The sequence below is a fragment of the Lepisosteus platostomus genome, chromosome 5 (genome assembly GCF_059453375.1).
Source record: "Lepisosteus platostomus isolate fLepPlt1 chromosome 5, fLepPlt1.hap1, whole genome shotgun sequence".
Classification (NCBI taxonomy): domain Eukaryota; kingdom Metazoa; phylum Chordata; class Actinopteri; order Semionotiformes; family Lepisosteidae; genus Lepisosteus; species Lepisosteus platostomus.
The window spans coordinates 32,923,153-33,067,331 of record NC_142615.1 but is presented as its reverse complement, the minus strand read 5'-3'; the positions used below and the strand labels follow the sequence as shown (position 1 = coordinate 33,067,331).

The window sequence follows — 144,179 nt, the reverse complement described above, 5'->3', positions numbered from 1 at the left end:
ATGGCTCAATAGCATTTCAAATACAGCACCCACACTGCTGAAACCAAGTGTTTTACACACCAGACAGGCCCCGGAACCTCGTACAACCTTACTGTGGCTGTGGCTCCTTTCTTTATTTTGTAATGAGTTTCTGAAGATAACACTACAGGTAATACACTGGGACAGGTGGGTCATCTTCATGGCTCAATAGCATTTCAAATACAACACCCACACTGCTGAAACCAAGTGTTTTACACACCAAACAGGCCCCAGAACCTCATACAACCTTGCTGTGGTTGTGGCCCCTTTCTTTATTTTTTTATGATTTTCTGAAGATAACACTACAGGTAACACAGTGCGATAGGTGGGTCGTCTTCATGGCTCAATAGCATTTCAAATACAACAACCACACTGCTGAAACCAAGTGTTTTACACACCACACAGGTCCCATAACCTTATACAACCTTTCTGTGGTTGTGGCCCCTTTATTTATTTTTTTAATAAGAATTTTAGTTTTTCAATATGGCACCATCAGACAGGTGGTACATGGGGATTGGGGGGTGCTATTCATGAGTCAATAGCTCTTCAAGCACAACAGCCACAGTGCTGCAACCAGGTGTTTTACACCAGACATTTCCCCTAACCTTATACAACCTTGCTTTGAGTTGTGGAACATTTCTTTATTTTTTAATGTTTTTTTTTACTGTAATCGAGTGTTGTGCTCACTAGGCAGGCCTCCTGACCTTTCACAGTCATGCTTTGTTGTGTGCAACTTTAATTATCTTTTTAGGATTTTTTGAACATGGCAACTTCCACCGAGACGGGTGGGGGGTGTGGGGGTGCTCTTCAATAGCTTTTTCATCTATACACACAAACGGATGTAACCAAGACACTCAGAACCTGTCAAGCAGGGGCTGACTGCTGAGGATAGGGATCCAATGCGGTGCCCTTGGTAGGGTTGGCGCCAGACGCAGGCGTAGTCGGAGTAAACAGGCAGGGGCCCGAGTCCGGGAAGGCGTAGAAGTTGCGTCGGTAGGCAGAGGCGTAAATGAAGAGACAGGCTGGGGTCAGGATCCGAGAAAGCGTAAAACAGGCGAAGGTACAAAATCGAGTGGCTAAAGCAGTTGTCGGAAAAGCGGGGTCGAGGTCCAGGGGAGAAGTCATAGTAAGGCAAAGGCGTAGTTAGTAGGTAAGCTCCGGGAGAGAATCTCAATCGTGAGCATTGACCGGGGGACAGATGAGGGTTTAAGTAGAGGACTGATTGACATGTGCACGTTTGGTATGAGGAGAGCTCGAGGGAATGCGGGAGCGCTTGCCTGCGTGAGGGAGATTCATGACAGAACCAACAGAATCAACCTGAACTCATAGAAAAACAAGAATGCCCCCGAGACACCTGAATCCCCCTCCTGGACCACTCTGGTATCAACACCCCCAAACCCATCCATACCAGCTAACAAGATTCAGAATCGGTGCAACCCTCCAACCTGGACCAAGAGCAGGATGGGACAAGAACCTGCACCACACTACGTACACAGGTTTGTATTTTTGGCTGAAGATGAAAATGTCTAACATAGATTGTTTTGGTTCTAGCAAACAATAAAAATAGTTGTTAAAATCCAAACACACATAATGAGATCACTCTCTGTCAGTATGTGTAACATTCTGGGTCTGGGCTCCTCTGTATTTGGGCTAAAGAGAGTTCAACAACATTTATTAAATGCACTGACATCATAATCTGACAAGATCCATTGTTTAGGGGAGACTTGACCACCCACTGTCCCCCTGGTATCGTGAAGCTCATTGTCCTTTAGCTTTCCAAAACCAGAATCACTTGGGACTCCGGGGGGATCGGTGTATGCAAAATATGAATTCCTTATGCAAGAAATTGTATATGGTCAATATAGCGATCATATCTTATCAGCAGATGGTAATCTCCAAGGAACAAGCAATAGGTTTATTCCACGCTGAAAAATGATCAAATGATTGATGAACCCAAGTGATTTGAAAGAAATGTTAAACAACTCAAAGCGAGGTTGTATAAGGTTAGGGGAGCTGTCTGGTGTGTAAAACACCTGGTTGCAGCACTGTGGCTGTTGTGCTTGAAGAGCTATTGACTCGTGAAGAGCACGATGTACTATCCCCATGTACCGCCTGTCTAATGGTGCCATATTGAAAAACTCATAAAAAAATAAAGAAAGGGGCCACAACCACAGCAAGGTTGTATGAGGTTTGGGGGCCTGTCTGGTGTGTAAAACACTTGGTTTCAGCAGTGTGGCTGTTGTATTTAAAATGCTATTGAGCCATGAAGATGACCCACCTGTCCCAGTGTATTACCTGTAGTGTAATCTTCAGAAAATCATTACAAAATAAAGAAAGGGGCCACAGCCACAGTAAGGTTGTATGAGGTTTGGGGGCCTGTCTGGTGTGTAAAACACTTGGTTTCAGCAGAGTGGGTGCTGTATTTGAAATGCTATTGAGCCATGAAGACGACCCACCGGTCCCAGTGTATTACCTGTAGTGTAATCTTCAGAAAATCATAAAAAATTAAAGAAAGGGGCCACAGCCACAGCAAGGTTGTACGAGGTCCGGGGGCCTGTCTGGTGTGTAAAACACTTGGTTTCAGCAGAGTGGGTGCTGTATTTGAAATACTATTGAGCCATGAAGACGACCCACCCGTCCCAGTGTATTACCTGTAGTGTAATCTTCAGAAAATCATAAAAAATTAAAGAAAGGGGCCACAGCCACAGCAAGGTTGTACGAGGTCCGGGGGCCTGTCTGGTGTGTAAAACACTTGGTTTCAGCAGAGTGGGTGCTGTATTTGAAATGCTATTGAGCCATGAAGACGACCCACCCGTCCCAGTGTATTACCTGTAGTGTAATCTTCAGAAAATCATAAAAAATTAAAGAAAGGGGCCACAACCACAGCAAGGTTGTATGAGGTTCTGGGGCCTGTTTGGTGTGTAAAACACTTGGTTTCAGCAGTGTGGGTGTTGTATTTGAAATGCTATTGAGCCATGAAGATGACCCACCTGTCCCAGTGTATTACCTATAGTGTTATCTTCAGAAACTCATTACAAAATAAAGAAAGGAGCCACAGCCACAGTAAGGTTGTACGAGGTTCCGGGGCCTGTCTGGTGTGTAAAACACTTGGTTTCAGCAGAGTGGGTGCTGTATTTGAAATGCTATTGAGCCATGAAGACGACCCACCCGTCCCAGTGTATTACCTGTAGTGTAATCTTCAGAAAATCATAAAAAATTAAAGAAAGGGGCCACAGCCACAGTAAGGTTGTATGAGGTTTGGGGGCCTGTCTGGTGTGTAAAACACTTGGTTTCAGCAGAGTGGGTGCTGTATTTGAAATGCTATTGAGCCATGAAGACGACCCACCCGTCCCAGTGTATTACCTGTAGTGTTATCTTCAGAAACTCATTACAAAATAAAGAAAGGGGCCACAGCCACATTAAGGTTGTATGAGGTTCGGGGGCCTGTCTGGTGTGTAAAACACTTGGTTTCAGCAGTGTGGGTGCTGTATTTGCAATGCTATTGAGCCATGAAGACAACCCACCCATCCCACCTGTAGTGTTATCTTCAGAAAATCATAAAAAAATAAAGGTTCCATAACCCAAAACAAAGCTGGGAATAGTCAGATGACCTGCTTAGTGTGCAAAACACTTACCTGCAGCATTGTGGGTGCTGTGGTTTAAATGCTATTGGTTTGTGAACCAGTGCATTGTGCCACATTAAATAAAAGCAAGAGAAAAAGAGATTCAGAACACAAAGCTGTGTCAGTGTTCTGTGTAAAAAATCGGTTTGAACATCATGGGAGCTGTTTTTAATAAGCTGCTGAGTAAAGAATATTTTAATCTTCCTGCTGTCAGTAGTATTTTCAATATAGTTGACCCTTACCTGAATGAAAACAGGACGTAAAGGAAGGGTTTCAGAAATCAAACAAAGCTTTATTCCCGTGCTTACAGTCTGGGTAATTGGAGACCGCGCTGTTCTGCTTCCTATGGTCATATACGGGTTTTTCGCATGAAGCCGTATTGAACAGTATTTCTCGCTTTGTGAACGTGTGCACACAGCGGTCCCCCGGGTTCCAGTTCGTGCGTAATTACGCATCGATGAAAAACCGGAGGTTTAAAAAAAGATAATTAGCTCACCAATAGATTGATGTAAAGGCTGTGGAAATATCCACAAGTCGTGGTCTTTAAAATGCTTTTGGTTTGAAGGCGTTCTGTGCTTCCATTGCGAAGATATGGACAAAAGCATATTCGTGCTTGGTCAAAAAAATGTCATAAAAACGAAAAAGTAAAGGCTGAGAAAGCATCCACAATGTATTTTATACACAAAGCAAGTGTTTTTGTAACTCTAAGAGATTTCGTGAAAGCGCTACAGGCGTGCCAAAATCGTTTTCGAACTTCAAGCTAACTTTACCCCGGTGCAGTACCAGCAACAGCGTGGTTAGAGTGTCACAATACACTCTATGAAAGTATTGAGGCCTCAGATCGTTTTGTTCTGTTGAAGCTGCCTACAGGCTCTGAACTGTTGACATTGGCTGTGATCTTCTTTTCTCAGGTTTCATGATTCTTTCAAAAAATTCTTCACATATTTGAAATATTTCATTCGGGTTCGCCTAATACACGGTGCAACCCGTACCTGCAGCAGAATGCTGTGGCACATGAAGCCGTTTTGTTTATCGGTTGTAAGGATTGAGGAGCGTACTACAAATCGAGCAAGCGAAAAGAAAATTAAACAGGAGTCACTTTTTGGAGTCAGGAGTCACTGAGTTATGTAGTTTTGAGACTAAATATCTGACTTTCAGTTTGAAGCGGTACAATGGATTCCAGGTCACATTCGTTCTTGATTCAGGATATATATGGGTGTGCTAATGGTTAAAACTATGTTTACATGAGGTACAAGCGGTAACATTTTCATTGCGAGAAGAAAGTCAGTCCATGCGCATTTCTCAGCGTGCAGATTGTCAGGAACACTAAACCCACAGTGCCAGCAAACCTTTCGATAGTCTGTAGGTACTGCCATTGCAAATGTAACAGGTTGTTCATACACACATATGATATCGTTGCTATCTCGAAATTAGGTGATAATTTGGTATTTCTTAATTAGGAGAATTCAAGATTTTTTTCCTTGGTGGCAACAATGCGCTTCCGCAATAAATCATAGACTGCTTTTAAAATAGCTGCACCAGGCACATGGACACAGATAAACACTGATTTAAAATTCAGGAATATGAATGGTCAATTGCTTACAGTTGGGTTTTTTACGTTTCGTATTTAGCGATTTGTGTATCAATCTTTTAACAATTCATTAAAATACTAACAATATGTAAAATAAAAACAACAGCACCGTTAAATGCTGGGGAGACGGGTAGTTTTTTTAACAATCAGATTCCAATCTCTAATGCTGTGTGTGAGAGCTTACGTAACTTTCCTTTTCTCACATTTTCTGACAACTATTCCAAAGGGGCACCCTGTCAACTCCTAACACTTTTACAAAATCTGCCTGCGTTTCATTTTTGTCGTTTTATTTTTTTTTAAGTTCAATATTGATCGTAACTAAAGAAAATAATGATCACGAACAAAAAAAAGGGCTGAAGATGCGAGTCGCTCTTGAATCGGAGCTGGGTGACACGGGCTTCTGTTCTGATATGGTTGTACGTGAAGCAGGAGGAATCGCTTCACTCGTATGGAGGATGAACTGAATCAGCAGCGAGACATGTCAATCAGGCAGGAGTTGAACCTACAATCTCCTGATGAAAAAGCGTTATCCATTAAGCTACTGGCCCTGGTCTTATGACTTAACTTCACCATAGAGAACTCAGCGTCACTACTAGTAATACATCACCTCCAGTCTAAAATTTCTAAGCAAAAAAATATAATATATATATATAATTATACGTATATATAATATCTTTAAAAAAGACAAAGGATTTGTGTGTCGCGCTAAAATTCCGCTTAATTTTGAATGCAAATAAAAACCATTTTATTCCAAGAAATCATATTTTTTTCTCATCCTTCACACTATACATGTCTCTTGTAGTCGTAAAGCATTTTGATTTAAGGCGGAGCCTGATACACGATACCGTCTGGTTTCAGCCTCGCAAACACGTCCGGACCTCCGCTGAACGATCACCAATCAATAACATTCGAACTCTGATCCTGCGCTCCCGTTCATTTGTGAGAGGAGAAGACACTGAAATAGTCGTGTGAAAGTGGATTGTGCACCTGCGCCACATACAAACGCTCATACTAATCCACCACACGCTGGAAGCTCTGGAAGGGAACGTAAATATTGCTCTGCCAGTTGGATGATTAGGTATACACGCTATATTTTAATTTAAATATAAATTGAACCTATCAAAAAATCGATTTTAGATTCTAAATCGATTAATGTTAAAACTAATAAAGCTAATGTTTTTTTTTTTCAGGACTATATCTACTTTATTTAAAAGAAGTCTATCGCGATTGTAAAAATTAGATAAGGTGTACCAGCACAGGGAATGAGAATGAGCTCATTCCAGCCCCCAGCAGAATCCGTTCTGGTTTGGTCAGTGTCAGTGTTTGGATCGCAATGTGAAAAAAAATCGCTCTCATCGTGTGACTTCAACTAGAGGAAGGGAAGATATCATGTTTAAAAAAATCAGGACTGAAGATAATGGGAACAGAATCCGGGGTCTCACACTAGTCAAATTATAAAATAATAATAATTAAAATATCAGGTTGTTTTATGCAGCAATTTGTGCATAGTACGTTTATTTTTCTTACAATAAAACAACAGCCTACTGTAGGTCATGCATTGACATATGCATGAACATGCGAAATGTCTCACTCCTGATTCAGCTCATGCTCTGTAGGAGTGAAGAGATTCCTCCTGTTTCTTGTACAGCCATATCAGAACAGAAACCTGTGTCACCCAGCTCTGATTCAAAAGTGCATCTTCAGCTTTTTTTCTGTTATTTTCTTTAGTTATGATCAATATTGAACATTTTCAAAGAAAAAGAAAAATAATCAAACACACAGGCAGGGTTTCGAAAAGTATTAGGAGTTGACAGGGTGCCCCTTCGGAATAGTCATCAGAAAATGTGAGAAAATGAAAGTTACGCAAACTCTCACACACAGCATTAGAGATTGAAATCTGATTATAAGAAAGTTACCTGTCTCCCCGTCGGTAATCAAACCCCAGTTTCCCGTGTGATAGGCAGGGATACACACCACTTTACTAACTAGGAGCGCTTGCTAGCTAGGCATTTACTCTTAAGGCTGCTACTGTTTCGGATTTCGACTTTTATTTTCATTCCTTCCAGAGGAGCGCATGAAAACGAGTTTCCAGCTGCGCCATCCACACTCCTGCTCCGCTATTGTCACAGCTCCTCCTTGTGCACGACCAACACCCATGGAGTCGGTTGTTTCATCTTTACTAATTAGGTTTTCAAAGGCTGGAAGTAGGGCACAAGACACGCGAACCCTATAAGCATCCTTATCTGCTTCCAGCTGCGAAATGTCATTTGTGGATGCTGAATAATTTATTTCCAAGGCAGCAGTTTCAAGCAACTTAGCATTTTAAAAGTAGAGAAGTGCGTTTCCATGTTTATGCAGGCACACGATGACGTAAGGAGATTCCCGTACTCGGCAGGACTTGAACCTACACAGGGAGACCCTGATGGACTTCAAGTCTATCGCCTTAACCACAAAAATACAGCAGAACTCTTCAAACCAGATAAAACTGGCGACTTAAGTGTTCCCATCTGTTTCCACTACAGGCTTCCGCTTTACTAACTGAGATATCGGAGAAGCGAAAGCTTATTTTACAGATACAGCCCAATCTCAAGGTTGTGAATTCGAGCTCCACACTGGCGAGAAATTCCATAGGTAATGATAAAATTTACTTGCATGCTAATCAATAGAAATATTAATAAACTATTCCCGATACCAGTTTCACAGTGACTTTGTAGGTGACGTATTCTTATGAGAATAAGGTTTCGTATGCAATCAATAACAGCACCGGAAAGAAAAGACCTTCCACTAAGGGAATTCACTAAGTGAAGCTGAGACGTAATCAGAAAATAGACATTTAATCACTTTGCATGTTCTTTAGTGTTTTTATATATACATACCGATAGACGTTCAAGGCGTTCTAGTCGCTGTACTCTTCCTAGATTATCTAAACGAAATCACAGTACAGTACAGGACTCGCAGTGAGGAGCTCACGCAACGACTACTCTTGAACACAACAAAAGTAAAGGCACACGGCACATCTGTGGCACATCACATCCGAGTTTAGTGACAACTACCTTAGAGATTGTAAGATGGGAAGCTTTTAGATCACTTTTTTAAAAGTTCAAGCAGACCCGAAGAGACATTTCAGAATCCCAGTCAAATCCAGTACGATTGCTGGATCCTTCGAATTCGACTGAACTATAGCACAGATCTGCAGTCCACCATTAGAATACTGTGGGTGTGGTGTATAAGCCATACCGCCCAAAATAGTTCTAAAACAGGAGACGCATCCTCGTTTAGGAACGTGGTATAAAGTGAAATGATATGGGAAGAGTCCTACGTTTGAACAGTTCAAAATAGATGTAAAGGGGTATTTACAGACTCTTTTGAAATGTAAGAACAAGCTGTGCGGACCTTATCTTTATTTACCTTGTGTAATCCTTTTTCATAAAGTGTAATTGTATTATAGCATGTGCCCCTGCCGATGTTATTGATATTTTATATGTGCTCTTGTTTGTATTGTATGTAGTTTTGTTGTTTTCAGCTGACTTCAAATGAAAGGGAATGAATTGCTTTTTCACAGTCTCTCGAGAAACTCAGTTTAAATGCCCTCCATTTTAATGTTGGTTGTGCTTGCGTGCTGCTTCTGTCTGTGAAACTTGAATGTTCTGCTTCTTCACACCGAATCGTTGGCAGGGGTTGAGCTTGTTATATAATAATTATAATAAATAGCTTTATTTTATATTGCACCTTTAAAGGTGGCAATCTACATGAGAGCGCATGTAACAGCACAGGACACCCAGTTAGGAGCTCACACAGCTTTCAGCTCAGTGTGCAGCGCTCTCTTGCCTTCCTGAAGATGACGTTAAATTAGTTAAAATCATGTGATAGTTAACAAAGCTTAATAGTGAAATAGCCAGCACAAATGGTTGCGTTTGTGATTTTGTCACTTCTCTACTACAGCAGTATCGATAAAAGAAACTCTGATACCACTAAAGCACTGCACAACTGAATTCGGGAGAATAATATTAGGGATTCTGAGCGATGTCTGCATACAAGCAATCCAATACAGATGCTGAAGTCTTTAAATATTGACTCTCCCTGTTGTGCTGCCTTTTCCTTGAAGGAAAACTATTCAACTGGAAGAATGTTTATCGCAGGTTTAAAACTTGCTGTTGCTATTTGGAGAAATCCACAAACTCGTGTTTTTCTTGTGTTTTAAAAGACAGCCATACCCACTGACAAAATAACGACACTGCTGCTGATTTTTTCCGGAGCCGAATCACAGTTGACCTTTGTGAACCAATTGATGAAGCCGACCCAGTGAATACTATGGCAGAAGGTGGAAGAGCGTTCAACTTTATAACTACCGCAAGCACAGGAACAACAGCAAGAAGCAGAATCAATTTCCCATTGAATGGTGCTGTTGTTTAAGGTATGCGTTGTGAACGCATGCAGAGAATCCCACAATTTCTTCTAAACTTGATAAAGTATTCCTGATGGAGCGCTGTGTGCAAAGATTTCATAAACTGTACTCCTGCCGACAATTCGGTGTGAAAAAGCAGAGCATTCGAGTTTCACTGACAAAAGCTGAATGCAAGACAAAAGCAATATTAAATGGAATTGACAGCACACTACGATTCGCACTGACTGAAAAGTTATCTCGGCAGCTGTTGTTCCCCGCATGAAGCTGAAAGGGTCAATGAGCATTTCTGTTGAGAAGACAAATTAAAGCTTTTTTCTGCCTTGATGTTGAGCTGACAAAGACTATTTTGAAAGATATCCCAATCTCTCGACAGACTGTCGAATAAATTCTTAACTGATTAAATTCTCATCGTTAGCAAGGTCTTAACATAGAAGAAACTGGCAGCAGCGGAATTTGAACCCATGCCTCCGAAAAGACTGTAGCCTAAAATCCAGCACATTAGACCACTCAGCCACACTACCTTCTGCAGCACATTCCTTCCTCACATTACTCAATTAAAGAACACTGGGCTTTAGCTCTTGTCCAACATGGAAACGACTGTACCTTAGTTTTATGAGATATTTCCTGTCACTTGGTGAAATCTCAACTTCTTTGGCAGCTCTGAATATAGTTCTTCTTTGGAGCAGACTTCAGACCTTTTATTTAATTTATAAAGGAGGGCACATTCCAAAATGTGTAATTCCTGTTTTAGAAAAGCTCTGGGCAGTGTGTCTTCTTTTAACGCACAAACAGTGTTCTAACTGTATACTGTAGATCAGTGCAGCTATCATACTGGATTTAGCTGGGATTCTCAAATTTTTCTTAAGAAGGTATTCAGGGTTGCTTAAAACTTGAATAAAAAAGTGATCTGAAACTACCTACTGTACCTTCCAATCTCTGATGTTGCTGTAACTAAACTCGGATGTGGTCTTTTGCAGATGTGCAGTGTGCCTTTACTCTTGTCGTATTAAACATTACCTCTGTTGTTGGGCAGAGTTGAAGGGGAACAAACTGCACAGAAAATTAGGGAACTTTAAAATGTTTCTACACTTCAAAATGTCCCTTTAAAACCCTCCTCATACACATCAGTTTGGGGAGTTTGCAGGTAGAGAGTATTTAAAGCAATTCTCTAATAACGTGGCACATTATATCTGTGGTACCTTTATGGAGGGTGAGCGCACTCATAAGGATCATAGATTCGATCACAAGCATCTAAAATTAGCGTGAGAAAATGACATCACGCTATAAGGTTGAATGGCACGAGTTCTCCTTTTCCCTCTGTAGAAAATGTGTGTTTTAAAGGAGATGTCATGTTATTTTTTTGCCAGACAAAGCCATGCCGTAAGAACAGTGTGGTTATTTAAATTTATTGGTATGAAATTGGTTTAAATCAAAGGGATGTAACAACAAAAAATTAAGTGCTTCTTAACACAGAGATAGTTGGAGATATTTGGCAGCAGTGGGATTCCAACTTACGTCCCCAAAGAGTCTGGACCTTTAATCCAGCTCTTTAGAGTGCTCGGCTGCATTAGCCCTGACTGCCTCATACCTCACACTGGCTCAGAGAAAACTGGGTGGCTTGCAAAGACTGGTAGGAGAGGAAAGGAATAAATACTTATTTTTTATCTGCTAAAAGAAGAAAGGAAATATTTGATAATTGTCTAGCAGTTGTTTTGATCAAATTATTGTAATGCAGTGGCAGGTACAATTAAGGTATAATATGTACATGAACTGAGTCTGAAATCTGAGTCGGTGATGGCAACTGACTATCACTGGAGGACAGTTCATCATGAGTGGGTAAGCCTGCATAATGAGGGAGAAGAGATTGGCCTCTGTGATGCAGTGTCCAGTGACACTAACTATCTGTCCTACTGTTCTCTGCTAACGTAGAGGGTGAATGTTGTTTAAGGTGAATGTAAGGTTTCTTTTTTGTAAAATATTTTCGAGCACATTTTTGTTGCTGAAACTTTATCTTGTACATTTGAATTAATTCCAATATTGTCACCTAATTCTATACATTGTTTCATCAGACTAGAACATTTAGAGGAGCTCAATTGCATTCATGAATTGCATAGTGATAGTATTTCTTGTCGTTTAAATATTTCAGTCAAAAATGTAGAGAAGGTGCTCCTGTTTTCACCATTATAAAAACTGTGTTTCACCAGTAAGATTTACTCTCATAAAAGTATTGTAATTGTATTGTTCTGTTCTGTGACAGTCTTGAGTGACACAATCCTTCTCTTTTACTGCACTACACTTCTCCAGGAGCCAGTTCAGCACACGAGGATCCTCAGTCAAACAAACACTGCAATAGCTTGATAAAAGACACGTCTCATCCTTTCTCTTAGTGTTGGTGCTACTATTCTATGCAAAGGAGGCGCCTTGACAATAAAAGGAGTCTTCATGAAGGTGTTAATGGCAAGCTCTCCACTGGCAATTGACCGGGCTTTTGAAGAAATCAATCTCATTCAACAACCATACAAATTGCACAGCTTAAGGCACATGAAGCAGAATTTGTGAGCAGATAGACACAAAACAATGTCGCTTCACATTATTTGCAAAGCTGTTTTGCTTGTCTAACCACCTCTTCCTACTTTGCAGTGAGCACATATATTTTATTTTCTTCTCTTATATTTTCCTTGATATTTTACTATCCCTTTCCCCCATGTGGAGATGAATCCACATCCAAAACCCCATGTTTCACCCTGCATTTGTGCCAGTTTTACAATCTGTGTAAAAGCCTGCCTTACACAGGTCTAGTGGTACAATCAGTCAGTCTGTGTTACTTATATAGCTGTGTACAGTGGAGTCATGCTGAGGTTATAAGTTCAAGCCTCCCCTGGAGCCATTAAGTTTTCTGAATGTTTTTCACTCATAAAAAGTTCATTCGCCGTAGCAGTTTCACTGTGACTTTGCAGGTAAAATATTCTTATTATGAGAATAATATTTTGTATGCGATAAATAACCGCACCAGAAAACATTGGAGAGAAATGGCTTGTCGCACTATTTACAGCAGACACTCAGACACAGAAATGTCCTGTCATTAAAGAAAATTTATGAAGAAGAGGTGTGACATCACTGCAAAGGCGATATTTTCTGATGTCTGTCTTGGTTAATAATCATTTGCGTGGGAATTACTTCTGTCATTATTACTAATACTGATAAAAACAGAGAACTCACAGCTCTCTGGATGTTGGTCATGACTCTAGAAAGTGTTTTTATTTGCAAGCGGCTCTGGAACTCAACACCTGTTGATGGGTCACTTCTGTCAGACACATCAGTGGAACCCAAGCCCACCTACACACACATTCACACACACTGATAGATATACTGTACACCTACACTCTCACACACATTTACACTCACAGACACATCACACATTTATACACACAATCAGACACTTACACACTCACATATATACACTCACACATGCTATCATCATTAATACTCACATAGACGCAGGCACTACACACACTAACAGACATACCAACACATACACTTACAAATATAAAACTACCCACTGACAGACACCACACACTCACAGACACACACCATACACACACATTCACAGGCCTGCATTCACAGAAACAGACACTACGCATACTCACAGACACACACTTATAGACACCAAACACTCAGAGACCTCACACGCTCACACACTAACAGCCCACACATGCACATACACCACACACTTCTAGACATGCACCCACACACGCACAGATACCACAAACACACTTATCCACAGATACACAATAACTAACACAAATATAAATACTGCTAATACTACAACAGTAACACTATCACTAACACTGACACAAACTACTAATAATAACAGCAATGCTGTTACTAAAACTAACATTACTACTAGTGTTAATACTCTAACAGTAACAATATAATTATAATTAATATTAACATGAATATGAACATTAAAACTAAAACAATCAGTAGTGCCACTGTCATTAATACTCACATGAACACTAGCATTAAAACTACCAGTTGTAATCTCACTAATATTAACATGAAGACACTGATATTAGTATTAGTTGCTACCCGTGACGTCACACCGCTCTCTGTGACAAATGCGAGACACTTAAACACGTGCAGTGACGGAGTGCCTGTCGCCGTGGTTACCATTCTTATGATTTATAAACACTGGAAAAATGCATTCAAACTGTTACTTACATACATTTATGAACTTGAAATATCATTTTCTACCTCTAGGATACAGTTACCTAAATAATAATATGAATAATCATTGTTTAATTTCAGATTGAACATTATTAACCCTATCTATCTATGAATTGGCTTCATTACTCTGCTCTCCTCCCCACTGATAGCTGATGTGTGGTGAGCACTCTGGCGCACTATGGCTGCCATCGCATCATCCAGGTGGATGCTGCACATTGGTGGTGGTGGTGGAGGGGAGTCCCCATTACTGTAAAGCGCTTTGAGTGGAGTGTCCAGAAAAGCGCTATATAAGTGTAAGCAATTATTATTAATTAACTGTTTTTTAGATATTTAAACAGGATCAAGAAAAGAATCAGTACTCATCAATTGGTGAAGTTAATCGATTTTTCTACGGTTCTTCAGTTGCAATAATTGGTTGTCGATAGATAAGTGATCAATAACTCTTCTCCGTGCTCCTCCCGCACTCTTTCTCTCTCTGATCCCGGCTCTCTGGCTGGTGTCTATGACATCACAGCGCTTATTCTGACAGAGCAGAGCGCGTCTCTGCTGCTTTTGTGTGTCTTTTTCAGGAATGCCAGAGGTACTCGAAATGTTGCAAAAAGAAAAGCGTTTTTTTTGTTTTGTAAAAAAGTGAGTGCTGATTTTTATTTTATACAGGAAACGCATGTATGTTGAAACACTAAATTCTATAAATAATTGAGAAATAATAAAGCCAGGAAAACATATATGTAAAAATACAATTTGATCACATAATTTACTTCATTATCTCTGGTGGTTAATTTTTTTTTTTCTGTTGTGTTTTTTTCTCTTGTACCTGTTTCTGATCCTCTGGTTGTAGTTATATTCGTAAATTTTATACGTTTAATAAACAAAAAAGAGCGCGTCTCTGCTGGAGGAGACTTCTGTCCGGAGCCCGGAGGGCTTTTTATACAAATATAACATCTCCCCCAAAAAAAAACGGGCTGTGAAGAGAGGCGATTTCTAACAGTTGGGGGAGGAGAGTGACAAACAGAGGAATGAAATTCATTAAACAGAAAAAAAAAGTTTACTTCACAGATTAATGCGTTACAAAGCGTACCCATGTGGAGCAGTAGAGAACGAGCACGAGTCCCTGAAATAAGCGCTTTTAAGGGTTTTACAAGAATCATCAGAGTATAGAAGCCAGGAGGATCAGACTCATGTTCCTGGAGGTTAAAATGTGTATCCTGGTTTTATTTCCACCCAGCTCTCAGCTCTATAGATAGTCTGATGATTTAAATTAACTGTATAACTGTTACAAGACTTCATCTAATTGTACATTTATAAGACTGTCTGTGAGACACTTGTGAGAGCAGCTGAATCCCAGGGCTGGTGTAGAATCACCAGAGCACTGCTCAGAGATACAGACTGGTCAACTGGTCACTATTGTAGTCACAACCATCGGCCCATTGGCTACTAATAATCAATATACTGATCAGAGTGTCAATACTGGTGTTTATTACATAAATACTAATATAATTACACACTCACTTGTGTTATAAAACTTAAAAAGAATGTGTGGAGGCTGATATACAGTAAAGAGAGGAGAACCAGGAGCTCTTTTATGTCTCTAAGAGGACTGGGAGAAAGGAAAAAAGGGGGAGATGTGACTTGACTCCAGGCCTTTCTGTCTGATATTGTTCATGTAGCAGCACTGATCGTCTGAATATCTTCTGGTTCTGGATTGTGAGGATAGAGAGCAGTACGGAGTTGAGCTTCTGTCTGAGTGTGAGTCTAAGCTGTGAATCTGACTGAGAAGAGAATAATGTTTTTTTTTATTCTGCCTCAGAATTTTTCTTCTTTGCCAAGTGGTGTTACATCCCCGTCAGATACTCTGCACAGACTGCCAGAGAGAAAAGGAGAGAGAGATGGACAGATAAGAGCACACGCAGCTAGAGAGACATACAGTACGTCTTGATTTACTTTGAAGCAAGTGTTCATTTCCCTTCTGGAACAAGTTGTTTCTGAACTTCAAGAAATTCAAACAACTTATGAAAGATAACATACAAGTCTTGCTTATCAGGACAGAAGAAATACCGCAGGAAAATGCCAGTGAGTTTTCTCCTTTTAACGAAAAGTGGAGAAAAACAACGGCAGTGCATTTCTGTCGGCTTGATTTAGCTTAATACAAGTATTCACTTCCTTTTCTGTAGATTACAGCCTGCGAAAGATGAAATAAAGTTATTGGTTATTCATGGTCAGTGCAGGAGAAATACTGCTGGCTGGCAGGAAAATGTCAGTATTTTATTTTAACTACAAACATGTGAATGGCAAAAAGCAACGGGAGTGTGTTTCTGTGCAGTTGTTAAACAAAGGGCTGGTGGTTCAAACCCACTCAGGGATGTGCTTCAGATTGTTCTGCTGTAACCATAATCTCTGTTTAAACTTGATGGGATTTCTTTGCAAACCCTCTTGAACTTTGCAGGAAATTTGCATTTTACTTGTGTGGAACTACAAGTAAACAATTAAGTACCTCAGTAAATGTCCAAGAGAACCATTTTCACGTGTGGAATTTTATCTTCAACTGGCTGTCAGGAGAATTAATTTATACACCCGTTGTATCCTTAGCAAAAATATTTTAAAATTAGAACACAGATTTGTTGGAGAACTTGACAATCATTATTAAATGAGCATTATACAAATGTGCGTTGATATTTTGTATATGTACCTTAATTGTAATAAATATAAACATAATTGCTTTGATATGGATGTTCATTTGAAGGATTTGAGGAAACTATCAAGGATCTCAGAACAACCAATCTTGGTAAAGATTAACAAATACAGTAAGTGTGAAGCTTGCACACAAACGAGAGAAAAAAAACAGTTTTAATTCACTTCATTAAACTGACGGTGTGTATAGCAGAGGATGGTTTCGATCCATCGACCTCTGGGTTATGGGCCCAGCACGCTTCCGCTGCGCCACTCTGCTGACAGCTATCACAGCGTCATTCAACACAACTGCTCTATCTTTGCTTTCTAAAAGTGCGCCCGAGATGAAAAGTCTAAACGGTAAACGCAGACGTCACTTTGAGCACTTGGTCTTTTATAGTACAAATATCACACGCTGCACTACATGGGCGTGTCTTCAAGATCGTTGTGAACCAAAGCTTCTGCTTTCCGAGGCAACTGATTCTTTCGTCGTAAATTCTGAAATATTAAATGAGAATCAGTGAAACGAAAACCAAACACGTACACACTCGCGTCGTACCGTGAAAGAAAAATTATGGAAGCATTTGAGAAATAACAAGAGTAGTCTGAACAGCTCCAACCTATCAACTGTTCTACAGTGATCGCTCCCTCTACACCCACTTTATAACACTGAAAATGATGCAGGAAGCACAGCAAAGTTCTAAAACCAGCGGTCCCACGGGTTCCAGTTCTTGCGTAATTACGCATCGATGAAAAACCGGAGATTTAAAAAAAGAGAATTAGCTCACTGATAGTTTGATGTAAAGGCTGTGGAAATATCCACAAGTCGTGGTCTTTAAAATGCTTTTGGTTTGAAGGCGTTCTGTGCTTCCATTGCGGAGATATGGACAAAAGAATATTCGTGCTTGGTCAAAAAAATGTCATAAAAACGAAAAAGTAAAGGCTGAGAAATCATCCACAATGTATTTTATACACAAAGCAAGTGTTTTTGTAACTCTAAGAGATTTCGTGCCAAAATCGTTTTCGAACTTCAAGCTAACCTTACCCCAGTCTAAAACCAGCGGTTGAAAAGCGTCTAGATACATAAAATGACAATTTCTCAAAAGTAAATTCTTAATCTTTTAAATATTGTCATCCATATCTTTTCGTTTTTCTCTTTTTTACATAACACGCTTTCGAGAAATAGACTGTCTTGTAATGAAAGCTGCATTAGAAAATGTGTATCTAAATTAAAATCGCGAATATGTCTTTTGCGTTATTCAGCTTTCTTAGCACTTGGGTCTCGATTCAGATATTGCAATGAAAGCAACAGGGGAGTAAGTTCTCCTTTTCTAAATAAAGGTGATCTGCTCACAAGGAAGTAAAAAAACTTCAGCGTTTACTTTTTGAAGACCGCAAATTGTCGAAACACTGTTGCTTCATAAGCTAATAAGTAACGTTTCTGAGCACGCATTGTATTACTAATGCTATTATTAATTTAAAAAAAGCTTAAACTCACATAATGGAATTTGGACGGCTCAAAGTAGTCTATTCCTTGTACAACTTTACTTGCCCGCTGAGTAGAGTTTCAAGCAACTGCAGCAGATGTAGCAGTAATAGCAACAGCGTATAGTGTCACAATACACTCTATGAAAGAATTGCGGCTTCAGATCGTTTTGTTCTGTTGAAGCTGCCTACAGGCTCTGAACTGTTGACATTGGCTGTGATCTTCTTTTTTCAGGTTTCATGAAATTCTTCACATATTTGAAATATTTCATTTGGGTTCGCCTAATACACGGTGCAACCCGTACCTGCAGCAGAATGCTGTGGTACATGAAGCCGTTTTGTTTATCGTTGTAAGGATTGCGGAGCGTACCACAAATCGAGCAAGCGAAAAGAAGATTAAACAGGAGTCACTTTTTGGATTGCTAATCCATTGTGCTCTGCTCGTCTAGGTTCAAATCCTATCCTTGTCATGGTTAAGGCGTAAGACGAACATGGTATCACAGGCTGACAGCAGGAACACGTGGCCACAAGCTGCAGTACATTGGTTTGGGAACAGCAATAACTTTCCTGTGGAGACAGGTGCGCCGGTATTAATACAGCTCTTTCGAGTGGAAAGAGTAACAAGAACTGACTTAAACTTACCAGTTATGTTTAATAGCTAAAAACACAAAACCAACCTCTTCAGTGGTTGAATCTAAATTACAGAAGCCAATGCTGCCATCAAGGAAAAAAAAATATTGAGTTATGTAGTTTTGAGACTAAATATCTCACTTTCAGTTTGAAGCTGTACAATGGATTCCAGGTCACATTCGTTCTTAATTCATATATATGAGTGTGATAATGGTTAAAACTGTGTTTACATGAGGTACAAACGGTAACCTTTTCATTCCGAGAAGAAAGTCAGTCTGTATGCATTTCTCAGCGTGCACATTGTCAGGAACACTAAACCCACAGTGCCAGCAAACATTTCGATAGTCTGTAGGTACTGCCATTGCAAATGTAACAGGTTTTGCTATCTCGCAATTAGGAGATAATTTTGTATTTCTTAATTAGGAGAATTCTGGATTTTTTTCCTTGGTGGCAACAATGCACTTCCGCAATAAATCATAGACTCTGCTTTCAAAGTAGCTGTACCAGGCACTTGGACACAGATAAACATAGGGATTTAAAATTCAGGAATATGAATGGTCAATTGCTTACAGTTGGGTTTTTTACGTTTCGTATTTAGCGATTTGTATATCAATCTTTTAACAATTCATTAAAATGCTAACAATATATATAGATAATAAAAACAACAGCACCGTTAAATGCTGGGGAGACGGGTAGTTTTTTTTTTACAATCAGATGCCAATCTCTAATGCTGTGTGTGAGAGCTTACGTAACTTTCCTTTTCTCACCTTTTCTAACGACTATTCCTAAGGTGCACCCTGTCAACTCCTAATACTTTTTAAAAGTCTGCCTGCATGTTTGATTATTGTCGTTTTATTTAGAAAAAGTTCAATATTGATCATAACTAAAGAAAATTATGATTAAGAATAAAAATGATTGTATGAGAAGCAGGAGGAATCGCTTCTCTCCTATGGAGCATGAGCTGAATCAGGAGTGAGACATTTCGTATGCTCGTGCATATGTTAACACATGACCTACATCGTAAAACTAAAACTAAATTAAAAACTAACATTAAGTTGTCAGAGACATTCATTTATATACAAACAAGAGACAGACAAAGTAATAATTCTACATTAACTTGTCCTACACTGATCAGACTAATTGAAATGTATGAAAACCAGTTTCCGCGCTATGGTATCTCAGAATTCCGACAGCTGGCAAGGCCTGGGTTCGAGCCAATGCAGTGAACTAGGGTGGGAGCGGCGAAGGCACAAGCCCTACATCCCGAATCCGTTACAATAACAAAAGGACAGACAATGAAATATGGCTATTTCGAAGTCGCAAATGTGAGAACAGTTATATTTTGAGTCTCATGCTGGTCGTTGTATGGATCCAAAAGAAAATTTTAAAGCTGATACATTTTCGATTGGAATTTGCATCTAGCTGCAATTGGTATCTTTTACTTTATGTATGTGGTAGTGGAAATATTTTTTTAATGTTTTCTAAAGAAGATCTCATGAAGTATTGCCAGGACCTGCCTTTAGCGCTCAGTAGCGATACCACTGTTGATATACAGTAGACGGAGAAGAACTGTAAGATGAATTGATGATATAAGCTAAAATAGCTCTAACACCCCTCCTGTAACAGTGTTTGTATTCATAGCAAGTAATATTCTTTTTCAAACCCGAACGTTGCTTTTGCATTAAGTGTTATGTAACCATTAGCGGTTTCGGTAGCTTCTGAAGAGCGCACTTTTCCAAACTAAAGCCTGTAAGAACATTATTCAAGACGCACCATCGCCCAGAATCGTTCATCGGGACTAGGATTAACATCAATTGAAAGTACTCCAAAATAAAAGATTTGACAGAAAAATTAAAAGTGTAGGCAAGTATTAAAACAACACCATAACTTCTTGACTTCCAATCTCTTTCCTGGTTCAGGCCATGTAAAATGACATAATCAGTGGAGTCATGCCGAGGTTGTGAGTTTAAGCCTCACCTGGAGCAGCCTGGTTTTCTGTCTTGACAGGTAAACTGTGGTTTGTGTTATTTGCTAAATAGAGAGAGGATTAGGTGCTAATTGTTCTCCTCCTGGGAGAGGTCAAGATGAGAAGTTCACGAGGCTGGTGGTAAATATCCTGTCCAGGAATATCGGGGCTGTAGGGGGTCAAATCTATAGATGTAGTGAAGACATAAGTGGAGATGGTGTGTCTGCTATCTGTGTGAGAGCTGGGCAGGTAGAATAATCTGTGGTCTGGGAAGAAGAGACCCTCGTTGGAAGAGTGGCGCTCCTCACAGGAGAGAATGAAAAATAAATCTTTTTCAGGGACGCTGATTTTTCTCTTTGGGAAAATTAAAAGCACGTTTAGCACGTGGCTTCGTGGCGCAACGGTAACGCGTCTGACTCCAGATTAGAAGCTTGCACATTCAAATCACGTCGAGGTCAGCTCATTTGTCTGCAGGTTCTGCTGGTACCGAACCTGGAAATTACACCACGCAGTCGAATTTTATTTGTACACCACATAGGTAATCTGAACGAAGTAACAGCGCAGTACAGAACACCCAGTCAGGAGCTTATGCAGCGAATCATCTTGAACACGACAAGAGAAAAGGCACACTGCACATCCGCGAAACATCACGTCCGGCTTTAGAGACAGTAACATCAGAGAACGGAAGCTTCAGACCTCGTTCTTATTACAGGTTCAAGCAAACCTGAAAGTTAGGGAGTGTTTGGTCACTTTTGTTTAAAAAAGTGTCTGAAGCCTGTAATTATAATTTGCCCTTTTTTAATTGTGGTTGAAATCCACTCCCATGTACCAAGACCTACAGTATATTCATGTTTGCTTAAATGACTAACGCTATTGGACATTAGCTAGTGTTTTTTGTAACGATTTGCTATTTCATGCAGGAAAGAAAGGAAACCAGACCCAACGTTTGCTTTCAGGTGCGGTCTATTTACATAATGGACATCTATTTCTGAGGAGCCTGATTTAAATCACACAACCCCGGTAGAAGTCGAATCGACAATCTTATAAACCGACATCAGACGTGTTATCCATTAAACAACTTAGTCCGTCGCGTAACTGAATTGTGCTTTGGTGAGTTAAGCGCCGCTACTAGTACACCACCACATCTACAATTTCTAAGTGAATCGTGTTTTCTACATTTTTATCAGTTTAAAAAATCATCACTTTTAAACAGACAAAGCGTTTATGTGTCGGTCTGAATTTCTAATTGATTTAGAATTCAAAGAAAATAGCGTTTTGTTCCACAACAGCGTGAAATGATCACGTCTTTCACTCTACGTCTCTCTTGTAGTAAAGCAGACCTTGCTAGGTGAGCATTTGCTCCGGTAAATTAGGTCACTTTTCATGTTAACTCACTTCTTCTAAACACAACATTTCCTGGTGCACGTTTTCTCCATGAAAAAATACATTTTCCCTTACATTATTGCTTGTTTTTACACGTACAGAAAGAAGAAAGAAAGAAAGGAAAAGTGTCGTAAATGAAATCTGTCGCCCGTGGGAGATGTCAAGCGCATTGGACATGAAAAATGCCCGAGAAAAGCCATTTCTGTATGTTTCTCTTACAGTCGGGGCTCCTGTTGCGTGTAAAGGGGGCAACGTGCTCAGCCAGCCGACTCAGCACTTACTGAACGCAGGTGGCTCAGAGCGGTGTGTCCAAGCGGCAGTAAAAGAGAATTCTGCCAGCGCCGTGGCTTCCCAGTGGGCACTGATTCGTCGAATATACGTATATTTACGGCGAAAATACGGCTATACGTATATATACGTCGCCTCGACGTATAATCAATTAATTTACACGTGCATAATATAGTAAATATAATAAATTAATTACTGCGAAAATAATTTACTTCGTACACTGTGCAGAGTGCCGTATACTCCTAGTTGCGGCACACACGATACATACAGTAAAAAGCCTCAGGCACTGTGTTAGACGTGTTTTCGACGTTATATATGCGTTTATTCATGTTGTCGATTTTACGGTTGCAATTCGACGTTGATTATACGTCGAGGCGACGTATATATACGTATAGCCGTATTTTCGCCGTAAATATACGTATATTCGACGAATCAATGCCCACAGCTTGGCATACAAGGGTTTCGCTGAGGGGGTCTTGCCACCTGCCTGAAAAAAACAGTAAAATGTTTGAGTGCCTATAGAGTTTCTATTTTTATTTTCTTGACAAAAGTTGATACCATTTCCTGGACACCCCGTCCCCCATCAGTGCGCGGTGCCCGGGGAAAAATCTTTAGGGGGGCGTCTGAAATTCTGAGGGGGGGTGATATTTCGGTTGAAACGGATCTGTACGGTGCAGCTACCCAAATGAAATCTCGCAGCTATGCCATTGATTAGTGCTTCATGATAGAAGATAACGACTAGCAATCTGGTATTTGCGATGAAGTTCAGTTTCACATTTTTCGTCACTCTCACGGTTTGTATTGCTTGGAGCTAAAAGTACCATTAGCGTTCATTTTTGCAGCTACATGGACGTTCTGAATCGTTAAGAAAAAAATGTTGTAAAACCAACAGAAAGTACAGACTGCTATAACTAGTCCTAGTTATATAATGATTTTAAGTATAATGATAAACTACTGCAAGGAATCGGTCCACCTGAGCAAACAGGATCGTAATGTTGACACTCAATAACGACACTGATATGTGCAGTACCTGGACGGATAGCCCTCCTGTCCATCAAACAGACTGAGTGACTGTTCGTGTCATTTAGTGTTGTCTGACCATTGACATAGTACAACTATTTTTTTAGGGCGCAAATTAAGTTAGGTAAATCTTTTTGCCCAAAACTGAAGGGGCGACATTCCCCCCTCCCCCCGTGATGCCAGGCCTGTCCCCATCCTATTCCATAATGTCATTATATATAATACCATACAACAGTGACCGATCCTTACAAACTGCATGCGTAAAAATTGCACATCAGCTCATAGCAGGGGGCACATAGCCGCGATGTATTATCAATTTTAAATTTCAACCATAATATCGACAACATTAATAAACGCATACGTTGAGAATATCGAGCCCAGCATATTTTCCGGTTATATACCACAATGCATTGCTAGTATTCGTTGGTCACCATTTTGGACACGTTTTTCAAACGTAGAAGTATATCCGCAAATATCTCAGCAATCCTCTTTTGACGACTAAGTATGAACAATAATAATACTATCTGAATACATACAGATCTTTCTTAATATTATTTTGATTAAAATAGTACGTGAATAAGCAAAAAATGGCACATAAAATAGTGTGAATGGGGAAGATGACACAAAATCGTTTTGCCGTTTCTCTTATTCTTATTCTATGTTGTACTTTCAAACTTTGGGTACTCTTTAATTAGTCAGACTTTATTGCTCAACTGCTATGATGCAAGCCAAATTTTAAACATTTATTTCAGCTTTGAGCTTAGTAAACCGTTCATTTTTTAGATTATACTAAAGAAGATATTAATCATCATTTATTTGGGGAGTAATATATAATTTTCTCCTAGCTGCGGTGCTGAAGTCCCACCCTACATCAACAGAAAAAGAAATAAAGGAGCACGCAATGTGTTACTTGAAGAATGCATATGCAAGGCAGGGAGCCAGGAGATCTGGACACTGAAAATAATAGGTTTTTGGTTCTAACTGTTAGGACAATTAGACAGGGTTTGCAAATAGTGGACAAAAATCGGCTTAACTTCCATTGTAATATTTTTTTTCTTGGAAATATAGAAGTTGTACATTTTAAAATGTATATTTGAATCAAAATGTGGTTTTGAGTTAGTGTGTTAATGTAATTAGTTTTGTGTTTGTCATTACTATACCGTATATTGCCATGTTACCAGAATTTGTAGCTGAAGTTTAAGACTAGTTGTGTTTTTTAATGATTATTGCCCATATGTTGATTGTTGATTGATTGTAAACAATGAATAATTTGAAATACATATGTTTCAGGTGTGAATGTGTATTTTCAGAATAAATTTCTAAACCTAATCATTGGCTTGGTTTACTTGTTTCTACACCTATAAAATCTATCTTTGATGTATAATAGACCTCTAATGTTATCCGTATAATAGACCTCTAACCATATACGTATAATAGACCTCTAAAGTTATACGTATAATAGACCTCTAACCATATACGTATAATAGTCCTCTAAATTTATCCGTATAATAGAACTCCAACCATTTATGTATAATGAACGTCTAAACATAGACGTATAATTGACGTATAACTTTAGACGTATATTAGAATGTCATTCTAGACGAATTGTAGACCACATTTAGACGTCTAAGGTATGCGTTTAATAGACATATATTATACGTCTTTTGCCCACTGGGTTAGTTGGTTAAAGCACCTCTCTAGTTAACGGGAAATTCTGGCTCCAAATCCCAGCAGTCCATCGCCTGTGTTGCACTGGACACCCTGTAGATCATCAAAAACATATTGAGCTCCTTAGTAATGAAACTGCCGGATAAAAGCCATTTCACATCCTTTCTCAACTTGCTCAGCGAGCAGGCTCACCGCACACCGAACAAAGATGTGACAGAGTGGTGTGTCTACCTGGCTGTAAAAGGGAAGTACTTTGCCGGCGTTGTGGCTTAGTTAGTTAAAGCACCTGTCTAGTAAACACAAGGTCGTAGGTTCAAATCCCAGCGGTGCCTTTCTTCCTGTCTTCTCGCACCGTTTATTGTTATAGACAACATGCATTATGTTTAAAGGAAGTGTTCATTTAGTTTTTGGCACAACTTGTTTTTTCAAGAAATCCACACATTGCGAAAGATAAAGTGCTCATCTTTCTTATCAATGCAAAAGAATTACTGCCAGCTGGCAAGAAAATGACAACGATTTGTTTTTACTTTAGCCAAAAATCTGTGAATGTAGAAGAATACGACATGTGTCAATTTCTATGGCACACTCAGTCAGGGTGTCCCTCAGTTAAACACAACGTTGGTAGATCAAACACACCCAGAGACTCACTTCGAATTAATCCGATCTAAACATTACCTTCTCTAAATGTGATTGAGTTTCTTTGCACGTCCTTAGCCATCTTGATGTTTGGAGAGCTTTTCAACTTTTGACACGAGTCAAACTACAAGTAAATAGTTGAGTACCTAAGTCAATATCACCGGGAATGTGAATATAAATGTTAACATCAATATTTCTGGTGTCTCCTGAGAAACACAAGTATAGAGTCAAAACACAATAAATAATGCTAAAAAATTATTCAGTTAACACCCAGATGTGACAAAACACATTTAAGATTTACATCCCCTTTAAATATGTATTTCCTTAAAATCAGTTCTCTTCCCTCCCCAGGATACCTGCAAATTCACTATAGCATATTAAAAGCTGTGTGTAAGTCTTACATGTGTTCTGTCACATCTGGGTGTTAAATTAATAGATGTGTTGTGTTATTTAATATGATTTGACTCCACGCTTGTGTTTCTCGGGAGACAGCAGAAATATTGGAGATTTGCGGCTACAGAAAATAATGTGAACTTTACAGGCAAAAGTAAGGTTACGTTAAAGAAACAAAAACTTATTGTCAGCCTTTTCAACGTGATTTTTTAAGACATTTGTTCGGAATAGTATATATTCTCGTTTCTGTGGATGTTATCCTACAATAACGGTGGTGAAATAGCAGGAATGTGCGGAAAGAATCGGAGATAGAACAGAAGAGTCATCTAGTCGATAGTAAGGTTGTGTAGGACCGCACACACTACGATTTCAGTGTTGAGTAGTGTGGTTTAAAAGCTTCTTCACGAACCAGGAAGGAGTAGAAACCTAAAGTTTTCTGATTCGTAATCAGACACATTATCCATTGTGCCATTGGCGTTTGTATTGCATTCAAAGCCGTTACTATTCATGTGTTTTGTACGTGTGTCTAGTTACAACGTCTTTCATTATGGCTGGTTTAAAATAATGTATCTTTAAAACAGAAAGGGTTTATGAGTCTCCCTGAAATTCACACACGAAGAATAAAATATATCGCGTTTAAAAAGAATACAGAGATGCCGGCGATAGAAAACGGAGCGTCTTAAGTGCGCGCTGTCACTGAACTAAATTCCTGATCGGTAAGTTTGTCGGCGGCTTTTTAATTGTGTTAGAAAGAGCAAACACCACAGTGTACATTTTAAAGGTCTAAGCAAAACAATCAGACATGAGGATTATTCAGAACAGGAGCCTCTACTTCTTTGTATACTGAGCTTTCGGTTGAACGTCAAAGTGAAAGACAAATTCGCAATTTTCACTTTTTGATTAAGGAACAAGAAAACACCATCCTTCAAACTGGATTCAGACCAGGGAAATAAGAAATACTCGCTGTTTTTTTCTACAGTCTTAAGAGCTAGCAACTGAGCTATCGAGAGGTCGGAAAATAAACGTTTTGTCACACGCGTAGCCCAATGTAGTGTAGTGTTCCTCTTTATTTAAATCCCAGTTCGACATCAAAATACTCACTCCCATAGTCTCGTTTAGTAGAAGAAATGGACCAGGCTTCTACTCTATACACGTCCAGAGTTCTTATAAAACATTTGAAGGATGTCATTGCAGGCGGAAATTGACTCTTTTTCTAGTGGGATCAGGATCACATAAAACCTTTCGTTTGGATTGAGAAGAGGATCATGGTGACACTCAAAACATACTAAGCTTTGCTTCTTTCGAGGACGAATGGATTATTGAACTGCGAACATCGGTTCTAATCAAATCTTTCCATCTTACGTATTTTGGTTTTCTTTTTATCGAAATTGTATTAAAATTCGAGATTCTTTCACAGTTGTATAATACTTTCCCCTGCATCCTCAGATAAAAATTCTAAATACCACAAAGTTACAATATACGGAATAGCATTTATTTTTACATGTTTTTTAAAATTTGCATTTATTTAGAGCTACATTTAGTGCTTGGTAAAGATAACATTGCTAATATTGATGGGATATAAATGTACGATGAATTTATGAGCTAAAAGTTGTACGCAGGTGCCTTTTGCGTACTTTAATCAAAGACAATAAATAACTTTCACTCAGACGTTGATCAGAAGCTCAATAAACGATGAAGCAGAGGCTCCTGTTCCGAATTCCTCCTCACGTCTGATGGTCGTGTTCTGATCAAGATCAATCTAAATTGGTACAAGGGATTTTAACAAATCTGGTCTTTCTGGTCTTTCAGGGACTGCTCTGTCTGCTTTGTAATTCAAAAATAGATACAAATGTCAAGTTTTTTGTAGATAAAGTGTTGTCTGTTTTCAAAAGTTAGGTACTTAATTTACTTTATGATTTGGTTTTGATTTTGAATCGTTATATTATTAAGTTTGTGCTTTCTCTGTTTTCTCGTATTGTGAACTTATTTTTTAAACAAATGCTTACAAAGGCAAACAGGGCACACAGTACAAGCTACTGTGCACTTTTGGGAGTATACCAGGTTCGATATAAAATCGCAAAAATGTAAAAGGAGAAAATACCCCCAGACTGCGTGTAAAGTCCTCCTTGAGGTATGCTTTCAAAATAGCTGCACCAGGCACTTGGACACAGATAAACACAGGGATTTAAAATTCAGGAATATGAATGGTCAATTGCTTACAGTTGGGTTTTTTACGTTTCGTATTTAGCGATTTGTGTATAAACAATTCATTAAAATGCTAACAATATGTAAAATAAAAACAACAGCACCGTTAAATGCAGGGGAGACGGGCAGTTTTTTTTTACAGATTCCAATCTCTAATGCTGTGTTTGAGAGCTGTGTGTGAGAGCTTACTGTACATAACTTTCCTTTTCTCACATTTTCTGACAACTATTCCAAAGGGGCACCTGTCACGGACGTCCAAAGGGACTAACCATGGGGAGTAGGAGAGCGGAAAAAGACCCATATGCGTAGAGGCGAGACTGGAAAAAGGCCCGGGCTCATTAGTGCAAAGAGTTCAGGAATTCCGTATAGAAACCTGTGCCCTCAGGGAGCGGACGTGGGGCGCCCTGGTGCTAGGCGGGTCTCAGGACATCCGAACGTCAATGCTGAGCGAGGACAGAGTGCAAGACCCGGAAATATATAGCCCAAGGGAAAGAGAGGGACAGGAAGGACAGCAGGCTGGAAACTAGGGACAGGACAGAGAAGGAGCGCCCTCTGGCGTGACAGTACCCCCCCCCCCCCCTTCATGTCAGGCATCCTGTCAAGATGTGAGTCGCTCTCGAATCAGAGCGGGGTGACACGGGCTTCTGTTCTGATATGGTTGTACGAGAAGCAGGAGGAATCGCTTCACTCGTATGGAGCATGAGCTGAATCAGGAGTGAGACATTTCGTGTGCTTGTGCATATGTCAACGCCTGACCTACATCGTAAAACTAAAACTAAATTAAAAACTAACATTAAGTTGTCAGAGACATTCATTTATATAACAAACAAGAGACAGACTAAGTAATAATTCTTCATTAACTTGTCCTACACTGATCAGACTCTTTGAAATGGTCTGATTCAGCCTATGCAGTTCGTGCTAATTAGAACAACGCCAGTACTGAACCCTCATCACCGAACTGACTACTTAGCACAAGTTCAGCTGCTCGCCAGCTTTGTTACGCACAGTTTTGCATTGCTATTGAGCTCAGAGCAGGAGCTGATCTTCAGACAGTACCGTGTTAAGTAGTCTGCAGCTTCGTGCAAAACAGTTCGACAGTTCATTGCAATTTACCCAACGTGTTTTCTATAGCTTTCAGCTGCAGTTAATTTACATAAAGAAAATCTACTACTGGTTTAAAAGCAACATGGGTCAGACAGGAGTCAAACCTACAATCTTCTGATCCAAAGTCAGATGCATTATACATTACACCACTGGCCCTAACCTTATGGTGCTCAACAGCACCATAGTGACCTCAGTGCCACTACTAGTAATGCATCACCCCCATCCAAAAATTCTAAGTAAAAAAAAAAATTTTTCTATACTTGTCTGTTTAAAAATATGATATCTTTAAAAAAGACAAAGGGTTTGTGTGTCACGGAAAAGTTTTGATTCATTTCGAATGCAAAGTAAAACCATTTTCTTCCAAGAAATCATAAATTTGTCTCATCCTCCATACTATAATCCTCTCTTGTAGTAGTAAAGCATTTTGAATTCAACCGAACAATATATTAAAGGAACAAGTAATAGGTTTATTTCATGCTGAAAAGAGAAGAGAGAAAACACAATGTTTCAGCTATGAAAACTTCTTCAGGTTTGTTTTCTCTCTTCTCTTTTCAGCATGGATTAAACCTACAATATTACTTGTTTTTTTGCAGATATGCATGCTGAAGTAGCTATCCACCTGAATATATTAAACGTTTCATCTATACGATTAACATAATGTTCTTCTGAATAATTACTCAAAAGAAGCCACAGCTCAGGTGTTAGAGAGATTTGAAATCAGATCGATGGATTTAGAGTCCAGACTGCGAACCGACAGCTGACACAGGTCTTTTACAGAACCGTTTTGATTTTTTCTACTTTGTCCCCGTGACATCATTGTCCTGCTTGCAGCCGAGCCCGACACACAGTACCATCTGGTTTCTGTCGCTGGGCGCTCACCCTGTGGTCCATGTGGGTCCTAATGCCCCAGTATAATGACGGGGACACTAAACTGTAAACAGGTGCCGTCCGTCGGCTGAGAAGTAAAACTGAGGTCCTGACTCTCTCTGGCCTTTAAAAATCCCAGGTCGTCTCTTGAAAGAGTAGGGGTGTAACCCCAGCATCCTGGCCCAATTTTCCAATGGCCCTTACCAGTCATGTCCTCCTAATAATCCCCATCTATGAACTGGCTTCATTACTCTGCTCTCCTCCCCACTGATTGTTGATGTGTGGTGAGCATTTTGGCACAGTATGGCTGCCGTTGCATCATCAAGGTGGGGCTGCACATTGGTGGCGGTAGTGGGATTCCTCATTACCTGTAAAGTGCTTTGAGTGGAGTGTCCAGAAAAGCGCTATATAAGTGTAAGTGATGATAATAATAATAATAATTATTATTATTATTATTATGTAAACTGCAATAAAAATATAATATTTGTTTCAAAATCGATTAATGTAAAAACTGATAAAGCTAATGCTTTTTTCAGGGCTATATCTACTTTTAAAAAAAAGGAGAAGTGAAATTTGGAGAAGATGCACCAGCGGGTGCCTTCACATCTCCAGCTTCAGTCTCGCCTGTAGCTGCGAGAAGGTTAAAAGCACACAAGTGATCTGTAGATGATGTTCGGGGAAGAGATAATTCTGTTTTCAACACAGGGAGTGAGAATGAGCTCAGTCCGGCTCCCAGCAGAATCCATTCTGGTTTGGTTACTGTTAGACTGTGCGTCTGAGGCTCTTTGGATCGCAACGTGAAAAAAAAACAATTGTTCACATCGAGAGAAAGGTAAGATATCATGTTTAAAAAATCAGAACCGAAGATTTGGATCTGGGGCCTCATACTTATCAAATTATTAAAATAACAGTTATTAAAATATTAGATTGTGTTTCTGCAACATTTCGTGCACACTACGCCATTTTTATCTAAAAATAAAACAACAGCCACAACAAGGGCTTTACACGCAGTCTGGGGTATTTTCCCCTTTTAGATTTTTGCCACTTTATATCGAACCTGTTATACTCCCAAAAATGCACAGTAGATTGTACTTAATAAAAATGTACAATTCACCACTGGTATAAACAGATGTGTGCTGTGTCTGCCTTTGTCAGCATTTGTTTAAAAAATAAGTCCACAATACGATAAAAACACATAAAGCACAAAGTTAATAATACAACGATACAAAATCTATACCAAATCATAAAGCCAATTAAGTAGCTATCCTTTGAAAACAGAGAACACCTTTATATCTACAAAAAACTTGACATTTGCATTACAAAATGTATTTTTGAATTACAAAGCAGACAGAGTAGTCCTTTAATTCATAGATCAGATCTTGGCCAAAACAAGACAATCAGACAGGAGCTGAATTCGGAACAGGAGCCTCTGCTTCGTCGTTTATTGAGCTTTTGATCAACGACTGAATTAAACAGATTCACTATTTTAACTCTTTGATTAAAATACACAAGAAGCACCTTCCTTCAAGCCAGAGTTGAACCAACAACCTAAGGATTCTAAAGTGTTTTTATTACAGTTCCCCACTCTACCAACTGAGCTATCGAAGGGATATCAGGAGCTGCTCTCTGGCACATACTGCCCAATGTAGTGAAATGTTCCGGATGAGTAAAATCCCAGATCGACATTGTTTCCAACTCGTTTCTTTAGTCTTTTTTACCTTGAATTTAAGCCACAAACCAGGATTCTATTGTATAAACTTCTGGGGATATTAAAACATGTTTGATGGGGCATCAATCATTCCAGGCGGAAATTGACTCTTTTTTTCTTGGGGGAAATGAGGAACAAAACTAAATGTCATTCTGTGTTTCTTAGAAGCATTATCACAGCTAATGCATGTAATGCCTTTAGTATGTGAAAGTGAGAGTTCAGTTATGCCAGGGAGTAAAGAGAACTGAAATTTAGAAAATTCATATTTAAATAGATTGCAAATCTTCAAAGTGTTCTGTCACTGCAAAATTATTACAGGGGTCTACCAGCTGCGATATGTGCTTGTTTTGGGACTATTTCCAATAAGTATCGCATTAGTAATTGTGTGTCCTTACTGGTATCTTTTAAACTGTGAGGGACGATCGGTTATATAGTCATAATCCGATTTTAACGTGTTCTGCATTTTAATTTACTGAACAGATAAATTGAAACGTTCTGATTCAGAGCCCCTGCAGTTAGCGCTAATTAGAACCACAACAATGCTCACGTGTCCTGAGCACCACACTGAGCACATGTTCAGCTGGGCTCTGACTTTGTTCAGCACGAGTTCTTGTTGCAGTTGAGCTCAGAGCTAGAGATGATCTCCATATTCTACCGCACTAAGTACTTCGAAAGTTAGTACACAGTACACACTTTTAAGTGGAGTCAGGTTTTTAAAAAATTAAACCAGCGCCCTGTCACAGAAAAGTACCCCGGTCTCCCGTGCAACAAGCGTAGGTACTCAGCACTGTACTAACGAGGAGCACTTATTCGCAGCTGAACGTGAGCTCTGTTTACTGTCAGCAGGCATTTCCTCATTTCCAATGACGTTTTCGCCTGCTCTCGGCTTTTTAAAGAGGGTCATAAACGCTCAAGAATTAATTCATGTGAGTTTGAAGTCTGTTTCTGTTGTCTCGGCTCTTGACAAAGAAAAGCCGTACGTGGGAGATTCCCTCTCTGAAGAAGTTTGCCGTCACCCTGCAAGAGAGAAGATCCATCATTCACCCAGGCAACCACTGAGACAATTAACATTAAACACGTGAAATGCGAGATGTTGTGATTTTTTTCCCACTTAAGGCTTCTATCGTTTCTACTCTAACGAGAAAAGCTTTTCATCAGAAGTGGGATTTGAACAAATGTCTCCAGGAGAAACTGCTAACTGACCGCAACGCCTTAGACAACGAGCCTTCCTGCCTGTGGTTATTGTATTGAATTAAATGTTTTATTTATTTATAAGAAAAAAGTGAAATCAAGTAATGAGGGAAACGTATTTTTTTCATGGAGGAAACTAGTACGAGCAAATGTAAAGTTTAGAGCAGTGCTTAATTAAAACGATCAGAAACCGAAAGCGCTTCTTTTGCGGAACAGTATATTCCGACACCGGTGGTTCTGCAGAAGAAATAAGCCGAACTCCAAACACTGTTGCCATTACGGCTACTCTGGCTGCAGCTGCTTTAAGATCTACTCAGCGGGCACAGGTTGTAGGAGGTCAGACTGTGTTGGCGCTGTCTAAATAACAGTGTGCGAATTTAAACCTATTTAAATAAGACTATTTACAATGTAATACATGCTCCAAAAGCGTTTATACTGCACTGGCTGCTATTTGAAACGCCTTCATAAATGACGCGTAATAGAGATTGATGCAGCTGGCTTTTATGCTTCACAATACATTGTGTAGCGTTTGCAGGTTCTTTTCAGAACTAAAGAACAGTGGAGACGCGGTTAACCAACCAAGCACTAGCTTTATTTAACAACCACACAAAAACAAACACAGGATCTACACACACAGGAGGAGACTGACGGAACACGTACACATATTTAGGGTGGTAATTACCTAACAACACACTATACTTTTACAGGACTACACAGGGCACTAGAATTACTAGGACATTATTTACGGTACTACGAGCGCCTAGGGGCGCTTCCTCCTCCCACCAGGCGAGGGCGTTACACTGCCCCCACCTGAAGCGTCTTGATCTCGCCGACGTCGAACACCCCCCTCAGGCTGTACTCGTATTCGGCCAACTGCTGCTCAACCCTGCGTGAGCGGCCGCTGCGCCGCGGTGACGGCTGGCGACCCACGGACGCCCCACTATCGGCCGGCTCCGGCCCCAGCTGCTCCTCTAGAGCCTCCCCACACGGCTCCTCCTCCCGGGCCCGGTAGGGGGCCAGGCGGTCTCGGTGCAGGACCACCACTCTCCCCCGTGTTCGCAACCGGACACGGTAGCAGACCTCGCCCACCACCCCGAGTACCTCAGCGGGCCCCTCCCACAACGGCGCCAGCTTAGGGCTGAGGCCTTTGCGGCGGCGGGGGTTGCACACCCAAACCGAGTCCCCGGGCTGGAAGGCAGGCCCCCTGCAGCGCAGGTTGTAGTACCGCTTCTGCCGGACCCCCGCCTGTGTCAGGTGGGTCCGTGCAAAGCTGTGCACCCAATGCATCCGCTGCCGCAGGTCCCACTCATAGTCCGGTCCAGCCGGAGGTGCCGACCCGTCTCCGGGCGGCCGGCCGAAGACCAGATCCACCGGTGTTCGCATTTCCCGGCCCAGCATGAGCGAGGCCGGGGTACACCCGGTGGATTCCTGGACCGCAGTCCTGTACGCCCAGAGCGCAAGGGGGAGGTGGCGGTCCCAGTACCGTTGGTGCCGGGACACCAGGGTGGCCAGCTGGGTGGCGAGCGTCCGATTAAACCGCTCTACCAACCTGTCACTCTGGGGATGCAGCGGTGTGGTCCGCGTCTTAGTGATCCCCAGGCGCTGGCACACTCTGGCGAAGACCTGGGACTCGAAGTTACCCCCACCCGCTCCATAGGAGCCCCCACCTGGTGTTGTTGGAGGGGGGCCCGGGAGCACTCAGAGGGACCCTTCTGCGCCACGCACACCACACACGTTTGGCAGTACCGCTCCACGTCCCAGTGGCAAAGACCCCAATAAAAATGGCCTCGGAGGCACTGCAGGGTTTTTTTACCGCCAAAGTGCCCCACGCCTGGCTGGCCATGCAGTGCTCGGAGCACCGCCCCGCGGAGCGACCGAGGCACCACCCGCTGCCACCGTACCTAGCCACTGGAGGGTACCCGCCACCCCCGGCGCAGCACCCCGTCCTTTACCTCCAAGGCCTCCCACAGGGCGCAGAGGGCCTTGACGGACTTTGGGTGCGGGGCGAGCTCCTCTCGCGTAGGCCGCACTCCTGCTGCCCTCCAGCGGAGCACCGGCCCCACGTCAGGATCAGCTGCCTGACACTGCGCCAGGTCTGGCAGGCCCACCCCCAGCGGCCCCTCCCGGGCCGTGGCCGCGGTGCGGACAGCCTCCTCACGCTGTTCCCGCCGGGCGCAGTGGTGGCAGTCCGCGGCCTCGCAGGGGCGCCGCGAGAGAGCGTCGGCATTGAGATGGCGAGACCCCGCACGGTGCACTACAGTGAAGTCGTACTCCTGCAGGATCTCTATCCATCGCGCCATCTGCCCCTCTGGCTCCTTAAAGTGGAGCAGCCAGGTGAGGGATGCATGGTCGGTCCTCAACCGGAATCGGGTCCCGAACAGGTACGGCCTGAAGTGGTGGACCGCCGCCATCACCGCCAGCAGCTCGCGACGGGTCATGCAGTAGTTCCGCTCAGGCCTAGTCAAAGCCCGACTATAGTAGGCCACTAACCGCTCCCCATCCGGCCCCTCCTGCGCCAACACCGCACCCACCTCCGAGACACTCGCGTCGGTATCTAGGATATACTGTAACCACGGATCGAGGTAGTCTAGCACGGGGGCCCCCTCCAGAGCTTCACGTAACCGACCGAAAGCCTTCTCGCAGCCCGAGTCCAATTCGAAATGGCGGCCCTTGTCGGTGAGGCAGTGCAGTGGGGGAGAGATGCTGGCAAAGTCCCGGACGAACCTCCGATAATACAACGCCAACCCCAGAATGCAGCTCTGCGACGGTGCGGGGAGTCAGCCATCCCCTCACTGCAGCAACCTTACCTGGGTCTGTAGCCACCCCTCGCGGTCCAACAACATGTCCAACAACATGTCCCAGGAAAGTCCCCTCCCGCAGCAGGAGCTCTCACTTGTGGGCGTTGAGCCTCAGGACAGCACAGCAGATGCAGGCCAGCACCGCCTGGAGGTTCGTCAAGGCCTAGTCGAAACCCCGGGCATGAACCAGCAGGTCGTCCACATACAGCACACACTGGTTCCGCGGGACCAATGCCAGCACCCTCTCCATCAGCCTCTCGAAAGTCGCCAGGGCATTGCACAGGCCAAAGGGCATGACAGTAAACTGCCAGAGGCCCTGGCCGATGGAAAAGGCCGTCTTCGGTCGAGCATCGGGAGCGAGCGGTACCTGCCAGTAGCTGCAGCGGAGGTCAAAGGAGCTGAAGCAGGTCGACCCTGTGATGTAGTCCAAGGCATCGTCTATCCTCGGCAGGGGGTAGGAATCTTTCCAGGTGACCTCATTCAGCTTGCGGTAGTTCACGCAGAACCTCCACGAGCCGTCTTTTTTTCAGTATAGCTGGCGCCGACCACAGGCTCGCGGAGGGCTCAATCACCCCCACTGCGGCCATCTCTCGGATTTTTTCCTCAGCGGGAGTATGCTTGGCATGAGCCATGTGTCCCGGTGGGATGCAGATGGGCCTAGCGTCGCCAGTGTTGATGTCGTGTTGGACCAGGGCGGTGCGGGTGCAGTCCTCATCCCTTGCCGCAAAGAGGTCCTCGTTTTGGGCGAGTAGTTCCTGGAGCCACTGCCACTGGTCCCAATCGAGGCCCTCACAGCTTCACTGGTAGAGGTCCTCAATGGCGCGCCTCACTTCCACGCAATGCTCGGCCCCCGCCACCGCCACCGCCGCCTTGTCAGGCCCCCCGGGTGATTCAGGGGCTGGATCCGGCACACTCGCTCCCCGGCTCGCAGGCCCGGTCCGCCCCGGCGACTGCCACCGCCACTGCCTTTTATTCCCCAGGCTCCGGCAAGCCCGCGTCCCTCGGCCTTCGCCGGGCCTGCCCTCCACCAGGTGAAGTCGCTCTCCCTGCCACACCAACTCCTGCCAGTCCAAGTCCAAACTGGCCCCCACTCGCTGCAGTAGGTCCAGCCCCAGAATGCAGTCCTCCTGGATGGGTGCGAGGTAGCAGGCGCACCGTCGCTGTACCCAAACGGAAGGCAAGCACCTGTTTCCCTGTTTCGGCACGGCTCCTCGGGTAAGAGGGCCTTGAGAAAGGCCTGAAGAGCCATCTCCCGCTGCGCCTCCCGGGGGAAAGCCGGGTATCCTCGGCGGGCGAGGAACATGACATCAGTGGCGACCGGGCCCAGCCGGAGAGCTGCTGCCAGCGCCGTGTATTCACCTTAGTCCTCCTCTGGGACATCCAGGAGAACCTGGCAGGCCACTCTTTACAGCGCCGCTGCCAGGTGGCCGGCCATCTCTGCCCGGTTCTGACACCAATGTAACATTTTTCAGGTTCCCTCAGGACAAAGGACAAGTGGAGACATGATAGTAAACCAAGCGACGGCTTTATTCTCCAAACAAAACCACACAAAAACCAAACACAGGCTATACACACATGAGGAAACCGACAGAACACTTACACATGGCTAGGGTGGTAACTCGTTAACTTCGGGCTATACACTTATAGAGCTATACAGGACACTAAAACTACTATCACAATATTTACATATGCAGATACATATCATCGTGCTGACCCTCAGACTCCCCCCGGCTACAACTCCCAGCCTGCTTTGCGGTACTATGAGCACCTAGGTGCGCTTCCTCCTCACCACTGGGCGAGGGCGTTAAGGTATTATGCTATTGGCTTGTTTGTTTATTACCAAATAGATTCACCGCTGTAAAAGTAAACTTTATAGTTGTGTTCAGAGGCTATTGGGAATCTTTTCATTTGCAACGTTTTTTAGGAACACGTATTTTCTTTGTGGCAATGTACACTTTGTAGTGTTAAACGGGGACTGCTGCCCCAGTGTCTCCAACCAGTTATTAAATCTCCGTCTCAGAAGAAATTATTGAGGGTACTGCAAAATGTGAGAAATTCCAAGACCTTCACGAATTCGTGAATGTTGTGCAAGTCCTGTATGGTCGCCATGTTTGTGGAGATCAGCGCAAGGCTGCTCTCATCACGGGTGAGAGCTCGCGAGAATTGTGATGTAGGGGCTGCCCTTCCTGCTGGGGTCAGTTGTAATGAACTAAAAGCAGCACCCCAAACTGGAATTCAGCCTTAAGACCAGAAGCAACAAACGTGGCCGCTGAAGTTAGCCCCATGTTTAACTTGAATTGCCTTTAGTGTTGACAGCATGAAGTCTGCAGAATAATTTCTTGCTTAGAATGTTTTTTGTTTCCATCTACAATGATTTTTTTTTCCTTTTGTCTGTTTGCATATCATACATCAGCTCCACTGTTATACTCCTGTTTTTTTAAATTATTTCATATATTTTCTCCTGTGATTCTTCATATTTCTTCATTAATTATGGGTTTTCTTATCCATTCAGCCCTGTTTGCTGGGTTGTTAGATGGTCTAATTTCCAGTTTCATCTCCTATGTGTTCCGATCATTTGATCGCAGCTCGTCTGAAAAAGGTCTTTACACCCTGTATCATTCACACCACACAGTGTTGCAGACAGTAGCTGCGGTCACCCACTTTATCTGTCTCTGGAGCTATAATCGAGAGCATTATCAGATATGGTATTTCAGTGTGGTTCGGTCATCTATCAGTTCATTTTAAATGGCAAATGACCCGCCTCATCCAGACAGCTTTCAAGGTCAAGGGAGTGAAACAGCAGCCCTCCCCACAGCCCATCTTTGAAAAATCCCTAATCAGACAGGCAGGAACAATATCAGATCCTTCCTACATCCTCAACCCTGAATACCAACTTATTCCTTCTGGCAAACGTTTCAGGGTTCCCAAAGGTAAGTGAAACGGATACAAACATTCCTTTGTTCCACTATGCATTACAGCTGTCAACACAATAATGTCAAGGATAAACGATTTTGACTCTTACAACCCACCTGAGTGCAATATGTTTTTGCGATGTGTTATAAATGTTCCATGTTATGTGTTCTACTGTACATGTGCAATAGAATGATGTGCAGTGTTTTTGTTATTTTTTGTAATAGTGTAATGTGCAATTATTTTATTTTCTTCTCTCTTTTTGTACATGCTATTTAAATGTACAGGAGTGCTGGGTGTCCAGAAAAAATTCCCTCAGGGGACAATAAAAGTCTTATCTCTTTGCTGGATTTTTTATTTGGCCCATCTGTTGAGAGAATTGAAGTGTGAAAGAGAGTGAGGTGTTAAAGTAGCTCCTGTCAGCTTTATTATATTGCTGTTGCTTTGTTTGAATATACTGTTATCTGTTGTGGGAATTAAAAAAAAATCATCTGTGTTAGTGTGGGCGTTGCTCTGTAAATGGCTGACTTGGCTTTTAACTCATCATTCTGTATGGTACAAAACAGAGCAGAAGATAGATAAGACTTTATTGATCCTGAAGGGAAATTGATGTGTTACAGCAGTCCAAGACAAGCCAAAAAAAAAAACAGACACCAGAATAGACGAAAAATTAAGATGCGTACAGCAATACAAAATAAATATAAAAAAATCAATTAAATAGAAATATAAAAGACTCTTTTCACAGGTCCCAGGCTCTTACACAGTCGGGTCTCTCTGGGGGGCGGCGTTTATTTGAACATCTCTCCAGGCTCCGTTCTTGCGCCTGTGTCTTCTGTAAGTCTCTCTTTCAGCGAACTCAGAGCAAGAGCTGCTGCCCTCTAGTGGTTACTGAAGTAGGGGAACGAACTGACATCACCTCTTCATGTGGTTTAAGCAGCTGGAGTCACATTAGAACGTCCCCAGATAGGGTGGACATAATATGGTCACTACTGTCATGAGTCTGTTATGCAGCTGTCGCTGGGTAAATTGTAATATTTAACTGAAACTGCTTTCCAGTGAACATTAATACATGCGTAAACTAATACGAATGTCATTTAGTAATGGCGAACTTCAATGTCTGTCTTTGTTCGGGCGTGGTGTGTGAGAGTGGGTTTTCAGAGATCGTGGGGAGCAGAGCGATCTGAAATGTAGGAAAGGCACGTTTAACTGGGGTGTAAACCTGAAATGTGTTCGGTCACCTCTGAGTGTCAGTTGAATAGATGTGTTGTCTTTTGTTATTTGGATGGGACTCCACCCTCTTGGCTCTCAGGGTAAAGCAGGGATATGGAGAAAAGGTTGTTTAGTCAAATAGAAGGGTACGTTTCTGGAGAGAAGCCAGGGTCTCGGCTTCCACCACAGGGCTGGGCGGCTTGTTCCATACCCCTGCCCCCCTCTGTGTACAGAAGACCCTCCTGTCCTGACTGGAGAAGCTCACCCAGCTGTGTCCGGAGAGAAGCGAAGGAATAAGCTTCAACAACACAGCCGGGCAGCTTGTTCCCCAACCCCACCACCCTCTGTGTACAGAAGAGCTTCCTGTCCTGACTGGAGGAGCTCACCCAGCTGTGTCTGGAGAGAAGCCTTGGTATCGGCTTAAACCACAGGGCTGGGCAGCTTGTATCACAGACGGCAAAGGAATCAGACTGCTCCCATCGAGACCATTTTATTGTGTAGTTCCATTATTTCATGCCATACAGATGGGGATCAGGCACATGAATTCAGCCGTGTGTGGGGGATCCCAAGTATGACATTGTGGAGCTATGTGACAGTCGCCCCCCTCACTTAAGCTGTCCAAATTCCATTAATGAACATAGTCAAAAAGGTGCATTTGAAATGTTCTGCAGTCACACTAGAAACATGGACATAACCAAACCCCCCTGCTGTAGACCAGCAACACCCTAGCCTTGATCCTAGTCTGCATGATAACTCCTCACCAGAACCCCTGGAGCAGGGAAAAGTGACTACCATCCCCCATGACATCATAAATCACCACATGACATCATCAAGAAACTAGACAGATGGCCAAGCAGGGACCCCATTATAATGCAGGAAGCGCAGAGGCCGTGAGAGAGCTCTTCCCGGCCCTCTTCCTCCTGCCTCAGACTCCGATGGCCATGTCCTGGGAGAGGCTCAGCTGGTCCAGCTCTTGCAGGGCCCGGTCGTACTCCCTCTGCAGCTGCTCCGCAGACAGACTGGAGGGGCGCAGGGCCAGGAAGCTGTAGGTGTCTTCGCAGTGAGAGAACTTCTCCCCCACACTGGAGCAGCAGGCACACAGCACCTGGAAGGACTGGAGTGTGCATGTGCGTGTGCGTGCGCGCAGATCAATTGTGTGTATGTGTTGCATTGATGTACACAGTACAAATGTGTAGTGTGTATACAGTATAGTTGGGTGTAGAGTGTGGTTGTGTGTATTGTGTATACAGATCAGTGGTGTGTAAAGTGTGTATGCGTTGATGTATGTAGTACGAATGTGCATGCATGTGTAGTGTGTCGTTGTGTGTATTGTGAATACAGATCAGTTGTGTGTACAGTGTGTGTAAGCGTTGCGACGATGTGTACAGTATCAATGTGTGTGTGTGTAGTGTGTATGCGTTGTGTTGATGGATATAGTACGAATGTGTGTGCATGTGTAGTGTGTATACAGTATAGTAGGGTGTACAGTGCGATTGTGTCAGATCAGTTGAGTGTATGCATTGTGTTGGTGTGTACGGTGCCATTGTAGTCAGAATGTGTGTAGTGTGCATTTGTGCACAGTGTGTAGATGTGTGGAGAAAAATGGCAGTTATTAACTCTAAAATGAATGACTGTCCTAAAATATCGTAGTTTCCTTATTTCCAGCTACTGTAGACAGCTACCCGTCTGACTGACGGAGGCTCCCACTGAAATTCGGGAGAGAAAATCACACCACGATCTGCCCCTCCACCCACCTGCTCCGCCTCATCCAGGCTCTTCAGGTACTCCTCCTTGAAGTCCTGCATGTAATCCAGGAAGCTCTCTCCCGCCTCGGTCTTCTGCCCCAGGCTGGCGATGGCCACCCGAGCCGTGTCGCAGAAGTTGTGCAGCCTCAGCAGGATCTGCTGGACGCGGGACAGGCAGCGCTGCACCTCCTGCAGCTGCTTGGGCTTCCCGAGCTTCCCTGAGGGAGAGGGAGAGAGGGAGACGGGTGGGCAGCAAGCAACAGGCACAAGGCAGGGTTCACCCTGGACAGGACAGCAGTCCATCACAGGACACACACACACACACACACACACACACAAACACACAAACACGCTGGACAGGACACCAATCCATCACAGGACACACACACACCCTGGACAGGACGCCAGTCCATCAAAGGACACCAGTCCATCACAGGACACACACACACCCTGGACAGGACGCCAGTCCATCACAGGACACACACACACACTCACACACCCTGGACAGGACACCAGTCCATCACAGGACACACACACGCTTGACAGGACACCAGTCCATCACAGGACACACACACAGACACACACACACCCTGGACAGGACACCAGTCCAGGACCAGGCATGGACACCCCCCTCAATCGGCACGCTTACCTATTTCCACCAGCACCTGGGAGTAGACGGCCTGCATGCGGTTCAGCTCGGCCGCATTGTCCCAGATCTCCCGGGTGAGGCAGTTGTCCTGCCCATAGAGGTGGCGCAGCTCGCCCTCCAGGGCGCTCAGCCGGGCGTTGTTGCTCTTGTCGCTGTAGGCCCAGCAGCCGCCCTGGCGCCGCCTCTTCTCCGCCAGCTTGTCCTGGATCTGCCGGCCCACCCGGGCTTTTTCCTTGTTCAGGTGGGCCAGCCGGTCCTTCAGGGCGTGGGCCTGCGCCCGCAGCGCCTCTGCCTCCTGCTTCTTCTTCTCCCTCTCCTGCTGCTCGCTCTCGCGGACCGCCTTCACATCGCTGCAGGTGCCGGCCACGCTGCCGTTCAGGCTCTTGTACCTGCGGTCGAGAGAGAGAGAACAGGCAGGAGGAACTGAGTCTCTTTAGTCTGAAGGGTGTGTCCCACACCGTCCCGCTGGAGGAACTGAGTCTCTTTAGTCTGAAGGGAGTGTAAAACTATCTGAAAGCGTTTGAAAGCGGAGAACAGAAAACACCTCTTTGCACAAAGTGTGGTGGGGGTGTGGAACAACCTGCCCAGCTCTGTGGTTGAAAACTGGCTACTTTCACACCATTGCAGCCTCGGATCCATTAACCATTAAAACAGGCTAGACCGGTTAGAAATGAAAAAGAGGACTTGGCCCTTCTTATGTTCTCACGACAGAGAAAAACAAGTGCCTTGGGAGGTGTTCAGTTCAACCCTTCCATCTTGAGGCTGACTGAACTCCGATTAAAATGATGAGAATGATATTTAACCCCCTTCCCCAAGAGAGCATCAACAGACCCAGCAGTCGCAGCTGGAATTCCCCAGAGAAAATAAAGATGCGTACTTTTCCACGACGTCCTGCACGTCGGAGCACATCTTCTGGATCAGGGTCTTGGACAGTTCCAGGCTGACCCGGGCCGACTGCATTTGCTGGTCCCTCACCGCCTGCCGAATTGCTGGGAACACCCGTTTCATGATGTCGGTCCCCACGTTGGCACACTTCGGGGGGGGGGAAGAACCGGAAATGAGAGAGAAAGGTAAAGTTACTTGTTCCCTACCCCCACCACCCTCTATGTACAGAAGAGCCTCCTGTCCTGACTGGAGGAGCTCACCCAGCTGTGTCTGGAGAGGAGCCAGGGCATCGGCTTCAACCACATGGACTGGGCAGCTTGTTCCACACCCCATCCTTTGTGTACAGACGTGCTGCCCCCCCCCCATCAGTTTTAAATACACCTCCAGGCAGTGGTCCACTACACGAGCATCACTATTAGTGCTGATGGGCCAGCAATAATGATATTTAAAGGGCGCGTTGCCTACCTGTAAAAACGTAGCCGCTGTGGAGATGCACAACTTGCGCGACTCCGTCCCCCGCTGGTGGACTTTGGTCTCCAGATCCGGGTACTGGCAGAGGCTGAAGTAGGACACCTTGAACAGCACGGCCGCCTTCTGCACCACGGAGACCAGCTCCTGGAGCTGGATCACCGACTGCACCACATGGAAACCGGCCTGGACTGCGCCCGCACGCAGGCGGAGAGAGAGAGAGAGAAACCGGACAGGAGGCCGCGTTAAAATCCGCCGCGAGCCGGCGAAAACAGCCCGGCAGACGGATAAGACTGGAGGGGAGGAGAGCGTTCAAATGCAGCTGCCTCGGCCGCTGCAGGAAAAGCTCGTCCCAGCAACAGGGAGGAAAGAGCCGGGAGTTTGCGCCATTCCCAAAGGGGGAACCACAGCGCTGTTTTCACTTAAATCCAAAACTAAAAATTAATTTTCTAGAACATCGATGAGGAAATGGTGGTAACCAAGATCTAATAAGCGGGTCTTTTAGTAGTAACGAGTAACTTTTTTTACTAGTTGTTTGAGGACGCCTCATTGTTGAAGAGGGCCGAGCGGCTGATAATTCGGCTCTTTTCCGCCAGAGGGCGCCCCAAGTCCTATCAGACTTCCATCAGGTCTACGCGTTCCCACACTTGAAGCCATTTGGACATAAGGAAGAGATTCCCGAGGATAATATAACCACCCGCGGCTGTTTTGGGGGGCATTCATCTTCGATTTTGTAAATTAGATCTCACTTGACGCTGCTCAAGAACGTCATCCTTGATTTTCTCAGACTTCCGTCCTTATAATATAACGGGATGAGAAGTTCCTTCGTTTAACAGCGTCTGATCTTTAAGCCGACTTGTCACATGGCATGCAGTCGGTGATCCTTTTTTCGACCTCGGAGGTACCAACACACCTACCTTTGTTCTCCGCCATTTTTGTTGCTGATCTTCTTTACTTCTGGAAAAGAGGGAGACGAAGATCAAAATGTTTTTTTTTTAAATAGCTTTGTTTCTCCCTCCCTCGTCTTTTAAAAAAATCTGTGGTCAGTATCTGCTCTTCCTTTCCCTGCATCTCTGTCACCCTAAGCGTCACCCAGGCGGGGCTCCACACTGGTGGGGGGTGGAGGGGATCCCCGTGACCCGGAGAGAGCTGGAGAGTCCGGAAAGGCGCTATATAGGTGTTAGGGGGTTGAATAATATGACCTGTACCCCCCTTTTGGGTAAGAGGAAACTTTTTCCAGGGTCCTTCATTATAGGGGCAGCTCCAGCGTGCGTGTTTGCTTCTTCGCTGGCGAGTAGAGGGTCGCTGGTGTGTTTCGGCCGGTGCCTCGCTGTATCTAATGAATTAATTCCTTATATACAAAGGGGCGGAGCGCGGAGCAGTGACTCTGTGCCTCAGGGTCTGCCGGTTCCAATCCCGGGGCCGGCAGAGGAAGCCCTTCACCCCAACTGTTCCAGAGGTGCTGTATAAATGGCCGACCCTGCGCTCTGACCCCCAGCTCCCTGTCGGAGAGCAAGCTGGGGTCTGTGAAAAGACACATTCCTCATGCAAGTAATTGTATAGGGCTAGTTAAAGTAATCTCATCTTATTTTATAGCTGCTGCCTCTACCGCGTTTGCTGGGGATTGGAGTGAAGTTGCAAATTCTTACTGAATGACAGTTCTAGTGCTCTTCACGCGAGACAGGGGAACCCGAAAGAAAGCCACGCGCGTGTCCCTTTTTAATCCTTATTGCGTTACGCATCGGTCATTAAAACCCCCCACAGACGCAGATCTGAACCTTTCTGATTGGAACAGGAACCCCGAGACACCCACAGTCCTGCACCGTGAAAGAGTACGGCGGGGATTCATTCCACGCAGAAAAGCAGAAACGGACACACACGCTGGGTTTTTTTTTTTCCGTCCACGTTTCGGCGTGGAATTACGCCTGCTTAACACACACACACAGGACAGGACACCAGTCCATCACAGGACACACACACACAGGACAGGACACCAGTCCATCACAGGACACACACACACTGGACAGGACACCAGTCCATCACAGTTCACACACACACACTCCATGCTCGCGTAGGATCGGCGCATCCGTGTGACCCTGGATCGTAGATTAATATTGGCGTACCCACCCCGACACACAATGCAGAGCAAAACCCGCAAACCCGCAGGCCGGCCCGATCAAGCGCGGCAGCACCGGCAAGCTGATCGCGCGGGGCAGCGGCCACGCAGAAGAGGACCGTCAAATACGCACCTCGGTGCGTCAAATACGCACCGAGGAGCTGCTGGAAACGCGCGGAGCCGGCTGCGCTTCTGAAAAGGGTCTGATCTTCGGCGTGAACGGAATAAAAGCGTGCGAGAGGAGGAGGAGGTGGGGCAGGTTGGTGATACAGACCTGTGTGCGCGCGGCCCCGCCTACCCCTCCCCTCGAACCCCTCACCCCGCGCGACACGCAGCCTTTCCTGCTGAAACGGGTGATTTCTGAAGAGGTGGGAGTTTTCCAGGCCAGTCAAGATAAGAACAGGCGTCGGCTTTCCTCAACCGTCCGCTATCCAACCCGTCTGTGTCTCTCGGGGCGCGTCCCCAGTCTCTGTCGCGTCCCGCCTTAGCTTCCGTGTGAACACACCTGCATCCACGAGGGGCCCGTTCAGCCCGTGGGACCCCTCCGCCCCCTGTTTGCTGGTGAGGAATTAATTGTTCCGAGGAGCTCATCTAGCTGTGTCCCGAGAGAGGCTTCAACAACAGGTTGGGCAGCCTGTTAATAATAATTAATAACTCCTTACACTTCTATAGCGCTTTCCTGGACTCTCCACTCTCCAGCTCTTCCAAGGTCACGGGGATCCCCTGCAGCCCCACCTGGATGATGCTCAAGTCCGCTCAGCACACAGCAGCTCCCAGTGGGGAGGAGAGCAGAGGGATGAAGCCAGTTCAGAGAGGGGGGTTATTAGGAGGCCATGATGGGTAAAGACCAGGGGGGGAATTGGGCCAGGACACTGGGGTAACACCCCTACTCTTTCCCAGAAACACCCCGGGATTGTTAATGACCACAGAGAGTCAGGACCTCGGTTTGACGTCTTATCAGAAGGACAGTCCAGTGTCCCCGTCACTATACTGGGGCATCAGGACCCACACAGACAGCAGGGTGAGCGCCCCCTACTGTCCCCCCTCACACCTCTCCCAGCAGCAGCCTCAGCTTTCCCAGGAGTCTCCCCTCCAGGTAATGACCAGGCTCACACCTGCTGAGCTCCAGTGGGGGGGGGGGGGGACTGCCAGCTGGGCGCTGCAGGGTGAGATGGCCGCTGGCCACACCCCCCACCACCCTTTGTGTAAAGAAGCGCCTGCTGTCCAGTTTTAAACCCACTTTCGTGCAGTTTATACCCCAGCCTCGGGTTGTGCTTCACCATGAGCAGTATGATACTGGGGAAAAACTGAAACTGGACGCCAGCCAGACAAACTGAATCTTTATTTTTTAGACTGACTTCTGCACTCGCAAATGCTGACTGTTAACATACCCAAATGTGATTTTAAGAAGTTCTCCGATGACCTGAGGCTATTTGGATGACATTTTGTTGAGATAAAGACGAATGTAATGGAGCAGGGAACAATGATCCGCAGACCTCAATTGAACCGAGCCTATAATATAAATTCAATCAGACTTTCACTCTTTTCCAGGATTCAGCACCATACGTGCTGATGGAGTCTGTGAGCAGAATCTGTGTGTAACCCTGTACCCAGATAGTGGCAGGAGCTGTGAACTCCTGCTGCATTCACATGCTAAGCTCTAAACTTCACGCTGGCTTGAGCACAGATGCTTCTCACTTCCTGTCCCAAATTCCCAAATGGGGAATGTTTAGACTAAACTCCTGACAAGTAAGGAATGTTTTAAGTGCTTTCCGACTCCTGGAGTGTCCTGAGAAAGCTACCTCAAAGACAGGAAGGGGAGGGTGTAGAGAAACGTGTATATATAAGCTGTGTAGAGGCATGTCTCCTCTGAGCTACTAGAACTACTATAGTCCTTCTTGTGGTTCCTTGTATGCCTACCATAAAGCTTGGCTGGACGAACGGACACTTCAGGCTCGAATCTCTTGGTTTCTACAATGCCAGCTGATCTGCTGGAATATCGTCAAGTATAACAGTGGTTAGGATTTATGGTGCGTATTTTAATATCTGCACTTTGTTAAACACAACAATATGATCCTAATAAAGCTTAGAAGATATGGTCTTTTCAGTATTTAGGAGTTAATTGATCTGAGGAGCTCATCAAGCTGTGTCCTGAGAGAAGCCGGGGTTATCGGCTCCCAACAGCATAGCTGGGCGGCTTGTTCCCCACCCCCACCCCCCTCAGTGTAAAGCAGTGTCTCTGTTTCTCAGTTCCATATGCCCTTTCACGGAGCTCCTGTTTCTCTTATCTTTTTCAGACATCTGCTGGGTTGACATTGTCCCCGGGGCCTCAAGGGAAGGCATGCTAAGAGCATGCTGCTAACAGGCCACTGCTGGAGGGGGTGGGAGTGTTGGAGGCCAGAGGCGTGTTCTGGCATGCCCCTTCAATAGCTTCAGATCACTCCAGGTCATCTTACTGTGGCTACTGAGGTGGATACAACCCTCCTGCTCATGTCCTCTGGCGTTCTGTGAGTGTGTGTGAGCCCAGCTGTCTCCGTATTGAACACTGTCTCTCTTTCACACGATATGATACTATACTCCAGTTTGGCATTTTGCCATGTTAGTATTAATTTAAAATTATGCCAAAAAAAACTAACTGGATTTTTATTGTGTTCCAGATTCTTGTAAAGCAGAGTTTTTATGATTTATTATTATTTTATTATTGAGCCCACTCCTGAAAGGTAAAAGGACTTATCTTCTGTAGGACTTGTAATCCAAACCTCCAGACATCATGAATGTAGTAGTTGATATCAGTCTGAAGTTGACTCCAGCTGTGGAAATCCTGATATTCGAACATACTGTACACTCATCCCTCAGGAAATGGGGACCTTGCTTACGAGTACTGACTACTCTGTCACTGACAAAACATGATACAAAACATTTTACTGTCAGTGTGGGACACCCCCTTCAGACTAAAGAGAGTCAGTTCCTTCAGTCTGTCAGTGTAGGACACCTCCTCTGCACACACACACACATACACACACACACAGCAGTCCTTCCAGGTGCTGTGTGCCTGCTGCTCCAGTGTGGGGGAGAAGTTCTCTCACTGCGAAGACGCCTACAGCTTCCTGGCCCTGCGCCCCTCCAATCTGTCTGCGGAGCAGCTGCAGAGGGAGTACGACCGGGCCCTGCAAGAGCTGGACCAGCTGAGCATCTCCCAGGACATGGCCATCGGAGTGTGAGGCAGCCGGCTCCTTCCCCACTCTCCCGGCAGGAGGAAGACAGATAGGTACTTTATTCATCCGGTAAAATTCAGGTGCTACAGCAGCCAGGCACAGTCAACACAGCACAGTACAGATGTAGTAATACAGTAATACAGTAATACAATACAATAACTAAATGAAATGGAATAAAGAATTACAAACAAAACAGAAAGGCACACAAAGCAAAAAAATGAATATACAGAACAAAAGGAAGGTGTAATAGACAGTATAGATACTACAAACTCCCAAGCACATTGCAAAGAGTAGGTAACTATTGAACAGTTGTGAATAATAAATGAATTGCCCATTCCACTTCCACCTATTGCACTATAAACCAGATGTAGACAGAGCATCAGTAACACAGAGCATCAGTTGTTTCAGAAGAATCAGGTTTCAGGAGTACAGGTATGGTGTTGCAACAGGTCAGTGCCCCTGGCCCTGCCCAGACATACTGACGAATGGCAGAAGGCACAAATGATCTTCTGTAATGGTCCCTGTCGCACCCTGAGTACTGGGAAAAGCTCTTTCACAGCTACAGCGCCTCTGCTGTTTCTGCAGGATAGTTAGTCACTTGGCCCTGCTAGGCAGTCTGTTTACTTTATTGATGTTAAACAATCAAGCAGTGTTAAACAACTGGAGGACCTCACCCAGTCTTTTCTCAGGACACAGCTGGACATCGGCTTCAATGATAGGGTTGAGCAGCTTGTTCCCCACCCCCACCACTCTCTGTGTAATGAAGAGCCTCCTGGCCTGACTGGAGGAGCTCACCCAGTTGTGTCTGGAGAGAAGCCAGGGTATCGGCTTCAACAACAGGGCTGGGCAGCTTGTTCCCCACCCCCACCACTCTCTGTGTAATGAAGAGCCTCCTGTCCTGGCTGGAGGAGTTCACCCAGCTGTGTCTGGAGAGAAGCCAGGGTATCGGCTTCAACAACCACAGCTGGGCAGCTTGTTCCACACCCCCACCGCCCTCAGTGTAAAGTGGCGTCTCAGTCTCTGAGTTCCAAATGCCCTTTCAAGGAGCTCCTGTCTCTCTGCTCTTTTTCAGACGTCCGCTGGGTTGACTTCGTCCCCGGGCCAGAAGTAAAGACATTTTGAAAGTATAACAGAGGACAGTGCTGGAGGGGATGGGAGTGTAAGAGACTGGGAACATGCTCTGTCAGACCTCTTCGACAACTGTAAATCATTTCCTGCCACAATTGAAGCTCAAGTCTGCACAAGTCTCTGGCACTCTGTAAGTGAGTGAACCTAGTCGATTCTGTCATTAATTTCAACTGGTCAGGACCTGTATTCAAATATTGGGTCTTTTTTTAACATGATTTTAGAACAGGTTTTGTATTTAATTATCCTCCATTTTGGCATGTTTCTTTGAATTTGAAATATGTTTTCATGTTGTACAAAAAAGTAACTGGATTATTTATTGGTCTCAATTCTCATGAGCGAGTTTTGTGTTTTATTTTTTTAGTATTGCACCCACTCCTGAGCAAAGCGTTTATTTTCTGTAGCTTACAGTCGAAAGCTTCAGACATCATGAATCAAATAGGTGATATCATTCCAATGTTGACACTATGGCTGGAAATCCTGCCATTAAAAGTCGGACTAAAGAGACTCCAGCCTGTCAGTGGGGGACCCTCCCTTTAGACTAAAGAGACTCAGTTTCTTCAACCTGTCAGTGTGGGACCCTCCCTTCAGACTAAATAGACTCAGTTCCTCCAGCCTGGCAGTGTGGGACACTCCCTTCAAACAAAAGAGACTCAGTCCCTCCAGCTGGCAGTGTGGGACACTCCCTCAGACCCTGACATGTACTCTGTCTGGTTGCTGAAATCGCCGTACATTGCTGTTAACACACATGACTCTGGTGATTTCACTGACACTTCACAGAAAAGGCTCATGTAAGCCGCTGTCCACACAGCTGGGTACATTAGTGAGAGAAACACAGAGGGCTGCTTGTGTCAGAACACTGTAATAGGATCTGCAGGAATGGCTCCTGGTAGAGGTGTCTGCCGAAGGGTGTGGGGGCGAGCAGTCAAGACCCGGTGCATCGCCCCCTCCACTCAACTGTCCTGCCCCCTCAGTTTTGGACAAAAGGACTTTCACCTACTTAACTCGGGCCCTAAAAAAACAGATGTGCTTTGTCAATGGTCAGATAATGAACACGAACCCCCGAATTCGCAGGTCCTGCATCGGGCTGTCTGATGTGCCAGAAGGGCTATCCGTCCATGAACAGCACCTATTCCATGGTGTCTGCATTCCTGGGTGTCAACATTATTATAAAGCAGCTCGAGAAGGTTTCATCTAGGTAACAGGTAAGGACAGGTAACGAAAAGAGCAGCAAGGCAGCACAACGTTTCAGCCTGAAGAAGGCTCCACGGCCCGAAACGTTGCCTTTCTTTCCTTTGTGGCAGGGAATAAACCCATTACCCGTCCCTTTGCAGCATTATTACGATCTCGAGGGCTCGGGTGGACCGATGCCTTGCAAGAGTTTATCCTAATACTTAAGAGTCATTCTATAACGAGGACCGTAGTTATCGGAGTCTGTGCCTGCTGTTTTCTTAATCTGGAGGGGGGACTCCTGGGAAAGCTGAGGCTGCTGCTGGTAGAGGTGTTAGTGGGGCTGCACACTGGTGGGGCTGGAGGGGATCCCCATGACCTGGGAAGAGCTCTGAGTGGAGGGTCCAGCAAGGCGCTATATAAGTGTAAGCAATTATTAATTATTATTATTATACTTCAGGACATACAGCTCCACTTGCCATTATTATTATTATTAACGATTCAGAACATCGGTGCATTTTGCTACTCCGGGCAATAATAAAAATAATCGCGCGGGCGCTGGTGAACGTGAAACCGGGCTTCGTCGCTCAATGCCAGATGGCTCATCGGTATCTTCGATCACGACCATCAGGGGCCTGGTTGCGAAATTCTGCTGGGGCAGTCACAGCGGCTCTGTTTCACTACCCCCCTCCGAATTTCAGACGGCCCCCCCTACAGATTTTTCCCCTGGAGCAGTTTAGTAGGGGCGGAGTTCTGCAGCCCTGCGAGTCTTATATGGTGTTTCTTACCTGTTCGGAGCACTATAAAACAGGCTCAGAGAAGGGCACACTTTCAAAGTCCTCCGGGAAGAGCTGAGAGAGCTTCGTACAGCCGTGAGTCTAAAGGCTTTTTTTATTAATATGCTCTAGGATGCCTTACTATATCCGTTTAGGCTCCGTTGTCCCATCTGCTGCCTTTGCCATGTCCTTTCGATTTGAACCAGTCAGGCTTGCAGTCCTCCTGTCTCTCCTGGTCTTAATGTGGGGGGAGGGGTGTGTGTGTTTTGTCCGCTGGTCAAAGAAAATGATTAGTTGTTAAGAGGAGACCAGATGCTCGTTTTATGAAAATTTGCACACCATTCCAGTGAGCTGTGAGGCCACTAGGAAATACGGCTGAAACTTGTGTAGACTTGAAATCGGTGTGTGCTTTCTCTACTTGATACCTCCCCAGTAGGGTATCTCAAGCAGTTTGTTGGTCTCTCAGCTTGTATTGTAGTTCATCTCAAACGCAGCTGCTCTCCATCGGCGGTGTTCAGCTGGTGTTCTGGCATAGGAGCAGCAGGGGGTGAGAGGGAAATAACTTTATTATTTTCTTGATATTTGCCTTAAAAAACACCCTCTTTCTCTTTGCAGGACAGACGTTTCAGTGCCTAAGGTCCCCCACAAACCTGCTTCAAGATGTCTCAGTGTCCCGGTAAGCGTGTTCTGATCCGTTAACCCGATTCGGATATTGTGATTCTCCGACTTCAGCTGTGGTTTTTGACCCCTTGGTGTCTTATGGAGGTATAATGAGGCTTTAGGATTCACGAGCTGAACCACAGTGAACTGTCTTGATTTCAGTTACTGAAGGTGTTTGCACAAGGCAGATGTGCAGAAAGTTTTACACAGACTCAAGGGCTCAAGGTGTTCATGTTGGACACTCTGGGTTGGGAGGGTTTTGACATGGGGGACGTGGGGGTGAAGAAAATATTTAAAAAGCTTTTTCTTTCCTGAATGTCTCTCTCAGACCTAGTGCCTGCGGATCAGCAGCTGATGAATGACATGGAGATGTTCAGGGATATGGTCCCGGCCGCCGAGAAGACAGCTTTGCTCTTCCACCTGTCCTACCTGTGTCTGGCCACCCACCCTGAGCTGGAGAGGAAACTGAGGCTCAAGGCCACCGAGAGCCAGCAGCTGTTCTCCTCCTCCGAGGTCCTGCTGCTCCAGGTGGGTCTGTGTCTCTGTGTGTGTGTGTGTGTGTGTGTGTGTGTGTGTGTGTGTGTGTGTGTGTGTGTGTGTGTGTGTGTGTGTGTGTGTGTGTGTGTGTGAGAGTACCTGCTGCTCCAGGTGAGTCCGAGTACTTACAGCTGCAGGTTTGCGTGAGTGTGTGTACCTGTTGCTACAGGTGTGTGCGTCTCAGTTGTGTGTGTGTGTGTGGGCACCTGCTGCTACCGGTGTGTGTCTCAGTTGTGTATGTGTGCACACATGCTTTGACAGGTGTGTGTGTCTCAGTTGTGTATGTGTCTCAGTTGTGTGTGCAGAAAATTTAATTTAAATTTAACCCTGGGAGGCTTCCATAGACTCCTACAAACTCCTACATGGACTTTGCATATTCTCCCTGTGTTCATGCAGGTTTCCTCTGGGTGCTCCAGTTTCCTACCATAGTACAAAATCATACTGGCAGGTGCATTTTCCCTAGTGCGTGTGTGTGTGTGTGCGTGTGTGCGTGTGTGTCCTGTGATGGACTAGTGTCCTGTCCTGTCCTGTCCTGTCCATGTAAGTGTGTGTGTCTGTGTGTCCTGTGATGGACTGGTGTCCTGTCCAGGGTGAACCTGCCTTGTGCCTGTTGCTTGCTGGCTCGGATTCTCCTGTCCCATACGGTCTCGGTGGTGGGGGGCTGCAGGCTTCCACACAAGAGGGGTCACAGTTCCCCACCCCATCTCCTCTTCCAGGTATGGGAATCTGAGCAAAGGTGTGGGCGACACCTGCAGCGACGTGGTCAAGACCAAGGCGGACAAGGAGCAGCAGAAGAAGGAGAAGATGGCGGAGGCCCAGGCCCTGGAGGGACAGTGCAGCAAGCTAGAGGCCTTGGTCAAACAGCTACAGGGGGAGAGGAACCAGCTGGAGACAGACATCCAGGACAAGAACAAGGAGCTGCAGGGCCTCATCAACAGCATCGGGGAGCGGGACCGCAAGTTCGGCATCGTGGCGGCCGTGGTGCCCATCCTGGGCGCCATGATCAACACCATCCAGAAGGCCACCAACGACCCCAAGGACAAGGCGGCCGTGGAGTCCCTCAAGGTCCAGCTGGAGGAGCTGCGCAGCCGCAAGGACGCCAAGGTGTCGGAGATGTGGCAGAAGGAGAAGGAGCTGATCCGGCTGCAGCTGGACTACGCCAAGGTCCAGATCGACATGGGTAGGCCGGCGGGTTGCCGGATCGTGGGGCCGATGGGACGTGTTTTATGCAGGGTTTTGGCGTCAACAACATGGCTGGATGGCTTGTTCCACACCCCTACCACCCTTTGTGTGAAGAAGCCACTCCTGTCCTGACCAAAGTCCCGCTCTCGGCTTCAAGTCCATAGTGAAGTCAGGATTTAGGGAAATGTGTTTTGTTTTTTTATGTGATTGTTTACTTGTAACAGACCTGAGCTGTCACCAGAGTTGAAACCGGTAGGCGGGTGGGTTGCCGGACCATGGGGGACCGCTGGGATGAGGCTTGTCTGCCGGGGTGAGATTGCGGCCTCGGCAACCCCGATTCCCAATGGCAGTTTAGGACAGGCCTGTCCCGGTCCGGCAGCTCGGTGCACAAAAACGTCCTGTTTGTAACCTCCAGGCTCGGCTGGCAGATGGGTAACTGACTGAGAAGCAGATCTCAGCCAGCTGCGTCTTGACCGAATTCTTTGTGTTGGCTTCAGCAACATGGCTGGGCAAGGTGTTCCCCACCCCCCCCCACCCTTTGTGTAAAAGAAGTGCCTCCTGTCCAGCTGCGTCTTGACCCAATTCTGGGTGTCTGCTTCAGCAACACGTCTGGGCAGGGTGTTCCCCACTCCCCCCACATTTTGTGTAAAGAAGAGCCTCCTGTCCTGACTGGAGGAGCTCATCCAGCTGTGTCTTGAGAGAAGCCAGGGTATGGGCTTCAACAACACAGCTGGGCAGCTTGTTCCCCACCCCCACCGCCCTCTGTGTAAAGAAGGGCCTCTTGGTTTTATCTGCACCCCTGCAGAGTTCTTCACTTTTCAAGGGATGGTTTTATCCCCAGGTAGCAACAAATCAATATGAACAACAAAGGCTAATGAAATGTAACTTTCTCTGCAGTAAGCTTAAAGGGCTTCAGCACTAGTCCTGTCCATAGCTAACCAGAGACTTGGAGAAATGCAGTAATGTTTGTAATAATGTGTAATTAACACTGTGATAACATGTTAATGAGTTGCTTATAACAGACCTGAAGTGTCACCAGAGTTAAACAGCTTCATTTTCAAAATCCGCCGTTTTTTTCCATCTAAAAATGACATCTGCCTCTTGATCCAGCCCCTCCAGCAATTCCTGTTTTCCTCCCCTGTCTCCCAGGATCCATTGGAGATCCCAAGATGCTGGTGGAGGTCCAGAAGTGCCTGACCAAGATCCAGGAGATCCTGCTGCAGATGAAGAAGTTCTGGGAGACGACCGGCTTGGCGCTGGACAATCTCAAGCAGAGGATCTTCGCCAGAGAGGACATGCTGGACTTCCTGGAGGACTGCGAGATGGACTTCCTGTCCAGCCTGGATAAGGCCGAGCCGGTCAGTGTTGTTTTTTTTCCCAGAGCAATGCTGGTAGATCAATCTCAGAGCGGGGGTGGACAGAGCTGTCCTGCCTGGCGGGTTGAGCTTCTCTGATCTGGTACCTGTTGGTCCAGATCTTTGTCCTGCACACCCCAGACACTCTGACTTGTCCAGACATTGTGCTGCAGCACCAACAATCCTACAGGCAGCCCCTGAGCTGCCGATGCAGTGGTTACTGTGGCTTCTGATGGGTGCAGTGCTTGTCCTGTATAGGCGCGGGTGGTGTCGTGGGGAGGCTGTTCTGTCATCACCTTGTCAAGTGGAATAAGAAAAATGAGAGACAAAAGTGTAGCCTAAGGCGATGGAGACCAAAGGCTACGAGATTGAAGAGCAAGGTGGGAGGTTTCACAGGGGACGCAGGTGATCATGAGCTGTAGCTGTGGATCAGAGAGTAGTCATGTGCTAAACATCCAAACGGCCCCCATTGCCTTCTGGGCTAGAATTCGGCCAGATCCTTTCACTGGTTAGGGATAATCCTGCAGGTGGATTATCGCTGCAAGGGTTTGCGAGACATGTGGACTGCCCCCCAATGCCTTCTGGGATAGAGGTGCGCCCCCCCCCCCCGAGCGAGCAGATGATTCCTGGCGGGCTGATGGCTGCGTTTTGATTCCGATTGGTCCACGTTATCTCCAGGCCTCGGTGCGGCAGGGATAAATCCTGTTGCTCTCAACTGCGCTTCACTGAACGGACTCAAACCCCCTCTTGCACCCAGGATGGCAACTGGCAACCCACTGAAGCTACGCATGTGTGAGCCTGGTCAGTACCTGGAGGGGAGACTTCTGGGAAAAACTAAGGCTGCTGCTAGAAGAAGTGGTAGTGGGGCCACCAGGGGGCACTCACCCTGCAGTTTGTGTGGGTCCTAATGCCCCAGTATAGTGACGGGGACACTGGACTGTAAACAGGTGCCGTCCTTCTGATGAGACATAAAACCGAGTTCCTGACTCTCTGTGCTCATTAACAGTCCCAGGATGTTTCTCGAAAAGAGTAGGGGTGTAACCCCGGTGTCCTGGCCAAATTTCCCATTGGCCCTTACCAATCATGGCCTCCTAATAATCCCCATCTCTGAACTGGCTTCATCACTCTGTTCTCCTCCCCACTGAGAGCTGATGTGTGGTGAGCGTTCTGGCGCACTATGGCTGCCGTCGCGTCATCCAGGTGAGGGCTGCACATTGGTGGTGGTGGTGGGATTCCCCATTACCTGTAAAGCACTTTGAGTGGGGTGTCCAGAAAAGTGTTATATAAGTGTAAGCAATTATTAATTTTTATTATAAGATCTGCTACTATTTATCCCGACCGCGTGGGTCTGATTGGGGAAATGGAGTCACGTGGTTCAGACAACAGCACCCCCATTTCCCACAGCAGAAGGATCGCCAGCAGCAGGAGCGTTTTTTTCTCTGCCCCACGGCAGTGAGATCTCACGTTTCCCCGCACCACTCGGGTCAGCCTCATGTCTGTGCTTCTCCTCCCTTTCCCCGCAGACTGGAAGAGCTTCTGCAACATCTGCATGCACGTCCGCGGGATGTTCATCCTGCAGTCCAAGGAGGCCTACAGGTTCCTGGAGGTCAGCCCCTCAGCCCTGAGCCAGGAGCAGTGTCAGCATGAGTACGACAGCGTGGTGGTGCAGCTGGACAAGCTGAACCCCCCCACCCTCCGGGAGCTGCCGGACCAAGATGCCAGGAAGGCTGTTGAGGGGCCGAAGTAGGGCGGTGCTTCAAGTCAGGGGGGCTGCTGGGATATTGACTGCTCTGAAGGGGTCGACTCCTCCCTTCGCCCCCATCGTGGGGTTCTTGGGGCTCCGGCGATGCTCTTCACACGCAATAAAAAGTCGATCAGCACCTCTTGCGTAGTGGCTTTTTTTGCAGTGATTATCTGTACCAGAGGCTTGACCCCTTATTTCTGGGGGGGGGAGGAATCACGTGCCTTTCGTCGAAACTCTGTATGGTGAAGGCAGATGGGCCTCGAGGGGCCCCTGCTTTCAATCCCCTGCCCATCAGCGGGTCCTCTGCCGTCTCGATCGTGTGGCGCAAGAGGGGATGAAGGTCTGACAAAGATGGCAGCTCGTGTCTGAAACTACATTTCCCAGAATGCATGGTGGTGGTGGGGGGGGGGGGGGTTGACCTGTGCCATCCTCCGTCACCTGACTGATTTGGAAGCAGACCATTGGTCAGGTGCCTGCTTCAAGACAGGAAGCTGAGGACTCTAGGTCTGCTTTCTTCCCACTGGCTGTACTTCAGTAATATAGCACAGCACAGTGCCTTACAGCGCTGTGGCCCCAGTTCTGACTCCTGGAGTGCTCTATCTGTGTAGAATATGTATGTATTCTCTGTGTCCATGTGGGTTTCCTCCCACAGTCCAGAGACATGCTAGTGGGTTCATTGGCATCTAAGAAAATTGGCCCAGGTGTGTCACCTTAGTCTTTTTCTACATTTCTAAATCTCACAGTGTTTTCCTGCCTGCACAGTAGTGGTAGAAACCATTAAGTTAATTCTTACGATCGGCTTTAATTCAGACCTCTGTCTGCTAATTAGACACCCCACCATGGTACCGGATGGTACCGGCTGCTCTGATGAAATCCGCCGACATTGTGAATACATCACGAGTATTCATACATACAGTACTAGTATTGAGAAGTAATTGTGATGACATCCCCTGACTTGGCTGTTCGTCGCATGAAATACTAGTATCAGGTGCCCTAGTAGTTTTCCCTATTTTGAGCAACAGCCATATAACTCCTAGCTGGCAGCCCCACTGAAGCTCAGCAGGTGTGAGCCTGGTCGGTACCTGGATGGGAGACCTCCTGGGAAAAACTAAGACTGCTGCTGGAAGAGGTGTTAGTGGGGCAAGCAGAGGGTGCTCACCCTGCGGTCTATGTGGGTCCTAATGCCCCAGTATAGTGATGGGGGACACTATACTATAAACAAGCGCTGTTCTTCAGATGAGACGTAAAACCAAGGTCCTGACTCTGTGGTCATTAAAAATCCCAGGGCATTTCTGGAAAAGAGTAGGGGTGTTACCCCAGTGTCCTGGACAAGTTTCTCATTGGCCCTTACCAATCATGGCCTCCTAATAGTCCCCATCTATGAATTGGCTTTATCACTCTGCTCTCCTCCCCACTGAGAGCTGGTGTGGGGTGAGCGTTCTGGAGCACTATGGCTGCAATCGCATCATCCAGGTGGATGATGCACATTGGTGGTGGTGGAGGGGATTCCCATTACCTGTGAAGTGCTTTGAGTGGAGTGTCCAGAAAAGTGCAGATAAGTGTAAGCAATTATTATTATTATTATTAGATTTATTATCCCTACTGAGCCGCACAGCCCTGCCGAGACCCTTACAGCCCAGAGTCTTAGCTCCTACTCAACAGAGCCACAAAGTCCAGCCCCAATCTCTTTACTTATCAATGTGCGACTGTCACTAAGGATTAAACTGAAAACCAGCTTGCACTCAGGAGCAGGATGTGATCCCCCCAGCCTCTGACACTGAGCCCACAGTCTTAACCTCCACACTACAGAGGCACACACTCCCAGACTCCCTCTCTTCACACTTATCAGTGTGTTGACATTTCAGGAAGAATTACACTGAAAAACCACAGGTCTCATGGAGGATTTGAGCCCACCACCAGTCAGCCACAAGCCCAGACTCTTAACCTCTGGACCATAAAGCTCAACCCCTAACTGTTGACTTAGCAATGTGTTACTGTTGCTATGAATTATACTGAAAAACAACATGCAATCACAGCCAGGACTTGAGCCCACAACCAGGTGACTGTGAGCCCACAGTTGTAACCGGCGAGGTACAGAAGCACACACTCACAGGACCATTCTCTTTACTGATCAGTGTGTTGACATTTCAGGAGGAATTAAACTGAAAACAAATCATAAATCTCATGGACTGAGACTGAGCCATGACTCCATACTTCACCTCTACATTAGAGCTCCTGACAAGCCAATCTCTGTACTAATCACCGTGTTACTGTCACTAGGAACTAAATTGAAAGTTAACATGAGGACACAGCCAACTCCTTCCCCTCAGGCTGAGAGTCCTGCTCGACAGAGACACAAGCCTTGTGACTGAGTCTCTTTACTCATCAACGTGTTACTCTCAGGAAGAATGTGATTGGGAAGAAAAAGAACAGTTCTCTGGCAGGACTTGGTCATAGTCAGCAGTTCAGAATCTGTCCCTTCAGATCCGGACAGCTGCTGTTCCTCGGTCCTGAGTTGAGAAGATTCGTTCCTGTCACCACCGCCAGCCAGCAGAGATCAACTCGTAAGCAAGCTAATCAGCACCAGCATCGGGATATTATTAACAAGCACCGCCTCACGAGTTAACACACCTGCAATTGCTCTACCTTGCAGGCAGCACGCCGGGTTATTTATACCATTCTAACCCGCTTCCCGTTGCTCGGTATTGAGTTAACTTCTCGTAAACTCTACCTAGCGTTTCTCTACCTTTTTGCCTTCCTGGAATTTTGGACTACACCTTTTTGCCTTCGGACTATGGATCTCGCCTTGCCCCTCGGATTGTTTGCTATCAGTGTCTATACCGGATTTACTACCGCTCTCTTTTTGACCTCGATTCTGTCTCACGTTTTGGATTATTCGCCACCAGTGTCTTTACCGGATTTCGACCTACCTTACACCTTCTGACTACGATTCAGATCCTAGTTTCGGTTTGTTCGCTTACTTACCTCCCTATGACTCCGGCATCTGCATTGGATCCGTTTCACCTCTTCAGAGCAGCATTATAGAATACCGAGCCTTATTATGGATCACGCGGACGCACAGACTCTTCGTTCCCTTCTCCCGCAGCATTCCCAAACTATCACCCAGCTGCAATCTTCACTCCAACAGCTCACTAATCAGGTCACCTGGCTTTTTTCTTCCCATTTTTCGCCGGCTCCTGCACCGATTCCTGTAACGCATTTTGCACAAGCACCTGCTCCGACCCCCGCGGCCCCGCCCACCACTCCCTCAACCTTACCATTTGTCCTCCCGGAGAAGTATGATGGCAGCTTTGCAGGCTGCATGGGCTTTATTGCTCAGTGCTCCCTGGCTTTTCAGCTGCAGCATGAGCGTTTTTCTACTCTTCGGGAGCAGATTGGATTCGCCCTTTCCTTGCTCACAGGCAAAGCATTGGATTGGGCAGCAGTATTGCTTGCTAGGGGAGATCAGCTGTTCTCTGACTTTCAGCTTTTTGCTGACCGTCTCCAGGCACGTTTTTCTCAAAGCAACCCGAATTTGACTTGCCTTCGGCTTTCCTCTCTTCGCCAGGGCGACAGACCACTGCAAGATTATGTGGCTGAATTCCAAGCCCTCGCCACAGAGTCTGCCTGGAACCCTGAAGCTTTGGTTTGCCTCTTCTCTAAGGGTCTCTCGGAGGATTTAAAGGACCACCTGATGCTCAGGCCTCTACCCACCTATCGCTCAGGTGGTTGAATTGGACACCCGCATTCGGCTTCGGAGAGCAGAGAGACACCCAGGAAGCAGACCTGTGCACCCCATGGATCCTCCCCTTTTGGCACCCACCCTGCTACATGCACCCCTGTCCTTGGAGGAAAAGGAAAGGCACCGTCAGGAGGGGCTGTGTCTGTACTGCTCTGCGTTGGGTCACCTGCTCGCCTACTTGTCCTTCGAGACTCCCACATCCATCTCGAGCTCTCCCACTGCCTACTCTTAGAGTCAGTAGTGCTGTTTTTTCACAATCCTCTTCGGGGCCTTTATTCCCAGCTGAGATTTCATGGATGGACACGGCCCTTCCCCTTTCGGTTTTGGTGGATTCAGGGGCAGCGGGGAACTTTGTGGATGCCTCTTTTGCTAAGAAGTGGGATATTCCTCTTGCTCCGGTTTCACCCCCTGTCTGCATTCAAACTTTGGATGAGTCACCGATTTCTCCTGGACACATTACCTGGCAGGCTATTTTTTCTATCCCTTACTGTTGGTGCCACTCACGTGGAGAACATTTGACTCCTTCTCCTGGATTCCCCTGCTTACCCTGTGATCCAGGGCCTTCCCTGGCTCAAGAAGCATGATCCCCACATCTCCTGGGCCAAGAATGAGATCATCGCCTGGAGCCATGCCTGTCATGACAACTGTTGTCACCCACCGCTCAACGTTGCTGCTGCAGTAATCCCCTTAGAAGAGCAGTCTATTACCCCCCCCCCCCCCCCCAATATGCACATCTGAAACAAGCCTTTGACAAACAGAAAGCTCTATCGCTCCCCCCTCACTGCACCTGCGACTGTGCAATAGATTTGCTTCCGGGAACCCTCCCACCCAAAGGACGGATCTACCCCCTCACAGGCAGAGAATGAAGTCCTGCAAGACTATATCAAGGAGACCCTGGATTCCAGTTTCATCCCTCCTCGTCCCCAGCCTGTGCAGGGTTTTTCTTCATAGGGAAGAAGGACGGGTTCTTGAGGCCCTGTATTGACTACAGAGGGCTGAACTCCATTACAGTCAAAGATCACTACCCCTTGCCTTTAATCCCGGCCGCTCTGGAGTCCGTACGTGGAGCGTCCATCTTCTCAAAACTAGATCTACAAGGGGCTTATAATTTAATCAGGATCCGTGAAGGGGATGAGTGGAAGACGGCCTTTATGACCACTATGAATATCCGGTTATGCCTTTTGGACTCACTAATGCCCCGGCAGTCTTCCAGTCCTTCATGAATGACCTTTAGGGACATTATTGGAAAGTTTGTTTTGGTATACTTGGACGACATCCTCATTTTTTCCGCCAACCCTCAGGAACATGTCCATCACATCCAGGAGTTCTTGTCCAGACTCATCGACAACCAGCTCTACGCCAAGCTCGAGAAATGCGTTTTTCATGCTTCTAAGATTCACTTTCTGGGCCATCCTGGATGCAGGTGTAGTGTGCTCTCTGAAGGCACCAGTTCTGTAGGGTTTGGGCATTTACTGGGATAATTATTAATTGTAGCAGTAAATCACAAAATGATTCATTTGATGGCTTTAGAATCCAACCATGCGATATAACTCAAACAACGCACACACACAGATACTAATACACGAGGATACATTTATTAATACATAGAATATGCATGTAAAACGAACAGATCTTATCGAGTTCTTATCAGAATACAAAAGGTATATATTCAGTCAGTTACAAAGTGTTACACATATATCAAGAGGACATATGTTCAGTATATCATTCATTTAGACCGTTTCGTAATTGAACTTGTTTCCAACTTCTACATTAGATACTCAAAACAAGAACATAACTCTTAGGAATTAAATTGATATCAACTGGTTGGGATAACAATTGAATTCTCGAGCTGTAATGCATTGAAGTTGAATACTCATCCAATCTCTGGGGATTCAGATCAGCACTGTCTACGAGAGTACCCCTCCCACCTCCTGCAGGTTTCCGAGCTCCAGCAATGATCAGTTCGTCTCACATGCGAGAAGTCTTCAGGTGGAAACAAGAGCCCCCTCTTCTCGCAAGTTTTGCACATGTTTGAGTGGTTTTAATTCATCTCTTTCGTACATGGTGCTGATCTTTTGGAAAGCAGGAGCAGGTGACTCCTGTCACACGAGAGAGCACAGCCTTTTCCTCCCCCAGCGTGTGTTTTCGTAACTTGCCATGATTGTATAGTGGTAAGTACTTTGCATTGTGGTCGCAACAACCTCGGTTCGAATCTGGGTCACGGCAGAATAGGGGCGTCTGCCTGTACTACTTGCATGAATGAAGGCAAAAAAAAGACAATCGATGTGAACAAACAGCACTTTACAGAGGAGCGCTGCCTGAGTGGATTGTTGATGAGGCCACTCTGACATCTTCTGTTTTCTTCAATGACTTACTCAAAGTGAAAATATTCAAGGCGATCTTGTCACTGTACTCCACGTAGATGATCTAAATGAAATCACAGTAGAGTACAGGACACATAGTGAGGAGCTCACACAGTCAGTACTCTTGAATACGACAAGAGGAAAGGCACATTGTACATCTGTGGAACAGATTTAGCTTAATTGGCTTAGCTGGCTAGTAAACAGGAGATCCTGCGTCCGATTCCCAGCGGTGCCTTTCTTCATGTCTTACTGTACAGAGTTTATCGTTATAGTCAAATCCCATGCCTTTTAATTTACGTGAATGCAAGTGTTCGTTTCCTTTCTGCAACAACTTGTTTTTAAAGAAATCGATACAGCTTGCGAAAGATGAAAGACAAATGTTGAACCCATGCCCCCAAAGAACCTGGAGTCATAAGCCAGCACCTTAGACTGCTCAGCCACACTACCCGCTGTGCCTTGTCTCTTTGTCTCATTACTTGCCTGGAGGAAGCCGGGTGGCTCTTGCTCTTGTCATCCAACTTAGTGGCGTTATGACTGTGGAACCGACTGCACTTCTTTTTCTGAGATGCTTCCCCTCTCATGGCGAGATCTTGACTTCTTTAACATAAAGTTTCTGGATAAAGTTTTTCTGTGGAGCAGGCTTCAGACCTCTGTGTACAGCACCCTTGATCTCATTTTTTTTTTACAGCAGCTGCATCCGGAAAATTGTGCTTCTTACTTTTTATTTGAACAACAAAAATACATACAATACAAACAAGAGCACATATAACGTATCAAGAAAATCACCAGGGGTTCATGCTATAATACAATTACATTTTATGAAAACCGATTGCACAGGGTAAATAAGAAAAGGTCCGCACACCCAGTGGGCAGTGATTCATTGAATATACGTATATATCACGGCGAAAATACGGCTATACGTATACAGATGCAGCCACTCAAAGTACGCGGCACAGACACATGCCACGGGTAATTGGCTACGGCCTCGCGCATCATGACGCAAAATACCGTGGTACGTGATTGGTTGACCGACAGGGGCACTCGTGGTGCATTGGTTGGTCGTAGAAAGATTTAAATGTCTTTACTGTGCCCGTTTTAGTATTGAATATTTAGATGGAATTTTACCACTGAAGGGAAATCTTAGTAGCTGACCATAAAAAGAATAGGAGCATACTGTAACGTGTGTGAAAGCCATAAACGATATTAATTTTGGAACAAAAACATACAGTATATGGTTGGTCTCGGTACTTGTAAAACATACACACCAGTATTCCATTTCTCCCTAAACATTTTAAGCATCGAAGTCTTTAGCTAACGTGATACTGGAGTCAACAAGCATACTTTTAGAATTTGATTAAAAGGGAATATTATATGGAATCACGTATCTAAAGAAATTAATAACGATATAATTATATTCATGTACCGCAACACATGAATAGTACACGCTGTATGATGTCTGTTGATAATGTTTGTAGGGCTTTTTCAACACTCTTCATGCAACCTTGCTGGTGGTGCTGTGGGTTAGGTTCCTGACTCCTATATCACATGGCATGTTCGAAGCCATGACTTTTTTTTTAACAAACTTTTCTTTGAAAAAATAAAACATTCCCCTGGGTCAGAGATTAAATAAAACTTCACTCGCACCAAACAAATTTATATTTCTAAATATCACAACATGATCGAATTTAAGTCATTTTAATAACAATGAATAGTCACCTATGCGTTGCAATATAAACATTTATATTGATTTAAATCACATTTAAATCGCCTTTATTTAAAACCCATAAATAAAGCTGATACCGTTTAGACTTTTAATTATTTAAAACTGTATTATAGCAGCACAATGCACAATGCAACGTAAATCGCTATCTTTGTCTTCTGCGTAATAATGTTCACCTCTCTGTCCAGCAAATTAACAATAGTAATAATAATTAACTTTATTGTATATGGCACCTTTAAAGGTGGCTCCTCAAAGCGCTTTACAGGATAAAAACAATAACAACAATACTGAGATATAATGATGTGTTCCGGCTTAGACATTAACGAAGAGCATAACGAAGGTCATAAAGGTCATAAACTATATTAATTTTGGAACATCAACATATTATGTAAACTGTTATTGTTGCTGTTATTGGTATTTTAAAGAAAAAATACTGTATAATCCTGGGTTCGGTACAATGATTCAGGCATTCATGTGAAGGACGACAGAGCTTTCACTGGCTCAAAAAGACAAAAACAGTACTTATTAGTTAAGAAAGTTAGGCTCCTCAATGAAATCGCTTTAACATGCTAATGCGTTGGTGTATTGGAGTAAGTGAAAAGACCAGGGGCATTCAGGAAATTGTCATCTGTTGTTGAAGCTCTGTGAGCTCGGTGACTTTGGGACCACTTGTTATCCCAGGTTGTTTGAATCGCCACAATTCAAATAAAGAAAAAAGAGCTGACTGACAAGATTTAAGATGTGCCTGTCAATGTTGGATTAAAAAAAACACGTTGCCCGAGATTAGTTGCATTGCTTGAAAAATATTTTTATTTCGAGAGACTGGATAAGTAATTCAAGTGTTTTTTTTAACTTCCTGAAAAACAAGTAATAAGTTAACAATATGTACAAATGTTTTATGATATGTCGCTGTTGTGAATGTCTGTGGAGTGTATCTTATTTGCCTGTCTGTCCTGACTGTGCTCTCTCGCTCGCCCTCCCCTCCTTCTCTCTCTCAATTCAATTCAATTCAAGGTGCTTTATTAGCATGACAGATGGGTGCAATCAGTGCTGGGTATTTACTTTGTAATCTGTATTGCTTTGAGATGCCACTTTTAAAGGTGATATATAAAATCAAGGCTTTAACTTCGCAATTCTGAGTTCTTGTGTCCGTCCTGTCTGAGCCCGAAAGTATTACAATATGTATCTTTATAGCAGGTGGTGTACAGCTTTTTAGTATAGATTACACTTTTATAAAATGTATTTAAAAAATAAAAATGATTACAATCTAATCTTTCCACGTTTGATCCCAAGATCCCAAGAAAAATAAATCTAAATGGGGAGAAAGCTATGCTGAGTTTATTAAGATACTTAGAAGACAAAGATATCAATTTATGTTGCATTTGTCTGATTGTGAATCAAAAAACACATATATTTAAACCTGCGTTTGCGATTTAATTCAAAACGAGATTTAAATCAATATAAATGTTTATATTGTAACGCATAGGTGACTATTCATTGTTATTAAAATAACTTAATTCAATCATGTTGTGATATTTAGAAATATAAATTTGTTTGGTGCGAGTGAAGTTTTTTTTATTTATCTGACCCAGGTAAACGTTTTATTTTTTCAAAGAAATGTTTGTTAAAAAATAAAGTCATGGCTCCGGCTGGATTCCGGCTTGTGTTGCGATACATGAATATAATTATATTGTTATTAATTTCTTTAGATACGTAATTCTATATTATATTCCCTTTTAATCAAATTCTAAAAGTATGCTTGTTGACTCCGGTATCACTTTAGTTAAAGACTTCGATGCTTAAAATGTTTAGGGAGAAATGGAATACTGGTGTGTATTTTTTCATTAAAATAACGAGACCAGCCATATAAATATTCAATACTAAAACGGGCACAGTAAAGACATTTAAATCTTTCTACAACCTACCAACGCACCACGAGTGCCCTGTCAGTCAACCAATCACGTACTGCGGTATTTTGCGTCATCGCGCGTCACAATGCGCGAGGCAGTAGCCAATACTGTGCCGCACACTTTGAATGGCTGCATCTGTATGTATTGTACTATTTTTATTGTATCATTCGTTACACTGTGGCTGTGTTGTCTGTGTTAAGCTGCTGTTGCACTGCAATTTCCCTCATGGGATCCATAAAGTATCTATCTAAAAAAATGTATATGCATTAGTTCATCAGATTGTGATATTGTTTGATGCTGTTTGTAGGCTTTAAAATCTTTTACAAGACATAATGACACAGGCTTCCTGATTGACATGTCTACAGAGGCTTGAGACCTGATACACATGGACCCTAACAGAATAATACTTCACAGTGCAGAGTGATACCACATCCATACAAATAAAGAGAATCACACCAGCATGACAGTATGAATAGAGGAGCAATGGATTATCACTCATACCCATACAAAATGTACAATACTACTCTGGGCAGTAGAAACACAAAAAAGTGAGTGATTCTAAAACAATATTTCCCAGAAGAGTATGGTATTGCATGGGGTCTATTTAGGGTTGAATCAGTGTACAGCTAAACATGAATTCTACAGTATGTGTACATTATATTAGAAATAGAACATAAATCTTACTTCACACTGTCAGTAACAAACCCTACTAGTTGTGTGTCAGTGCCTGTGGGATAATACTCCTGTCCTGTTTTCCAGGAGACTATTTCCCTGCTCCTCTGGATGGATGGTGGCTCTCTTCCTAACAGCAGCTGTTACTGTAGCAGCATCAGTACTTCTGGTGATCCAGTTGTAGCGGCGAGGCTTAATAATAAGGCAGAATTAAGTGTTTCTGAGCTTCCCAAATGAGGCCCCATTTCTCTGTTCATCTCTGTGGTGCAGCCACAGAGAAACTATTCATGCAAGATGTTTTCTTTTGATAAGGACAGCTCCCACAGGGGGATGCACTTAGCTAAGCCTGGCTATCATGATCAATGGTCATCCATTGGCGCCTATCTGTCTAGGGAGTGCCAGTTGGACATCTTGACTGCATTACTAAGTGTCAGGAGTAAGTGACTCATATCTCACCTTGATCAACCAATCAGGGACCGGTAGGGCCGAGTAACCCACGTGGGACTCTGATGCCCATGGAACTTTCAGCCAATCAATGAGCTGAAGTTCCTCCAGGTAAAAACAGGCAACACAGAGAGCCTGAGAGATTCAGATTCAGATTCAGATTCAGATTCAGATTCAACAATTCTAAAGGGAATTCAAAGGAGAATCCCAAGGGCAGGACATTCTCGCAGCGCGCCTCCTGACCATCCTGAGACTCAGCCCGGACAACCACGGAACGGCCAGTGTGTCCGAGTGCCAGAACTTTCCTTTGTTCTAAGAGTCTAGAGTGGAGGTTGCCAGAGAGTAACCAGCAGCAGGCCTCGTGAACCGGTCGGAACTGTGGACAGCTGAATTACTATTCAGAACTAGCTCTTCATCAGGAACGAACCGGTCCTCTTCCTGACTTGCTGGGACCCACAGTCATCTTTTCTCCTGTGCACAAACTTTGCTTGTTAAAGCCAACAGTGAGCATCAGCAGCGCACCGTCGCAAGCCGCACAGCACAGCCTGGCACCGAGCCAGAGAGCGCGGATTGGACAGCAACAGCCTGCAACTGTTTCTTTGTGCCCGCAGGAGATCTGAATCCCCAAAAATTGGATGAGTGTTCAACTTCAATGCATTACAGCTCGAGAATTCAATTGTTATCCAAACCAGTTGATATCAATTTAATTCCTAAGAGTTATGTACTTGTTTGAGTATCTAATGTAGAAGTTATAACCAAGTTCATTTATGAAACGGTCTTAATGAATGATATACTGAACGTATGTCCTCTTGATATGTGTAACACTTTGTAACTGATTGAATATATATCTTTTGTATTCTGATAACCCTCTCGATAAGATCTGTTAGGTTTATATGCATATTCTATGTATTAATAAATGTATCCTTGTGTATTAGTACCTGTGTGTGCGCGTTGTTTGAGTTATGTCGCATGGTTGGATTCTAAAGCCACCAAAAGAATCAACTTTGTGATTTACTGCTACAATTAATAATTGTCTCAGTAAATGCCCAAACCCTACAGAACTGGTGCCTTCAGAGAGCCACTATGATTACATATTTGGCGTCCCTGAACCGGTTTTCCCTACATTATTTGGCGTCCCTGGGCCGGCTTAATCTACATTATTTGGCGTCCCTGGGTCGGTTTAATCTACACAGTGGAGAATAATGGACAGTATGTGCTCATTATATATAGACACGTGTGTGTGTTTGAATGTCTGTGTCAGGAAGGATTTAAAATTCCTCTGTGTATGAGCAGATCAGGACATTCCTCTTTATAACAACTGACTGCCAGTGGGAACTAAAAAACTAAAACATTTAGCTCAAGAGCCAGAGCATGTTCTAGTGTTTATAGAGAACTACACCCCAGCAGAGCTACTGATCCAGCTATCTATAATACAAACATCTATAATACACATCAAACCCTGAGATAAACTCACTGCATTATACCAGTGAGCCACAATCAGCCCTTCGTTGCTCAAAACAGATCAACAGGTGACACTTGTGAAAGAAGATTAATTTAATCTGTTCTTTCTCCTTAGCCTAATGATCACATGTCTTGAAAAAAAAATGTTGTAGCGATTCTCTGTAGTTTCCCTCTGCACAGGAGGACGAGAGAGGCAAGAGACTGGGAGTGCAGTGAACTGGCTACTTGTCCTTGTTTGGGACACAGGCGTGCTGGTCACTCAGAGAGGACAGGAAGGAAGAAGGTAGAGGGAGAGAGTGATGGCCAGAGAGACAGAGAAAGGAAACTGGACTCTGTTTATAGAGAGAGGAGAGGGCAAGCTGGACGATGAAGGTCAGGTGTTCAGGCTTCAGGATTGTTACAATTGATATAAATTACAGTTCAATATGTTCTTAAAGCCTCTGTGTATAGTATATTTTTAATAAGCAAAAGTAAAATAAAATTAACTTTTCTCTAATTATTATTTATACACAATTTCTAATATTTCTGTGTACTATATGAAATAAAAATATTTCTGTTTGTGTTACACAATATTGTACAATACAATATTTGTGCAGAGTTGTGTGTAATCATTGTATTTCATTAGATTGTTTATCGCTACTGTACAGTATGATTAATGCAGAAAGGCACAAACAGGTAAATACATTTTTACATTTCAATATTAGAATAAGATTTGACAACCACACACAGCTGCAGTAGTTTAAGGATTCACTTCAGAGTAGTGCAGTCCTCTGATTCCGGAGTATCTATCTTTGTCACCATAGTCAAGCCCATTCAAAGACCCCCTAACCCTTCCTGTCTATTTCAGCCCCTGATGGCAGTGACTTTCCCTCAGTCTGGAACAGTGTATTCATGAGCTCTGTGTTCACTGGTCAAACATGATCACGTGACAGGAGGGGGTGGGGACCTTTAAAGGGGAAACCACAGATGAATGGTAGAGAGTGTCAGACCTGCTAATCTATCACAGAAATCACAGATGACCTGGAGAGAGACATACCTTCTCATCTATCAGAGAGAACAGGGATAAGAGGGGTCAGTTCTTTGGAAGTTCACAGCAGAAAGGGTTGAATAAGATCTGTGGATCAATTACTGTCAAACGTATGGCTAGAGGAGCAGAACGACCTGCAAGGATTCCCTCTCTTATGTTATTTTGTGCAGTGAAATATAGAATATTTGTAATAGAAAACATGGCTGATGTATTTTTTTAGCTTCTGCAGCCCTGATGCTGTGTCACTCACTGTCCTGTCTGTGTTTCTTTACAGGGCAGGAGAAACTCAATGGTGAGTAAATCAGTCAGACTCTCTGTGCTGTGTCCTGTAGTGATTTCAGCAGGAGCTCCTCTGTAAATGATCCTGCACCAGTTTTCTAACTGAATTGTCTGTTATTATGATAAAAGGTCCACGTAGAACAACTTGTTTATTAACACTTTTCTTATAATTGACAGTTTATTTATGGAAGGAGCTATTAACTGCCAATTTGAAATTAAAAACTTAAACCAAGTTGAGTGTCATCAGACACCGGAGCTCTGATGGTCTAAATCATGTCTTATTATTTCCAGCCATCCCTGTCATCCTCACAGAACTGGCTAAGTGATCTTCTGTGTCTCTGAGATCACAGATTCACCAATACAAACACTAATGAATTATATTTGAGTGCACTGTTGTTCTGCAGTTTACTGTACTATACTGTAATGAACTATATTGCACTGAAGTGTATCCTTCTAGTGTATTATCCGTCAGTAATACTGTTACGTCCCAGTGTGTGTGTTTTTTCTGTTATGTCCACACTGCTGACCCTTGATTGTTCTCCCTTCCCCATTGGCCCACCATCACACCACATTTTCAGTATGACGTCATCATTAGATAGATAGATACTTTATTGATCCCGTGAGGGAAATTGCAGTGCAACAGCAGCTTAACACACACAACACAGCCACAGTGTAACGAATTATATAATAATAGTACAATACATACAATACAATACAAGAGTTACTCACAGTCCGGACACACAAGAGGAAACTAGAACAGAACAGTACACAGAAAATCGTATCACACGTATGAATATAAATATAGATGTAACCATAGATATAAATATAAACATAAATGTATTGCACAGGTCCCTGGCATATATTGCACAAAAGTGGTTGTAAACGGGAAAAAGAATAAGAAAAAGAAAGAGAACAGATGTAGCAGTAGATGTGTATATGCGTTTAGTCCAGAAACAGGTCACTGTCGCTGTTGCCTCTGCCAAGACGCAAGGTGGATGCGTTGTACAGTCTTATGGCAGACGGCAAGGATGACCTCCTGTAGCGCTCCCTGTCGCACCGTGGATGAATCAGTCTATTGCTGAACGTGCTCTTCATTCCTGCAAGCCTGTCATAGAGGGGATGGGAGAAGTTGTCCATGATGGCCTCTAGTTTGGACATCATTCTCCTCTCAGCCACTACCTCCAAGGGGTCCAGGTCAGACCCAATGACAGAGCTTGCTCTCCTGATGAGCTTGTTCAGCCTTTTGGAATCTACTGCTCTAATCCCAGAGCCCCAGCACACCACTGCGTAGAAAATGGCACTCGCTACCACCGACTGATAAAACATGTGTAGCATCTTACTACACACATTGAAGGACCTGAGCCTCCTCAAGAAGTAAAGTCGGCTCTGTCCGTTCTTATAGATGGCCTCGATGTTCTTAGACCATTCCAGTCTATCGTTGATGTGCACTCCCAGGTACTTGTACGAGTCCACCATCTCCACGCCACTCCCATGGATGTAGACAGGAGTAGGTTTGACCTTTTTCCTCCTGAAATCTACCACCAGTTCCTTTGTCTTTGTAACATTCAGTTCCAAGTGGTTCACCCCACACCACTCCACAAAGCTGCTGACCAGTCCTCTGTACTCCTCCTCCTGCTCACCCTAATTAATTAACTCTCAGCCAATCAGAACACTTTTTATTCACTATATAACATGGAGGCTTTCAGGAAAAAGAGGCCTTTCGTTTGACTTCGGTCCCGTTTGGTTTTGGTTATCGCTTCGCTTCGCTTCTGGTTATTGCTTCGGCTTCGTTTGTTGGTTTGTTTTGCTTTGTATGTGTGTGTATTTTCATATAGCTTTGGCTTTGTTGTTTTGTTGGTTTGTTGTTAGTTACTTTGTACTTTCGTTTGTTTGTGTGTTCATCCTTGTTTTGTCATTACCTTGCCCCAGTGGTACATGTTCAACTTTTGTGTTCTTTTGTACCCTGCTCCTGTTGATTACTCTTGTTTTCCCTTATTTGTATTCCTGGTTCACTTGTGTTTTTGTGTGAATTTTTGTATATAAGGTTAGTTTAGGTTGTTGGGTACACTTACACACTTAGTTGATTTTGTATTAGTACACTAGTTTAGTACGGGTGAGTGCCGTTTGTCTTGTATGGTTTTGGGTTGTCAGTGCAGGTTAGCTAGGGTGTTGAAGACGCCGAAGACCGTGTGTTTCGGGTTTTCTTTTGTGGTCAGATTAGCTTTCCCTCACTGTCCTAGCCAGCTCTATTTTGTTTTTTGTTTTTTTCTTTGGCACCACTCTAGTTCCTTACCCTTATCACGCTTCCTAGTCCCTCACCAAAACCCCCCCTGCTTTCAAAAGAATTGTCCTAAATGTTACACCCCTTTTCCCCTAGACACTTGGGGTCGTAACAAATACACACAGTTGTTTGATCAGTTGTGAAGATTTAAAAAAGCAATAGAAGCTACAGAGAAATAGAGACATTCCTGTACCACAATGTAAATAAGGAGATCTTACTCAGTTTTGACTCTGTTTGGTCCCAATGCACATTTTCAAAGTTAATATTTTAATGAAAACTTTAGTTTTAGACCACTTGCATGGGTGAAAGAAACTAACTGGCAGCACAAACTATAAAGTAAGAAATGCTGCTTGTATGAATATCAGTACTCTTTGCTCTCTTCTAATGTGTCAAAGACACATTTTCTTCACTCTTGTCTGAAAAGACAAAGACTGACAACAGCCCATCAGCCCCCTGTCCTGAGTGAACAGTCTGTATCTTGACACTGTGGGGGTCCTGCCTGTGTCTTGCTGTCACACACAGTGTCTGTAGTGCTGGAACAACACAGCTGCTCTGACTGCTTGTGTTCAGCCAGCTGGGCCCCTGTCTGTGTCAGACTGATACTGTCTCTGTCAGTCTTCTTGGATCAGGCCTGGTGTGGAGATGTGCTCACCATGGTGTGTGACTGGTCATCTCTCACTGTCCAGCTGATGTCCAGAGATCAGGCAGTGTGACCAGTGAGAAGGACATCTCTGTATCTCAGTCAGTGATACTGGTCACTCTGGGTACAGGACCCTTAGTCTGTGTGAGAGCAGCCCACACTTTCACTCATCTGACTGAACAGTGAACAGAAGTCAGTATTAATGGATAATGGTAATTTAAATATGAAATATCCCTCAGTGCTGGAGACTGCAGACTGTATTTATTTCTTATCTCTCTCAGTGGCTCAAGCACCAGACTCCAGGGTGTCCTGTGATGTGTCTGTGTGTCTTATTGCATTGTGCTGCTCAGTCTTATTGAGTGAGACTCCAGTCTTACAGCCACTGCTGCTCACACTCACTGACACTCTGACCCACACTGCAGTGGAGACTGGGGATCCTGAAATGAACTGAGTGCAGACTGTAGTATAAACTCTGGTATAATAACAGGTAAGAAGCAATAAAGGTCTTTAATACAATAAAGACTTACTCTCTTTCTGCAGATGCTGTATGTACAATGTGTGAAACTCTGCTGACTGACAGCACTGACTGTACTGACATTTTCTTACCAGTGTGTGACTGTGATTCACAGTGTCTGTATCTCTGTGGTCCAGTGGGTGACTGGGATTAACAGTGTCCGCATCTCTGTGTTTCAAAATGGCAGTGGCTGTGCAGTGCTGCAGGTAGGTCTGTTCCCTGTTGAAGATTCAGACACAGTACTGCTATTGAGCACCAATATTAAAGAGTATTGATTCCTGGTGAGAAATGCACTGATAAAAGATTAAAGAGAATGAGAATCAGTGTAAAGTGAGATTCCCTGCAGGTTCACATCATATTCCTTTGGAAAACCTCATCTCCTTTCACAGTGATCATGTTGTCATTCAGCCAGTAGAGTCATGTCTGTGCTGGACTGACTGAGCTATAAAATCACACAGCCTAAATCAAAACCTTTTTACTATGAAAAGTTCACAGTCTGTAGCAGACTACATGTCATGGGTACAAATCATGAATCCTACACGGTGGAGCATTTTAATAAACATAGTGGAGATGACAAAATCCATTATTACAATATTTACACAACTGACTGTAAGAACACTATTTCACTGCTGACCTCGTGATCCTACATAATAAGGATATGTGTCCCCGTCATTGTACTGGAGCATTCAGGGTGAGCGCCCCCTACTGGCCCCACTAACACCTCTTCCAGCAGCAGCCTCAGCTCTCCCAAGAGTCTCCCCTCCAGGTACTGGCCAGGCCCACACTGCTGGGTCTCAGTGGGCAGCTGGTTGTGAGCAGTTTTCACGCTGGTGCTTGATCTCCTTCAGAGATATTAGACATAAAGCCAGCGAGCAGAACAGCCTGATAACCCACGCACTGTCACGCTATAAACTATATCTTTACATGACCTTTGCCCCGTTCACCTGTCTGGGGTATAACCTCAGTATTGTCTGTGCTGGACACAGACACTACAGCTCAGTACTGACCACCTCCTTTCTTCTGTACAGGTGAAGGCAGCCCCATCCCTGACCTGCGTAAGTCCACTGTGTGTAAAATCACAGCTCCTGCTGGGCTCCAGTTCTCTCCCTGTCAGTGTGCTGGGGAAGAGTGTGTGTGGAGGACAGAGCGGTATTTAAACTGGGGGGCAGAGGGCTCCCAAAAGGGCAATTCTGTTGGATCAGAAAAGCCTGGGCAACACTAACAATAAATTAGAAAAATAACACATCACAGAAGTCCATTCTTAAATATTTCTATATTACTAATGTATTTTTTCAATTCTTAGAACATGAGCAATAAAGAGGAGGTTTCACACCGGTTTCAGTGTGAATGAAGCTGAGCTCGAGATTTTTATTTAATACTGATACCGTATGTCTGAAGTTGTCTTGTAATTTTAACGTTTAGTCTCTTGAAAGAAACCAGTTCAAGAAAGCATTACTGGTCTCCAGTGAATTTCATTACCCCTGACCCCTTACTTTTTGTACTATGAGATTTATAATGAAAACTGTAGTGACATCTTTGTTTCAATATGGAGCCCAGTGTGTGTCTGTGATTAACAGTGTCTGTGTCTCTGTGATCCAGTGTGTGTCTGTGATTAACAGTGTCTGTATCTCTGTGTTCCAGTGTGTGACTGTGATTAACAGTGTCCGTATCTCTGTGTTCCAGTGTGTCTGTGATTAACAGTATCTGTATCTCTGTGTTCCAGTGTGTGTCTGTGATTAACAGTGTCTTTATCGCTGTGTTTCTGAATGGCAGTGGCTGTGCAGTGCTGCGGGTAGGTCTGTCTCTTCTTGATGGTAGAGATGCTGTTTTAAGCCCTAGTGTCTGGGGTTATTGTGTTCTTGAGTCCAGAAGGTCTCTTTAGTGTGAGATGGTCAGTATGTAAACTGTGAGAGGCAGCAGTGGGACTCTGGTACAGTGGCTTCTCTGGAGCCTGTAGGCCTCTCTCTTGTCTGGGAAATGGCTGCTTCTCTTCACATGTCAACCAGGCTGATGGGTCAGCAGGAAGAAACATTATAAAATCACCTTTTCTTCTTCTGTTTCCCTCTTTCCTCTGTCTGTGTTAATATTCCAGTTTTCAGAGCTGAACCTCTTTAACCTCCAGCCCCTCAAAGGTCATTTCCACCTGGAGTGTTTGTGTCCTGAACATCTTGCAATATCTTGGACAGGATAGAGAGTACAGGCCTAGTTCGTGGTCTGAATTCAAGGAACCACCTGGACATCAAGTATAAAACATCAGATTTATATATATATATATTACTCAGTACACACACTAGGAAGAAATATCCACCCCCACCCCCCCAAAAAAAAAAATTATTCAAAAGTGATTTTTCAAAATGTAGTACATGTAGATACCTATTTTTCCAGGCTATGTCCAATATATTTCTACTATTTGTACTGGATAGGCTTTTTAACAGCCTTTCTATTCTCCAGGAATAAAACAATAAGAACTGAAAAAGATCTCTTTGATCTTCACTAGATTGACCTACAGACGAAAGAAGGGTAGTATTTATTAACTATTGAGAGTTCATACTTAAGTATTTAGTATCAGGAGAGTATTAAGTCAGTATTCACTGGTCATGCGAATAAAGCTTCTTGAATTTGATTAAAACCTCCATTCGCTCTGATCATGTATAAGCCCCGCCCCTGTCTCTCAATGGATAGAGATCACTGATTGACAGCTGGTGTCTCCTGTCAGAGATGCGGACAGCTAAGCGTGAGCAGTCTGAAGTCAGTATGAGCGCCTCTGTTTCTCTCAGGGTTTCTGGATGTGTTATTTCTGGTTTAAATTGAATACTTTGGATATTTCCTCACATTTTCAAAGTGTGAAAGCTTTCTTATATTTCAGTAAGGTTTTGCTTTTTCCACTATATTTTTTTTTCTGTAACAAACGGGCCTTATGCAGTCTTTGAATTCTGCACTTTTTTATTTTGCATCATAAGGAAAATGGTCTTAGAGAAGATGAACGACCTGCTGAACTGAGATTTGAAATAAACCGGTTTAACAGACAGGCTGTCCAGTTTCTTACAGTATACAGGTCGTTGTGGTGGGTTTTGAAGTGTATGAAAGCGAGTGGTCGGGCTGTAGTTTCTCTTGCAGTCTGGTTGCTCCTGTGTTCATTAATAATGTCGTTTAAAAAAATAAAGTTTCATCGCTGTGAAAACTAATGTTTAATGTTTGTATTTAGAGGACATTGGGGATCACTTCCATGTGTAATACTCAGTGAAACAATGACAGAAGATGTTGTTTCTCTGGAAGGGAAGAGAAGTCATTAGTAATTGACTTGTGTTTCTCTCTCGGTGTGTTTAGGGACAAAGACATTTCACAGTCTAATGGAGTTGAATTGGACTGTAATCGGCAGAAGCCTGTTGTGATGTTTGCTGTTTTATTCCCCAGCTGCTGTGACTCTGGACCCTGATACAGCTCACTGTGGGCTCAGCCTGTCTGAGGATGGGAAGAGAGTGAGACTGGGACAGAGGAAGAGTCTCTCTGACAATCCTCACAGATTTGATTACATTAAATGTGTCATGAGCAGGGAGGCCTTCACCTCAGGGAGACACTACTGGGTAGTGGAGGTGAATGAGTGGTGGAGAATAGGAGTGACCAGAGAGTCTGCAGAGAGGAAAGGAGATTTCATCTTCTCTCCCCAGCAGGGTTACTGGTGTCTGGAGTCTTACCCTGGTTTCTGTGCTCTCACTGACCCTGAGACTGATCTCCCCAGCTGTCTGTGGCCCATGAAGCTGGGAGTGTGTGTGGATATTGAGGAGAAGAAGGTCTCCTTTTACACAGTGGAGTCCAGAGCTCATTTCTACACTTTCACTGACATGGTCTTAACTCAGGGGGAGAAGATCTATCCTGACTTCTGGACTTTTTATTCAGATAAGGACCTTGAGCTGCTGCCTGCTGTCAGTGTGGAGATTAATCCCGTCACTGACTTATGAACACAGGCTGACTCTCTCCCAGCTCTCTGTCCTCTGAGATGATGTAATAAATATAATAGTAATTTTAGAAATTATGATGTTGTGTCGTGTTCATACTAAATAAAAAAAAATAAACAGGGAAAAATAAGATGTACTAGAGAGGGCGAGATAACTCGCTACCAGCCTGCTGTACTCCTGACTTGTAAATATCTCTGGAAACCCTCCCATGTTTTTTTTTTCTAATTTTAAAAAAATAAACTTTTAAAAATGAAATCCTGTGTGAGTCTCTCCTGCGCACACCGGAGGTTGTGAAGCTGCCAGAACGGGAAGGGACCCACTGACGTCACCACAGCCAGGAGGAATAGGGATTGTGACGCAGACAGGAAGTGGCTCAGGGTGTTTATGGGAGTTGTAGTTTGTAGCCAGCACTGTGTCTGTGAGCAGCTACAGCCAGTCTAATCCTTAGACAGGGTGACATCAGCATATTCTGTATTGTGTATTTTATTTCTTAACGTGGGCTTGTAAAAAGCAATGAAGAAGTATGAAGAAATGTCAACCCACATCCAGTTCTTTCTGAAAGAAGTCTGTATATCAGCTTCAAGAACATGGCCGGGCTGCTTGCTACACACTCCCACCACCCTCTGTGTAAGGATGTGCTCCTGTTCTCAGTTTAAATGCACTTCCAGCTAGTTTCCGCTCTTGTGCTCCAGTTGAAAGCCCTGAATCTAAAGGCTGTGGATGAAGTCACGAGGAAGTCTCCCTGTCAGAGGCACCAGGATGAACCCGGTAATGGCTGGACAGTGACACCGAGGAGGTGGAAATTTCATCTGCGTGACAGGTGAGGTTGTCATCAGTAGGTGAGAATGAGACAGGGCCAGTGCTGGGGAGAGATCTGGGGGTCCTGGCAGCCTCTAAACGGGGATTGTCGGGTCTCTGCACAAGCAGGTAGCTGAACTGTAACTTCAGCTTGAGGCAGTGACTCGCGTGCTAATGTGTTGAAGTCCTGTCGCAGGACAGGGGAGGGTGAGTGTGAGCTTGGGTTCGATGCAGAGAGAAGGTGCTGGCGTCTCTCCTCAGGCAGGACTGCCCAGCATTTATTAAATATTTCAAACAGATTCTCAAGCAGTAATAATTATTAAAACACAGAATAAGCAGGATGTGATACAGACAGAGCAGTGCCACCATGACATCACAAAGTCCTGATATGATTTCATGTGCTTCCAATATTACATCACATTTTCCAGAATTGACATCATACAATCCCCAAATGACTTCACAGCCCCTGTAACTTACTGCGGGGATGTTATGTTTATGAGTAGGAGCCATGCAGCTGCACCCAAAGGAGAGAGCGATGAGTGGTCCTGACTCAGGAAGAGAGAGAGGAAAGATGTCTCAAATGCAGATGTAGAGTGAAAACAATGACTTTCTCAACAAGGGCCCCCTGTTCCCTTAGCCAGACAGAACGTTCAGCTCCTCTTCAGCTCCAGTGAGGAGCTGGTCAGGGCTGCTTCCATCCCTGGAGCTCGCACCCAGGGCCAGCCCGACAGCAGGGGAGGAGAAGATACTGCGGCCATTCAGAGGCAAGACAGGGCGATAAACATCAGCCAAGTGCAGGACTGTAGTGAACTGGTCAATCTGGAGAGAGAGAGGGGTTAATACAGACACACTGACTGGACACTCCAGTACATTAACACTACACTGAGAGAGAGGGGTTAATACAGACACACTGACTGGACACTCCAGTACATTAAAACTGCACTGAGAGAGAGGGGTTCATACAGACACACTGACTGGACACTCCAGTACATGAACACTGCACTGAGAGAGAGAGGGGGGTTCAGACAGACACACTGACCGGACACTCCAATACATTAACACTGCACTGAAAGAGAGGGGTTCATACAGACACACTGACTGGACACTCCAGTACATTATCACTGCACTGATAGAGAGAGGTTAATACAGACACACTGACTGGACACTCCAGTCCATTAACACTGCACTGAGAGAGAGAGGGGTAAATACAGACACACTGACTGGACACTCCAGTACATTAACACTGCACTGAGAGAGAGAGAGGGGTTAACACAGACACACTGACTGGACACTCTGGTACATTAACACTGCACTGAGAGAGAGAGAGGGGTTAACACAGACACACTGACTGGACACTCTGGTACATTAACACTGCACTGAGAGAGAGAGAGGTTAATACAGACACACTGACTGGACACTAACAGCTCAATACAAACATGTTTAAGACACACACACACGTCCGCCTGTCTCTCACCAGATCTCTGCTGACCCTCACAGGCTCCTGGAACACGGTCCATACCACAGCCTCATTACAGTCAGGGGTGGTCAAGGATTCCCTGTAGCGAAAGAACTTGGAGCGGTCCACCCCCCTCAGCAGCTCGTCCAGGGAGAGGGACAGAGCCAGAGTCTTAGTGGAGCCTATGGGGGAACGAGAGAGAGACGCATCCTTAACCGAGAGCGCTCGCTGATGGACCCTCATTGGCTGGACACTCCTCTACTGTCACCTCACCTGTCCCAGCGACCTCCTTCAGGAGTGACGTCAGTGTCTTCCAGCCCTCAGGAGTGCCACCTGCCTCTGTCGCCTAGCAACCCAAAGAGAGGCTGTCTGTGTCCCAGTCTGTGGTCTTCATCTCCACATATCTGAGATCAGCTGGTCTCTGGACTGGACAGCGCCACTGGACACACACAGTGACCCCAGGGAACCGCAGGAGCGGAGAACCTGCACACTCATCTTCATGCAGGAACACTGCCCTCTGCTGGACACTGAGGCTCAACCAGACAGCTTTGCTGGCTCGACAGATGAACCCCATGTCATTTCAGACGTTCACTATCACATATCACTTCTCTGTTATCATGCCTGTCCTCTCTCTATCCTCTCTCACTTTGTTCTGTCTTTCTGTGTCTCTCTCTCAATGTGTTCTCCTTCTTTCTGTGTCCTGTCTCTCTCTCTGTGTCCTGTCTCTCTCTCTGTGTGTCCTTTCTCTCTCTGTGTATCCTCTCTCTCTGTGTGTCCTGTCTCTGTGTGTGTGTGTGTCCTGTCTCTCTCTCTCTGTGTCCTGTCTCTCTCTCGGTGTCCTGTCTCTCTCTCTCAGTGTCCTGTCTCTCTCTCTCTCAGTACTGACCTCTATGAAGAAGCCCAGGACAGCAATGCCCTCAGGATCAGCCAGAGCTGCAGGCAAACTCTTCCCCTTCTTCACATGGACGATGTGCAGCTGATAACCCAACACAGCACCACAGCAGTTACACAACACTGTGACACAGCACTGAATGCTGTAATGCAACATTGAAAACAGTAACACAACACAGCAGTTACACAACACTGTGACACAGCATTGAAAACACTGTCACACAGCCCTGGAAACAGTGACACAAGCCTGGAAACAGTAGCACAGCCCTGGACACAGTCACACAACCCTGGACACAGTCACACAGCCCTGGACAAAGTCACACAGCCCCGCACTGTCCCCTCACCTCCATGGGGAAGCGCTGTCCGTCCAGCAGGTGCTCGGAGCCGGGGAAGTCTGCGGAGTTTCCCCAGTGGAAGTGGAACTGGACAGCGGAGTACCAGCCAGAGAGCCCCCCGCCACTGACCCCCGCCCCTGGCCTTAGGGTCACCTGCACTGAGACACACAGCCAGAGAGAGCCAGGGTGTCTCCCATCACTGCTCCTGTCACTGTCCCAGTCACACACTGCTCCCATCACCCTCAGTCTCTGTCTCAGCCAGTCTCTGTCTCAGTCACACCCTGCTCCTGCCACTGTCCCAGTCACTTACTGCTCCCGTCACTGTCCCAGTCACTCACTGCTTCTGTCATTGTCCCAGTCACGCACTGCTTCTGTCACTCACTGATCCCGTCACTGTCCGAGTCAAACACTGCTCCTGTCAATGTCCCAGTCACACACTGCTCCCATCACTGTCCCAGTAACACCCTGTTCCCATCACTGCCCCAGTCACACTGCTCCTGTCACTGTCCCAGTCACACATTGCTCCCATCACTCTCCCAGTCACTCACTGCTTATGTCACTGTCCTAGTCACACACTGTCTCGGTCAGTCAGTGTCTCAGTCAGTCACTGTCTCAGTCAGTCTCTGTCTCGGTCGGTCTCTTACTGTCTCGGTCAGTTACTGTTTCAGTCAGTCTCTGTCTCGGTCAGTCTCTTACTGTCTCGATCAGTCACTGTCTCAGTCAGTCAGTCTCTGTCTCAGTCAGTCACTGTCTCAGTCAGTCAGTGTCTCAGTCAGTCTCTGTCTCAGCCAGTCTCTGTCTCAGTCACACACTGTCTCAGTCAGTCTCTGTCTCGGTCAGTATCTTACTGTCTCAGTCAGTCTCTGTCTCAGTCAGTCTCTGTCTCAGTCAGTCACTGTCATAGTCAGTCAGTCTCTGTCTCAGTCAATCAGTGTTTCAGTCAGACTCTGTCTCAGCCAGTCTCTGTCTCAGTCACACACTGTCTCAGTCAGTCTCTGTCTCGGTCAGTCTCTGTCTCGGTCAGTCTCTCGCTGTCTCAGCCAGTCTCTGTCTCAGTCAGTCAGTGTCTCAGTCAGTCTCTGTCTCAGTCAGTCACTGTCTCGGTCAGTCTCTGTCTCGGTCAGTCTCTTACTGTCTCGGTCAGTCTCTGTCTCAGTCAGTCTCTGTCTCGGTCAGTCTCTTACTGTCTCGGTCAGTCTCTGTCTCAGTCAGTCTCTGTCTCGGTCAGTCTCTTACTGTCTCGGTCAGTCTCTGTCTCAGTCAGTCTCTGTCCCAGTCACACACTGTCTCGGTCAGTCACTGTCTCAGTCAGTCAGTCTCTGTCCAAGTCACACACTGTCTCGGTCAGTCTCTCGGTCAGTGTCTCGGTCAGTCAAGGTCTCGCTCAGTCACTGTCTCAGTCAGTCTCTGTCTCGGTCAGTCTCTGTCTTGGTCAGTCTCTCACTGTCTCGGTCAGTCACTGTCTCAGTCAGTCAGTCTCTGTCTCGGTCAGTTACTGTTTCGGTCAGTCTCTGTCTCCGTCAGTCTCTCACTGTCTCAGTCAGTCACTGTTTCGGTCAGTCTCTGTCTCGGTCAGTCTCTCACTGTCTCAGTCGGTCTCTGTCTTGGTCAGTCTCTCACTGTCTCTGTCAGTCACTGTCTCAGTCAGTCAGTCCCTGTCTCAGTCAGTCAGTGTCTCGGTCAGTCACTGTCTCAGTCAGTCCACATCTGTCTCAGTCAGTCAGTGTCTCGGTCAGTCTCTCACTGTCTCGATCAGTCTCTCGCTGTCTCAGTCAGTCAATGTGTGTGTCAGTGTTACCTGTGTGTCCGTTGTTGGTCAGCTCTCTCATGATGTTCTTCTCTGTGTACCCAGTGAAGGTCAGCTCAGTCAGATTGGGGTCAGTGGTCACTCCGGAGGTCCTGATGTCCACAGGAGACTGACGTTGCCCATTGCAGTGACCAAAAGGCCTGGATACCCAGGCAGAAAGGCCTGTAACAGGGACACAGTGCCTGTGTACACTGATCGGTTGTGTAGACAAGAGACTGGACCTCAGTCAGGCCATTCCTTAACCAATCATCATTCAGGGTCATTAATCAGAGCATTCCTTAATCAATCACTGATCAGGATTTTATTGATTAGATGATTCACTCCGGTGTCTTACCACACTGCCCGCGATGGTAGCACCAGTCACACTGATGAGACTCTGAAAGACAGAGTGTTACAAGAGGCAAATTCTCAGGACAACTGGTTTCCTGCTTTCTTACAACACTCAGAATTACACCTCCCATCCTGTTACTGAGGTTTGCAGTGATCTCCTCTCTCACTGTGTCTCCTGTCCTGTTGTGTGTGCTTATCACTGAGATATTCTCTGTGATCTCCTCTCTCTCGCTGTGTCTCCTGTCCTGTTGTGTGTGTTTATCACTGAGGGACTCTCTGTGATCTCCTCTCTCTCACTGTGTCTCCTGTCCTGTTGTACTGTATGTGTTTATTACTGAGGGATTCTCTGTGATCTCCTCTCTCTCACTGTGTCTCCTGTCCTGTTGTGTGTGTTTATCACAGAGAGATTCTCTGTGATCTCCTCTCTTATTGTGTCTCCTGTCCTGTTGTGTGTGTTTATCACTGAGGGATTCTCAGTGATCTCCTCTCTCTCACCGTGTCTCCTGTCCTGTTGTGTATTACTGAGAGATTACTGAGAGATTCTCTGTGATCTCCTCTCTCTCACTGTGTCTCCTTTCCTGTTGTGTGTTTTATTATATTAGAGGGATTCTCTGTGATCTCTCTGTCTTCAGGTATTCTTACTCCAGTCTGCAGGTGCTCTGTTGAGAGTGTGGTATCACCTGTGGGATCACAGTGTGGTTTGGCAGCAGCTCGATGTCTGACTGGAATGTGTCACAAGGTTGATCAGTTTGGCCAAGTCCATTACCCTCTGGTAAGCATTATAGGAGCACAAAGACACGGATCTCCAGACTCAGAGACAGCTTCTTCCCTCAGGATGTCAGCTTGTCTAATTCTACAGTGACTCTACAACTGCACACTGCTTGTGCTGCCTTTTATCTGTGTGTTATTCAGCTTCGTTGCTGCTGCTGTTGTTGTGTGTTGAAGTTGATGTTTCCTCAATGTCTTTGTATTGGAGCCTACATGCAAATAAGCATCTCATTGCACTTGCGCCTGTGGCAAATAAACTAAACTGAAACTGCTCTGAGATTGTGTCTAATTAGATTGCTGATTGAATACTCAATAGAAATGTATATCACTCTGAACCACAGCAGAGCTTTATTTCCAGCTCAGGATCTAAGGAGCAGGAGGAGTGAGAATAATACTCACTGGCTCTCACTGAGGACAGCAGCCCCAGACACAGCAGGAGGAGAAACACATCCATCTGTTAGAGAAAACCAGACAGAGATGAGTCTGTATCCCTGAGCACACCTGCGTCTTTAACACACAGCTGGTCACTGAACACAGACGAACCCCAGTCCAATCAGGGCAATACAGCAACCTACACAGCCACACACAGCACTGAGACTTTCTGTCAAGTACTGTAGAAAGATATACTTTGTTATTGTGTGGTGAAAGCACAGTACAGTGCAGTAAAACCCAGTGAGATTGTAAAAGAGTTGATTACAGGTAAAGTCCAGCGAGTTTGTGATAAAACAGTCCATTACAGGTAAAGTTCAGTGAGATTGTGGTAAAAACATAGTCCAGTGCAATACACCCCAGTAAGATTGTGGTAAAAACACAGTACAGTGCAATACACCCCAGTATGTTTGTGGTAAAACACAGAACAGTGGAGTACATCCCAGTGAGATCGAGGTAAAAACACAGTACAGTGTAGTAAAGCCCAGTGAGATCAACGTAAAAATACACTACAGTGCAGTAAAGCCCTGTGAGATTGTGGTAAAAATACAGTACAGTGCAGAAAAGCCCAGTGAGATTGTTGTAAAAACACAGTAGAGTGCAGTAAAGCCCAGTGAGAGTGTGGTAGATGAGACAGCAGATCAAAGGAGACACACTTACTCTGGGGGTCACTGTGGTGTCGAAGTGCCCACTCACTCAGCTCTCGGTGTGAGCCCATCTGTGGGCTGTGCCGCTCTTAAACCCTGCAGACAGCCAATCACACACAGAGCTGTTCAGCCCCTCTCGCCCGCTTGATTTTACATAACTGATCTGAAAGTCCCGCCCAGCTTCAATAGCATGGCTGGGCAGCTTGTTCCACACTCCCACCAGAAGATCCTCCTGTCCCGAGGTGAGTCAGGGATCGGTCTCCTGTCTTTTCTGATTCCATCTCCGCAGCTGTGTGTCGTTCTCATCTTGATGAGCTGCTGCACTGGCGCTTGTGTGATTCGACCCTGATAAGCGCTCCCAGACTTTCCAGATAACTCAGGCGCACCTGATAGCTCTGCAGACTCCCCGAATCTGATTTCCAATCACCCTGGGGGGGAGACAGCAGGACAAAGCTGGAATTGAACAGACGAAAGAGCAGCTAGACCTCAGGCACTGAGCAGGGGTGAGCATGTGCGCCTTGTAGCGCTGAGGTCCTGGGGTTCAGCTCCTGGGGTGCTGTGTTTGTGGAGTTTGCATGTTCTCCTCATGTTCATATGGGTTTCCTCCCACAGTTCAAAGACACACTGCTAGGATATTGGCCTCTGGAAATATTGGCCCTGGTGTCAGTGTGTGTGTGTGCCTTGTGATGGACTGGCGTCCTGTCAAGGGCGTACCCTGCCCTGGGCCCGTTGCTTGCTGGAATAGACTCCTGCTCCCTCACGACCCTGAGCTGGAAGAAGTGGTGCGACAACGGAGGGATGAATAAAATCGTCAGCCTTGAGTTAACAATCCTCCACAGCTGTAGAACAAGGACAAAGTCCTGTTTTAGAGTATAGTGTACTGTTGTGGTCAGCATGTTACAAAACAAAAGATGCTGCTACACTGGAATAATTCCAGAGATGTATACCATACTGACAAGCTGAAGGAACTGAGTCTCTTAAGTCTGATGGGAGTGTCCCACACTGACAGGCTGTAGGAACTGAGTCTCTTTAGTCTGAAGGGAGTGTCCCACACTGACAGGCTGAAGGAACTGAGTCTCTTTAGTCTGAAGGGAGTGTCCCACACTGACAGGCTGAAGGAACAGAGTCTCTTCAGTCTGAAGGGAGTGTCCCACACTGACAGGCTGAAGGAACAGAGTCTCCTTAGTCTGAAGGAAGTGTCCCACACTGAGAGGCTGGAGGAACTGAGTCTCTTCAGTCTGAAGGGAGTGTCCCACACTGACAGGCTGAAGGAACAGAGTCTCTTTAGTCTAAAGGGAGTGTCCCACACTAACAGGCTGAAGGAACTGAGCATCTTTAGTGTGAAGGGATGGTCCCACACTGACAGGCTGGAGGAACTGAGTCTCTTTAGTCTGAAGGGAGTGTCCCACACTGATCAATACAGCTGAATTCTTCATAATAAACAGTAAGACACAAGCCAGAGGACAGCAGAGGAAACGTTGGGGAAGAGCAGTTCAAACTGTGCCCAGAGGGCTCCCCCTGTGGTATTATCATGAAAGGGTATGAGTGACCATGGCATGTGCTTCAGAACTATAGAACGCTTCCACACGTGGCACAGTGGCTATTTCTGATTAGGTGAACCTCCTCTTTCAGGAATTCTGAAAAGACACATAATCAGCCCAGATTAGAAATGAACATAGGTCAAGTCAGGTCAGGTTTGAAATTCTCTCACCCCTCAGAATGGTGTCTGTGCTGACACACGAGACAGACTGAGGCTTTACTGGGAGTATGAAAGCCCCTGGAGAAGGTGTGAATGCAGAGATTAACAGGGAAGATGCTCCTCTGTTCCTGTTGTTTCATGAACGACCATCTGAGACTCAAACTGTCTTTAATTCTTTCTGGTTTAAAGACACTGCAGCTCCCAGAAGTTTTCTGAAACTTTAGTCATTTCTGGTTCACTGCTGAAACTCCCAAAAGTCCTCAAAGTGGAAGAGTATCCAAGCAATGCAGACGTTCAAGATAGTTTCTGGTTTTAATGACCTCTTGTCACTACAGTAAAGTTCTTACACACTAGATGTAAAGTAAGTAACTGCAGTTTTATTCCATGTTCAAACAATTAACTTGAACCTCATTACTTTCTTAAAGAACATATTATTCTCTTACCCTTGAACTACAAAACCTCACCTACAGAATTCTTTTTAAGCCCCCAAAAGTCCCTTCCCTTTCAACTTACTTCCTTCAATGTATCCCAAATTCCAATCTCCAAACAAAGGCACTAGAACTGTCTTTGCCAAGCCCTGTGTACTGTACTGTAGAAACCAGCTCTAGGGCCAATGGAACCCCGTGAAACTGTCAGTTGGCCCTCTGGTGTCACACAGCTTCCTGGTATTTGTAGTCCTGGCTTGTAGTCTTCAGCTCTAGCTGCCCGTCCAGGAATTCAGTCTCTGTGAATCAACAGCTGTAGGAAAACACAGCGAGAAGCAGGTGGAGAGGAATCCTGCTGAATCAGGGCTGAGGTCTTCTTTCTCAACTGCGGGCCGTTAGCAGGCTCGCACCCTTGCGAAACACCACATGATTCGGGGTTAATAATGGCTTGGTTTCTTCAGCACAGCTTGTGCAAACCTCTTGCAACTTCCAAGAATAACAAAATCTTAAATTTAATCCTCAGTCAGGATGCACTTTTTTTAAATATCGCTACTGCTGTTGATACTAACAATCCCAATGATAATACTGAAACACCAATAAATAATATTGATGCTCATTAAGGGTAAAGGTGTTGGTATAGGATTTCACTATAGATGCAAGAATCTACAGCTGGTAACACTATAGAAATATAGATGGATGACAATACTAATACTAATCTTGACACAAATACTGATATTAATAATGATACTGAAATTAGTACTAATGATGATACTAATACTGATATTAGCACTAATAGAGAAAATAATACTGAAACTGATATTACTGATACTAACACTGATGATACCTTTCATACTGACAATACTAATGATCTCCCTTCTTGTATGAATTGGCTGCCCAAAAGATAATGGAAATCAATCTCCCTACTCTACAAGTACATCAGCAAATTTGGGGAGAGTGTCTTTAGTGTCAGGATTCCAGAAATAATGGGAATTATCCATCCATCTACTCTCTAACCTCGGCATCTGCTTCAGGGTTGCGGGAGGGCAGAGCCTATCCCATCAGGCAGTGGGCTCAGGGCAGGGTCCAGCCTCGAGGAGAGTCCAGTCCACCACGGGGCAGCACACAGACACAGACACGAGAACAGGGGGCCAGTTTGCTCAGCTTTGCTAAGTCACTTAGTCTCCCTGGATATCTCTGGGCTGCTGGAGGAAAGTGGAACTCCAGGAGATAACTCAAGCAAACACAAGAAGACCTCCACACAAACAGCACCCCAGAACCTGAGTCCACAACCCCAGCTCTGTGAGGAAGACATTCAGCACCACCACCACCCCCAGTCTTCCCATTTCTGATTTATGGAGAGAAGGGGCTGCTGCAGAGCGGCTTGTGCAAGATGACCAGACGTGTGGTTTCAGGTTTAAGGACGGAAACGAGCCCAGTCACTAACAAACTCACTCCCCCAGCGGGCAGTGAGGCCACACCAGAGGGCTGGAGAGGGGAATTCTTCTTGATCATGCCTGAGTTGTACGAGTTGTTCACAAACCCCGCACTCCACCTTCAACTAGATGTTCAGTTAGAGGAGCGATTTGATCATCATTGAAATAGCGATGAACTTGTAAATGTTAACAATAGCAATAAGCAGCACAAACTGTACAAAGGTCTGTGCTTCTCCAGCGCATGTCGACCATGTCTGATCGCTGCTCCAAAGATATTTAATAATAATAATAATTGCTTACATTTATATAGCGCTTTTCTGGACACTCCACTCAAAGCGCTTTACAGGCAATGGGGACTCCCCTCCACCACCACCAATATGCAGCATCCACCTGGATGATGTGACGGCAGCCATAGTGCGCCAGAACGCTCACCACACATCAGCAATCAGTGGGGAGGAGAGCAGAGTTATTAAGCCAATTTATTTACTGTGCTTTCGCTTCCAGTCTCTGTTGGGATTTTTCTAATTAAAGAGAAATTTATCAATTTTAAATTCGATACCTTCACAGTGTGAAGTGACCCAGGCTGTGATCATGGGGAGGCCGAGAAGAAAGCTGTTGAGTATACTCCTATACTCTGGAAATGCCATACTCTGATACTCTCAGACTCCAATACTCTCATATTCCTACAATATGAGAGGAATATGAGAGTATAGGTACACTCCCATGTGCCTATACTCTCATACTCCTGAATTCCCATACTATCAGACTCCCATACTGCTTTAATCCCATACTCTCATACTCTCATTCTTCAGTACTCCTATATTCCCAAACTCCTATAATTGTGTACTTCCACACTCCCCTACACCTATACTCCCATATTCCTGTCCTCCAATTACTCCATTACTTCTATACTCCTATAATTCTTTAGAATTAATAATAATTAATAATTGCTTGCATTTATATAGGGTTTTTCTGGACACTCAAAGTGCTTTACAGGTAATGGGGACTCTCCTCCACCACCAGTGTGTAGCCCCACCTGGATGATACGACAGCAACCATAGTGCGCCAGTACACTCTCAACACATCAGCTATCAGTGGGGAGGAGAGCAGGGTAATGATATATATCTTATCTAGTACCTAATGGATTGAAAAATCAGAGACGTTGGGCTCAATGAAGTGAAAAGGCTCTTCGCTGGGATCATCCCCAGGGCTCCAGCTGTAAAGCTATGGGGCTCTGTGTCCAATAGTAGCTGGAGAAGGTCAGTGCTCTGTGTCCAGCAGCAGTTAGGAGGGCCAGTGCTCTGTGTCCAGTAGTAGCTGGAGAAGATCAGTGCTCTGTGTCCAGCAGTAGTTGGGGAGGGTCAGTGCTCTCTGTCCAGTAGTAGCTGGAGATGGTCCATCTTCTGTGTCCAGCAGTAGTTGGGGAGGGTCAGTGCTCTGTGTTCAGCAGTAGTTGGGGAGGGACAGTGCTCTGTGTTCAGCAGTAGCTGGGGGTGGGTCAGTGCTCTGTGTCCAACAGTAGTTGGGGAGGGTCAGTGCTCTGTGTTCAGCAGTAGTTGGGGAGGGTCAGTGCTCTGTGCCAAGCAGTAGCTGGGGAGGGTCAGTGCTCTGTGTCCAGCAGTAGTTGGGGAGGGTCAGTGCTCTGTTCCCAGCAGTAGTTGGGGAGGGTCAGTGCTCTGTGTTCAGCAGTAGTTGGGGGAGGGTCAGTGCTCTGTGTCCAGCAGTAGTTGAGGAAGGTCAGTGCTCTGTTCCCAGCAGTAGTTGGGGAGGGCTAGTGCTCTGTGTTCAGCAGTAGTTGGGGGAGGGTCAGTGCTCTGTGTCCAGCAGTAGTTGAGGAAGGTCAGTGCTCTGTGCCCGGCATTATTTGGGGAGGGTCAGTGCTCTGTGTCCAGCAGTAGTTGGGGAGGGTCAGTGCTCTGTGTCCAGCAGTAGTTGGGGGAAGGTCAGTGCTCTGTTCCCAGTAGTAGTTGGGGAGGGGTTGTGCTCTGTGTTCAGCAGTAGTTGGGGGAGGGTCAGTGCTCTGTGTCCAGCAGTAGTTGAGGAAGGTCAGTGCTTTGTTCCCAGCAGTAGTTGGGGAGGGCTAGTGCTCTGTGTTCAGCAGTAGTTGGGGGAGGGTCAGTGCTCTGTGTCCAGCAGTAGTTGAGGAAGGTCAGTGCTCTGTGCCCGGCATTATTTGGGGAGGGTCAGTGCTCTGTGTCCAGCAGTAGTTGGGGAGGGTCAGTGCTCTGTGTTCAGCAGTAGTTGGGGAGGGACAGTGCTCTGTGTCCAGCAGTAGTTAGGAGGGACAGTGGTCTGTGTCCAGCAGTAGTTGGGGTGGGTCAGTGCTCTGTGCCCAGCAGTAGTTGGGAGGGTCAGTGCTCTGTGTCCAGCAGAAGTTGGGGAGGGTCAGTGCTCTGTGCCAAGCAGTAGCTGGGGAGGGTCGGTGCTCTGTGTCCAGCAGTAGTTGGGGAGGGTCAGTGCTCTGTGTCCAGCAGTAGTTGGGAGGGTCAGTGCTCTGTGTCCAGCAGTAGTTGGGGAGGGTCAGTGCTCTGTGTCCAGCAGTAGTTGGGGAGGGTCAGTGCTCTGTGCCAAGCAGTTGCTGGGGAGGGCCAGTGCTCTGTGCCAAGCAGTTGCTGGGGAGGGTCAGTGCTCTGTGTCCAGCAGTAGTTGGGAGGGTCAGTGCTCTGTGTCCAGCAGTAGTTGGGGAGGGTCAGTGCTCTGTGTCCAGCAGTAGTTGGGGGAGGGTCAGTGCTCTGTGTCCAGCAGTAGTTGGGGGAGGGTCAGTGCTCTGTGCCAAGCAGTAGCTGGGGAGGGTCAGTGCTCTGTGTCCAGCAGTACTTGGGGGAGGGTCAGTGCTCTGTGTCCAGCAGTAGTTGGGGAGGGACAGTGCTCTGTGTCCAGCAGTAGTTAGGAGGGTCAGTGCTCTGTGTCCAGCAGTAGTTGGGAGGGTCAGTGGTCTGTGTCCAGCAGTAGTTGGGGAGGGTCAGTGCTCTGTGCCAAGCAGTTGCTGGGGAGGGTCAGTGCTCTGTGCCAAGCAGTTGCTGGGGAGGGTCAGTGCTCTGTGTCCAGCAGTAGTTGAGGAAGGTCAGTGCTCTGTGTCTAGCAGTAGTTGGGGAGGGTCAGTGCTCTGTGCCCGGCAGTAGTTGGGGAGGGTCAGTGCTCTGTGCCAAGCAGTAGCTGGGGAGGGTCAGTGCTCTGTGCCCGGCATTATTTGGGGAGGGTCAGTGCTCTGTGCCAAGCAGTTGCTGGGGAGGGTCAGTGCTCTGTGTCCAGCAGTAGTTGGGGGAGGGTCAGTGCTCTGTGTCCAGCAGTAGTTGAGGAAGGTCAGTGCTCTGTGTCCAGCAGTAGTTGAGGAGGGTCAGTCCTCTATTCTAGTGCCCAGCACTGTGAAGGAGAGACAGTCTTGTGTCCTTTGAGAGAATCAGAGAATGAAGGTGCTTCTCCTGCAGCTGCTGTTTTTAATTCTGATCCTAGACACTAAAAGTAAGTGATGAAATAGCCACAAGTTGGGGCATGAGGGAGGAGAGTGGTAGCTGTTGTGTGTTAGTGGAGCTCAGGGATCAGGACTCCAGGTGGGACACCACCTGGAGGAGCCTGAGGGCATAGGCCTTATCCCCAGATGTCCTGTCTTCTGAGCACGGGACCCGGCGATTCCAGTCCCGTTCCTGTTCCGTGACTGTGTGTTCCTCGTCTTGTTTTCCCTCTTCTGGGGGTTTTATCATGTGCTCATCTCGGATGGATTACCTTGTTATGGATTACGGACTGTTCCCTGACTACCAACCTGGATCTGCCTGGGCTCAGTTGCCTTTGGCTGTTCCCCTGTGAACTGGATCACAAACTGTCCTCACAAATAAACCTAGTGTGTCTTTCCCTGAAGTCCGTCTAGTGTCTTCTCCAGAAAAACCGTCAGGTTTAACTGACCTCTACATGGGAGACCAATCTGGCTCCCGTAACACACCTGCTGTGGTTTGTGTTAATAGAGCTCAGATACAGAAATCAGGACTCCAGGTGGACTGATAATACAAGCTCATATCAAGAGGACCTTTATCCTGTCAGTAGCATTATTTTTCTAATGTGAATCCCTCTCCTCAGGGAATCAATAATTCTTATCTCACTCTCACTGGGGACTGGGGTTCTCAGGGGCTGAACTGAGCCAGTTACTGTCTTCCTGAGCCCAGAGTCACAGTGAACTTTAACCCCTGACTAAAGACACTAGAGTGCTGAAGGACTGGGGCTTTCAGGGACTGAACTGAGCCAGTTACTGTCTTCATGAGTCCAGACTCACAGTGACTTTTAACCCCTGACTGAAGACACTAGAGTGCTGAAGGACTGGGGTTTTCAGGGGCTGAACTGAGCCAGTTACTGTCTTCATGAGCCCAGAGTCACAGTGACCTTTAACCCCTGACTGAAGACACTAGAGTGCTGAAGGACTGGGGTTTTCAGGGACTGAACTGAGCCAGTTACTGTCTTCATGAGCCCAGAGTCACAGTGACCTTTAACCCCTGACTGGAGACATTAGAGCACTGAAGGACTGGGGCTCTTAGGGGCTGAACTGAGCCAGTTACAGGCCTTGGCTGGGATTGTGAGCTCTGGAAGAGGTTGCGCTTGGCCCAACTCCCCTGAGGTCTACACCCGGGTCTCCAGCTACAGGACCTGGGCGCAGGAGAACAGTTGAGTCTGATAGTTTTGCTGAGTCCTGGGGTCAGCCCCCTCTGCTTGCACTCTCTTTACCTGCAGCTTCTGCTTCTGATTTTGTTTTTAATCAAACTACAGCAAAATGAGTTGGGATACTGTGACACTGTGTTTCCTGTTCCAGCGTGTGTGTTACTTACTTAAAGTACTTAATATTACATTTTCTGTTCCATCTCTCCCCATTACACTTCACACACAGACACACACACAGGATACATTACAATCACACACATGTGTATGCACTCATGAACACCTACACACACTGTAATAGGATCACACATGTACACAGAGTGCATATTAAATATTACAAACAGACATATCTATAGACATTGTATAGAATCACACACACAGACAGGGCACAATCCCACAAGCACTCACAGGGCACAATCCAAACACAGACAGACAGCACAATTCCAGACACATGCACACAGGGAATAGGCGCACACAAAGCACAATCACACACAGAGGGCACAATCTAAGAAACACACACACATAGCACAATCACACAGACACATGCACACACAGGGTACTGTTACATGCACATTTAATACTCTTACACATGCACATAGGCAGGGCACAGTCTCTCATACAGGGCACAATCAAACAAACACACATAGAGCGCAATCATACAGCCTCACACATATAAGACTCAGTCACACAATCTCACACACACAAGGCACAATGTCATGCACACACGACACAATCACACAATCTCAACACACAGGACACAATCACACACATAGGGTACCACCTCACACACAGAGTACTATAGCACCATCACACACACAGGGTACTATTACACACACTGACAGGACAATCATACAACCTCACACACACAAGACTCAAGTCACACAATCTCACACAGGACACAATCACACACACAAGGTACCATGTCATACACAGAGTACTATAACACAAGCACATTCACAGGACACAATCACACAATCTCACACACAGGACACAATCACACACACAGGGTACCACGTCATACACAGAGTACTATAACACAAGCACACCCACAGGACACAATCACACAATTTCACACACAGGACACAATCACACACAGAGGGTACCACCTCACACACAGAATACTATAACACAAGCACACTCACAGGACACAATCACACAATCTCTCACGCAGAGTACTGTAGTGTGCTCTCACGAGGCACCAGTTCTGTAGGGTTTGGGCATTTACAGGGACAATTATCAATTGTAGCAGTAAATCACATAATTGATTCTTTTAATGGCCTTAGAATCCAACAATGCAATATAACTCAAACAACGCACACACACAGGTACTAATACACGAGGATACATTTATTAATACATAGAATATGCATGTAAAACTTACAGATCTTATCGAGAAGGTAATCAGAATACAAAAGGTATATATTCAGTCAGTTACGAAGAGTTACATATATCAAGAGGACATATGTTCAGTATATCATTCATTTAGACCGTTTTGTAAATGCACTTGGTTATAACTTCTACATTGGATACTCAAAACAAGTACATAACTCTTAGGAATTAAAGTGATATCAACTAGTTGGGATAACAATTTAATTCTCTAGCTGTAATGCATTGAAGTTGAATACTCATCCATTCTCTGGGGAATCAGATCTCCTGCGGGCACAAAGAAACAGTTGCAGGCTTGTTGCTGTCCAATCCGCACTCTCTGTCTCGGTGCCAGGCTGTGCTGTGCGGCTTGCGACGGTGCGCTGCTGATGCTCTCTGAGCATCAGCAGCGGCTAGTTAGCACCGGCTAGTTAGTGTTGGCTTTAACTAGCAAAGTTGTGCTCAGGAGAAAAGATGACTGTGGGTCCCAGCAGGTCAGGAAGAGGACCGGTTCATTCCTGATGAAGCGTTAGTTCTGAATAGTGATTCAGCTGTCCACAGTTCCGACCTGTTCATGAGGCTTGCTGCTGATGCTAACCTCGGGTGGATCCTCTGGTTACTCTCTGGCAACCTCCGCTCTAGACTCTTAGAACAGAGGAAAGTTCTGGCACTCAGACACATTGGCCATTCCGTGGTGGTCCGGGCTGAGTCTCAGGATGGTCAGGAGGCACGCTGCGAGAATGTCCTGCCCTTGGGAGCCTTCTGCTCCTGGGCCGTCCTGCCCTGGAATTGTCTCGCACCCTTGGAATTCTCCTTAGAATAGTCCTACGTATAGTTCTCCTGTGTTGCCTGTTTTTACCTGGAGGAACTTCAGCTCGTTCATTGGCTGAAAGTTTCCTGGGCATCAGAGTCCCACGTGGGTTACTCGGCCCTACCAGTCCCTGATTGGTTGATCAAGGTGAGATATGGGTCACTTACTCCTGACACCTAGGAATGCAGTCCAGATGTCCATCTGGCACTCCCTAGACAGATAGGCACCAATGGATGACCATTGATCATGATAGCCAGGCTTAGCTAAGTGCATCACCATTGGGAGCTGTCCCTTATCAAAGGAAAACATATTTAAATCAGCCTGCATGAATAGCTTCTCTGTGGCTGCACCACAGAGATGAAGAGGGAGATGGGGCCTCATTTGGGAAAGCACAGCAACACTTAATTCTGTCTTATTAACAACCATTGCCGCTACACCATGTAGCCATTACGGTGATTTGCTGAAGGAACTGCAGCTTGGCTCTTTAGCAGTTGTATTGCCTGGAGGTAGAAGCTGTGAAATAAATAGGTACAGTATGTGATCTCCTCTCTGGTGCTTCCTATAATCCACAATCATCTCCTTAGTCTTACTAATGTTCAGAGATAGTTTGTTCTCCTGGCACCATGCTGCCAGGGTTTCAACCTCCTCCCTGTACGCAGACTCTTCACCATCTGTGATCAGGCCGATGACTGTTGTATCATCCACAAACTTGATGATGGAGTGTGAGTTATGCCTAGCGACATAATCATGGGTAAATAAGGAGTAGAGAAGAGGGCTAAGCACATAGCCTTGAGGGGCTCCATAGTTTAGAGACAGGGTAGAGGATATGTTGGTGCCCACCCTCACCACATTTGGACATTCCGTCAAGAAGTCCAGGATCCAAATACAGAGGGAGATGTTCAGTCCCAGGTCCTGAAGCTTGATGACAAGCTTTGAGTGCACTATGGTATTGAATGCTGAGCTGTAATCAACAAACAGCATTCTCACATATGTTCCTTTCTTATCCAGTTGTGAGAGGGCAGTATGGAGGGCAGTGGCAATAGCATCTTCTGTTGACCTGCTCTGGCGATACGCCGCAAATTGCAGTGGGTCTAGGATGTCAGGCAGTGATGAGGTGAAATGTGCTTTGACCAACCGCTCAAAGCACTTCATGATAACTGATGTGACTGCAATGGGGCAATAGTCATTCAGGCTACTGATTCTTGGTTTTTTAGGGACAATGGTGGTTTTCTTAAAGCAGGAAAGAACTATAGACTGAGCTAGAGAGAGACTGAATATGTCCAAGAAGACACCTGCCAGCTGGTCTGCACATGCCTTCAGAACACGTCCAGAGATAGCATCAGGAGCCTTGAGTGGATTGGTCTTTTTAAAAACTTTACACACATCCGCTCTGGGTATGATCAGTGGGTGTTCGCCCTGGATTTCTGAAATCCTCCTGGCTGGATCTGCGTTACTGACCTCAAACTGAGCATAGAATGAATTTAGCTCATCAGGAAGAGAGGCAGACTATTGTTTGATATAGCTGGGTTGTGCTTTGTAGTCTGTAATTGTGCATATATCACTACACATGTTCCGTGTGTTGGAGCTGTGATAATATGACTAATAATGTAAGTCAGCATATGTAAGTGCCAGCATATTGCAGTTCTTGATGTCCCATTGGAAAGCAAGCCATGCTCTCAGTTCATCCATCTTATTGTCCAGTAGCAAGAAGTATACTTGGGAGCAAGCCACGATTGCTGTGCTGTCTCAATCTAGCCAGAACGCCTGCCTGTTTACCCCTCTTCCTACAACGCTGTCTTCTTCCAAGTAGAGGTACAGGTGAGACACCACAATTATTGCTGACTATTAATTCCAATCTGATCTTTTTGTCTAATCTGGACAAGGAGCTCTCGCCTTCCCTCTTCACCAGTTTTTCTTTACCCCTTCTTCAGTCTATACCCCCATCTTCTTCTGTAATTGTTTTAAGCTTTGATCCTGGACTGTTGACAATTAATCATTTACCACAAACTGTATTTAATAAGGTAAACCAAGGTAAACTTTATGATTGTTTTGGTCACTGAATTTGGACTCAAGCTACTATACTAGATACTACTACTACACTGCTGCTATTACTACTACTACTGAAGTGACTGCAATGGGTAGTAGTACTACTACTTCTAATTATAGATTAGGAGGTTTTAATTATTAAAAAGAATTACATTCTGTTCTGCTCGCCAGACCCCCAGCAACAACACAGCCCCCCGCCCCGCCAATCACACACAGCTCCGCATTATCAGACTGACAGCAGGAACCTCTCACACAGGCATGACGGCCAATCAGACAGAGCCCTTTCAGTCTTCTCCATATATATCAGAGCCACATCACTGTTTCCTCTCCCTGAAGACACTCCCAGAGACAGGAGCAGCTCTGTGTCTCACTGGAGGAAACACACAAATACAGACAGCAGGGCTGCAGGTGCAACAGAGCTGTTACAGAGCTGTTTGTGTTACAGAAGTCAGTATTTTCATAGACTAAACTAACATCATTAATATGAAACCATGCATTTCTAAAGAATGTGTGAAATTGTACACAAATGTAAATTCTGATTTTTAAGAGTGCCACTGTATTCCAAATGTACCTTTGTACCTTATCATAAAATTGCAAAAAGATGATGTTATTACTAGTTTCAATTAAAATGTAAATTTCTAAAGAAGTAGGCATTTCTTATTCCATTCCAAATTCAGATTCTTTTTTTTCCCATGAAAGACAATTTTACACTTTTAAACAAAATATACCATTAAAATGATAAACCATCGAACTAAGAAGTGCAACTTTGACAAAGTGAGAATATAAATGCCTTCAGGTTTGGTGTGTAGCGGCAATGCTTGTTAACAAGACAGAATTAAGCATTGGTATGCTCCTAAAAGAGGCCCCATCTTACCCTCCATCTCTGTGGTGCAGCCACAGAGAAAGAATTCATGCAAGCTGATTTAAGATGTTTTCTTGTGATAAGAAACAAGCTCCCAGACGGGGATGCAATTAGCTAAGCCTGGCTATCATGATCAATGGTCATCCATTGGCGCCTATCAGTCTAGGGAGTGCCGAATGGACATCTGGACTGCATTCCTAAGTGTCAAGAGTAAGTGACTTATATCTCACCTTGACCAACCAATCAGGGACTGGCAGGGCGTGGTAATACCACGTGGGTCTCCAATGCCCGCCAAACTCTCAACCAATCAGCACACATCTGGGTCTTGATCAAAAAGGGAGCGCAAGCTCAGTTCTGAGCTCTCCTTGGCCATTTTCGCGCATCCTCAGAGACAATCACGTGACAACTGCTGTTGTCTGCAAAAGGACTTGGACTTTGTTCTAAGCGTGAGGCCGAGGATCCCGTACGTACTCAGAATTCTACCAACGTGAATGCTCCGCTTGATCAACGGCAGCCTACAGTTGGACCCTCGTCGACAACCTGAATAGCTTATTCAGAAGCAGCGCTGGACCGGGAACGAACCAGTTTTTTCCCAGGCAAAAGAGTGACTTGTAAGGACTCGCGGTCACACTCTGTGCATAGAGACTTTCTACTAGCCAGCCGGACTGCTGGTATATCCCCTCGGAGCAACGACTGCCCTGCGCGCCGCAGTTAGATTCCTCCGCCCGTCCTACTCCGAGCTGCACCTTGACTGGTTGGCCGGTAGCCAGAGGACGCCGACACAACGCCCATTGGACAACCGCTGGAACAGAGGCTGCAACAAATACAAACACAGTGGATAAGTAAACCCCATGTTCTACATTGCGTCTTGAGAATTCAATTGTACCTCAACACAAGTTGTTATCAATTTAATTCATGAGTAATGTATTTACTTCCGAGTTTAGAGTAAAAGTGGGTAATCACACTGATTAGTGATTTGGTAACCGAACGATATATATTGACATATATTCTCTGTTGTGTATCTCTTTGTGTTTGCCTCTCTTCGAGATTATATACCTTGTATATTGATAACCCTCACAGTAAGGTCTGCCGCTCGTATCCAGGCAGACTAGTATATGTTTGGTGCACAGTTTATATTAATAAATGTATCTCGTGTATTGAACCCGTGTGTGTGCGTTGTTAGTTGTTCTGACGATTGATTTTCTAAAAGCCCCAACGAACAACCTCGTGATTACTGCTACAATTAATAATTGTCTCAGTAAACCCATCAAACCACTACAGGTGTTAATAGTCACACTGTACATAGTTCAGACCAGTCCCTTAAATTCTATACCTCAAATTGACTTTAAGACTCCAAAACTAGCATAGTACATGTATATAATCAATCAGAATTGTGTGGACTGTATTTGAATTACAGGTTGCAGCACTGGTACATGTTCTTAATGTAATTGGATGATTTTATGGAGGAAACTGGAACAGCCACAGAAACAAAAAACAGAAAGACACGGGAAGAACATGCAAACTCTACACAGAAAGTGCATAAGTCAAGAAAACCCAGTCTGATACAAGAACATCTGAAACCCACATACAATGCCTAAAGAAAGTCTACATCCACCTTGGACTTTTTCACATTTTATTGTGTAACAGCATGGAACCATGATGTATTTAACTGAGAATGTTTGCCACTCATTAACACAAAGTACTCTATAGTGTAAAAGAAAAAGAAATATCCAGACATTTACTAAATACTAAATTAATTAAAAATAAAAATAAAAAAACAGAAAATATTTTTCTGACTCCACAATCAAACACATAGCCTTCAGAATATAGAGACCAGCAGTGCTAACCACAAGGCAAAACCAAGTCTTTTAAATAAATAACAGCAGAGGTATATGTGCAAAGAGTGCAAGAATTCTGTTTGCCTAACAGGCAACAAACACCAGCTAAGCAGTAACCTGTAGCCTTAAATTAAACCAGACAGATGCACACAGTTACATGCTACTGTGCAAAGAAAACATGTTGTGTTTTCACAAATATAACAGTATCATAAATATAATGCACACCAGTCATATTTGAAAAATGTTTTGATAATATAACCTAAAAGTGTTTTAGGAAAAGAAAAGCTGTCACAGCTTAAACCAAAAAAATATTAAATGTTTCCTTACATTTCTCTAGGCTACAAAGAACACCATTAATAGTAGTATGTGAGGCACTACAGAAATGAATTTGAAGACATTTTACGTCTTAATTGTTAACAGAAAAGTAGATATATAAATAAAACTATTTTATATGAAATAAAACAAATAATGAAAACTCAAATAAGATAATCAGTCATAAATAGTTAACACATCTTCTAGAACAGGGGTGGGGAACATCCGGCCTGCAGGCCGTATAAGGCCCACTAAATCATTTGGTCTGGTCCTGCCAAGGCAACCGAAGGCGGTACTCGAAATTCATAGCAACATAAATTTATATTAAGTGAATCATAATAATAACGTAAATTTTGAGGGACAAGCAAGGAACGTCCATTATGGGACAGACACGGGATAGACAGGACACATACGAGTACATGACGGGACAGACACGTATGATCCTCATCGGCTGCCCGCGGCCCGTCTGCCTGTATTGCGGTGACTCAGAGGACAGTCAGTGCCAGGCAGGCTGGGAGTGTACACATTGCGAAAGTGTTAACACACTGTGGCGAAACTACGGGGATCCGGTGATGATGAGACGAGATGCGATTAGATGATTCCTCGCGACCTTGATGACCTTGCCTCCGATTATTGACAACGATGTTGTCGACTTCTTTGTCGACACAGACGATTACTCCAATCCAACCTTTACCCACACGTCCATGATCAACAATCCTCGCAAAAACTGAATCTCAGATGAAGATTAAGGAAATTACAGTACACAGAAAAGACCTCAAGAGTCGATGATACAAATGTTGGATATGTTCCAAATCCAAGATGGAGGATTAGAACAGTGATCAAAGCAAAATAATCGCGTCGCTGGCGACACACACGCTGGATAGTTATTAAAACTTAAGTGGTGTGACATCCTACAAATGGCGACTACAAACAAAAGAAAAGTTTATGCAGATTGTCGATCTTTCCAAGAGAAATGGACAAATTATTATTTTTTTGTTGAAGTCAAAGGCAAACCTGTGTGCCTAGTTTGTGGCGATGCGTTAGCAGTAATGAAAAAGCCGAAAAAAAGCTGTGGAAAGTGCAACTCGAAAGGAATAACACAGTGCATTTCCCCACTCTGGAAGGACAAAAGCCTTCTACTACACTTGAATATGCTGGTGAATGTGCAAAACTAATTGAGGCATTTAATGAAAGATTCAAGGACGTGAAAAGTAAACAAATGGAATTGAACATCTTTGCTACATCTCTCAATGTGGAACCAGCTGATGTGCCTGATAACCAACAACACAAAATCATTCAGCTGCAAAGCGATGATGAGCTGAAGGCTAGGTGCATTGAAATATGCATCTGTGTTCGGAACAACTTACTTCTGCGAGCAGTTCTTTTCAAAACTTACCATCGCAAAGAGTCGACTGCGCTCCAGACTGACCGACCCAAACCTGGAAAAGCAGTTGCGAGTAGCAACATCATCAATACCAGCTAACATCACAAGCCTCACCAAAGAGAAGCAGTTCCAGCCATCACATTAGGGGTAAGTTAATTAAATGTTTGACCAAATATAGCAGGCTAATTTTTAAATTGATAATTTTGTATGGCCCGCGAATGATGTTATAAATATCCAAATGGCCCTTGGCAGAAAAAAGGTTCCCCACCCCTGTTCTTTAACATCGGAGATGACATTTAAAAATTCCCAGCTTCATTATTTTAATCATTTTTATTACTTGCTGTTCAATGTTTTTAATCCTGGCTATGGGTCAGGTATTGTTAAAAGAAAACGATTTTGAAATGTTCTGCTCATGTACAGCAAAGCAGTGCCTGATTCAGTAAGAAATACACTGAAAGCTCTCTGACTAATTCCTCGGTCCAGATGCCAGGAGTTCAGGAGGGACCTGAGGTCCTCAGTCTTATCCCTTTCTCTACTTCTCTCTCCTACTGAACCCTCAGAACTCGGGAGGCGCGCTGAGTGCACGGAGGCGAGTTATTGATCACTTATCTATCGACAACCAATTAATTCAACTGAAGAACTGTAGAATAATTGATTAATTTCACCGATTGGGGAGTACTGATTATTTTCCCGTATTTGACCCTGTTTTAAATATCTAGAAAACAGTCAATACAGCCTGTATCGATCAATTACCATAGTTCGTTAAGTGTTAAAAATGTTCAATCCGAAATTAAAGAATGATTATTCAAATTATTATTTTAAAATTTCATCCTAGAGCTAGAAAATTATATTCCAAGTTGATAAATTTGTGTAAGCAACAGTTTAAATGCATTTTCCATTTGTTTACAAATCATAAGGATGGTAACCATGGCGACACGCTTCACGTCACTGTGCTAGGTGTCTCGCCTTCGTCAAAGTGAGCGATGTGACGTCACGGACAGCAACTAATACTAATACTAGTGTCTTCATGTTCATATTAATGAGAGTACAACTGGTAGTTTAATTATTAATGCTATTATTCATGTTAATATTAGTGATTATTATAGAGTTACTGTTAGAGTATTTACACTAGTAGTCATGTTAGTTTTAGTGATAGGATTACTGTTATTATTAGTATTATTAGTGTAGTAGTAGTTTGTATCAGTGGTAGTGATAATGATAGTGTTGTATTATCAGTAGTATTGTGTTAATTTTAGTGTAGGTAAGAGTGTATGTGGTGTCTGTGAGTGTGTGGTATTTTTCAGTGTGTGGGTGTGTGTGATGTGGATGAGTGTGTGGGTGCGTGTCTGTGAGTATGTGTAGTGTCTGTGTGCCTATGTGAGTATTAATGATGATAGCACAACTGATTAATTTCAATGCTAGCATTCATGTTAATATTACTGAGAGTATATCTAGTAGTTTTACTAATAATACTAGTATTCATGTGAGAATTAGAGATGATAGAGCTACTATTAATTTTAGTTTTAATGTTAGTATTCATGTTAATATTAATGATAATCATAACGTTAGTGTCAGAATATTAACACTCTTTGTCATTTTAGTTCTTTTGATAGCATTACTGTTATTATTAGTATTATTAGTGTAGTAGTTAAATTGTGTTATTGTTAGTAATAATGATAGTGTAATACATAATGGAAGTTAGCAGTATTTGTGTTAGGGTTAGTCATAGTGTAAAAGTAGGTCAGAATGTATGCGGTGTCCGTCAGTGTGTGAGTGTGCGTCTGTGAGTATGTGTAGTGTCTATGTGTGTTTCTGTGAATGTGTGCATGTCAGTGTGTGGGTGTGTATCTGTGAGTAAGTGTAGTGTCTACAGTATGTCTGTGTCTGTGAATGTGTGCTAGTGTGTATCTGTGCGTGTGTGTGTCTGATTGTGTGTATAAATGTGTGTGGTGTCAGTCAGTATGTGTAGTGTCTGTGCGTGTGCATGTGTGTGAGTGTGTGGGTGTATATCTGTCAGTGTGTGTGAATGTGTGTGTAGGTGGGCTTGGGCTCCACTGTTGTGTCTGACAGAAGTGACCCATCAACAGGTGTTGAGTTCCAGAGCTGCTTGTGAATCACTTTCTAGAGTCTAGACCAATGTCCACAGAGATGTGAGTGCTCTGTTTTTATCACTCTAATGACAGCTGATTAGTAGTAGTAGTAGTAGTAGTAGAGTATTAGTATCAGAATTACTATTAGAAGTTGTAGTCATGGTTGTAGTTGTAGTAATAGCAGCAATAGCAGCAGTAGCATCAGTGGTTGTTGGATTATTCAAGCAGTAACTTTAGAAACTACAATACTACATATTTAAATTCTATTTTTCTAGGTATGTTTTGTAAAGTGCCTTGATGCTCTGGAGGCACAATGCAAGAAAAAATACGATTGATTGATTGAGCGTGGGAGTGACGTCAGGTAGAGTTCATTTGTCTAACAGAACCGTCCTGTCCACAGATGTCAACAGAGGTGACCAGAGAAGCTGTCCAGACCCAACAGAGACCGGAGATGGGCTTAAGACTCAGGTCCCAGGCCCAGAGAGCTAAGAGTCCACTGCTGTCCCTGAACTTATTCTGATTTTTCTTCTTTTTTCTACTTTCCCTGAAATTAAAACTCATCGCAGCAGCAGGGCCCTGCTGTCCTTTTTATGGGGAAGAGAAGGCTCTACCTGACAGTGTGTGCATCTGCATGCGTGAGTATGTGGGAGTGTGTGTCTTTGGGTGTGTGTGCTTGTGAGTCTTGTTCAGACCGTGTCTGTAACAGAACTGTGTCTGACGTCCCCAGATCAGGAAAGAGGTAACAGGAGACCCATCCGACACAAGTTGTGGAGCCAGACCCAAGACCCCAAGAGCAGTGAGTCTGCATTATTATTATTATTATTATTATTATTATTAGGAGTGAAAGGGTGTGTGCGTGAGACAGTGAGGGTGAGAGAGGGTGATTGTGAGAGACAGGGGGTCTCAATCTCCATTCAAAGAGGGTCTGGTGCATCTCCTGGTTTTGTGACCAGAGCTCTTGGTTACAAATATTATCAATTTCTTTAATTAAACAAAAATCATTCTAATACCTTTATCCTGGTCTAAAATATTAAACTGTGCCTTGAATATTTTGAGTCTTCAACAGTAAGAGACATTAAATGTATTATTAAGCACATTATTTTCATATCTTACTTAGAAAATAATTAGCTTAATTGTTTAATTGGCTAGACCCATTTGGAAAGAAAACCTGAAGATGCACTTGGCCCTCCAGTGACTGGAAAAGGGCTTGAGACTCCTGGTCTAGCAGAACTGGCCCCTCAACAGGTCTTGGCAGGGATGTTGGGGATCATGAAGCTGTATAGCCGAGGGCTGGACATGCTTCAGGATTAATGATGGGAGGCCACTGTAATGTAGGGTCATCTTGGCCCATGATGTTGAAGATGTGTTTCTGTGATTGGCTGGTAACTCCCCAACGCCGCTGGGAGAGACTTGGAATGGCCAAGCAGGGAGAGTGGCATCACACTGATGCCTGGGGCAGATCCCAGAGGAACGTGAATATTGGCTTCAACAACATGGTTGGGTAGTTTGCTCCACTCCCCCCCAACCTTCTATGTACAGTAGTGCCTCCTATCCTGACTGTAGGGTCTCATCCAGCTGTCTTGTGAGATAAGCCAGGCTATCAGCTTCCACAATATGGCTAGACAGCTTGATCCACACCCCCACAACCTTCTATGTAAAGAAGTGCCTACTGCTGTCAGTTTAAATTAATTTGTTCTTCCTGAAGTGTTTAATACTGTTTGAATAAGAAGATACCTGCACTGAGACACATGATCTTGGTTGGCTTGTGCTGGTGAGACTAAAGCAGTCAACTTGCTGACAGGTCTCAACAGAGACAAACGTGACCCTTGTAGGTGTTTTGTGCATTTACTGGGACAATTATTAATAATTAAAATTAATAAAATATTAAAATGATTCTTCGATGGCTAGAAATCGACCTTCTCAAACAACTCAGCAACGCATACACACGGATACTTATACACGAGAATACATTTATTAATACATAAAATGTGCTTATAAACATAACAGATCTTATAGTGAGGGTTAGCAGAATACAAAAGGTGTTTTTTAAGGAGCTTTGGTTACAATGTCTGCACTAGATATTCAAAAGCAATAGCACAGTGGTTCTCAAACTTTTTAGACCAACTACCACCCCTAATCCAACCAAAGCATCCAAGTACCACCTACAAGTCATGATCTCATAGGAACCCCAGAAATTCTCAATGACCAACAGGAGTGCGCGTGCACACACACTCACACATACATATAATAAATATTATAATAATAAACTTTATTTGATATAGTGCCTTTAAAGGTGGCTTCTCAAAGTGTTTTACAGAAAAAAAACATTAACAACAACTAATAAAAAAGCACCATTTCAGTGAGAGGGGTGAGCCTGTTTAGTTGAGCAAAGCAGATGTGAATTAATTTTTCGAGCCTTGATACAATTCACAACCGAGTCTAACAGATATTAAATCGTCAGGCATTTTCTTGATGGCAAAGGTCTCGCGGTGGATGTTGTAATGCGTACATTAATTTCTGGAGCAACCTCTCTAATTCCTGCAACTACACCGTTATGTCGGCTTGTCATTGCTCTAGCACCGTCTGTACAAACTCAGAGGCATTTTATCCAGTCGAGGCCATTCTCTTCGATAAATTCATTCAGAAGCTGAAATATGTGCTCTCCTGTAGTTCCTGTTGGTAGCGGTTTACAGAACAGAAAGTCTTCATGGGACATGCCCTCAAACTCATATCTAACGTAATGAGCACATTGGCCAAATCGACTACAGACTCATCTAATTGCAGTGAAAAACATTTGCTCGTCTTCACGCGGTCTATGAGTGTAGTTTTGATATAATCCTTCATTTCAATAAGTCTATGAATGACTGTGTCTTTCAGGGCGAGGGGGGCAGCAGGTCGAGCTGTTTAGCAGCTTTTTCTCTACACATAATACGTGTCAGCTCTTTTGCCAACGGTAAATAAGGTTCTTCAAAAATAGTGTAGCTTACCTGCTTTAGCAATACGCAAGCTTGCATTTTTCTGCGTTTCCGTTTTTATTTCCGTATTTATTTAAAGTTTTTATTTCATGCGCATGGGAGCGAAACACAGAGACCCTCAGTGTATTTTTCTCCAATTAGAACAGTTCGTAAATATTTTTCTGTTATCACGCTTTCGTGTGCTCACAAGATTACCTGCGTTTGTAGCACGTATTTCTCTGCATTCCTGTGTTTAGAATGTTGCCATAGTTCCAAAATCACGCACATTCTCCTTTCTCCCTATTTGCTGGAGATACAGTAGCTTTTTTTAAATACAATTAGTCACTTGCATCCGTAGCACACATTCCTACAGAGTGGTATAGAATTACAGAGTATCTCTTGTGTCCACTGAAGTATTAGCGCGCACTGTATCGTAGTACGTAGGCTGCGTATTCGACACGTATTAAAATACAAAATATGAAAACCCGTCCCGATTTTTCAGCACACACGACACAGTTCCAGGGTCATTTGGCATACCACTTGGCCGCACTCCACGTACCACTGCCGGTACGCGTACCACAGTTTGAGAACCACTGCAAATAGCAATTTATTTGACATCAACTGGGATTGAGGTAACACTTGAATTCTCAAGCTGCAATGCAGGATGTTGAATACTCATCCAATCTATGTGGATTCAGATATCCTGTGGACACAAGGAACAGCAACAGACTGTTGCTGCATCCAATCGGCATCCTCTGGCCCGGTGCCAAGCAGTCCTGTTGCGGCTGGAGTTCTAGGAGAAGGATTGAGAGATTCCTGCTGCAGTGCACTGGCAGTGACTCTCTGAAGACCGGCTAGTTAGACCTGGCTGAACTATCAGAGTTTGTGCACATGAAAAGTGACTGCGAGTCTGAGTAAGTCACACTCTTTAGATGGGAAAAACCGGTACTTTCCCGATTTAGCGCTAGTCCTGAATACTGAGAATCAGCTGTTGACATTACCGACCGTAGTTCACTCGTTGATCAGGCGAGCATTCACGGTTACCAGTGGTTCGAACTTGCTTAGAACTTGACTCTTAGAACAAAGTAAAGTCCTGGCACTTGGACACACTGGATGTCACGTGATTGTCCAAGCTGTGTCACGCCCGACATCCCTCCCTAGAGGGCGCTCCACTGCTCTCATTATTGTTCGTGTGATTTAGCTCTCCAGGTGTTCCCTTTTAGCGTTATTATTTAAAGACCAGCTCCTCCAGTCCTCGGGGCTCATCATTAGGGTAAGATGTCGCGAGGCCCGCCTAGCACCAGGAAACCCTACGTCCGTCTCCTGAGGGCATAGGCCTCATCCCCGACACCTCCCGTTTCCTGAGCCCGGGGTCTGGAGGATCTCGCCCCGTCACCCTTGGATCTCCATGTCTCGTCTGTCTGTGTGCTCCCCCCTCCCGGGGATTTTAACTTTTTCGCGTCCCAGGATGGATTTCTAGTTGATGGACTCTTGGACTGTGCTTTGACCTCCCCTTGGACCCGTTTGGATTTGGATGCCGTTTTGTCTTCCCCGTACACTGTCTCACGGACTGTCACTATTATTTTGTGCACTATTAAACCCCTGTGTGTTCCTTTTACCACGCCTCCTGTTTTCTCCAGCTCTTACCGCATCGCATAGGGTCTTCTACAAGATCAGACACGGATTCCAGTCCGTGTCCGTTACAAGCTGAGTCTGAGAATGTCCTGCAGAGGCACCTTCTGGGCCCCGTGCTGCCTCTTTTATCTGGAGGAACTAAGGTCATTCATCAGTTGAAAGCTTCCAGGGCATTTGAGACCCACGTGGGGTTATCCTGCCCCACCAGTTCCTGATTGACTGATCAAGGTGGAGGATGAGTAACAATGCTGTCTGACCTTAGGATTGTAAACCAGACAGTAACGCGCCAGGGATGACCATTCTTTCGGGTGGCTGGAGAATCTCAGCATTGGGAGTTGTTCCTTTCAGGGAACTCTATCAGATAGAAAAGCACCTTAAATCTGAACCACATGGAATGGTCTCCCTGTGTCCAGCGCCACTGAGATGAGGAAGAGAGAGACTGGCAAAGGAGCAGCAAACTTAAATCCTGTATTATAATAAGCCTTGCCGCTACAGCAAGCTGTATGGATTTCTTGAACATCAAGTTGTTCCAGAAAGGAAATGAACAGTTGCATTCAACTCAAACAAGTCATATGTGATTTGCCCATAAGGATAAATTCTGTATGGTCAGATAGGAAGAAGGGCACTGCTGGGAATCGGATCCAGGATCTCCTGTTCTCTAGGTCTCCTTGACAGGCGCTTTGAGCAACTAAGCCACGGCGCCGGCAAAGTGTTGTTCTTTTAAAGCCACTTGGACATGTCTCACCTGCTCTGAGACAACTGCGTTCAGTGTGCACTGAGCCTGCTTGCTGTGCAACTTGCTTCCTTTACTTGCGAAAGCAGCACCAACACTAAGAGAAAGAATGAGAAATGGCTTTTATTTGGCACTTTTCATGTCCATGGAGCTCAATGCGCTTGTCAACTGGGTGACAGACCTGTGTATTATTTGTGAAAATGCCTTTTTCTTTCTTTGTATACTCATTGATAAGTAAACAAGAAATCTTGCAAGGTAAACACATGCATTTTATTTCATTGCCGAAAACAGCACGAGCAAGAAGTTAGGAGAAGTGATTTAACATGATATGTGATCTAATTTACCGGAGCAAATGTGTTTTTCTGTTGGCATTGTGACCTCTTCTGAATGTGTACGTTGATGCTGTTACTGGTTTATATAGGACTGTAAAATGTCTTCTTTGTATTATTCTGTATTTATTTGTGAAAAAACAATAAAGTTCATAGATAAAGACCTAGATAATGAAACATGGCAATGAAAGAAGAAGGCACAGACAGAGTTCAAACCACTGATCTTGAGTATATGAGACGAATGCTTTACCACTTGGCCACCGCACCTTCAAGGATGCATTGACCCCTTGAAATTGTTTTATATGCAGCACGTTTTTTAACAGCAAACTTTGTGTATGTTTTTAAAATAAAGAAGAAAATCTATAAATCTTTGAGTATAAATTACAATGAGAAGGAGAATATAACACACTCAAATATGACTATTATGTTGTTCAAATTAATTAAACTGGTTTAATTCTCATGCAGACAGCAACAATAAAAAGTGATTCTTAACAAGGAAATATTTGGCAGCCGTGGGACTCCAACCCACTCCCCCAAAGAGACTACAGCTTTAATTCAGCTCCTGACAGTGGCTCTTATTATCTGAACTTGAAGTATTATAAAGCGTGGAAGCGACTGCTCCTTCATTTTCTGTGATCCTTCCTCTCTCTTGGTGAAATATTTAGTTCTTTTGCACCTCTGGATATAGTTCTCCTGTGGAGTTGGCTTCAGACCTCAATGTACAGCCCCTTTGAAGTAATTTTATTTTTACAGGAAGACGCATTCGCAACGTGTCTCCCGTTTCAGAAATGCTTTAAGCAGCATCTTATATACAACGCACAAACAGTAGACTGCAGAACTGAGCAAAAATTGTACTGGATTTGACTGGGATTCTGAAATATTTATTGCAAAGGAATTCAGGCTTTCATGAACCTATAATAAAGAAACTGACCTTGAAAGTAACCTGAGCTAAAACTACCTTTAGAAACAGAAGAAATCTTAAGAATTTTGCCATGGGAAAAGATAAAAACAAAACAAAAAAACAACAACGATGAGAAATAAAATAATGCTCTTCACATTTGCTTGAATCTATAATAAAAAAGTGACCTGAAACTTTCATGCTTCCAATCTTTGATGTGGCTGTCATTAGACTTGAACGTGATGTTCCACAGATAGGCAGGGTGCCTTTCTTCTTGTCATATTCAAGAGAATTTGTTGCGTGAGCTCCTCTCTGAGTTGCCTGTATTCTTCTGTGATTTCATTTAGATTATCTACGTGGAGTACAGTGACAAAATCGCCTTGAACTTTTTCAGTTTGTGAAAAGAAATGCTAAAGAAAATGCAAGTAATTAACATTTAAAATAACCACAGTACAGCTCGTAGAGTGAAAGATAAAAGACGATTTATAATAACATTCACAATAGATTAAAAGCACATCTGTCCGAAAAGGGACTTGAACCCTGGACCCTGAAATTAAAAGTGTAATGTTCTACCAATGGCGCTCTCCAGGCTCTTAAAGAGAAAAAACACAGTTGGGATTCTCCCAAGTCACTTGTCTTTTCTTGTGGCAAAGCGCAGTCATACCTGACCCATCTGAAACTACCACTGACAGACTTTATCCAGAAACGACAGCACCACTCCCAGTAGAATGAGAGAGAAATACAGCATAACATGGGGAGTAAAGGTGCTCCCACAATCCATCTTTCCTCAAATTACTGATTTCTTTCAATAACATTTTAACCTTTTCACAATCAAACCTTTTTTCACATTTAATAAGATCTTTGAATCAACAACATTTAAGAAAAAAAACTAATGGAAAATGTTTTGGCACAATAATTAAAAAAAACTTTCAATGCCTTGGTAGTTCAGGTGGGTAGCTGCGTCATAGGTTTATTCCATGCTTAAAAAATGAAGAAAGAAAAGAACGTTTCGGCTGTGGAGCCTTCTTCAGGTGTGAGAGCAATGCCTTGGTTGCATAAGTGTGCACACCCATTATAAAGGGGGTTGTAACTGTGATGTAATTTAACCAGTCACATTCCAGATCATGTACAAAGGTTATTTGCCTCAAAAATCGGATTTATGTTCAAACTGCACAGCAGAACATGAAGAAAAATCCGTCTGCTGATTGACACCAAAGAATGTCGCTACAAGCCAAAACATTGTTTCCTTCTCGTTTCAGTATTGAATAAACCTTCCCTCGTTCCTTTGCAGCCCATGCATGCTGACACAGCTACTTAAATTACCATCAGCTGTGGACCTGCAGCTGAGCTTTACACAGATAGATGAGTTCCCCAGATATGTTTTTAATGTTCTTTTTCTTTTTGTTTTGAATGCTTTTTTATAGTTGTTAGACTACTACACTGATTTACATAGGTTCCTGGAAGACTTCTCGTTTTGTGGTTGTTGTGTTTTCGGGTTACAACTGTTTTATTTTTCTATTGATAGGACCCCTAGCATTACTGTGGGACTAGTTAACTTTAGTTTTTACATTCTACCTGAAATTACCTCAATAACTACTACTCTGTTTTTATTTTTTTAAAAGGCACAGGTGATGTTTTTTTTTTCTTGCAGCTGTTTGGTATCTACAACGGGTCAGCTGCAACAAACTTGGCCATTGAAATTTGTCAGCAGCTGTGTACTTAACCTGTTCTCAATTGCAACAAACCTAAAATAACAGCTGCTGCCCATTAGATGTTACTGAAGCCTCTTCACAGGGTTTAAGCAACTCAGTAGAGGACTAAGCGGAACAAGCGATCACATTAGAACTGTCGTGAATATAGTAGAAATAATATAGTCACTAAATAACGAGCTAATGCACCACTCGCTTGAAAATTATTGTTATATTTAACTGAAATTGTTTTTCAGACACCACAACTATTCACAATGAATTTTATCAATACATGTCTTAATAAAAGTGTAATTTATTAGTAATTAACTTTAATGTCTGTCTTTATTAGTAGTTGTATTACATGTACAGCCTTTAATATGCGATAGTGAATTTTCAGGTACCCTGGGAAGGTAAGAAAACTCAAATAAAGCAAATGTATATTTAAAGGGGGTGTAAGTCTTAAATGTGTTCTGTCATATATGTTCTTTTAAGTAAATTTGTTGTATAATTTATTGTGATTTGACTCTATACTTATGTTTCTCAGGAGAAAGTAGTAACATTGTGGATTTGAGGGTACAGAAAATATGTTGTACTGTACGGGCAAATGTAAGGATATGTTAAAAAAACTTATTGTCATCTTTTTGAACGTGATTATTAGACACTTGTTGAATCTCAACGGGGGTTTCTTGAGAGATCGTTCAGCGAGCGAGGCCTCCCTCTGGACTCCGCACCGAGTTGAAAGCTACGCGCGCTCCTCTCTGCATGTCCTGTACTGTTACCTGTGCTCTCGTCTACATTATCTATGTGCAGCACAGCGTCAAGAACACCATAAACTTTGTGATAGAAAGTGCTTATAAGCATGAAAAATATTGAACATTTTAAACATGCATAGAACAGCTTGAAAAACTGAGGGACAAAAGACCAACTATTTTGCAGGTTCACAGCATTTGCAAGAAAATCAGCCACCTGAATAGGGACCCTGAGATGAAAAGTTCAATATTCTATTGACTGGGCTATTCCCGTCTACTCAGTTTCTTTCTGAAACAACATTTTTCAAGAAATTCTTACAATTTGCGAAATTTGAAATGCAATACTTGCTTAAAAGTGCAGAATTTGTTTTACCCCAATACTGCAAATGGAGAAAACCATTTCATTGGATTCTCTGTGGTAAAATTGCTTAGTGTGGTAAGGTTAGGACTAAGATGAAAGTAAGGTGCTGGTTCAAGGGCACCCAGGTATGCCTTTCTCATTGTTCCAATGAGAACAGGGTCAATTTTTGCACACGCTGCATGGTCTGTGCATGTGCAGTAGGATTAAGAAGCAGTGTGTATCAGTTGAAAAAAACTAAATTACTGCAGAGAGTTGTAACAGTAAATACTGGGTTGTTTTCCTATTTACACCCTAAATGAGTCTCAAATAAAATGTATTAACCAGTATAAAGGGGTATTTCATAGGATTAAGACAAGCACCGTTTGTTAAGTGCATGTCAATGTAAGAGTATTATACTAATTATTGTTGTAATGTAATGTAGTTCTCAGTGAGGGTAGTGCCGAGAGGTGACCTGTGCAGCCTGTGAGAGGCCTATTTCTGCACGCGCTGCGTGGTGAGTTATTTAAATTTAAACTGTAATGTAATTTATTTTTGTTCAGTGTGATTTTGTAACGGTTAGATGGAATGTTGAAACCGTCAAACTGAAATGTGTTTTTTTTACCGTTTTCCCTCACGGTAGAAAGAACCACTACCGTAGTTTGTGTAGTCAAATATATCATTATATGTCATTTATTTTGCTTTTTATTATGTTCCAAACTAACAAAACAGATCAGACACCATACTAACCTGGAAATAAAGAACCCCAAATATATATCTGTGTCCTGTGCTGGTTATTCTTTGCCAGGCTACACAATTTTACCTAGGTAAATTCCTTTAGTAGTTTAACAACTAAAACAAAAACAACCAAACACAACAGCTTCAAAAGAAAAAGAACATACATTGAAAACAAATCTGCGGAACAACAAAAACACAGAATCTAATGCAAGAGCTTTTTCAAGTCTTTGGTACTCTATCGTACTCCTCTTGTCTCAGTAGACCTCCTCATATATTTGTGTGCAGGTCAGCTGGAGGTCCACAGCCCAAGGTAATTTACGTAGAGGGCTGCATCAGCATGCGTGGGCTGCAAAGGAAAAAGTACAGGTTTATTCCATGCTGAAAAGAGAAGGAAACACAATGTGGACCCTTCTTCAGGTGCTATGTGCAATAAACCTTTAAATGTTCCTTTGATGTTAATTTAGACCAGATCTCCAGCAAATACATAACAGACTACAATCCCCCTAAATAAGGTGTTAAGGTGTAAAGTGAATCCCACAAGAGAAGGAAACACAACATTCCAGCTGTGGAGCCTTCTTGTGTGACAGGGAATAGACCTTTACTTGGTTCCTTTGATTTTAATTTAGACCTGATCTCCAGGAAATACCTAAGAGCACCTAAACTCGTCAGTTGCTTTCAGTACCTAAAGACACAGACCACACTATTCTTTGCCAGACTCCATACATCATTAAGGACAATCACATATAGCTTGATTTTGTTAAATGAAGTATTGATTTCCTTTCTGGAACAACTTGTTTTTCGAAGAATTATTTTTCCAAAATAAGAAATACAAATCTTGCTTATCGGTGAAGAATAAATACTGCCAGCTGGCAAGAAAATGACAGCATTTTTTTTCTTTTACAAAAAACCTGCATAGGGAGATGTAGAATAAAGATCCACTTGAGACGTTTTCGTTGTGCAAGGGCAAAAAAATAAATTTGTTCCGTTTCACAAAATTCAGGCTTGCGAACGGCGCAAGTCGCAGGCGATTCACTCCTCTTGACTAGGTGGTGCTAGGAGGTGCAGTGAAGTTTATATCCGGCTGCAGAAACTCCTCTTTCTCAGCCCCGCTTCTCGGTTGTTTTGAAGTCGCGGCCGCGCTAGTGGATGATGTCATCATACTGCGCGACACTGCATATCTTTCACCCACGTGTTGGCGATTGAATCATTTTTTTTACATAAGAAAGTTGTTGTTTTTTTAATAGCTTTAGTTTCTGAATACGTAGCGTCTTGTCGGCTGTGTTCGTGCTTGAACTGATCACAGCCCTGACAACAGGATCTGTGAAGAATAAAAATAAAGAAGAAAGTTATTCTGTTTAAACTTTGCAAGTCTGCCTTTGTTTCTGACCGACTCTGAAGAAGGATGGCGGAGTGCTTGTTAAATCTGCAAACCCAGCTTGACTCATTCATGCAGGTTTTGCTCAAATCGATCGTGTATGAAGTTTCAGAACTTTTTGGAAACAGGGTGTCTGACACCGAGGACGAGTTTCAAGGCAAACTCCGCAGCGTCTCCCAGATCCTGGTGAGACGGTCTGTGTTTAAAATCACACAGTGTGTGGAGGACAGTGTCGGGAGTGAAATGGCGCAGCTGAAGAAGGAAAACGAGAGCCTGAAGTGGAGATTGCAGCTGTGGGAGAAGGAGTCGGGAGCAGGAGGAGATCAGGGTACCCAGGCGCTTCCACGTGAAGTCACTGCAGAAATAAAAGAAGAAATGGACACGAAACTGGAGCTGTCAGGTCAGTGTGGTGACTTGTATGAGTGCGTTTAAAACCAGTATTTTTAACTTCCTCGTGAGATTTAAAAAACACGCTTCATTTTAAAGAAAACATCTCACAAGAGTAAACATTCTCATTATCAGTACGCGTTCTAACAAACTATCGAACTGTCTTTAAAAAACTTTCCGAAAGATGTGAGAATATAGTGGAGAGATGGAGAGATTGCAGAGTGAAGTGGGGAAGACTTGTGTGATGTAGCAACGCGATTCTTTACTGAAAACTGCACTATTTTGTCCGGTTACGGTGCTGAAAACACCTCATTCAGATTCAACAATTGTTTCACTGAATCAGTGTGTAATCCGACGTCATTAGGAAACACGGTTTACATATATTGTATTTAACTTGTTTTGGTTTAGATTTTTATATGTATACTAATTATATCTCAGTTCTCCAGGGTTTTTGTCTGTATGAATCCAGTAAGTTTGTCTGTATTCACCCCGCCCCCACTACACTATTAAAGTACTGTAGTGTCCAGTCAGTCAGTCTGTATTAAACCCTCTCTCTCTCAGTGCAGTGTTAATGTGCTGAAGTGTCTAGTCAGTGTGTCTGTATTAACCCCTCTCTCTCTCAGTGCAGTGTTAATGTGCTGAAGTGTCTAGTCAGTGTGTCTGTATTTACCCCTCTCTCTCTCAGTGCAGTGTTAATGTGCTGAAGTGTCTAGTCAGTGTGTCTGTATTTACCCCTCTCTCTCTCAGTGCAGTGTTAATGTGCTGAAGTGTCTAGTCAGTGTCTGTATTAACCCCTCTTATAAAATTATAAAATATATAAAAACTTGGATGACTCAAAATGTTTTTATCTTAACTGTGACAAGACTGAATGAAGTCATGCTTATTGGCACCACCCATCAAGTTTGTAAAACCATTGCTGTAACTCTATCTGTAGATGGTCCTGTAATTGAGCTTCAGTCTAAATTGTAAAACTTTGCGGATGATGTTTGACATTCAACCAACATATGTGGTATGTTGTCAAAACATCTTTCTTTCACCTCGAAAACCACGACTACGCCCCATGTTATCACTGGCTGAAAAGTTTTGGCTGCTCCCGAATCGACTAATGTAACGCTCTACTCTCTGGGGTTTCTAAGTCCACATTGAACAAACTCCAGTATATCCAAAATTTGGCAGCCAGGATCCTGACCAAGTCTAGTACAAGTGTTCACGTTACTGCTATACTGGAGTCCTTGCACTGGCTTCCTGTCATGTTTTGTGTTGACTTAAAAATCCTCCTGCTCGCTTTGCATCTCAGTACCTGTCTGAGTTATCATCCTACTCACCAATCTTGCCATCTTCGTTCTTCTAATTCTGGTCTCCTATCTGTCCCCCAGTCCGTCTACACTCTCTGGGTGACAGGGCGTTCTCCTGTTATGCCCCCAAGCTCTGGAACTCTCTTCCCAAGGATATAATTGAGTCACCTTCTTTAAACTCCTTTAAATCCAGACTCAAAACCTTATTATTTAGAACAGCCTTTATTTAACTGGTTCTGTTCTTGACCCCTCTGTTCCTACTGTACTCAGTACCACCATCTACTGTCTCCTCAAATTGTGTATTCGCATCGTGCTTATATTATGTATTTTTTGTTATTGGTAAAGCGCTTTAAGAAGCCACCTTTAAAGCTGCTACTAAAATAAAATGTATTATTATTTTGAAGGCCTTTCTTTCTTGTCCTGTGTTTTCAGGCTCAGAGGCCAGTGCTCTCCCTGACGCTGGGGACAGGGCTCCTCTTGAACAGCAGCACAGTGAGGAGGAGTGTGGCTCCAGTCTGATGCAGGAGACAGAGCTCACTGCTGCAGAAGGGAAGGAGACACTCAGTGAGCAGCACACAGAAAGCAGACAGAGTGTGGAGGATCTGGGCTCTGTGCCCATGATGAAGACAGAGCCTGAGAGTGAGACACCTGGGCTCTTAGTATGTGATGATTTTACAGAGAAGATTAATAATCTGGACACAAACAATATTACACAAGGTTGTAGTGAACTGGGAAGTGTCTCTGTACTAGAGCACAAAGAAGAACTGGGTGAGTTTAATCTTACAGAGCATGACACGGAGCCCCAGTTGATTGACCATGCAGAGCAGCAGACTGATGTATCTGGTGAAGAGAAGAGTACTGAGTTACAGCAGCACAATCAGAGGAAGAGGAAGAATCAGTCAAGGTCTTGCTCAGATGGAGTGGACAAACTACCATTATGGCACAGGGGGGAGCAGCCTTACTGTCAGTCTAGTATTTCACAACCCTACCAGCACCTTCACACAGGAGAGAGATCTTTCGGCTGCAGTCAGTGTGGTAAGAATTTTAATAGGTCAGGTGACTTAAAAAGACACCAGCGCATTCACACAGGAGAGAGACCATTCAGCTGCAGTCAGTGTGGGAAGAACTTTAGTCAGATAAGCCACTTACAATCACACCAGCACATTCACACAGGCGAGAGACCGTTCGTCTGCGGTCAGTGTGGGAAGAGTTTCAGTCAGTCACGTAGCTTAATAATCCACCAGCGCATTCACACAGGAGAGAGACCATTCAGCTGCAGTCAGTGTGGGAAGAGTTATAGTCAGATGCGCCATTTACAATTACACCAGCACAGACACACAGGAGAGAGACCGTTCGTCTGCGGTCAGTGTGGGAAGAGTTTTAGTCGGTCATGTACCTTAATAACCCACCAGCGCATTCACACAGGAGAGAGACCATTCAGCTGCAGTCAGTGTGGGAAGAATTTTAGTCAGATAAGCCACTTACAATCACACCAGCGCACTCACACAGGAGAGAGACCGTTCATCTGCGGTCAGTGTGGGAAGAGTTTTAGTCATTCAAGTACCTTACTAACCCACCAGCGCATTCACACAGGAGAGAGACCATTCAGCTGCAGTCAGTGTGAGAAGAGTTTTAGTCATTCAGGTACCTTAAGAGCCCACCAGCATATTCATGCAGGAGATAATTCAGCTGCAGTCAGTGTGGAAAGAGTTTTATCCAGTCAGGTGACTTAAAATGTCTTTTAGTTCAAGTTGGTAGATGCGTCAGCATGTGACATCCAAAGAAGGCTCCACAGCCAAAATGTTTCTTTTCTTCTCTTTTCAGCATGGAATAAACCTTTACTTGTTCCTAAGATGTCTTTTAGCCATAGTCACTTTGTAATCACCCACTGTTGAGTTTGTCTAGTCAACTAAATTTTGACTGTATTCTTCCTTATGGTTGACTAAAACAGAAATAGTTCTTGTCACACAGTTAAATTTATTTGTATACTCAAATATATAATGCTTTTTGCTTTTAGTTTTAATCAATTTTAAAATGAATTAGGTCTAAATTGAATTAATGTTTTATTCCTTTATAGTCTTGGGATGTTAAGTTTAATCCTGTTTAATTTACAGTTAAGACTGTTCTCGTTGAATAGGCTTGTAATTGTGTAACAGCTTTTAACTTACCATGTTAAGCAAGAAATGTGTATAAAACAGATAAGGATTCTTAACTGTCACAGGAAAAATAAAAGTCACACATCTGATTAAATTCTACAAAAAAGCTCAAAGTACGTGCGAAAAGAATACGATATTGTATGAATCTCTTTTAAGTAGAAAATCTATTTTGGCACCATTACTAATAATTCCATATCTTTCTTTTTTTTTTTTCAATGCAACTATTTTTTTAAACAAGACAGGACAGCAATATATACTGTGCCTTCAGAACGTATTCACACCCCATTGTTTATTTCTCATTCTGCTGTGTTGCAAAGTCTAATTAAATCATATTAAAATGTTCCACTCCTGTAGAAGCAATTCTCTATAATGTTCAAATGAAATTAAGTATTTAAAATTCTGAAGACATCTATTAAAAATAAAAATTGAAAATTACTTAATTGATAAGTATTCACTCCCTTTGTTTTAGCAACCTAATTTGGGTCAGTTATCTTGAGAGATCCCACTAAATGTTAACAAGGTACACCTGTATTCAATTGCTTGACTGCACATCAGATCAGTCCTACTGTCATGAAGACCAAGGAGCTGCCTATGGAACTTCGAGATGAAGTTGTTAGGAGGAAAAAAGCTGGAGAAGGTTATAAAAAGATTGACAAAGCTTTGAACCTTCCTAGGAGCACTGTGAAGTCCATTGTAACAAAATGGAAAAAATATTGCACAACAGCAACCACTAGTCTGTGCAGCAGCAAATAGGGAAAGGTCCCTTATTTTACACACTTAGCTGATGCAACAGCTCAACTTGTTTACTTCATTATGGTTGGTTAGTAATACAAAGACAGGCGAGGCAGTAATTTTCCAGTACTTATAGGTCTAAGCCTTGAAGGACAGAGAAGACAGCTACATGCAGTTTTGCATCACCTTTTTGCTGGTGCAGAGATAAACATATTCTTCGAACATCCTGTGCCCTTGACCCGCTGGGTACTATCACACTTTGTTCACAGAATCCAGCTGCTTTAATATTGCCCGTAAACAACATTTTTAGGATTAAACACTTTTCTTTAGTAACTTTCCATTACATTCCCTCCTTTTTATCCTTAAAAATGCTTTTTCACTATGGACTCCTCGTAGGGGTCACCTGGAGGGTCCCAGGGCTCATGGGAGTCTATTCTAAGCAGTGCATATTAATGAGTCTTTACCATAGATTGAAGCATATGGATAATACAAGTTATACAACAACAGAGCAGCAAAAACACTGTAATAAAAGACATGAATAGTTTCAAGAAAAACATTCCCCATGACCCAAATAACAATTTTAGCCATGAAAAGAAGGGGAACTCATTGCCAATGCCCCGCTCTTGATTTACTTCGTCCTTAAGTTCTTTCAGCTGGTGTATTGCGAGGGTGAGGTTACCATGGTCATCATCATTAGCAGGGATATAGGTACAGCACAAATCGCCTATCAGAGCACACACTCCTTCAGAGGCTGCATTCTGCAGGCCTAGCATAAACCTATTTTACAGTGCCATAAGCCTGACTCCTCTTAATTCTTGTTTAATTGCGTCGAGGCCATCCAGCGTTATATTAATAAAGGAGTACATTTCATAGCGGGTTATTTGCAGCCAGCGAGCATTAGCTACAGATTGGAGACTTAGACCTATACATTTCGAGAAGAGTCCCGCCACAGGTTGCAGACTCAACCTACCAGGAGAGGCAGTAGAATGAGCCATCAAGCTACACACCTAACAGGACGCATTTGGTCGAGTACTTTTCACAGTATAGTTCATGTAATGATACCACAAATTATCCTGGAAATCAGCATGATCAGTCTCATTCAGCTAGTCCAGTGGGGAAACAACCTCTCTTTTCTGTCTGCTTTTCAGAAACTTAGTAGTCCCGTTTGGACCTCCAATAGTCACAGAGTCAGTTGTCAACAGAATGGGGATGATGATGAACAGGCTGATCGTAAGAAATGGAAAATGGAGTATCACTTTTTACCGCAAAAGTAATTTCCCTGGATAAACATTTTTCTCCTCCAGGTAATTTTTATTTTTGCACGGGTGTGCAGATTTTCTAATCAGTTCGATAGAAACAGTAACCAAATCTGAATTGCACTGAGAATAATGTACACAATTATGTAGGTTTAACCTGTGGAAATACATTTATAATTACATGGAATTCACACACAGTTTAGTTTGATGGCGATTCACTTCTCCTGACTAGGTGGTACTAGCAGATGCAGTGAGGTTTATATCCAGCTGCAGAATCTCCTTTCTCAGCTCAGCTCCTCAGTTGTTTTGGAGCCACCGCAGTGCCAACTAATGACGTCATCATGCTGCGCGGCTGTGCAGACATTTTACCCACATGGCGGTGATTGAATCAGCAATTTTAGCTAAATAATAAATTAGAAAGTGATTGAATCAGATATTTTAGATGAATATAGAGAAAGCTATTTTCTTTCAAAAAATGTTTTTGCTGAACTCCTGGAGGCCTGATCTTATTTTGCTGCACATATCTGTAGACCCTATTGAAAAATTTATTTTGGATTGGCTCTATCAAGATGTTTTTTGCATGCAATAAAACTCACTTGTTCAGCTTCATTTCGGGGTCCAAAACTTATTTGTTTGTTACAACACATCCATCTCTCTCCCAAAACGCTATAAATCCCTACGGGATCCCTATCTTTCTCTCTTGAATGTCTCTTGCATCCCACCTCTGCAGCTGGCCCTTGGTCATCCTGCATGGGGGTCCTGACTCCTCGTCCTATGGCCAGCAGGTCAGCCCTCAGCCGAGCGGGTTAAGCCAGAATTTCGCTCCATATTCCTTTCATGATGCTTTAATCTTGGGTGTTGTCATTTCTAATAAAATACAGTCAGGTGTATCTCTTTGGTGATGCTGTGTCTGGCTTTGTCTACAGTGTACAGTGTTACATTCATGTTTCCTTTTTTCTCTGGGGTTGAATTTATTGTTTGATTGGCCAAGGGCTGCATCATGTTTTTATAGACAATCTTTTAATATTGCACGTCAGAATAAAATGACAAAAATGACTTTAAACAGTTTATTGCAAACCAAAAGTTTAATAAGATGCATACAAATGTGTATCAAAAATATTATTTTCAGAATCGTACATCAATGGATCTATTCATATCTGAAATGCACATTGTGGAAAGAAGCAGAAACAGAATTTTCAGGGTCTTCCTTTTATAAAATACAAGCTGCAGGTCCTGCAAACACAGGCATTGAGGACAGTGTGGAAACAGTGGAGTGAAGTGGACTCAGGTCACAGACAGTGTCAGTGTGGAAACAATTGAGTGAAGTGGACTCAGGTCACAGACAGTCTCAGTGCTCAGAGCTGCTCTAAGACTGTGCGACTCTGTTGGTGCAGCTCTTCTTTGTCTAGATCTGCAGGAGGAGCTTCTCCCAGACAGCCCTGTCAGTCCCACAGCACCCATCCTCTCCCTGAGACTCGTCCTCAACATCACCATAGTCAGTCCTGTCAGGGGTAGAGACTCCTTCCTCAGATGGCAATGTGGGCAGAACCCTGTCCACTCCAGGGCCAGTGTGGAGGACACCTGTTAGAGAGAGACAGACTAAGAGACTGGCAGTGGACAGCTGATGGACAGGGATGACTCTCTTAGATGATATTTTTGGTTTAGAATTGGACCCATGAATTTTTATGCATGGGTATAGTATGTTGTTTTTTTTAAGTTGTATATGTGTGATTTTAACAACCATTAATTATATAAACAAATAATCTTAGACAGGATCACAAAAAATAATGTTATAATTAAGACAGGTGAATACGATTTGTCAGATGAATAAGTTATTGAAAGCATATTGTAATCCAAAAACCTTTATAGGAATTAATTTTAATTAAAATTTAAAAAATTATCTTTTAGAACAACTTTAAGTACTTCAGATTTTACTTACCAACAATGTACCAACAATGTACCAGAGTGCGGAAAAGCTTTGACAGTATTTTCTAAAATAAGTAATTCTGTTTGAGTTTCTGAAGACCTCTCCGTGGTCAGATCAGTAGCTGATCCAGGTGTAATGACCTCAGGCCTCTAGCAGGGCCACACAGGACAGGGAAACACTAGGCTGACATGTAGAGTTCAGGACTCCTGGTCAGGGATTGGCTGGACTATGGTCAGAAAACAAAACTGAAAGCATCCGATTGGCTGGGTGTGACAGTCGGTGGGTTTAGCTGAGACCCTGATCTAAGCATTTCAATCTTGTGGCAATCAGGACTCTTAATCTGTATCAGCTACTATTGATCCATGCAGGACACAGCACAATTTGAGCCACCACTTAGACCTGGGATGAGAGTGGCACAGTGATTGATTACTGGGGATCATCTTCTTCATCCCTGAACTACCTCACTCACACCGAGACCCGTGGCTGTAGTCCCCTTTACCTAAAGTGGGGTCTCCCTCACTCTCATCCAAACTGTATCCAGAAGGTGCCTCATCAGAGAGGAGTCTCCCTGTGAACAGAAGAGCAGGTCAGATATCTCGCTGTCATTCTGACACAGACTGGCTTGTCAGAGACTATTTCTCTTCCAGGTAGTGTTTATTTCTAATGACAAAGTCTTATTTATGATAACTCACCTGACACCGTGTCTGGGCTCTGGGGCGAAGTTACAGCATCATCATAGTACTCTGGAGCCTCTTCTTTCACAGAAGACATCAGCTCTCCTGAAGCACACAGAGACAGTTTTACTGTTACACATCAGATTTTAAATACAGGGGATCAGGCAACCTGATTATATAATACATTTCAAACCCATTCCATTTTTTTTAAATTGAGATGGTGAATGACAACAGTGCAGCCTGTATCAGGACAGAGAGCGCAATGCTGTGAATCCTTGTGAAATATCTGAAGAGGAGCTGGACACTGGCAGCAGAATAAACAGACTCAGTGTGATGTGGTCTGCAGTACATAGAGAGAGGAGAGAGAGTCAGAGTTTCTGGGATTGGTACAAGGTTTCTCTTTGGGACTGGACTGAAATAACCCACCTGACAAGGGATCTGGACTCTGAGGTAGAGTTACAGCATCGTCATAGTACTCTGGGGCCTCTTCTTTCACAGAGGACATCAGTTCTCCTAAAGCACACAGAGCACAGCTTCACTGTCACACATCAGAACACTGAGTTATCTAGAGCACAGGACTGCTGGAGCTCATCAGAACACACTGATTAACTGAACATTAACAATTAACCCAATTTCTAGTTCTATTCACTTCTGTAATAACAATTCCTAGATTTTCAAATAAGACATTGAAGGACAACAGGACAGAGAAAGGTGGGCTGTATTTGGATTGAGAGAGTGGTGATGTGGACACTGTGAGAAACTGAAGAGGAGCTGGACACTGGCAGCACAGTGACCCAGACTGAGTGTGCAGGGCTGAGATCACAGAGAGAGAGAGTCAGATCCATGTGACTGGTGCAGGATAACACAGACTCTGTATTTAGAGGCTGAGTTTAAAGAGAGAGTCAGACTTACTGAAATTGGTGCAGAGTTTCCCCATTTGACTGGACTGAAGTAACCCACCTGACAAGGCATCTGGGCTTTGAGGTACAGTTACAGCATCATTGTAGTGCTCTGAGATCTCTTCTTTCAGAGAGGTTATTGAGTTTTCTGAACCATACAGAAAGACAATTTACACTTCAGGACTCTGAGTTACATTGACCACAGAGCTGCAATGTTATTGTAAAGTCTAATTCTAAATGTGATTTTAAATGCTGTGTGGTGTATAGTTAAGCCAAGACTGTAGGGTCGCTGATTTAACATGTGATCTGAAAGGCAGTTTTTACAGCATACTGTTTCCCAATCATCAGTCTGGACCTGAGGTACCACCTTCGTTTCTATTAAAACCAATTAGAGCAGCACCTTGTCTACCACCCCAGTATTGACCATGTCTGGTGTTGCTCAGCCTCTGTGATCTGCTGGCTAGCGTGGGGCAACACTGAAAAGCAGAGTTTGTAAGGAATAGTACATATGTGGTAAGATTTGTAAGATTCAGGATTTTCTACTCAAGTTCTCTAAATGTCAACCTGGTTTGAGGTGAGAGTGAGTACTGAACTGAAGACCCCCCACTCCCATAATAAGACCCTGTCTAGGAGGCGCCCTATCCCCGCTCGCTCGCTCATTCCCCTGTTCACACGTGCAGTGCGGCTTTTCCGTCTGTTTATTTGTCTGCTTTGGAGAGACACGGGTGCTTGTGTATTAGCGTGAGCGTTTTTCATTCTGATCATGAACAGTTTTACAAGTCCTCAAAGGATCGAGGAATGGTTTATCGCCAGCTGAAAAGAGTCACAGCACTTCGGCTGTGGAGACTTGTTCGGCTGGCGTTCTGGGAGTTGCGTTTTTCAGAATTGTATTGAGATCGTTTTCCACAGAGCTCAGATGTCAAAGCATAGCAGCAGCTCTCCACAGCGATCTTCTATAGCGCCCTTTCTCCCGCAGTTCCGTCCTCATTGGAAGGAAGCAAGAGTGAAAGGCTGAAGTGAAATAGAGCGGGGACGAAGGCAGTGAAGAGAGAGAACGTGGGAAGAAGAGAAAAACGCAAGGGAAAAAAAGCAGCGTCGTAAAAGAGGTGACGGAGCTGTCCTCTCTATAAGAAGGGTGCCAGTGAGCCCTGCTCTTGCTTACAGCCGCACCCCTTGAGCAGGCCCTCTGACGTCACAGGGGGCGTGGTCAGCGTGAGAGCAGGAAGAAGGAGAGGAACAGAGGATTTGTTTGTCTCAAGTAAGACTTTGTTTTTTGTGAATTTTTGTGGTTTTTTGGTGTTTTTGGTTGATTTTTGAAGCCCTCTCCTTCAGCCTAGCGCTGTTTGGGTAGGGGAGACACTTTTGGTATTTTGTTGTTGCTTTTTTGTTGCTCTCTGAGTCCTGTTTGTGTTTTAATGGAAACAAAAAACATGGAGGCAGAGAATGTTATTGTAGTGGAGGAGGAGAGTGGTGTAGGAAAGAGAAGGATGAGGAATTCAGACCGCTCCCCCCGGTGGGTTTTTCCAAGGGCGCATACTGTTGTGGTGGATGTGAGCGGCGTGGAGAAACCGTCTTCAGGGTCCTCCACGACCAGCAACAAAGGGTGTGTCATGTCTGCCTGGACTCGGGGCACATCGCCAAGGACTGCCCTGAGTTCCTCTGCTATGAGTGCAGACAGCCTAACACTGCGCCAGGAACTGCACCGCTGCCAAGTGCCCGGACTGCCTCCATGCGCTCATGAGCTGCAGCTGCGAGCCGGAGCAGGAAGATCCAGCCGCCGCAGGAGCAGCTGCCCGCAACACTGAGGGGGTTGAAGATGGACTACGGGTGGCCGCTGCAGCTGAGCATGGAGAGTTGCCAGCAGCGGCACCCCAGGACCCTAGTGAGCCAGCAACACCCCAGCCTGTGCAGGGAGAGAGGCAGAGGGAGGAGGCGACGGCAACAGCACCACCACCACCATCACCGTCAGCGGTGCCCCAGCTCACCGGTGAGCCAGCAGGGCCCTCTTCTGGGCCAGGGGATGAGAAGCCTGCTGGGGTCAACAAAGGGGCTGCTGTGAGGCGTGTGACCAAGTGGCAGCGGCAACGGCGAGATCCTGGCAAGGTGGACATAGGCCCAGACGCCCGAGGACCCAGAGGAGCCTGAGGGGAAGCGCCCGGTTGTCCTGCAGCGGCCACAAGACACCGCCCTGCCAGGTGAGGGAGCCTCTTCAATACTCGGTCAGGCACCGTTGGCAGAGACTGAGGAAGGGGAGTTGGATATGGTCGTGGGAGGAGAGGTAGGGGAAGTGGTGGAAGAAGGAATGGAGGATGGGTGTCTGGAGATGGATGGGGCAGGGACGGAGGAGGGGGAATTACAGGGCATGAAGATGGAGGGGGAAGGGGAGGTGGTGGAGATGGATTAGATGGAGAGGGAGGACAGGGAGGAGGGGGAGGAGAGTGGGCGAGCCGGGGTACAACTGCCTGGGCCCTCGAGACTTGCGGGGCTTGCATCTACAGGCTGATGGTGGCGAAACGCTTCAGAGTGCCGGTCTCAGAGGTGTTCTGGGGTAAGATCTTCCCCCAGCTCGAGCCAGGGCGTACTTGAAGTAGCATTGGCGAGTTGAATAGCATTCAATTCACATCGAATAGCCCCTGAATAGCATTGGCGAAGCTCAGCATTGGGCCACTGGGCACGATTTCCCACCGTTTCCAGAGTGTAGTGGTTATCACGTTAGCCTCCCACGTGAAATGTCCCCAGTTCGAAAAAGAGCAGCTTTTTTTGTTGCCACGCACACTGTTTGGGGATTCGCCTAGCGCTGTGATCGAACAGACCCATTCACCTCTTTCTTTTCTTTTAAGCATGGAATAGACCTATTACTTGTTCCTTTGCAGCCTACACATGCTGACGCAGCTCCCCTGAACTGCTAATGATACTAGATGCCTGGTAGTTTGTGGTACTTGGTTATTGTCTTATGTTTGCTCAAACTGCATATGTGTTGTAGCAGCGAGGCTTATTAATAAGAAAGAATTAAGTGTTCTGAGCCTTCCCAAATGAGGCCCCATCTCTCTCTTCATCTCTGTGGTGCAGCCACTGAGAAACTATTCATGCAGGCTAATTTAAGGTTTCCTTTGATTAGGGACAGCTCCCAAAGGGGGATGCACTTAGCTAAGCCTGGCTATCATGATCAATGGTCATCCATTGGTGCCTATCTGTCTAGGGAGTGCCAGATGGACATCTGGACTGCATTCCTAGGTGTCAGGAGTAAATGACTCATATCTCACCTTGATCAACCAATCAGGGACTGGTAGGGCCGAGTAACCCACGTGGGACTCTGATGCCCATGGAACTTTCAGCCAATCAACGAGCTGAAGTTCCTCCAGGTAAAAACAGGCAACACAGAGAGCCTGTAGTAAGATTCAGGAGAATTCTGTGGACTTTTCTAAAGGGAATTCAAAGGAGAATTCCAGGGCAGGACGGCCCAGGAGCAGAAGGCTCCCAAGGGCAGGACATTCTCACAACGCGCCTCCTGACCATCCTGAGACTCAGCCCGGACAACCACGGAACGGCCAGTGTGTCCGAGTGCCAGAACTTTCTTTTGTTCTAAGAGTCTAGAGCGGAGGTTGCCAGAGAGTAACCAGAAGATCCACCCGAGGTTAGCACCAGTAGCAGGCCTCGTGAACAGGTCAGAACTGTGGACAGCTGAATCACTATTCAGAACTAACGCTTCATCAGGAACGAACCGGTCTTCTTCCTGACTTGCTGGGACCCACAGTCATCTTTTCTGCTGTGCGCAAACTTTGCTAGTTAAAGCCAACACTAACTAGCCGGTCAGTGAGCATCAGCAGCGCACCGTCGCAAGCCGCACAGCACAGCCTGGCACTGAGCCAGAGAGCGCGGATTGGACAGCAACGGCCTGCAACTGTTTCTTTGAGTCCGCAGGAGATCTGAATCCCCAGAGATTTGATGAGTGTTCAACTTCACTGCATTACTGCTCGAGAATTCAATTGTTATCCCAACCAGCTGATATCAATTTAATTCCTAAGAGTTATGTACTTGTTTTGAGTATCTAATGTAGAAGTTATAACCAAGTTCATTTACGAAACGGTCTAAATGAATGATATATTGAACGTATGTCCTTTTGATATGTGTAACACTTTGTAACTGAATGAATATATACCTTTTGTATTCTGATAACCCTCTCGATAAGATCTGTTAGGTTTGTATGGATATTCTATGTATTAATAAATGTATCCTTGTGTATTAGTACCTGTGTGTGTGCGCGTTGTTTGAGTTATGTCACATGGTTGGATTCTAAAGCCATCAAAAGAATCCATTTTGTGATTTACTGCTACAATTAATAATTGTCCCAGTAAATGCCCAAACCCTACAGAACTGGTGCCTTCAGAGAGCACACTACAGTGTGATTGCATATTTTTGTGTATTTTCATATGTCAATATTAAATTCACTCACATTCCTGTATGCTTGGAAGGAAGGCAGATTGGATTTGGCACAGGACGCCTGCTCATATATGTTGATCTTTGTTGGGCTGGAAAAACAATGATAAAAAGTGTATGAAAAAAGCTCTCCCCAACATTTCCCTTCTCTTGGCCATGGTTACACTGCCCTTTCTTTCTGTCTTTTGTCCTTCTACAAAGATTCCAGGGCTCTTTATCCCCCATAATATCAGAAGCCAAAAATAACCATCTAATGTGTAAACAGCATTTGTAATGTTGGTAGCTGGAAGAGGTTAAGTATGTTTGCAAGACCTAGTTGATTACACCACAGACTTACCTTGTTTTTTTTTTTTTCTCTTTTAAAGGCTGTGCTGGACTGTACCACTATCATAGAAGATTTTTTTCAAGACACATCGCAGTTCCATAGTAGAATTTATCAATAGTAGAATTCCACAGGACATTATTTATCAACATCTAACATTACCCAGTGTGAGACTCTGCCAGTAAACCTCAGAGCATTGAGTTCTCCACTGGTGAAGATGGCTTTCTGAAGCCATGAAATCCACTGCTGGGATGCCTGAGAGACAGTGATTGAATCCTGGCTGGAATTAGGCTCTCTGTTAGTGTTGATCTGTGGGAATTATGTGGTAAAAAGGGAAAACTCCTTTACTTTAGTCACTTTGAAAGTTCAAATGTACAGATCTTCAGAAACCCCAGTCTGAAGGATGAAGCAGGTTCTGCTCAAGGAGTTGCCTACGTTTTGCTCCATTCAATCCAAGCAGATAGTCCAACATTTGCCTTCTCTTGGCCATGATTACACTGCCCTTTCTTCATCTTTGTACTTCTACAAAGATTTCAGGACTCTTAATCCACCATAATATCAGAAGCCAAAATTAACCTTCTAACATGTACAAATCATTTGCAATGAAAGGAGGTGGAAGGGTTTAAGAATGTTTGTAAGACCTGGTTGATTACCACACATAGACATACTTTGTTGTCAGTTTTTTTTCTCTTTGAAAGGCTATAGGAGGGGTGTGATGGACTGTTCCACTATCATAGAAGATGTTTTTCTTCTAAGGACACTTCTGTAGCGGCAAGGCATATTTAAAATACAGGAATTAAGTTTGCTGCTCCCTTGCCAGTCCCTCTCTCCCTCATCTCAGTGCAGCTGGATACAGAGACGCCATTCCATCTGGTTCACATTTAAGGTGTTTTTCTAGCTGATACAGTTTCCTGATAAGGAACAGCTCCCAAGGCTGAGATTCACCAGCCACCCTAATAAGTGGTCATCTCTGGCGCCTTACTGTCTGGGAGATTCCATGGGAGAGGCTCATCCCAAGGTTTACAACCCTAAGGTCAGAGGTCACTGTTACTCATCCTCCACCTCAATCAGCCAATCAGGAACTGGTAGGGCAGGGTAACCCCACGTGGGTCTCGAATGCCCGCGGAACTTTAAGCCACTGAACTACCGTAGTTCCTCCAGATAAAACAGGCAGCACGATGCCCAGAAGGTGCCTCTCCAGGACGTTCTCAGATTCAGCTCGGACAATCACGTGACGGCCAGTGTGTCCGAGTGCCAGGACTTAACTTTGTTTTAAGAGTCGAGAACGGAGGTTGCCCATGCATAACCAAAGGATCCGCCCGAGGTTAGCCCAGCAGCAAGCCCCGTGAACCGTCGGTACTCCACCGTCAAAGCTCGCCTGATCAACGAGTGAACTACGGTTGGAACTGTCGACAGCTGAATCTCAGGATTCAGGACTAGCGCTACATCGGGAACGAACTGGTCTTCTTCCCATCTAAAGAGTGTGACTGGCTTGGACCCACAGTCACTTTCCATGTGCACAAGCTCTGCTAGTTTCAGCCAACACTAACTAGCCAGTCTTCAAAGAGCATCAGCAGCGCATCACAGCAGGAATCTCTCCCTCCTCTCCTTCTCGCCAGCCGCACCGGCCACTGCCTGGCACCGAGCCAGAGAGTGCCGATTGCACACAACAACAGCCTGCCACTGCTTCTTTGTGTCCGTGGGAGATCTGAATCCACACAGATCGGATGAGTATTCAACATTCTGCATTACAGCTCGAGAATTAAATTGTTACCTCAACCACAATTGATATCAATCTAATACCTATGAGTGATGTACTTGCTTTTGAGTATCTAGTGTAGAAGTTGTAATCCCAGTTCATTTACGAAACAGTCTAAATGAATGGTATACTGAATGTATGTCCCTCTTGGTTTGGAACTCTTCATGATTTAAATTATACCTTTTGTATTCTGCTAACCCACACTCTTAAGATCTGTTATGTTTATATGCACATTTTATGTATTAATAAGTGTATTAGTATCTGTGTGTGTGCGTTAATGAGTTAACCCGCAAGGTCGGTTTTCTAATAGCCATCAAAGAATCATTTTGTGACTTACTGCTACAATTAATAATTGTCTCAGTAAATACACAAAACCCCTACACACGCATGGAAACCAATATTTACCTGCTAATCCAGAATGCAGCAGAGAACAGTTGGACAGAAGGTTAGTATCTGTCGATACTGCATCACAGAAGTCAGTCTCTTCCCCCTCATTATGCAGGCTGACTTGTTCACGATGAACTGTCCTCCAGTGACAGTCAGCTGCAATCACTGACTCAGACATGGTGTGGATACACTGATGGCAATTTGGCTGATTTGGTTAACATTCTTTCCTCTTAAACAGGAGATGCTGAGTTCAAATCCCAACAGTGCTTTTCTTCCTGTCTTGTCTTACAAAATGTATCACTATGGATGATTACGTACAGCTTGATTTTGTTTAACGCAAGTTTTCATTTTCTTTCTGGAATGATTTGCTTTTCATGAAATTCATACAGCTTGTGAAAGATGAAATACAAATCTTGCCTTGTATATCGCAGGCTGGTAAGAAAAAAGCATTATTTTCTTTTTTTTAAGCTTGCAAATGGAGAAATGGGACACACGTGAGTCTCTGTTAATTGAAAGGTTAGTGGTTTGAGCCCACCCAGAAATGCACTTCTCATTATTGCAATGTAAACCTCATCTCTACTTATTCAGATTTCTTAGCAAAACCTTAACCCACTTGATATTTGCAAGAAATGTGAATGTTTTTGTTAAACAATTAAGTATGTAAGTCAATATCACTGGGAATGGCCAATAATAACCAACATTCAAGGACATCATATTCAGCCAAGGACTTTGATCTTCGAACGGCTAGCAGACGAATTAATTTATGTTCTCGATGCATCCTTAGTTAGAATATTTAAAATTAAGACACAGATTTGTTGGAGAACTTGACAAGCAAAAAAGACAGTTGGACAGCATGATTATGTTAGGACTGTACATTTGTATTTTAATACTTTTGTATATTTATCTTAATTGTAATATACATGTAACCATAAATGCTGTTCAATGTAAATACATTTTGTTGTATTTTATCATATTTTAGCTGAGGGCTCAAGGGGGTCTATTATACCTTCCGAAACTTCCAAGACAACCATAACAGAGGCTCATATTTTAATATAATTTGCTTTAAAAGAAAACCACAATTTGTACGATATCATCCCTCAATATCGACATTCAAATGAAGGATTTAAAGAAGCAACAGCGATAGGAGAGTACATTGATTTTGGACCAATGTTTGCATCTGAACAATCCTTCCTCCTGGAAAGAAGAAAAAACAGGTATGTTTTGAGTCTCATGATGATGCTCTTCTGGATAAAAAAAACAGTGCAAATTTGTTTCGGATGTATTTTGGATAAAATTATAACTGTCATCGAAGAGAAATTTGATCAGTTGAATGCAGTCGAAACTTTTGACATTTTATATGATGACAGGACGTACATTTAGGACTCAGTACCGATAACGCTGCTGATATTGATGGAGTAGAAATTAAGTGTATTGGCAATTTTATCTGAGGCAAGAAGTACTAGAACACCTCCTATAAAAATGTTAGGATTCAGAGCAAGAAATATTTTTCCACTTCACCCAATGGTATTGCATTAACGAGGCTGAAGCTGGCTTCTTATTCGCCAGCTTCTTCTTCTGCCTTAAATGCTGCTGCTGTGATGTTATGCCGCCTTTCGCCTGTAGATGGCTCTTTACAGTAATTTTTAAAGTACTAATCGGGATGGATTACTATATTTATCCTCAGTAAATGGGAATATGTAAGTAGTGACTATCCAAATAACATTTTTGTGTGAAACACATTTCAGAAAATTGTAAACCAATTTTCAAAACTCACAATAACACAAACACAATAAGTAAATAAGACAAAGGCAAAACATAAATTCACAGGCACTTTCTGCATATTTACCACGACCTTGCCTTCTGATCATAAAAAGTCTTAAAATCTTGCATTTTACAAGAACTTTTAAATATAAATGGGACATTTAGAACATGGCATGAGAATATATGGTTAACCGAGGATGAGCAACGGGTGATTGCACTTTCTGCTTCTTGCTATAAACCTACCCCCTGGTTATAAAAACATCTAAAAATTCTGACACTGAGGTGTGAGAGACAATGGAACAGACTATCAAAATCCTGAACTCTAGGAAATTTTACTGTGCCATTTTTTTTAAATATGACCCTGTGAACATGGCATGTCCCTCCTTCCTCATTACCAAAACATCTCAATGTTCCGACACTATGTACATTGGTAATTACAACACTTCACTGTTACATTTCTGAGTTGTGACATTGTGAACATGGCATGTTAAAGTAAATAGAATCAGATCAGAACAGGCTAAATGCAATTCATAGTGATTTATCATTTTCTTACTTTCTAAATGAAAAAAAAATGTCAGTGATTATGACACTTCGGTATGACATAAAATATGCTTCAATGACAGAATAAATAATCATGGAAAAAATGCCCACAGTGGACATTTATAGTTGTGATTATAGGAATGTTAAATATCAGGTGAGTAGCTGCATCAGCATGCGTAGGCTGCAAAGGAACAAGTAAAGGGTTATTCCATGCTGAAAAGAGAAGAAAGGAAACACAACGTGTTGGCCGTGGAGCCTTCTTCAGGTGTTAGAAAGACAGGGCAGTATGCAAAGATACATTTCTTTTTATCTTTGCTGACTGCAGTTTATCTTTGATGACAACATCAAAGACATTAAGGAATTCTTACAGCTAACAGCTCCACATCAACTTCCTTTTATAACTAACCTCATCAGATCTCTCAACTCCCAACTCTTCCAGTTTCTCACTTCAGAGAAGGATAAACAACTCAATCATCCTCTACAGAGAAAAACCATCAACACCCCTACCACCTCCACCAGTCCAAACGTTGTTGTTACTGTACCCTCTGACCTTTCCCTTTCACCCTTTTGCATCCTCAGCTAACATATTTTAATATTACAACACAATTACAATAAATTGTACAGTATTTACAGTTTAAAATTAAGGTAAATATGTCAAAATATCAAAATCCAACTGCACAGTGCTAACAAAACAATCCTTGTCAAGTTCTCAAACAAATCTGCATTGTATTTTTAAAATATTTCAGCAGAGGATGTGACGTGAGTATAAATGACGATTCGACGATTATTTTTCTTGGGTGAATATGGTTTTCTGGGGAGTTGCGATGTTGGGCATTATTGGACATTTTTGACACGTGTTGAACAGTCGCATTTCCTACAAATATTAAAATGGCTATGGTTTAGCTGAGAAATCCAATCGACCTATGCGAAAACAATGTTTACATCGCAAAAGAAACCCGCCCCTGGGTGGACTTGAACCACCAACTTCTCAGTTAATAGCCGAACGCGCTAACCGATTGCGCCACAGAGACTGATGAGCGGAGTCTTTTCTCGAATCAAAAAAAAAAATCTCTTACCGTTTATTTTGCCAGCCGGCAATATTTCTTCTGCACTGATAACCAAGAACTGAATTTCATGTTTCGCAAGCTGTGTGAATTTCATCAAAAACAAGTTTTCCAGAAAGGAAATGAACACATGCATTTAACGAAATCAAGCCCTTTGTGAGTGCCCAAAATGGTACGTTCTGTACTACAAGATAGGAAGAAATACACGGCTGGGAGTTGAACCGGTGCTTTTGTTCAATTAAGAGGCACTTTAACCAACTAAGCTACGGTGACAGGACTTCCATCACCTTTTACAGCCACTTGGACACACCGCTCTGAGACATCTGCGTTCAGAAAGCGCTGAACCTGCTCTCAGAGCAAATTGCCTCTTTTACATACAGTAGCAGCCCAGACACTGAGAAACGAAGAGAACTGGCTTTTATCCGGCATTTTTCATGTCCAATGCGTTTGGCATCTCCCAAGGGCGACAGAGTTCTTTTGCAACACTATTTCTTCTTCTTTTTTATTTCTGTACGCTTTGATAAAAAAAAAAAATGAGAAATCGTGCAAGGGAAAAATGCCTTTTCTTTCATAGAGAAAACGTGCACCAGGAAATGTTGTGTTGATAAGAGGTGATTTAACATGATACGTGACCTAATTTATCGGAGTAAATGCTCACCCGCCAAGGTCTGGAGAAGTTGGAGAGTCTGGTGGATGTAATAATTATACGGTGTTGTGGAAGAAAACAGTCTTTCTTTGAATTCTCAATCAATCGGAATTTCAGTGCGAAACATAAACCCTTTGTCTGATTTAAAGAGATAATATTTTAAAACTCATAAAAAATCAGAAAACACATGTTTCTCACTTTGAAATTTTAGACGGGGCGGTATATTACTAGTAGCGACACTGAGTACATTATGGGGGAATTCCGGTTATGTGAAATACCAGCAGTTTAATAAATAACGCATCTGATTTTGGATCATAAGATTGTAGGTTCGACTTCTACCTGCCTCGTGTAAATTTTATTCAAGCTCCTCAGTAATAGATGTCTATTATGTAATGAACCCCACCTGAAAGCAAACATTGGGTCTGTTTCCTTTGTTTTCCAGCATGAAATAGCAAATCGTTACAAAAAGTACCTGCTAATGTCCAATAGCGTTTTTTTATTTCAAATTACATTTTCAGGCTTCAGACACTTTTTAATAAAACAAAAGTGTCCGGAAACTCCCTAACTTTCAGGTTTGCTTGAACCTGTATTAAAAGAAGTTATTTGAAACTTCCGGGATTCCATTCTCTGATGTAGCTGTCTCTAAAGACGGATGTGATGTTTTGCAGATATGAACTGTGCCTTCTCTCTTGTGTTCAAGGGTATTCGCTGTGTGAGATCCTAACTGTATGTCCAGTAGGGCTCTATTTTGTTTAGATTATCTATGTGGTGTACAGATAGAATTCAACTACATGGTTTGAATTCCGTGTTCAGGACGAGCAGAACCTGAAAAACTAAAAGAGACCTCGACGTGATTTGAACATGCAGCTGTCTGATCTGGAGTCAGACATGCTATCTTTGCACCATGAGGTCACAGCTGTCAGCACCTTTGAATTCCCCAAAGGAGACAAATCAACTTCACAAAAAAAAATATCCTGTGAAGAGCGCCGCTCTTCCGAAGAGAGTCTCTTCATCCCAGACCACATTTTATTCTTCCTGCGCAGTTCTTGTGCAGGTGTTATTCTCAATAACAGATCCAGGAACACTGACTGTTTTTCTATTTTTTTTTTAAATTAAGTACCCCATGGTGCAACGGTAGCACCTCTGACTCTAAATCTCCAAGTTCATTTTCAAAGTATATCGGAGTCAACTGATACTGATCAGGTTCTGCTGCTTAACCCGCAGTCTTCACCTTAAAGTTCAATTCCCCAAGCCTTCTGACCTTATATGTCCATCCCTTCTCGTCAAAACTTGTATTTTCACAGGGTACCCTACAGAAATCGCAGTATAGAATGAAAAACTCCAGTAGATCTCGGCCACTGTTGGTGATTTTCCTTTAAAAACAAATTAATCTCCTGAAATTTGTATCACTTTCACTGAGACCAAGGAGTGTTAAGCTGTACATGAGTCTTTGTGGCTCGGTTGTTAAGAAAAAGGGTGGTGGTTTGAGCCCTCCCAGGGACGCTATGAGCCTTTTAAAGTACACACCCGTCTCACTTTATCTCCACGGCCGGTCTTGTACCGCAATCAAATACAGAGCCCGCAGGGGGCAGTAGGCTCGCAAATATAGCTCACTGTGTATATAATGAAGAAGCAGAGGTTAGTTTCTTATCTGCGCGTTACAGGGTCTTATGCAACTCGTACCAACAGCTGGGGTTTGATCCCTGCACGGGCTATTAGTTGAAAGGCCATTGTAAATGACGTGTAAGAGATTTATAGATAGATACTTTATTGATCCCGTGAGGGGAATTAATCAAGCTTATCCAGCTGGCTTTTATGTTTCACACTAAATTGCGATCTTGAAACCAAGATAGTTAGAAATATGGAACACAACCGTTGTTCCCCAAGAAGGAAAGCTGTTTAACACTGATGTCACACCTTTTTCATCAACCCAGATTGTGAAGACAACTCTGCCCTGTCAAAAGAAAATGTTGCACAAAAGTTGGAAAGCACACTCTGAATCCATCTGTACTGTATATTTGATTTCCGCGAACCGTTCAAGGCTGCTTGGTGCTTCGCAAGCAAGTCATTTAACTTCATTTAAATATGGATGTAACCATAAATGTTCTTAAGCATGTTGTACTTTTGTCGTACTTTTTAAAACATTTTAACTGAGGACGCACGACAACTATTATACCTTGTGATACATGCAAGACATCTGTAAACGACGATGTAATTACAGTCAAATTGGCAATTAACAGAAAACCACAATTTGTATAATATTATTTCTCTATGTCGATGATCAGTTGAAGGATTTGAAGAAACTATATAATATTATTCCTCGATATCGATGATCAGTTGAAGGATTTAAGGAAACAGCAGCGATAGAAGGTGATTTTAGTTTTGAACCCATCTTTACACCTCAATAATCCATGTGTCCTCAAAAAAAGAAAAGACAGGCATGTTTTGAGTCTCATAATGATCATCTTCTCGATCCAAAGAAACGTATAAATTTGATTCCTTCCGTAGTATTTTGGATTTTCTTACGAAGATCTCACAAAGTATTGCCAGGATCTATATTTAGCGTTCTGTAGTGATAACATAGCTGATATTGATTGAGTAGAAATCTATGATGTATAGACAACTTTATCTGAAGCGAGAAATCCAAGAATGCTACTTATGAAGTGTTAGGATTCATACCAAGATATACTTTTTGTTTTCAACCCAAAATGCTGCTATTGCATTACACATTATGTGAACATTACCAGTTTTGGTAGCTTCTCTGCGCGAAACAAATTTACAAAACTGAAACTAATTACAAAATTACTTAAGATCAACCATAACAAAAAATTATAAATCAGGACTAATATTAATATCAACTCATATTACTACAGAAGAAAAGATTTAACTGAAATATTAATAATACTATGCAAGCCTAAAAAGTAGAACAATTCAATTTATATAATTTTTATTTTTTTTATATTTTGAGAAATGGGCTCACACACTGGAAGACACTAACGTTTCTCTTCCTTAGAGTACGTGAATAACAGTTTAACCCAAAATGTTTGGAGTCCAGAGGGAGGACTCGCTCGCTGAATGATCTCTCAAGAAATCCCTGGTGAGATTCAAAAGGTGTTTTTTTCAACAGCCACGAAAAGTTTGATGATCTTCTCTGGATTTTCTGAATATGACGTTAAATTAGTTCAAATCAGTTGGTAGTTAACAAAACTAAATGCTTTGGAGGTACATTTAAAACAGCAGAGCAACACTGTAGCACTTCGAGTGTGCCTGAGTTTAATTGTGTAAACCTGTCTCTCTATGAACACGAGCAAAGAGTTCTCACTCAACAGAAGACTGTGATGTGAGCACAGTAATATAAAGCACCTGGAGATGCGGGGGATTGAACGGATTGTTATATGCTTTAAGTGATGGCTGTACGCACAGAAAAAATCGACAGTACTGATGATTTGTTTTTTTTAGTTGAAGCACAGATTCTTTTCAAGATAATGGATAAAGGCAACCCAGTGGATACTCTAGTAGAATCTGGAAGACCATTCACCTTTGTAACCAACACAACCACAAGAACAACGTCAAGAAGCAAAATCAATTCCCCATTTAAATTTGACATGTGAGGTATTTTTTGTGACTGCTTGATGTAAACCCTATGATCTCTTTTGTACTTGGATAAGTTATTTCTGATGGAGCGCTATCCGCAAATATTTAATAAGCTTTACCCCTGCCGATGATTCGGCGTGAAGTATCACAGACAACTGCTTTCACAGACAAAAACAGCTCACCACCACAGCCAATATTAAATGTAGCTGCTGGCACACTACAATGTGCACTGGCTCATAAGTGATTTTGGCAGACGTTGCTCCCTATGTAAAGCTGAAAGTGCCAAAGAGCATTTCTGTTGAGAAAACATTTTTTTCTGCATTGATGTTAAGCTAAGGGAGCCTGTCTTTTTGAAATTCTTTCTCTAAACACCGTGTGCAGCCTCCAGAGAGACTAACAAATATTGTTTTGAGAAAGTGTCTCACACATCAGAAGACACTAACGTTTATCTATGTTAGAGTATGTGAATAACAGTTTAACCGAAAAAGCTGTAATTCTGATTTTGCTAAAATTCAATAAATCGTCCATCAACAGTAAGAAATTATAAAGAAAGTAAGAAATTGTTTTATTTAATAAACTATAAGACATGAAGAGAGTTTACAGGTTATATCCTTCGCTTTGTCAATTAATTTAAGCGTTCAGGATCCAAGCCCGTGTGTGGATGATTGTGTTTCTTGAATCTCTTTAATCATCAAATGTTATTGTTTAGTCCATCAGTTTTTCTCGGGTTGTACCATGGATATTTTATACACTCAATACTTTTCATGCTCTTTTGCCTTTTCCTTCACATACGGAAAAAGTTCAAGGTGTTCTTGTTGCTGTGCTCCACACCTACACGAAAGCACCTGTAACAGTACAGGACACACAGTGAGGAATTCGCACAGCTTTCAGCTCAGTGCGGAGTCCAGAGGGAGGACTCGCTCGCTGAATGATCTCTCAAGAAATCCCTAGTGAGATTCAACAGGTGTTTTCTTCAACAGCCACTAAAAGTCTGATGACCTTCTCTGGATTTTCTGAATATGACGTTAAATTAGTTCAAATCATTTGGTAGTTAACAGAACAAAATGCTTTGGAGGTACATTTAAAACATCAGAGCAACACTGTAGCACTTTGAGTTTAATTGTGTAAACCTGTCTCTCTATGAACATGAGCAAAGAGTTCTCACTCAACAGAAGATTGCGATGTGAGCACAATAATATAAGACATCTGGAGATGCCAGGGATCAAACCCGGGACCTCATACATGCGAAGCATGCACTCTAGCACTGAGCTACATTCTCTAGGGTGCAAATTGTGGAACTGACGTAAAGATGTGCATATGTTCACTGAACACAATCCACCCTTCACGAAGAATGCCTGCAGTTTCCCACTTTTGCATTTCTTCTACTACAAAGTAAATTCATGGGAATAATTTATTTTTATATCCAGTCACATGGGCAACGGTGGTTGATTCTTCAACAGGGGAGAGCATTTTTCTACATCCTTACTCGACTGTCTTTCAATTATGTTTTCTTTGAAATCTTTTTGCATCTTTTAAGTGCTTGCGATTAAATTACGCATAGAAAAACAGCAGTACAGTTGATGTTCATGGACCGATGCACACAACTCCAGTGATAAAGCCCTGTCTGTAAATATTGTAGAAGAACGTTAAAGGGCGAAACAACGCTCAAACCACGGATCATGTTGGATCGTGAAGGATCGTGTTCTTATTTAATATGTGCTTTTGAATTGCCTTGTCAATACACACAGGCTTTAGAGATGGACAAATAATTTACAGTGGTGTTTGTAAACAAAGATGGAACATGTTTTTTCTATACCAGGAAGAAAGGAGCAGACTCTTAAACTTTAAGAGACAGAAACAACACCTCGTCACAGCTAACACTAATTAAAACAACATCACAGCAGAAGAGTGAAGCCTTGAGTGAATCAAATTAGTTTTCATTGGTCGTCTGTGTCTTCATAACTTTGTAGGTGAGAGAGAGGATTGCGAAAATGTGCGTGTGCTTCTTAAAATTCCGCTTCATTTCGAATGCAAATAAAAACCGTTTTGTTCCAAGAAATCATACATTTGTCACATCCTTCATACTATACTTCTCTCTTGTATTAGTAAAGCATTTTGATTTAAACTGAACAATATATGAAAGGTTTCATCTATACACTTACACATAATAAGTATACGAATAAATACTTGGAAGAAGCCGTGGCTCAGGTATTAGAGAGATTTAAAATCGGATCGGAGGATTTAGAGTCCAGACTGCAAACCAACAGCTGACACAGGTCTTTTATAGAACCCTTTTGATTTCCTCTACTTTGTCCCTGTGATGTCATTGTCCTGCTCGCAGCCGAGCCCGACACACTTCTGGTTTTTGTCGCTGGGCGCACACCCTGCGGTCCATGCGGGTCCTAATACCCCAGTACAATGACGGGGACACTAAACTGTAAACAGGTGCCGTTCTTCGGCTGAGACGTAAAACCGAGGTCCTGACTCTCTGTGATCATTCAGGAGAATGGTGGTGGTGGAGGGGACTCCCCATTACCTGTAAAGTGCATTGAGTGGAGTATCCAGAACAGTGCTATATAAGTGTACGCAATAATGATTATTATTATTATTATTGTAATGTAAAATGCAATAAAAAATAAAAAAATATCAAACTTTGATTCAAAATAGATTAATGTAAAAACTGATAAAGTTAATGCTTTTTTCAGGGCTATAGCTGTAGCTGCGAGAAGGTTAAAAGCGCACAAGTGATCTGTCTTTCATCAAAGTAATTGCCGGAGCAGTAAGACGCAGAGCACCATCCAGCAGCTGTAGACGATGTTCGGGGAAGAGCTAATTCTGTTTTTAGCACAGGGAGTGAGAATGAGCTCAGTCCGGCTCCCAGCAGAATCCATCCTGGTTTGGTTACAGTGCGTCTGAGGCTCTTTGGATCGTAACGTAAAAAAAAACAATTGCTCACATCGTGTGATTTCCACGACAGGAAGGAAAGATATCACTTAAAAAAATCAGAACTGAAGATTTGGATCCTGGGCCTCAATTTGATCAAATTATTAAAATAATAATTATCAAAATATCAGATTGTGTTTCTGCAACATTTACGCCATTTGCACAGTACGCCATTTTAATCTAAAACAGTCACAACGAGGGCTTTACACGCAGTCTGGGGTATTTTCCCCTTTTATATTTTTGCCACTTTATATCGAACCTGTTATACTCCCAGAAGTGCACAGTAGCTTGTACTTAATAAAAATGCACAATTCACCACTGGTATAAACAGATGTGTGCCGTGTTTGCCTTTGTAAGCATTTGTTTAAAAAATAAGTTCACAATACGATAAAAACACAGAAAGCACAAACTTTATAATACAACAATACAAAATCAATACCAAATCATTATGCCAATTAAGTACCTATCCTTTGAAAACAGAGAACACCTTTATATCTACAATAAAAACGTGACATTTTTATCTACATTTGAATTACAAAGCAGACCAAGTAGTCGCTGAATTCAAAGTTCAGATCTTGGCCAAAACAAGAAAATCAGACGTGAGCTGAATTCGGAACAGGAACATCTACTTCGTCGTTTATTGAGCTTTTGATCAATGTCTGAATGAAACAGATTTGCTTTTTTAACTCTTTGATTAAAGTACACAAAAAGCACCTTCCTTCGAACCGCAATCGAACCAGCAACCTAAGGACTCCCTGCTGATTCCACTACACTCCTCCGCTCGACCAACTGAACTATTGAAGGGATGGCAGTAGGCTCTCTGGCACATACTGCCCGATGTAGTGAAATGTTCCGGGTGATTTAAATCCCACTTCGACATCAAGTTTCCAACTCGTTTCCTTAATCTTGTTTACCTTGAATTTAAGCCACAAACCAGGATTCTACTGTATAAACTTCCAGGGATATTAC

At 43.9% G+C, this 144,179-nt stretch overlaps 3 protein-coding genes, 2 non-coding genes and 1 pseudogene across 8 annotated transcripts; 2 read left to right on the top strand and 4 right to left on the bottom strand.

Annotated features, from left to right (window-relative positions):
* Window positions 1–16,739: 16,739 nt before the first annotated feature.
* On the bottom strand, window positions 16,740–16,811 carry trnam-cau (transfer RNA methionine (anticodon CAU)). The gene has a single exon. It is a non-coding gene; the product is annotated as a tRNA-Met (tRNA).
* A 23,987-nt stretch (window positions 16,812–40,798) lies between these two features.
* LOC148665646 (uncharacterized) lies at window positions 40,799–46,151 on the bottom strand. 3 transcript variants are annotated; one of them, XM_088632378.1, is made up of 7 exons: window positions 46,010–46,151; window positions 44,657–44,693; window positions 43,737–43,930; window positions 43,264–43,418; window positions 42,387–42,775; window positions 41,747–41,955; window positions 40,799–41,106 (listed from the first exon to the last, which is right to left on the bottom strand). In XM_088632378.1, exons 2-7 carry the CDS (start codon window positions 44,670–44,672, stop codon window positions 40,918–40,920), a joined length of 1,152 nt encoding a protein of 383 aa, XP_088488504.1. In that variant the 5' UTR covers window positions 44,673–44,693; window positions 46,010–46,151; the 3' UTR covers window positions 40,799–40,917. The 3 variants fall into 3 exon arrangements, with proteins under 3 accessions (XP_088488504.1, XP_088488502.1, XP_088488503.1); XM_088632376.1 differs by having other exon boundaries at window positions 44,657–44,696; window positions 46,010–46,150; XM_088632377.1 differs by lacking the exon at window positions 46,010–46,151 and adding an exon at window positions 45,867–45,970 and having other exon boundaries at window positions 44,657–44,696.
* A 5,997-nt stretch (window positions 46,152–52,148) lies between these two features.
* Window positions 52,149–57,755, top strand: LOC148665645 (uncharacterized; annotated as a pseudogene). The gene is made up of 6 exons (XR_015936885.1): window positions 52,149–52,237; window positions 52,757–52,817; window positions 53,130–53,329; window positions 54,055–54,518; window positions 55,670–55,882; window positions 57,399–57,755. The product of XR_015936885.1 is annotated as an uncharacterized LOC148665645 (transcript).
* Window positions 57,756–79,676: 21,921 nt separating this feature from the next.
* On the bottom strand, window positions 79,677–86,139 carry LOC148665644 (carbonic anhydrase 4-like). Its single transcript, XM_088632380.1, has 9 exons — window positions 86,103–86,139; window positions 85,413–85,467; window positions 84,250–84,291; window positions 83,907–84,077; window positions 82,118–82,266; window positions 81,769–81,858; window positions 81,156–81,228; window positions 80,901–81,064; window positions 79,677–80,245 (listed from the first exon to the last, which is right to left on the bottom strand). The coding sequence occupies exons 2-9, from the start codon at window positions 85,465–85,467 to the stop codon at window positions 80,060–80,062; spliced, it is 930 nt and encodes a 309-aa protein (XP_088488506.1). The 5' UTR covers window positions 86,103–86,139; the 3' UTR covers window positions 79,677–80,059.
* Window positions 86,140–116,227: 30,088 nt separating this feature from the next.
* LOC148665643 (uncharacterized) lies at window positions 116,228–120,709 on the top strand. The gene is made up of 2 exons (XM_088632355.1): window positions 116,228–116,831; window positions 118,546–120,709. Exons 1-2 carry the CDS (start codon window positions 116,459–116,461, stop codon window positions 119,844–119,846), a joined length of 1,674 nt encoding a protein of 557 aa, XP_088488481.1. The 5' UTR covers window positions 116,228–116,458; the 3' UTR covers window positions 119,847–120,709.
* A 15,211-nt stretch (window positions 120,710–135,920) lies between these two features.
* On the bottom strand, window positions 135,921–135,994 carry trnan-auu (transfer RNA asparagine (anticodon AUU)). The gene has a single exon. It is a non-coding gene; the product is annotated as a tRNA-Asn (tRNA).
* Window positions 135,995–144,179: the final 8,185 nt, after the last annotated feature.

What these genes read in the sequence shown, in the direction of transcription:
- LOC148665646 (XM_088632378.1), bottom strand. An exon ending in CAGCGGCTACGTTTTTACAG is followed by an intron (nt 43,419 to 43,736) that starts GTAGGCAACGCG and finishes CCCCCCCCGAAG; the next exon opens with TGTGCCAACGTGGGGACCGA. An exon ending in CCAGGTGCTGGTGGAAATAG is followed by an intron (nt 41,956 to 42,386) that starts GTAAGCGTGCCG and finishes CCTCTCCCTCAG; the next exon opens with GGAAGCTCGGGAAGCCCAAG.
- LOC148665644 (XM_088632380.1), bottom strand. Translation starts at nt 85,467, where the DNA reads ATGGATGTGTTTCTCCTCCTGCTGTGTCTGGGGCTGCTGTCCTCAGTG. An exon ending in GACAGCGCTTCCCCATGGAG is followed by an intron (nt 81,859 to 82,117) that starts GTGAGGGGACAG and finishes TTGGGTTATCAG; the next exon opens with CTGCACATCGTCCATGTGAA. An exon ending in GAAGGAGGTCGCTGGGACAG is followed by an intron (nt 81,065 to 81,155) that starts GTGAGGTGACAG and finishes GTTCCCCCATAG; the next exon opens with GCTCCACTAAGACTCTGGCT.
- LOC148665643 (XM_088632355.1), top strand. Translation starts at nt 116,459, where the DNA reads ATGGCGGAGTGCTTGTTAAATCTGCAAACCCAGCTTGACTCATTCATG. An exon ending in CACGAAACTGGAGCTGTCAG is followed by an intron (nt 116,832 to 118,545) that starts GTCAGTGTGGTG and finishes CTGTGTTTTCAG; the next exon opens with GCTCAGAGGCCAGTGCTCTC.